The sequence below is a fragment of the Daucus carota genome, chromosome 8 (genome assembly GCF_001625215.2).
Source record: "Daucus carota subsp. sativus chromosome 8, DH1 v3.0, whole genome shotgun sequence".
Taxonomy (NCBI): Eukaryota; Viridiplantae; Streptophyta; class Magnoliopsida; order Apiales; family Apiaceae; genus Daucus; species Daucus carota.
Window position 1 is genome coordinate 22,139,975 of NC_030388.2, and position 144,179 is coordinate 22,284,153.

The 144,179-nt window shown below is 33.9% G+C and overlaps 12 protein-coding genes across 12 annotated transcripts; 8 read left to right on the forward strand and 4 right to left on the reverse strand.

The window, feature by feature from the left end:
- Positions 1 to 25,908: 25,908 nt before the first annotated feature.
- Positions 25,909 to 28,385, forward strand: LOC108197349 (caffeoylshikimate esterase). The gene is made up of 8 exons (XM_017364938.2): positions 25,909 to 26,197; positions 26,279 to 26,311; positions 26,561 to 26,684; positions 26,808 to 26,954; positions 27,079 to 27,209; positions 27,322 to 27,459; positions 27,541 to 27,639; positions 27,831 to 28,385. Exons 1-8 carry the CDS (start codon positions 26,195 to 26,197, stop codon positions 28,128 to 28,130), a joined length of 975 nt encoding a protein of 324 aa, XP_017220427.1. The 5' UTR covers positions 25,909 to 26,194; the 3' UTR covers positions 28,131 to 28,385.
- A 3,288-nt stretch (positions 28,386 to 31,673) lies between these two features.
- Positions 31,674 to 33,179, forward strand: LOC108198738 (dirigent protein 24). The gene has a single exon (XM_017366516.2). The coding sequence runs from the start codon at positions 31,792 to 31,794 to the stop codon at positions 33,028 to 33,030; it is 1,239 nt and encodes a 412-aa protein (XP_017222005.1). The 5' UTR covers positions 31,674 to 31,791; the 3' UTR covers positions 33,031 to 33,179.
- A 1,220-nt stretch (positions 33,180 to 34,399) lies between these two features.
- On the forward strand, positions 34,400 to 35,869 carry LOC108197661 (dirigent protein 9). Its single transcript, XM_017365337.2, has one exon. It carries the CDS (start codon positions 34,460 to 34,462, stop codon positions 35,711 to 35,713), a length of 1,254 nt encoding a protein of 417 aa, XP_017220826.1. The 5' UTR covers positions 34,400 to 34,459; the 3' UTR covers positions 35,714 to 35,869.
- A 1,109-nt stretch (positions 35,870 to 36,978) lies between these two features.
- On the reverse strand, positions 36,979 to 37,293 carry LOC108198358 (protein phosphatase 1 regulatory subunit INH3). Its single transcript, XM_017366113.1, has one exon. It carries the CDS (start codon positions 37,291 to 37,293, stop codon positions 36,979 to 36,981), a length of 315 nt encoding a protein of 104 aa, XP_017221602.1.
- A 2,313-nt stretch (positions 37,294 to 39,606) lies between these two features.
- LOC108199391 (regulator of nonsense transcripts UPF2) lies at positions 39,607 to 53,379 on the forward strand. Its single transcript, XM_064082533.1, has 18 exons — positions 39,607 to 39,768; positions 40,151 to 40,220; positions 40,673 to 40,760; positions 42,983 to 43,185; positions 43,975 to 44,319; positions 44,578 to 44,682; positions 44,984 to 45,111; positions 45,820 to 45,996; positions 46,503 to 46,584; positions 47,050 to 47,334; positions 47,864 to 48,061; positions 48,140 to 48,241; positions 49,252 to 49,503; positions 49,593 to 49,811; positions 50,673 to 50,843; positions 51,219 to 51,404; positions 51,563 to 52,033; positions 52,271 to 53,379. Exons 2-18 carry the CDS (start codon positions 40,155 to 40,157, stop codon positions 52,772 to 52,774), a joined length of 3,582 nt encoding a protein of 1,193 aa, XP_063938603.1. The 5' UTR covers positions 39,607 to 39,768; positions 40,151 to 40,154; the 3' UTR covers positions 52,775 to 53,379.
- An 889-nt stretch (positions 53,380 to 54,268) lies between these two features.
- LOC108198359 (F-box protein FBW2) lies at positions 54,269 to 55,225 on the forward strand. The gene is made up of 2 exons (XM_017366114.1): positions 54,269 to 54,555; positions 54,766 to 55,225. Exons 1-2 carry the CDS (start codon positions 54,269 to 54,271, stop codon positions 55,223 to 55,225), a joined length of 747 nt encoding a protein of 248 aa, XP_017221603.1.
- A 14,801-nt stretch (positions 55,226 to 70,026) lies between these two features.
- On the reverse strand, positions 70,027 to 71,131 carry LOC108199013 (dirigent protein 25). Its single transcript, XM_017366779.2, has one exon. The coding sequence runs from the start codon at positions 71,118 to 71,120 to the stop codon at positions 70,170 to 70,172; it is 951 nt and encodes a 316-aa protein (XP_017222268.1). The 5' UTR covers positions 71,121 to 71,131; the 3' UTR covers positions 70,027 to 70,169.
- A 506-nt stretch (positions 71,132 to 71,637) lies between these two features.
- Positions 71,638 to 77,229, reverse strand: LOC108200088 (uncharacterized). Its single transcript, XM_017368155.2, has 5 exons — positions 77,040 to 77,229; positions 76,022 to 76,110; positions 74,280 to 75,846; positions 72,507 to 72,702; positions 71,638 to 72,431 (listed from the first exon to the last, which is right to left on the reverse strand). The coding sequence occupies exons 3-5, from the start codon at positions 75,792 to 75,794 to the stop codon at positions 71,800 to 71,802; spliced, it is 2,343 nt and encodes a 780-aa protein (XP_017223644.1). The 5' UTR covers positions 75,795 to 75,846; positions 76,022 to 76,110; positions 77,040 to 77,229; the 3' UTR covers positions 71,638 to 71,799.
- A 24,768-nt stretch (positions 77,230 to 101,997) lies between these two features.
- Positions 101,998 to 105,065, forward strand: LOC108197400 (glutathione S-transferase DHAR2). Its single transcript, XM_017365007.2, has 6 exons — positions 101,998 to 102,156; positions 102,248 to 102,338; positions 102,408 to 102,557; positions 103,298 to 103,415; positions 103,530 to 103,670; positions 104,832 to 105,065. The coding sequence occupies exons 1-6, from the start codon at positions 102,099 to 102,101 to the stop codon at positions 104,916 to 104,918; spliced, it is 645 nt and encodes a 214-aa protein (XP_017220496.1). The 5' UTR covers positions 101,998 to 102,098; the 3' UTR covers positions 104,919 to 105,065.
- A 3,136-nt stretch (positions 105,066 to 108,201) lies between these two features.
- On the reverse strand, positions 108,202 to 109,914 carry LOC108198696 (uncharacterized). The gene is made up of 3 exons (XM_017366474.2): positions 109,699 to 109,914; positions 109,483 to 109,588; positions 108,202 to 108,757 (listed from the first exon to the last, which is right to left on the reverse strand). Exons 1-3 carry the CDS (start codon positions 109,729 to 109,731, stop codon positions 108,585 to 108,587), a joined length of 312 nt encoding a protein of 103 aa, XP_017221963.1. The 5' UTR covers positions 109,732 to 109,914; the 3' UTR covers positions 108,202 to 108,584.
- Positions 109,915 to 121,586: 11,672 nt separating this feature from the next.
- On the forward strand, positions 121,587 to 132,684 carry LOC108199395 (ABC transporter B family member 20). Its single transcript, XM_017367195.2, has 11 exons — positions 121,587 to 122,095; positions 123,576 to 123,630; positions 123,730 to 123,905; positions 124,035 to 124,235; positions 125,289 to 125,548; positions 125,643 to 125,953; positions 126,065 to 126,285; positions 126,395 to 126,735; positions 126,859 to 127,646; positions 127,814 to 128,055; positions 130,920 to 132,684. The coding sequence occupies exons 1-11, from the start codon at positions 121,727 to 121,729 to the stop codon at positions 132,147 to 132,149; spliced, it is 4,194 nt and encodes a 1,397-aa protein (XP_017222684.1). The 5' UTR covers positions 121,587 to 121,726; the 3' UTR covers positions 132,150 to 132,684.
- Positions 132,685 to 133,523: 839 nt separating this feature from the next.
- LOC108198990 (aquaporin TIP1-2) lies at positions 133,524 to 134,899 on the forward strand. The gene is made up of 3 exons (XM_017366761.2): positions 133,524 to 133,757; positions 134,105 to 134,355; positions 134,459 to 134,899. The coding sequence occupies exons 1-3, from the start codon at positions 133,625 to 133,627 to the stop codon at positions 134,831 to 134,833; spliced, it is 759 nt and encodes a 252-aa protein (XP_017222250.1). The 5' UTR covers positions 133,524 to 133,624; the 3' UTR covers positions 134,834 to 134,899.
- Positions 134,900 to 144,179: the final 9,280 nt, after the last annotated feature.

Consider the following 144,179-nt stretch of genomic DNA (forward strand, 5'->3'; position numbering starts at 1 on the left):
CATTTAGACTTACAATCTCCCCCTATTTGTTTGTTAATCATAACAAGCAAATCCTCTGGAGGATAACTCAACTAACACTAGAAAAAGTAAAATCCTGGACTAGTAAATAATGCTACAAAGTTTCTGGATCATATAATACATTTCCAGATTTCATGAATAGAAACAACAAATGTGCATATCACCTGTACTTCCTTGGTTCTTGCTTTCCTGCCAGATAATCCTCATAGTCTGTCTTGAAGAGAATTCAAAACATTCCATTATGCAAAGAACAATCAGCAGCTTCATTGAATTCTTCAGTGGTAATGAATGAGTTCATGTCTACCACTTACTGAAGAATAAATGTATCACTTTATACATCTCCTCCCGTTACCTTGATCAGGTTCCCCTCAGTTATACGTAGTTGTCTCCCCTTAGATGAAAGATCAATCCTCCTCCTTAGTTGAAAAAAGAATCTCCCCCTCAGTAGTACACAACTAAAGAGTAGTTTAATCCCCCTTAGTTGTAGACAGCTAAAGAAAGCTAACTTACTTTTTCTTCCCCCTTTCATAAATTCTCCCCCTAAATATATTCTCCCCCTTAGTTGTGGAATCCTCCAAGGATATGTGGTATCAAATAGGTCAAGGAACGTGTACAATACTTCCTGTACCAAAAGATAACATCCCCGTAGAGAACTAAACAACGCTAAAGCTGGGGTCGAAGAAAGAGTTCAGAAGAAGGGTTTACTTTGATTGGGTTGGTCCCTATGCTGAAAGAATAGGTTCCAAACGGAAAAGTAATGAGTGAAACTGACATACCAGTAACAACATCCACTTTGTCTTTAGGTATAAATTTGGTAATTAGTAGGTGTCTCACTAAAATTTTCTGCAGGTGTATCACTCAACACTCAATTTTCTCTCGGTTTTTTGGGTAAGGGTGTCACTCACGAGTTCTGTAAGTGTATCCCACCACACAAATACTGAGCTTCCAAAATGCTGAGTACCTGCAAGAAAATCACCTTAGCCACCCTTAAAGGGGGTCACCGGTGGTGCAATGGGAGTTCGTAATTCCCAGTCCCTGCAGACTCATCAGATAAATCCGAATCATGGTCCACAAGTTGCCAACCACTAAGTGGCGTATCCAGTTAAGGATCCAGAGTTGTTTGCTCTGGGAGGTTAGACAAAGGCTTAATTATGGCAAAGGCCTAAGTCCTCCTCAATGTCCGTGAAGACACTTGATTCAAGAGAATCATCAACCATAGGTTCACACCGTGAAATAGAATGAACTATAGTTGCTTCCGTCAATTCTTTCAACAACTTGTGAGCTATCAATACCAATTATTATTTTATGTACCTCACAAGTGGTTCACTCTTCTCAATATCCTATGTGTTTGCACTCACTCATGCTCACATTTTTCTCATTCTGATATCTCACTGGGTCTTTTCAGAATCTCACCAAGTGTTTAACTCTCAGTGTTTGGCTCACAGTGTTTCTCTCAGCACTCAAAGTATGGTCTTCTGTACCTGCATGAGAAAATCACCATAGCCCCTTCAAGAGAGGTCACTGGCGGTGCAATGGGGTTTCGTAAATCCCCGATCCTCAACTGACTCATCAATAAATTGACTCATAGTCATAGAGTTGCCGATCTCCTATAAATAGGAAATCCATTCCGATTGGATCCAGATCTGTTCTTATCTGGGGAGGGAGACGAGAATCCTGAAGATTTGGCAATTGAGATCCTCGTTTCCTCCTTACACCTGTAAAGGCATCAACCATCTTATTTACCGTAAAATGGTAAATGAAGAAGTTGCTTCTGGAACAAAACCTTTAACCTTACTGTGCACTCTCTTGTATTGTGTCCATAAGATTTCTGTTTAGGCTCTTCATCAGAGTGATTACTGATGATGTGCTTGACTCAATACAAGATGCTCTGGCTGACGAGCGAATTTCAATGGACTCATCCTGTTGAGAGAATGATTCCAGAGACTGTTTTATTGCCTTTTCAGCTCTATATTCTTTTGGGAGAATACAGATGAGCAACAGTTACCTCAAGTTTGAAAACACCTTTTCTTCTTGAGAGGTAGAGCTGTGGGTACACTATATCCCTCACATCCTTATTTGCTGTAACAAGTACAGTTTCTCCCTCATTGACCTCTAGTCTAATAAGTTCCTTATTACTCCATGGGAAAGTTGGGATGTGTTCTGAATTTGGTTTTGTAGTCTGGGATAAAGATTGTTGGTTTTCAACCTTATGACTATCTAGGAAAGCCAAGAGGCTGATAAAGTTCCGAAGAACAGAAAGAGATATAAATGCATTTTAGAAAATCTATGATTTTGAATGAAAGCAATTGCATTTAATCTTTTGAGAAAAAAAATGAATCAGTTGTGATTGTAGAAATGATTTGCATAAAGAATGACAATCACAACCGATGAAAGAATCTAAGTTTTCCTTTAAAAACTAGTTTGAGTACGAGAGTCTGAATGTATGCATAAAAAAGTTTGAATGAACTTGTCTTTGAAAAAGACACAGACTCCTGTTTCTCACTACAATTTAAAAAGGGAACAAGAAAATTTATGCGCTACAGTGTATAAAGCACTCGCCACAATAATTAGTGAAAAGGCCTCATACTAGCACATCGTCAAAACAGACGCTGCAAGTGACAAAGATCACCAAGTACACAAATACAAGATAATCAATGCCTCGTCCTATGACGCTACATGTATAGATGTAAAATATTCTAAGAAATATTTATGAAATAGAGTAGTGGATACCAATTGTTGAAATCAATTGATAATAAAATTTTTTTGAAGAAACTCACCACTCCACAACATAAATATGAGACAGAATAAAGATTATGTTGTCTCCCTTGTACTCAGAATATTAAACACCTAAAATATATTAACACCAATGGTTTTAAGAGATATGCAACAATATTTTACCAGTGCCGATACATCACAATTAATTCACAAATAAAACATCAATAAAGCATCAAAAATAGATACCAATTAAATATTTCAGAAATGAATTAATCATGCTTCTATTATTCTATCAAAGTTAATCATGAAACAAGTGAGAATATAATTGTCATGGATCACAATTTAACTAAGATAAAATATTAATTACCTACGCAATATCATATAATTATCAGATCAGCATATAACAACAAAAATCATGACAATCATACAAAGATATTCGCAAGCCCGAGGGAAAGTTGAAGAAAAGTTCACAAGTCCTATACATGTAAGCATTGAGTACAATTAAACTCACACAACTCCTCGCAGAAAGTATTAACAATTAATATTAGTGATCTACATATAAGCATGCAAAATATCACTAACACTAAAAGTATCACACCTATATGCAGTTAGACATGAAATAAAATACCAATTAATAAATCATCAAATATCTAACACAAATAGCTATGCTTCACATATATACACTAATATAAATGGATTCAGCCTAGAGAGAATCTAAGTAACTCCACAAATACTAGTATATCATGACTAAATTCTAACTAGATTCTAACCACATACCAATTACTGATACAAGTCACAAGTCTAGAAACAAATAAGTCATGCTTCAGATTTTATACCTATAAAAATGAATTGAACCTAGAAAATAATCCTAAGTATGTTCACAAATACAGATATATCACGACCAAATTATGACAAAGTTCTCTACTAGATACCAATTGATAAAGAGGTATAGATCAAGAAAAATAACATAATTAAGTCATGCTTCATGTCATCTCTAATCATTTAAATCATGAACAAATAAGTCACTTAATTGTCATGCAACATAATTTAAATAATTGAAATAACAAACGCTCATGCTAAAACATATAATCACCATCTAAGCATGCAAAGCAATAAACATGGCAATCACATAGAATAGCAAAAAGCACGAGGTACTGGATTTTAAATAAATTCACAAGTCCTATGTATAGACAATTTAATACTCATGAATTCATTCAAGAAATACGATAGACATGCTCATGAAAGAAGTAATACCTTATAGAAAGTATAGTATGTGATCTACTTGCAGTTAAGTAAAGTGATAAGTTGAATACCTCTGAGACTTGACATTTCAGTTGATGTACCTTTCTTGTACTGATCAAGTCCAGTGGTTGTTGGCATAAGTCTTGACAAGTCTAGAATCTTCCAAAATGCGCATATTCAAAAGATCCTTGATTTCCTTTTATTGTCATCATTCTTTAGGCTAACTAGTAGACCATAAAGAATTGCAACTTTCCAACAAACTCATCATATCACTAATCTGCATTCACTTAGCAATTATCTTGCACAAGTGACATTAGTCCACATATAAAATAATCATGGTATCACAGCACATATAATTATATTTTGTGTGCCTTGTGTCATGAGAGGTAATAATTTGAATGCCAAATATGACTCTAGAAAACAAATATTAAAATAATATGCTAGTCAGAAGTCATACCATGTCTGCAACGATCGTTAGGTCTTGGATAGCAACTTCATGAGAGCTGATGAAGAAAGAGATATACAAATTCTGTTGGATCTGCAACTGCAAATTCCTTGAAATGTTGTATGAAGCTTTATCCTCTAGCTCACTGTAATATCCCGAACCCGAGTCTCGTCAATGGTGCTTTAGGTCAATCATGAAGATCGTTGAGTCCCCTAAGATGTAGAGTCCTAAACTTTGAAGATTCTATTTCCATCATCTTCGTAACCTTCTCTTTTGAATTAACTCTTAAGCAACCAAATTTGGCTTGTCCCTCGTAACAGAGCCAAAAACATCCAGTTGGAATCTAAATACCCGACAAGTACTAAGTACTGAATTGTTATTAGGCGAGGTATTAGAATCCGCACAATCTGCTTTCAAACTGATTGAGATCATCTTGTTGTGCAATCACTCAATCTGGATCCATTTAAGAGCTTCTGAATCTTCCTCAAGTTTCACTTCAGATTGAAACCCAAAGAAACAACATCCTTTCACAATATCTCTCCTAGTCTTCACTTCACCATTCGGAACATTTAAGAACTAGAACCCGGGAATGATATTGACTCCAAACCCTTTGTCTAAGCAGATACGTTCTTGATATGTCCTGTTCATCTCCAACGTGGTGTAGAGTTTGACTAGTGGATCCACCAAATGCTCCCCCTAAGCTGTTGCTGGGATTTCTTTAATAATCCTTATCCTTGCAAAGAGATTCTGCTTGGATCTGAATCATTATTAAACTAATACTATCACCTTTAACAGCTTGGAGCAAAGTGTCATTCAATGTCCTGTCCAGACTTACAATCACCTTCTGTTGATTAATCACAATCACCCTGTAGATTATAGACTCCATAGAGTAGCCGAGGAAAATGTTCTTTGGGCTTTAGATGCAAGACTTGCAAAGATGCTCACACTAATATTTTGAGATGGAGCATTTTCCTCCAAACACATACCAAGAGATAGTGTTTGCTTCTGATTGGCTACTGGAAAGAATGGTGTCTTTCTGAATTTATCAATGATCAGGGTTCATCTTGATCAACCTTCATTTGTGACATCTTGTTCTTCGAACGCATACGAACAGCACGAAAGAATCTAGAGTAGTCAATGATCATCGCAAAAAGATACATGGCTTTGTTTGCAGACATGACATTAGCTGATCCGTAGAAATCCATACGTAGCATCTGAAGCGGCTCAGTAATGTTTATCATATCTTTGCTTCTGTGCGATACTCCTTCGACTTCCCTATTGACATACCTCATAATCTTCATCCATAATGACTTCCAGATGAGGTAGTCCTCTTACCAAATCTCTTCTTACTAATAAAAAGAGTTCCTTGTTTTGACATACAAGTTTGAGAGCTTCAAGTGCCATAGCTAATACTCATCCGATGAAGCTTCACTATCGAAACAGCTCACTCCATCTTCAGTTGAAGTTCCATATTAGCTACGAGCAAAATTCACATCTTTCCTGATTTGAGATAAAGCACTATTCCATGAACTGACATAATGTCCTTTGTCAGAGAACAGTCTGATACTCAGAATTTGTGTGCTTTGACTCTTTGCAAGAAAGATATGCTTCCATGATGGCATTCCATAAAACAGGCATGTCCCGTAAGAGAATCTTCGTTGTCATCTTCCAAAGATTATTGACGGAACTGCTCACACGATCACATTTGCTAACAGGGTACTTTTGTGAATCATATGATTTCAGCTACTCAGCAAACAGAGTGCACCAAAAATCATATGGAATATATGTAACCTACAATCACAAATGGAAAGAGTTCTATGGTCCCCAATCATAACTGGGTCCGGATGGATTAGAGATTTTTCTTTAACAATGGTAACAACAGAAGCAACCTTAACATGCTCATTCTTATCTAGACATTGCCCTAATGTGATTCTCAAACATGCTTTTCTAAAATCAATGCAAGTACAAAGACATGCATTCATGACATGAAAATAAGCAGACATGATGTTGAATACACATGGCAAACAATCAAAGATAAGACAATAGCACGAAAGGCAGTTATGCAATTCAGAAGATTCAATACTCTCTACTTAAACCAATTAACACAAGTGTAACAGGTAGAAAGCAGAATTAAAGATATTTAATAATCCCCTAAAGCATAATGATAATAGACAAATTAATAATCACATTATCAATTCATACTAATCCCACTCTATTGTTATATGACATTATACTATCTCTATTACTTAAGTCAGTTTTAGATCTAACATGAACTTCTAAAAGTTCTACTGACACAAGGTAGACATTCCATCATAGAACAAACAAATTCCTTAACAAACAATTCAGATAAATAAGCAAATCTAGTTGTACTAGGAAATCTGAAACTAAGTGTTTTAACAAAGTTATATATGCTAGGATCATAACCCCTAAAATTAAGAGTCGTGTTCCAAAGGAAAGCTTCTAATCTTACTATTACAAATAATCAAATCCTAAATATTCATACACATGCTAAGAATCTGCTAAAGACACATGCACAAGATTATCATCAATCCTAGTTACCAGAACAATGATCTAGCATACTAGTCCAATCATTATCTATTGTGATGCTATCATGCTTGTGCTTGTGTGTTAAACAATTCTACTCAGAGATTTATAACATGCTTTGAATATAAAGAAATATGTATTGCATAGATAGAAAGAATTCATACCTGAGATGTGCGAATTGAGTCATCTTCAGAGAATGCTAGGATCGCTAGATAACCATAATCATCCTTCTCATCAGCAACTGATCCATCTCACACCTGTCCTAAAATAGCATAAGAACTTCTTGTGATGCTTCTTTCAAAACATCCACTTGAAATTCAGACAAGCCCTATCATCCTTGTTTGTCGAGGCTTCAATATATATAGCAACCCTTCTTTGCTTAAGATACCAAACAATATTGTGTGTACTGACCAACTCAGTTTTCAAACAACCTGTCGAACTGAACCCCGAAGAGTCTCCACTTGAAACCAATGGATTCCATCTGAATCTGACATGACTAAACCTCTCAGATAGTGTTATGCTAATCCTTGAAGTTATGTCCTCACATTCTTCAAAAGTGTTAACTTTCGTCGACTTGAGCTTCCTCAAATTCAGTAGTTACAAACTCTTTTGTTCAATCCTAAGGTTCTGACATAAATGCACGAAACTGATTTGGTGCGGTAGTAACTCGATAATTATATCCTTAAACATCCACAGTTCTCTGTCTTTGGTTCAGCTGATTCCACATAGATTTAGCATTGGTACAATTCACTGAGTAATTGTATATCCCTGAATCACTGAGTTAGATTTGAAATCCCTTGAAGATTCTCTTGCAAAAACTTCTCTTTTCCTACTACTAGTGGTGCCATTCAAAGTTGACATTCCGAGCCCTGGAAAGATGCTTCATTGTAGATGTAGCAAATTCCCATCCTGATCTGGTGATCTGATAATCAAGTCGGAGTAATTACTCAGATCAAGGCCTGAAGTACCTTCTTCAAAATCCACTTTTAGTAGTACCAAATTAGTCTTCAATAGAATCTTCTTCGAATCACAATCACCTTTGTCGAACATAGAAAACTGCTTCTAATAATCCTTTGAGAAATCAATTGGATTGGGTCATCAATGTACTTCCATTACCGGTTCTGAGAATTTGGTATTTGAAAGCCCGGTGTTTGTCTTGTAATCTGTCAGCCTGATCTGTCTCAACTAAATGTCAATCTGATTTGTCTTGGAGTAGAATAATTAAAAAAGTTACGGGACACTTGATTATTTAAACTAAGTTTAAATTATAAAGAAAATAAATTTAAAAATAAGTTTTAAAAGATGAAAGAAAATAAAGTATAAAATAAACTTAGTTAAATCTATAAAGTAAATTTAATTATATTTAAAAAATAAATTCAAATAAATTCATAATAAACTGAACAAGTTTAGAACAAATTTATTTCGAATTCATTTAGTAAATATATTAAAATTTATTAGATAAATTTAATTTTTGAAAATATTCAAGTGTCTCGTCTCCAATTAAATCATAGCTTCCTGAACAAACTAAATTGAACCCTTGAACTTGAACTTATATCCATAATCAGTTAAAACCTCTTAAATTTCAGCTCTTGATATATAAGGAAGTATTCATACACTCGGTTTTACAAATTTTCGATACATGAATCTGGACTGTAATAGTTTATATGCGAATAAGAAGTCAAACTTCATTTGATTTCCATAGATTTTGACATTTATTACTACAACAATACTTTTTCGTTTAATTTATACAGTTTTCATGTTCATTACATTCAATTTCCAGATCAAGAATTTTTGTTATAATTTCATTATTAATAGAGCATTTTCTTTTCATACCTGTGTGTGTAGCACGGGCCAAAATGCTTAAATAATTTTCATGTGGTAATAAATGAGCATATATTTATTTAAATAAATTAACAATAAAATTTTTTACATGCGGTTTATTATAATTTTTTGTTATTCTATTCAAGATACGAGGTGTTGCCATTAGGCGACAACGAGAAATTTTAATTATATAGTCATTACTATTTTCATGTCTTTTATAAATATTTTTGAAAAAAATTTAATTTTTAATTATTTTAACTATACAATTAATGATTTAATAATAGATCCATAAACTTATAAATTTTTATTCCAAACATAAATTATTATTATTATATTAAAATTTGGTTATATTAATGATACTAATGAAAAATTTGTTCCGTTATAAAATCGATACAGAATCTATTCCATTATTGATATTTATGACGTATATATTCTTATTGTCAATTTCTAATATAGACAATAATTGTAGCATATAATTTTGGTAATGTAACTCAATTATGACTACATATGTATTTCTTTTTTCTTTTTAAATCACACATGTATTTCTTTATTGATTATTCCTTCAAGGTTAATTATTTTTTAACATGTTTATCAATTTTTACTAAGGACGGGAGGAAACTCTATCATCAGCATATTCACTTTAATTAATGATGTTAGGTCCAAAGTATCGTAGAAGGGGGGGTTGAATACGATACTCACTACAATTTAAAATTCTTTCGAATCTTGCGGATAAACAAATTGCAGTCCTGTAATGGGTTTCGTGTTCCGGATATTTATTGGGTCGGTTTCTGAGGATATAAAAATATTAAACCAACACACAATATTTTCCAAGGTATATCTGTATATTGATAAATACCTCGAAGGGTGCTACAAATCCAAACCCGAAGGTTGGCTACAATGGCTACTACTACGTACACTCACAAACCCTAGCTTCTAAATATATATATATTACAAAACTAAGCTATAGTTTATTTGTGTGTAGTAGTGTGCAAAGGCACAAAGCCATTCCACCATAAAGGTGGTGAAGAGAGTGTGTATTAATAATGAACACACATCTCAAGTATTTATAGACTTCTCATTAACTAACCCTAGTTAACTTTTGAAGCCAAACTTGCGCCAAACATATATACATATATGTTTGTGTAATTTGAAGTTGCGCCAAGTTCATCAGTGGAGTTACTTAGAATAAAATTCTAAGTCATGGAACTTGCGCTTCAAAGGTTGCGCTCCAGTGGTACCCTTCTACTGATATCTTTCATTTGACTATAGGGTTGACCCGAAGTTGCGCCTCTTTGAACTTGCGCCTTCTTGTATACAAGGGACAGAGTGTACTTAGAATATTTCTAAGTACAGGGAACTTGCGCTTTATACAGTGGAGCTCTCCACTGTGTCATGACTTAGAGAAATTCTAAGCAAGGAGGAACTTGCGCCTCACAGTGTACAAGTACCCCTGTTCTCTCTCATCAACCTTGCGCCAAGGTGAAGAAACACTCCACAGTTATCTCTCCATTGACCTAAACTTGCGCTAGTCAAAGTCTGCGCCTCCAATGTGCTCCACTGTTGTCATATAGTATATACATGACTTAGACAAATTCACTGGATAGTGAACTTGCGCCACTCAGTGCTCCACTCTGTATCAGTTATCTCTCCTACGTGCATGGCTTCAGTGTACAACAGTAGCTTAAAGAGATTGAAACCCTAGCTCCATGGACACATGCAAACCCTAGGTTGCCCTTGACACCTGACATCATCACATGCATGCATAATATATATAATATAATATATTATGTTGTTATTATATTAATAAATAAAAGTATATATATAAATATATACACACATATATATTTTATTTATATGAACATATAATAATATATGTATATATATTTAAATATATTCTCATATATTTAAATATATATAATATATAATTATATGTAAATACAAATGTAAATATATATATAAATATATATAGAGATATATATAGTTATTTATAAATATAAATATAAACATAAATATATATAAAGAAAAGTATATATAAATATAGGGTCAGGTTCCAGATAGAACCGCTTAAACTTAGAACCATAGAACCATATTAATAGTCATTAAATGAAAGTAATTTGAATGTGTGAAATTAAATATATGAATGTGTTTTAATATAGTTAGTATTTAAATATACATGTTCTCAATTAATGCACATTCTTAATTTATATTTGATCATTTTAATAATAAAAATACATTTAATATTTAATTCATATATCTAAGTAGTGTGATGCAACATAACTCCAAAATACGAAGAGCTAGAGTGTGCATGTTTTGATATTTTATTATTGTTTACATGTACTGCAACAGAATTTCGTGCTTTGTAATATAATTTGAGCCAGATATGTACTGCATCAGAATCTCGTGTTATGTAATATTATATGAGCTAGATATGTACTGCATCAGAATCTCGTGTTGTGTGTTGTGTGATATTATATGAGCTAGATATGTACTGCAGCAGAATCTCGTGTTTTGCAATATTATTTTAGCTAGATATGTACTGCAACAGAATCTCGTTTTTTGTAATATTACATGTACTGCAGCAGAATATCGTGTTTTGTAATATTATATTATTAAAATTGATTGACAATCACATGTTGGTGGTTTGATTTGCATTTATAACAAAATGGATATATATTAACTGATTATCATAATGAGTAGGTAGTAGTTAATGATTATTATGATTTGTAATAATGGTTTACATATATAAGATAAGGTATCTTAAATAGCATTAAGTTGTAATTTACATTTATATAGCTAGGCAGATCATGACCATTGAATTCATATTCATCCAATGGATGTGTATGGTCCTAAGTTCTAATTTTAATATTGGTTCTAATTTGAACCTCACCCTATAAATATATACATATATATAATATTTATATAAACATATAGTAACATATATATACACATATATTTAAATATATTCTCATATATTTAAATATATATAATATACATATAACTATGTGTAAATATAAATATAAATATATATATATAAAGATATATATAACTCTCTCTAAATATACATATATTTATGCACATAATATAATATATATATACACTTAATTATATAATTGCTTATGTAAAATATAAATACATATACTATATACATATATATTTATTTAAATATACATACATATAAATATACATATACATATGTTTAAAAACATATATACATATATAATATATATATTATATTTAATTAAATATACATATATACATATATATAAATATATTTGTACATATACAAATATATAAGTGCACACATATAAAAGATAGGTCACTTCCTGATATGGCTTTCTGTGGAAGCTTGACATATGACATTTGAGCAGTAGACTTGATACAGCTTGCAGAGGCTAGGCATTTGGCTTGGCTTTGGAACAAATGACTTGTTGTGACTTGATCAATTCTTCGATTGATAAATACTTTGCAAACTCCGTACGTGCTGACGCTTAGTGCACTGGTCTGGTTCACAAGCGACTAACACTGAAGTCAAGCATTGTACCGTCTTTGTTAGCAAACATTGATCAGTCGGTTCCGGGTTAGTTATGCTTCAGTTTGTTGATTGTAAATAACCAACCAAGATATATAGAAATATCTTGCTTCAGGGGTTGCACTGAAATCTTTCGAGTACTCGGACAACATCTTCATTACTTCCACAATCTTGAATACTTCAATCTTTATTCTTCACTGAGGCATGAACATATTAATGAACTTCTTCCAGTGAACTTATTCCTTCAAGACTGTAGACAGCTTCTTCAACCTTTGTCTTCGTATCTTCCGATTCCGGTGCAGGCGTAGTGTTATTTACTTGTCTTGTTCTATTGTTGAGTTATCATCCCTATGTAACAGATAGGGTTGTCTTTACATTTAGACTTACAAATGATACTAATGAAAAATCTATTACGTTGTCTTTCATAACTTATATCTCATATCATACTGTTTGTTAATAAAAAAATGTATAGCTTAACTGGAAAAAAAAAACAAAAAAATCCTATCTGTGTACGTAGCACGGGCTAAAATGCTATGAGCATTTTTTTATTTGAATTAAAATTTGATAGATGAGCATCGTTTTATTCAAATAACTTAACAATAAAATTCAATGCATACAGTTTATTATTATTTTTTACTATCTTATTTAAGGTATGAGGCATCGCCGCTAGGCGACACCGAGAAACTTTAATTATATAATCATTACTATTTTCATGTTTTCTTATAAATATTTTAGATAAAAATTACTTAATATTTTTTTATTATTTTAACTATACAAATAATGATTTAATAATATATCCATAAACTTATAGATTTTTATTCCAAACATGAAATACTATTATTATATCAAATATTTGATTATATTAATGAAAAATATATCCCGTTATAAATATTTATCAATTTTTATTAAGGACGGGAGGAAACTCTATTAGCAGCATATTCACCATAATTTTATAATTAAGGAATGGAAGGAAGCTTTATAACTTGCATAACTGGGTTAAGTTTATTGTTATTTATGTTTCAAAATACAAAAATTTATATAGTACGCGTCGTTATAATTTCTGTTGTGTGACTTTATTTTTTTCATTCGACATTCGTATATATTACCTTTAACATCTACAGCGTATTGATCGCCAATAACATAACTCGGGTATTTTGACTGTTACCTACGCTGCCTTTCTGAACTTATATCTCATATCATACCGTTTGTCAATAAAAAAATGTATAGTTTAACTACATAAAAAAATCAAAAAATCATACCCGTGTGCATAGCACGGGCCAAAATGCTATGAGCATATTTTTATTGAAATAAAAATTTGATAAAGGAGCATATTTTTATTTAAATAACTTGACAATAAAAAAATTTTACATACGGTGTACTATAATTTTTTGTTATTTTATTTAAGATTCGAGGAGTCGCCGTTAGGCGACGTCGAGAAATTTTAATTCTATAGTCGTTATTATTTTGGTGTCTTTTATAAATATTTTAGAAAATAATACCTGATATTTTTGATTATTTAACAATACAGATAATGATTTGATAATAGATCCATGAAGTTATAAATTTTTATTCCAAACATGAAATATTATTATTATATTAAATATTTGATTATATTAATGATACTAATTAAAAATCTATTCCGTTATAAAATCAATACAGAATCTATTCCATTATAAATATTTATCACGTATATCTTTTTATTATCAATTTTCGATATAAACAATAATCGTAGCATATAATTGTAGTAATCTAACTGAATGATGACTACATATGTATTTCTTTATTGATGTATTACCTTAAAGTTATTTATTTCTTAACCTATTTATCAATTTTTATTAAGGAAGGGAGGAAACTCTATCATTTGCATATTCACCTTAATTTTATAATTAAGGTATGGATTGAAGCTTTATGATACGCATAATCAGGTTAAGTTTATAATCATTTATGTTTCTAAACACAAAGATTTATATCGTCCGCGTCATTATAATTTTTGTTGCGTGATTTTATTTTTTTTCAATCGACATTCGTATATATTATGCTTAACATCTACAACGCACTGATCGTCAATAACATAACTCGAGTATTTTGACTCTTACATATTTTGTCTTTCATAACTTATATCTTATATCATACTGTTTATTAATAAAAATGTATAGTTTAACTAGATTAAAAAACAAAAAATTATATCCGTGTGCGTAGCACGGGCCAAAATGCTACGAGTATATTTTTATTTAAATAAAAATTTCATAAATGAGCATATTTTCATTTAAATAACTTCACAATAAAAATTTTACATATAGTTTATTATATTTTTTGTTATTTTATTTAACATTCGAGGCGTCGCCTTTAGACGACGCCAAGAAATTTTAATTATACAAACATTACTATTTTCATATCTTTTATAAATATTTTGGAACATATTACCTAATATTTTTGATTATTTAACTATACAAATAATGATTCGATAATAGATCCATAAAATTATAAATTTTTATTCCAAACATGAATTATTATTATTATATTAATTATTTATTTATATTAATGACACTAATTAAAAATCTATTCCGGTATAAAATCAATACAGAATCTATTCCATTATAGATGTTTATCGCGTATATCTCTTCTTATTATCAATTTTCATTACAGGCAATAATCGTAGCATATAATTTTAGTAATGTAACTGAATTATGACTACATATGTATTCTTTTATTGATGTATTACCTTAAGGTTAATTATTTCTTAACTTATTTATCAATTTTTATTAAGGAAGGGAGAATACTCTATTATTTGCATATTCACCTTAATTTTATAATGAAGTATGGATGGAAGAATTATAATACGCATAATCAGGTTAAGTGTTTATAATTATTTATGTTCTAAATACAAAGATTTATATAGTCCGCGTCCTCATAATTTCTGTTGCATGAGTTTATTTTTTTTCAATCGATATTTGTATATATTATCTTTAACATCTACAACGTACTGATCGTCAATAACATAACTCGAGTATTTTGACTCTTACATATGTTGCCTTTCATAACTTATATCTCATATTATACTGTTTGTTAATAAAAAATGTATAGTTCAACTAGATAAAAAAACAAAAAATCATACTCGTGCGCGTAGCAAGGGCCAAAATGCTACGAGTATATTTTTATTTAAATAAATTTTTCATAAATGAGCAAATTTTCATTTAAATAACTTAACAATAAAATTTTTACATATAATTTATTATATTTTTTGTTATTTTATTTAAGATTCGAGGCATCGCCAAGAAATTTTAATTTTATAGTCATTACTATTTTTATGTCTTTTATAAATATTTTAGAAACAATTACCGAATATTTTTTTATTATTTTAACTATACAAATAATGATTTGATCATAGATCCATGAAGATATAAATTTTTATTCCAAACACGAAATATTATTATATTAAATATTTGGTTATATTAATGATACTAATGAAAAATCTATTCCGTTATAAAATCAATGCAGAATCTATTCCATTGTAGATATTTATGATGTATATCCTTTTATTATCAATTTTCAATAGGCAATAATTATAGCATATGTATAGTTTTAGTAATGTAACTGAATTATGATTACATATGTATTCCTTTATTGATGTATTACTTTAAGGCTAATTATTTCTCAACATATTCACCTTAATTCCATAATTAAGGAATGGATGGAAGTTTTATAATACGTATAATCAGGTTAAGTTTATAATTATTTATGTTTCTAAATTAAAAGATTTATATATAGTCCGTGTCGTCATAATTTCCGTTGTGTGATTTTTTTTTTTTTAATTGACATTCGTATATATTATTTTTAACATTTGCAACGTATTGATCGTCAATAACATAACTCGAGTATTTTGAATGTTACATACGTTAGTTTTCATAACTTATATCTCATATCATACTGTTTGTTAATAAAAATTTTATAGTTTAACTAGATAAAAAAAAATCATACCCGTGTGCATAGCACGGGCGAAAATGCTACATGTATATTTTTATTTAAATAATTTTTTCATAAATGAGAAAATTTTCATTTAAATAACTAAACAATAAAATTTTTACATATAGTTTATTATAGTTTTTGTTGTTTTATTTAAGATTCGGCGACGCCGAGAAATTTTAATTATATAGTCATTACTATTTTTTATATCTTTTATAAATGTTTTGGAAACAATTATCGAATATTTTTTTATTATTTTAACTATACAAATAATGATTTGATCATAGATTCATGAACATATAAATTTTTATTCCAAACATAAAATATTATTATTATATTAAATATTTGGTTATTGTGATGATATTAATGAAAAATCTATTCCGTTATAAAATCAATACAGAATCTATTCCATTATAGATATTTATCACGTATATTCTCTTCGTATCAATTTTCAATATAGGCAATAATTATAGCATTATATAATTTTAGTAATGTAACTATATTATGAATACATATGTATTCCCTAATTGATGTATTACTTTGAGGTTAATTATTTCTTAACATATTTATCAATTTTTATTAAGGACGGGAGGAAACTCTATCATCAGCATATTCACCTTAATTTTATAATTGAGGAATGGATGGAAGCTCTGTAATCTGCATAATCATGTTAAATTAATAATTATATATATTTCTAAATACAAAGATTTATATAGTCCGCGTCGTTATAATTTCTGTTGCGTGATTTTATTTATTCAATCGACATTTGTATATATTATTTTTAACATCTACAACGTACTGTTCGCTAATAACAAAACTCGAGTATTTTGACTCTTACGTACGTTGCTTTCATAACTTATATCTCATATCATACTGTTTGTTAATAAAAATGTATAGGTTAACTCGATAAAAAAAACAAAAAACATACACATGTGCGTAGCACGAGACAAAATGCTAATAAACATTTAAAATTCTATAATTTAAAACTCATAATAAATAATTTGACTGCGCTGATTACCCGCCAGATTTGGGGTTAAGCACGACATAAAGTATAGATTAAGTTTTTTTTTAAAGCAAATTATAGATTAAGTCGATAAAAATTAAAGAATCAATACCCGTGTGCGTAGCACGGGCCAAAAAAGCTAGTATCAATAAATATATCTAAACATATAGATTAAAATGGATAATCATCAAAGCGATCACTAAAATCACTCAGATATATAAATACATTAAATAGGTCACTGATTAATTGATATTACTTTGATCACTACCATTAAGTTTTTTAACGAAGAGAATAATGATCCGGAATTGATACCGTGACAAATACGTGAAATGTGTGAATAATATACATAATTTTTTTTTTTTTTGAAAGCAATATACATAATTTTTTATTTTTGTTATTATGCACACACGTATGACGTATCCGGTTAGGAGAGTAGAGCACATATCAGTTCGGGGTAAGAGAAAGAGGGGTCGGCCTCGTCGGACATGGGCTGATCAATTAAGTTTGGACATGGGAGCCTTAAATCTCACAGGTGATGTGACATTAGATAAGAATGATTGGAGACGGCGTATTAGAGTAGTTGAGACTAGGTCTCGTGTCTCACAGAGATTATGATGGTTATGGTGTATGTTTTAAGGGAGGGTTCAACTCGGTCATTACCAGATGCATTAGCGCCAATAAAAAATGTTTGGGTAAGTCCCATGTGAAGAAGGCCATGGGCTAAGGTATTATATTCTTCTTATAGCACACACTATTTTATTTGTTGTGCACTAAGCCGGGGGTCTTCACGGAAACAGCCTCTCTACTTTAAGGGTAGGGGCAAGGCTGCGTACATCTTACCCTCCTCAGACCCTGCTCTAAGCGGGATATACTGAGTATGTTTGGTTTGGTTTGGTTTACGTATGACGTATCCGATCATTTAAGTTTTTTAGAAAAGACAAATGCGAGATTTCTAGCCATTGAAAATATAATTGGGACATATAATTTCTGTTTGTTTTGCAGAAGTAGGAATTTCTGCTTCAGCTTCTCTCTCACACCCTCTGTTTCTTTTTCAAACACTTTATTAACTTATATATTTTCACTTCTAATCTATTTTTTTATTTTAAATAAAAAACATTTATTTTAAATTTACCTAGTCGCCCCATAATGAGTACAAATGTTTCTTCTTCGGTCTTTAAATTTTTGTTAGTTTTTTTCATTAGTGTAATGAGATAACAACGCAGTATACTGTCACCTAATTTGAAGAAATCGCGTCTCACTTTAGCCTGATTGATATTAAAGATATTAAGAACAAATCGTCCATTTTGATTTATTTGAGTGAAAGAGTGAGTTGGATGATAGGTTCTATAATAAACTCAAATTGAAAAGTATATACTCTTTTGGGATCTTAAGGAATCATAGGTTCTAATATGACTACAACATACATGGTTCTCTATGTCTTATGATTCAATAAGTCTTAGTAATTGTACAGGAACTTGATTATTATTTTAAGTAGAAAATCATGGTTTTATCTTAATTAGATTTATAACCCGGGCGAGGCACGAGCGTGTTATAAAATCTAATTTGTAAATTTAAAAATTATCATAATATTTTTTAAAAAAATATTCTTTTATTTATTAAAATAATGTGTTAGCCAGTGGTTAAACACAATATTTATCGTTTATATATATAAAGAAACATGTTATAAATATACAAACTCAAATATAATAAGCTAGAATTTCGATATCAAAAATTATTTCACAAAGTCCATGTGATTTTATTTTAAAAAAAAAACTTAAAGAGTACCCAAGCTAGTAGAGCTCTGCTTAATTGTACATGTCACAGTTCTTTTAATAACGAAGATGTTGTTTCTCTCTACCAGAGTACTTCTCAACTTCCCAGCATCACTTGAAATCATGATAAAATATGAAACCTATAATTTTCATAAACCTCTTTTTTAATATTATTTGATTACGTCTTATAGGGATAAGTTTTAGAATAATTATCTTTGTATTACTTTACTTGTCTACATGTCCCTCACTATCACAAATCTGGGCAATGCAGTGCAAGTGCCAGCTCCGATATGACAACAGAGAAAGAATATAAAATGAATTTTGAAAAATAGCAAATATTTAAATTCTTGTATCGGTAAAGAGAGATATAATTAGAAATAATATTTGGGAAAAAAGTGCTAATATAATATAATAAATATGGAAAACCCCATTACTCTATATTATCATGATAAAAGATCAAATAAGAAGGAAATTATCAAATTATTTACTTTTATTTTTCGAGTTATCAATATATTCCTATTATTTTTAAATAAAATTTACCGATCAACATTTGTTTTTTATAAATCAATAAGATAAATATAAAATATTATATTAGTCTATATCTTTTTCTTTCCATCAAAACGAGTCGAGCCAAACATTTTCGAGCTCAGTCTTTTAAATTAAAAATTCGGATTGATCGAATTTAATTCGTCTAAAATTTTAAGTTCAGAATTTGAATTGATCAAAATTTTTTGAAGACTCGAATCAACTAAAGTGTAATTTTTCTTTAAGAAAATATGTATCCTAAGTGATTTAAAATGGACCTGTAGGATTATGCAATTCCCTATTTTCAACCTCTAAAATATTATATTTTAATGATTACTTAAAATATTGAGGATCAAAAAATTATTTTGCTCCAACGGTGTTCCCTATTTGATTCCTTATATTTTAAATCTATATATACAACTAAAGGAGACAGAAAGATTGCACTAATAAATAACAGAAAAATAAGAGGAGATATGAGCTGGTGATGACATGGAGCATATAAGGGGTTGCTTTTTCATCTCTCAAATAAGGGGTTGAACTTTCTCTCATCTAAAACTAGTTGAGAAACCGCCCGTTGCGGCGGCCTATAAAACTTATATTAATAATTCAATATTAATCTTTGTAGAATGCAATAATTTTGTGGCTGTCAATAAAAAGTATATTAATGATTAAAAATTAATATTTATAGGATAAAATAAATTTTATATTATAAAAATATTGATGAAATACCAATACTAATATATAAAATTGTAAAATTGGACTATAATTTATGGTGAAAAATGAAAATAAATTTCTACACGTAATTAACAATTTAATGCACGACGAATCTTAATTTTATTTGTGTTTTTTTAAAAAGTAATCATGTTCTTACATTGTCACTTTACTCCAATTTTTTTGGATTGATTGTGCACAAAAACATCTAACTTAAATCCGTGAGATAGCGCCATAGCGGTCTATACTACCCTTGCATGTAGCAACCTTTATTTTGTAATACTGTATAAACAGCCTTCACTTAAAAGTTGCTTGAACTGAGTAAACAGATAATATATGAATAATATATTCTTGTATACAAATTAAATCATGTAAATTAACAACAACAAACATGTCCGATGAACAAAACAGATATTATACTCTAAAAGAATAACCAACAAACATACATCACTAATAGTTAATTTATTGATATCATCCATCAAAATCATGTCAAGACTATATTCTTCTCCCGTATTTGGATTTGTCGACTCCCACATAGCGGTCTATAACTACATTTGCTTGCAACAACCTTTATTATTTTGATTTTTAAATACCGTATAAATAACCTTCACTTATCGTTGCAGAAGAACCAAAAACCTGTATTTATAGGTGCAGAGAGACTTGTGTGCTACTCTTTCCCATAATTAAATAATCTGAAACAAAATCAGATTAAAACTTTCAAGCTGCTATATTCCATAAATAATTTAAAACAAAATCAGATTCTAAAACTTGGTTTTAATATATCCGAAACTAAAAAAGGCATGTCTAATTTTTGATATTTTTCATCCGAAAATTCAAGAAAATTTAAAAAAATAGAACGGAGCGACGTGAGAGGCGCCACCTACACGCCCCTCATTTCTCCTTTATATGGAAACAAAATCAGATTAAAACTTTCAAGTTACTATATTCCATAAATAATCTGAAACAAAATCAGATTCTGAAACTTACTTCTAATATATCCGAAACTAAAAAAGGTAGTTCTAATTTTTGATATTTTTCTTCCAAAAATTCCAGAAAATTAAAAAATTAGAACGGAGCGATGTGAGAGGCGTCAGCTACACGCCCCTTGCTCCTCCTTGATATAAGTATATTGATTAATGGGGATAGGGAGTTGCATTGGAGAAACTCTTTTTGTTCTCAATCCCCAAATCTTGTCCATATAGATCAAATATAAATAAAGAATGAGTGCATTGGAGTTGCTCTTGTGCAGTTCGTGGGATAGACTATGAGGGTCATGGAAAGTCATCTGGGCTGCAGGTATATATTGCGGAATTTGACGCGCTTGTCACAGATTGTTCTGAGCATTTCACAAGTATATCCTGAATCTTATGAATTTTGGTAGGATTTCAAAAAAATCAAAATACATTGAAATATGACATAAAATTCATCATTTTAAAAAATTCAAAAAAAAATCCATCAGCATTTGAATATTATCAGATTTTAATGGATTTTAAATAATCTTAATTGAATATTATTGGATTTTAAAGCACAATTTAAAATCCTAATTGAATATTACCAGATTTTATAGTATAATTTAATATCTTAAATTGAATACCCCAAAATTTTAATGGATTTCAAACAATCTCAATGAATAATCTCCAATTTCTCGTATGAAAAAAATACTTTAAAATCTCAATGCAATACGATCTTTTTATCTGAATTTACTTAAAATTAGGACCGAATTAAATCAGATTGGCACAGTTCACTGGTTCAGCTTAATTTTTTGATTCTGATTCGATTTTGTTCGCCGTTGCTCGTGCCTCCGCCCAAGAAAAGCCTCTAAAAGCATCTCCAACTATTGAAAGTACTTGGTTAAAAAATGAGTTGGCATACTTAAAATAAAAAAATTTAGCCAGCAGCTCGAAAAACTCAACTCCAACCATACTCAGCTGTTGTTTATAAATTTAACCAACCTCCTGTGGATGGCTAAATTTGTCGAACCTCTACAGGTCTGTAAGAAATCTGTAGGAAAATTGCACATCATTATTACCATATTAAATTGATATATTCTATTTTAACAATCTAAAATATTAATAACATACTATTTTTAAATTATAGGCAACCAATATAGCCAATATACTATTGAAGCAAAATGTCTTACAGGTTCAGCAAATTTTACATAATGTCTTAGAGCATCTCCAACCATTGAAAAATCTTGGCTAAAATGTGAGTTGGCATACTTAAAATAAAAAAATTTAGCCAACAGCTCGAAAAACACAACTCCAACCATGCTCATCTGTTGTCTATAAGAGCATCTCCAACCATAAGTCCCCTTAGCTAAAATGCAAGTTGGCATACCATAATTAAAAATTATAGCCAACATCGTCAAAAAAGTACACTCCAACCACGCCCATTTGTTGTCTATAATTACAGACAACCTCCTATGGATGGCCAAATTTGTTGAACCTCTACAGGTCTGTAAGAAATCTTTAGGAAAATTGCCCATCATTTATTACCATATTAAACTGATATATTCTATTTATAACAATCTAAATATTAATAAAATACTATTTTTAAATTATAGCCAACCAATATAGCCAATACCATCGTAGCACGATGTCTTACAGATTCAGCAAATTTTACATATTGTCTGACAGGTCCAATTTAGCCAACGATTATAGCCAACACCGGTGGAGATGCTCTAAATTTAGCCAACCTCCTGTGGATGGCTAAATTTGTCGAACCTCTATAAGTCTGTAAGAAATTTGTAGGAAGATTGCACATCATTTATTACCATATTGAACTGATATATTCTATATTAACAATCTAAAATATTAATAACATATTTTTTTTAAATTATAGCCAACCAATATAGCCAATACAATTGAATCAAAATGTCTTACAGGTTCAGCAAATTTTGCATAATGTATTACAGGTCCTATATAGCCAACGATTATAGACAACGCCGTTGGAGATGCTCTTGCAGGTCACATTTAGCCAACGATTATAGCCTAACACCGTTGGAGATGCTCTAGTCATACAGTTCGCAATAAAATAGATAATCACATCTTACATCTTTAAATCGGGTTCATGTACCTCTAAACCTAGCAATGTATCATACCATTATAATATTAACAACTAACTTCAAATTAATGTATCAAATCAAAAAGGCAGGAATCTTTTAACGTTAACTATTTATAAATGAGGCTGTTAAAAAACTACTCCTACTTGTGTAGGACAATTTGGTACTTTTCTCCTCACCCACAATTCTTTGAATTTTTTCATGAGAAATCTTAGGTCAATATATGTGGGCTTGAACAAATGAATCTTGATATTTATATGTGTCTGCCATTACTTTGAGACACAATCTCGTATTACCAGGTTCACGCCCGCGTATTGAACGGGATCAAATCGTCTTTATTATTCTTAAGAGAATCAAGAAATATTATCACATCCGTTTCAAAAAAAAAAAAGAAATATTATCACATAAATTATCATAAAAGAATATAAATCACATGGACAGCAATCAAGAAAGAAAATATTTGATCTTGATCTCGATAATCCTGAAATTTATTATTGAAATATCTACCAGTTTATAAATTTATAAATTTGTTTATTTCATAAAATATATCATTCATATTTTTCTATGGATTGCTTCGTATCTTTGTTACCTGATCCTAGCATTAATTAAAAACTAGTTGAGAAGCCGCGCGTTGCGGCGGCCTATAAAAATTATATTAATGATTCAATATTAATATTTGTAGAATAAAATAATTTTGTGGCTGTCTATAAAAAGTATATTAATATTTCAAAATTAATATATGTAGGATAAAATCAATTTTATATTATAAAAATATTGAGGTAATACCAATACTAATACATAAAATTGTAAAATTGGACTATAATTCATGGTGAAAAAATGAAAATAAATTTATACACGTAATTAACAATTTAAAGAACGACGAATCCCAATTTTATTTGTGTTTTTTTTTTTGAAAAGTAGCATGTTCTTACATTGTCATATTATTACAATTTTTTTTTTTTGGATTGATTGGGCACAAAAACATCTAACTTAAATCCGTGAGATAGTGGTCTATAAATACCCTTGCTTGTAACAACCTTTATATTTTAATACTATATAAACAGCCTTCACTTAAAAGTTGCTTAAACGGAGCAAACAGATAATATTAATGATTCAGATAAACCTTGCGTTGCGGCGGATTACAAAATTTATATTAATGATTCAATATTAATATTTGTAGAATAAAATAATTTTGTGGCTGTCTATAAAAAGTATATTAATGTTTCAAAATTAATATTTGTGGGATAAAATAAATTTATATTATAAAAAACTTGACGTAAATATATAAAATTGCAAAATTGGACTATAATTCATGGCGAAAAAATGAAAATAAAATTATACACGTAATTAACAATTTAAAGCATGACGAATCTTAATTTTATTTGTTTTTTTAAAAAAAGTAATCATGTTCTTACGTTGTCACCTTCCTCCAATTTTTTTAGATTGATTGTGCACAAAAAATATCTAACTTAAATCTGTAAAATAGCGGTCTATAACTACCCTCTTAAAAGTTGCTTGAACGGGGCAAACAGATATTGCATGAATAATTTTTTCCAGTATACAAAGTAAATCATATAAAAATTAACAACAACAACAAACATGTCCGAAGAACAAAACAAATATTATAAAATAATAACCAACAAACATACATCACTAACACACTGACAGTTAATTTATTAACATCATCCATCAATATTATGTCAAGACTATATTTTTTTCCCGTGTTTGGATTTGCCGACTCCAACATAGCGTAAAATAATAACCAACAAACATACATCGCTGACATATATCACTGACAGTTAATTTATTGACATCATCCATCAATATCATGTGAAGACTATATTCTTTTCCATGTTTGGATTTGTCGACTCCAACATAGCGGTCTATAACTACATTTGCTTGTAACAACCTTTATTTTTTTAATCTCACGAGAGAGAGATGGGTTTGTGGTATTGAAAGAGAGAGGAGGTTGTGTTTAGATGATCCGAAACCCCACAAACTATAAGGGTATTTATAGGTGCAGAGAAACTTGTGTGCTAATCTTTCCCATAATTAAATAATCTGAAACAAATCAAATTAAAACTTTCAAGCTACTATATTCCATAAATAATCTGTCTTTCCCATAATTAAATAATCTGAAACAAAATCAGATTAAAACTTTCAAGCTACTATATTCCATAAATAATTTGCAACAAAATTAGATTCCGAAACTTGCTTCTAATATACCCAAACTAAAAAAGGTAGTTCTAATTTTTGATATTTTTTTCATCCAAAAATTTCAAAAAATTAGAAAAATAAAACGGAGCGATGTGAGAGGCGCCACCTACACGCCCCTCGCTTCTCCTTTATATAAGTATATTGATGATACATATATTGTCAACGCTCATTCATTAATTCAAAAAGTCGCGAGAAAAGTACGTATAATAGAAATTTATTCCGTCCACATCTATGTTCTATCATTATTCAAAGTATGTGGATTTGGCATGCATTCACAAACTTTTTAATAATATTCCGAATAAAATAAAAGCTGTCTCAACTTGACCCCGAAGTTAAATAATCAGAAAGTGTTTGAATATAATCTTGGCTTTAAGTATATTTTTTGTATTAATCCCTATCCTGTTTAGATATAATCACTCCTTAATCTTCTCCATCCCTTAAATCCTTTTCCCTCTTGCACTCTGATTTTCTTTGCCTATATAAAACTATCATCTGTAACGCTACTGTTTATTCTTTTCTTTATAAATCATCAGAAGCAACTTTCTCTTTCCTTCTCTCCTTTGTTCTGACCAAACCTTAACCATCTCGTTCTGTACATTTGTTTTGTTGTTTGAGATCTTTATTTATCATGGTAAGTATGCATGTTTTGTAGCTTTGCATTGATGTTCCTCTCTTTCTTTCATGTCTAATCTATTTTTGTTTTGATTTTTAGGAGGCTGGAGCTGAAAGTGTTAGATATGAAGAGGTATGCATGATTGTGTAGATTAGTTTTTTTTTTTTTTTTACAAATATGGCTTATAGCCTTACAAATGAGTATATGTTCTAAGAATTCTCGGGACTGTCCTGGGACAAACCCAGGACCTGGGATGAGGATAAGGTATTAACTACGGAGCTATCTAACCGTGCTCATGTAGATTAGTTGTTAAAGCTTGTTTTTTGAGAATTCAATTGTGTTTAGTGAGATGGTTAGTGATTTTGATATGATCTTGTGCAGGAGTACATAACGAATTCGAGAAACATGAAGCTTTTTACTTGTAGATGGCTGCCTAGTTCTGAGCCAAAGGGTCTGATCTTTCTCTGCCATGGGTATGGCATGGAGTGCAGTATCTTCATGAAAGGTCAGTGTTACAAGTCATGAGTTGTGGTTTGTAACGGCAGAAATATTTATTTTTGTGTGTGTTGAAAGCCGTTGACTCGATTAGAAATAAGGTTTGCTGACATGAGGATGAATGTAACTGCAGACACAGGGATTAGGCTTGCGAAAGCAGGTTATGCAGTTCATGGAATAGACTATGAGGGTCACGGAAAGTCATCTGGGCTGCAGGGATATATTAAGGATTTTGATGCGCTTGTCACAGATTGTTCTGAACATTTCACAGGCATATGTGGTATGTTGAATTCAATTTGAAAGAATTCAAGTGTGAGCTTTGAATTGTTGGTGGCAGACTCAGATTTTTAAGAAAAAGGGTAATGAAATTATGAAACTAATGTTTTTGTTGGCGATATATGCAGAACGGAAGGAGAACTCGAAGAAGCTGAGGTTTATCATGGGAGAATCCATGGGGGGAGCAGTTGTGCTACTTTTGCACAGGAAGAAGCCAGCCTTTTGGGATGGAGCCATTTTACTGGCTCCTATGTGCAAGGTCTCTCTCTTTTGCTCTGCAAGAACACGTAACAGATACCGTCTATAAATTTTACCTTAAATTTAGAACATTATGTACATATATTAAGCTGAGTTGCCATGTGTGTGTGCAGATTGCAGATGATGTTAAGCCAAACCAGTTTGTGATTTCTGCTCTGACCAAGCTTACTCGGATAATTCCAACATGGAAAATCATACCGACTCCAGATATAGTTGATCTTGCCTTCAGAGAGCCTGCAGTAAGAAAAGAGGTACAGCATCTATCTCATCCCTAAAGCTAATCTTCTGTTGAGAAAACCCCAGACAAGTAATTCTGATGTTTTCTGTGATAGGTACGAGACAGTCCGTATTGCTACAAAGGGCGCCCTCGACTGCAAACTGCTTACCAGCTACTAACTATCAGCTTGGATATTGAAAAAAGACTTCAAGAGGTCATAACTGTGATTTTTCCTTAACATCTTACATTTTAGCAAGTTTTTTCTTTATAAGACCTTTTAAGTAGCTATAAGGTACTTCTGGCAATGAATTTTGATTTGGAAAAAGAGTTTAGCCAAATGGCCTAATGTATGTTGATGTCTGTTATCAGAGAATGTATTGTTCATTCGCTCTTGTTGCTTGACAGGTTTCGTTACCTTTCCTTCTTCTTCACGGTGGAGATGACAAAGTGACTGATCCGTCAGTGAGCAAACTTCTTCATGAAAAGGCGATCAGCTCTGACAAGACCTTCAAGTTGTACCCCGGAATGTGGCATTCCCTCTCCCGCGGGGAGACAGCTGAAAATACAGAGATTGTGTTCTCAGACATTACCAAATGGTTAGATGAGAAAACAGCCACAGGAAATGCTAAATTGGAAAGAGAACTGAAATCTGGAAATGATGCTCTTCACACAGATAGCTCTGGCAAAACGATACTCGTAGAATAGCAAGAACGCCAAATCGACACAATTGAGACCTTCATCATTCATTGCGGTTACAGTATTCTACCAGTAATCATCGTACAGCCTTGCTGGCTGTTATTCATACATATATATTTTACAGGATGTACTGATTATCAGTGAATTGGCAATTACTTATCAAAATTCTTGCATAATTATCAAACTGCAATTGTTAGACAGAAAAGACCAGGAATATTTCAGTCTACGCAGGCTTATTTTTATCAGATGATTCATTGCCGATTATCAGATGATCCATGGCCAACACCATGATCAGCAAGATTCAAGAAATATTTCAGTCTATGCAGGCTTATTTTTTTTTCCCGTCAAAAAAAAAACTCGCCACTTAACAATTACGCAGGCTTATCTTTATTTTTCGTCAAAAAAAAACTCTGTGACTTAACAGATTACGAGAAGACGTTTTACTGCAATGTTGCAGATGACCTATACACTGATACTGCATAGTTTAATCGGCAGAACTAGTTCGATTCAACCACAACAATGTTATTATATAGACTGCAATAATTAAAAAAACGGCATGCTGAGCACGATTGGATAGCCCAAGTAGTGGGTTTATCCTCTGTTATCCCCGGAAACCTGGGTTCGACTCTGGCTAAAAAAAAACGGCATGCTAAGAAATTTATGGACGGCTATTATAAAAACTCCAAAGGGCACCTAATCCTTTGTTGGACAATGATAATATGTTATCCATAGATAATGACTGAAAGAGATGAATCAGATTACTTGCGTGTGAGTACAAATAACTAAAGTATTGGACCAAAATTTCAAAGATCACTTGTTATTTAACGAATTTTGTGATTAAAAAAACAGATTAATCTGTGGTCACCAACTGCTTCCAAATTATATTCATATAATGTCCTGTTATAGAGAAAAACACGGTGAGGTCAAATCATGACTCCACCTAGTTGGCCACTAGCTAGACTTGTTCCAACTTTATGTAAAATAAGAACAGACAAAAAACCAGAAGTAACATAACAAAACATGTCCGGTATGTCCCGCTTGACGGTTGAGTAGAATAAAGAGGTTGTTTCCGTGTAAACCTGGATTTTTCGAGGAACATTTGGAGGAGGTTTGTGTTATGAAATATCTGGAGCAGCTCCAAACAGATGTAAACAGAAACTGGTGAATCACACAAGTGCAGGGTCCATATGAAGGATAAAGCAAGAACAATATACAGCAGCTTATCTGTTTTCTGGATGATGTAGGAAAAGCAGTACTTGATTGTTTTGTAGAACAAATAAATGCAGAGGGCAATTTTGGAAGCTCAAACCTAAAAAATTACTGTAGATATTTCAGACATTCATTTGAACAATTAGGTATCTGCAATATTGATCAAGTGTCTACATCTACTACAGTCTAAATTAACAAACAAATGAGTTTCATGTGGACTTATACATTCTACACTATATTATCAAGCTTTCAACTTATGTATCGCTATCCATCACAACAGCAATACTTGCTAAAGGGCCACATTTAACATGGACAAGAAACATCGACCACCAAAAGGAACTAGGAGTCGTCGATATGTGGCCTGTGGTCCTCATAAACAAAAGCTTCAAGCAGTACTAGATGCAGCTATTAAAAATCTTGTCCAGAGGCATCTCCTGTGAAACCTATATGCACCGGCAACCACTTGATGCTTTGAAGCTCCATTTTAAATTGTAAGAGCTATAAGAGCTAACCACGCCTCAATTAACAATGATGATATTCTAGAAACATATTCTCTGAGAATCCATACACTCTGAATAGACTAGAAAAAGCAATGAATAGTAATTTAACCTTGCAGGACATGATGGAATGTCCGATGAACAAAAGGCCTAGGTGACCATTCAACCATTGCCAATTTGCCATCCACAATACTGCAGATTGACAGACCCGGTCACTGCAGAATGCAGACTTGACATGAATACAGAACAAGATGGCCTTTCTGAAGGGATCATATTGATATTAATATCTTCTTAATTCATCTATTTCAGCAAGGTTTACAGTATCACTGTTTTCTAATTTAATAACGTCAGAAACAGAACTAACACAAAATTTACATCCAGCAGCGTCATATATTGTGATTAACCACCGGTCACCAGCTCTAGAAACTGAAGTCTAAAAGTCAGAAGTTAGGTTGCTTTGCTACCTGGCGCCAAGGCATAAACTCAATCTTAGAGTCCAAATGAGGTTCCATTTTAGCCTACTATGGTCCAGGAGTTGATACCGATCCAGCTACACCCAGGCTCCTTGCTAACTCTTCGAAGGTCTATCAATCTTGTTACCCGTACCCCATGCTGTATGTATATTAGACAACAACAAGTAAGCAGATCATTAACTAAGCCCAATTCCACTAATTTTTCCTGACTAGACCTCTGATTACTGTAACTTAGAATTGCATTTGGCGAAATGCTCCACAAACTTAAACCATGATTACTTGTAGACGCCTCAATTAACTCTGTCTTCATTCAGCTTCCTAATTTGGCTAAGAAGATCAACCATGCATATAAGCAAAGTGCTACACTGTTGCATAAATACCATACTCATCAGATGTCATCTTCGAATAGACCCAACCTCCTCCATCAATCCTGTGTGACTTGCAAGTCTATACGCAGCAAGAACAGTGACAAAAGTGACATGATCTGATTGTGTGCCCTTCAGGTGCTTCCTTTCAAAAAGCACAATTCCAATTTTAGAGTACACTGTAACAATAGAATTATCAGCAGATACAAAAAATCCCAAACTTAATCACAAGTAATTGTTTACCAATGTCAGAAAAATCTTTCAAACAAGACTAGTATAATTTACAGACTCATTGACACCTTTCTCCTCTTCCGACATCATGATCTTAAACAGTTCGAAAGCAAACCCAATAAGCCTCTCCGCGTACAAGTTGTGAGGTCATTGCTTTGTATATCTTCAAAAACTAAGCTAACTTCTGCTGGGAAATAGCAATTGCCATACAAGTTATGAGGCTATTAGCTATATAAGTGCATGTGAATTTACCAGTTCTAATGACTTGGCCATGCAAGCTTCTGCATATAGAGAAATTCGTATGCATTGAAGTACTTGATTTAAAGAAAGATTGTTTAACAATTAACAAATGTACCTGCTGTCATGTCAAGTCGGTGCCCATTGTTTGACAAAAGGGTCATGCACAATTTGAGGAAAAAATGCAGAAAAAGACCCTAGAAAGATGGCTGTTTGGGCCAGAAAATGCAACAAACATTAGCCTTTACATCTCTTTTAAAGTGATTCAGCTTGCCTTTTGATGGTTTCATGTCTTTCATTTTTCTAGATCACAAGTGAAAATTGTGTTCATATATTTTTACGCGCACTATTATCTTAGTATGTGATCTTTAGAATTGTTCAGCACAAAAATTATCTTAAGATAATTCACACTTTCAACCAGGTGATAAACCTTGGTCCTTGTGGTTTGCAAGAACAAAAGCCTGTTAACCAATAAGGAACAAAGAAAACATATAATAATGCTGTTGTGCAAGTGAACAAATGCACATCGAGCAGGGTTAGTTTGAGCTAAACAGCATGAGGAATTAGGTATTTCCCAACATATCACACATTACAAAAGTGGGTGAATGTGCAGCAACAACTCCATCAAAATATCAGATCAGCTCCACTTCATTTTTTCATGTTGCACATCCAACTACAAATACTAAGAGTAACAATCTTTGAAATGCATCAACACAAGTCTCCTAAACCTCTTCATTCTTACTTAGCATCTTGTGTCCTACTTCTTGTAAACGAAAAAATGGCCAAACTCCAGCTACACAGCTCAAACATACTCAAAACAACTCTGTACCTGTTGTTGTTAGCCATTACGATTGGTTGTGCCAGCTCAGCGAGGATTCTTGAGGAAGCAGACCCTCAATTCCCTGTCCCGGTCAATCAGCCAGTGGCATCTGATCCACCTGAAATTGATGACCCTGAAGAGGCACCAGTGGTAGGATCCTCTACTACATTGCCAAGTGGGCAAATACCAGTCCCTGCTGCCACTTCACCTGTTGCTAATGTGGCACCGATAGCAGATCCTGCCATCCCATTACCTAGTGTACCAGGACCTGTCATTCCACCTATCGCCACAGCTGCACCAGTAGCAACCACCACATCACCAAGCGGGCCTGCGGGAACAGCAGCCTCTGGGGCCAGTGATACAGGACATCCCGAGGCCACACTAGCCTTCTTTATGCATGATGTCCTTGGTGGAAGTCACCCATCAGGCCGAGTGGTGACAGGAATCATAGCCAACTCTGACGACAACGGTCTCCCATTCTCCAAAGCCAACAGTCAAGTATTTCCCATCAACGGTGGTGTGCCACTAAACAACATAAACAATCTTGTCAACAACAACAACGTCCCCTTCCTTGCAGGACTGAATGGTTCTCCAACCTCAACAAATTTACATAATACTGGTAACAACAATGTCGTCAGCGGTGGCAATTCATTACCATTTGTCTCCGCAGGGCAACTTCCAGCAGGAATAACACTCCAGCAGCTGATGTTTGGCACCATAACAGTGGTGGATAATGAGCTAACCGAGGGGCACGAACTTGGATCATCTGTGCTGGGAAAAGGGCAAGGATTTTACCTATCAAGCTCTCTCGACGGTACTAGCCATACATTAGCACTGACAACACTGTTCCACAGCGGAGACCATGATCACGAGCATGTTGATGATTCTATAAGCTTCTTTGGAATTCACCGGACAGGTTCACCAATTTCTGAGATTGCAGTCATTGGAGGGACCGGAAAGTATCAGCACGCAAAAGGGTATGCAACCATTGAAAGTCTTCATCAGGTTGACCAGCATACTACAGATGGTGTTGAAACAGTGACACACTTCACTGTATACCTCACATATGAGGTCTAGACTCCAAGAGTACATTTTCTTAAGTGTTCTGTTTCTTTCTTTAAGTTTGTACCTGTAGTCTTGTGAAGTTCTTGTGTGCTTAATCTGTGTATCAAGTGTCTTTGATCGATGTTGTCCTTAGTAATTATGACAAAGAAATTAGAAAATAATCTCTGTATCTCCAACCATGTCCTTAGCTAAAAGCCATTAATACACACTATAAATAAAAAATATAGATATTATGTGAAAAAACTGATTTTTTTTACATAATCTCTGTATATTTTCGAGAAGATGCTGCATTGAAGGAAAAGGAACCCCAAGCTCTATAAAAACAGACTATTCCAGTATACAAAGTACAAACATACAAGGCGTTGAATAAGTTTAAATGCTGCAAATTAAATGAGCAGATTTCCAGATAGCAACAGGAATGAAGGTTGTCTAATATAAAAGAAGCTTATAAAAGCATACCAAAAACATCGGATTATCCAGCAAAATGCACAAAATTGAATTTAAGCTCGGCAAAAACAAATTCAACATTTCCAAAACCAGTTTTTTTTTTTGTTATATCGGGTCATCGGGTGTCCCGGAAAACACAGTTACAAGAAACCACAGCTTAACACTACTGTTACATAGACATACTGTCGAAAAATCAACAATACTTGATATAATCTTTAAATTTTAATTTACCTTCATGCTTAATGAATACAAACAATCCAGAAAAGAAATTCAAAACTTCCAAAAACTAAAAATACATAAACTCACTACCAGGCAATTAATCAGAGCTTTTCAAGAACAGGCATGGTCCTCATCACATTGATCATGACAATGATTATGAACTCCCTCTTCATCATCGCTGGAATTATCATCAAAAGGCTTATTCTTGTGAAAATTACAACATTTCTTGGAGCTTTTTCGATAGCATTTGTACGAATATCTAATAAATAACAAGTTAAACAGAGAGAATACGGGCTGTTATGACCTTACAATTGAATTTTGATTAAGTAATAAAAAAATGATCGTATCTAAACAGGTAGGGTCCGGGTTTGAATTTTTCAACCCGTTTTGGGTTTGGGTTGACCCAAAAACTGGATCGGATAAGATAATGGATAACCTGACCCAAACCCAACCCATTACCCGAAATTGTCACCCCCTACGTTTAAGGGATTTGATCGACACAAGATACTAAATATAATATCTCAACATGATTCATTTCTCCAAGTCATATAAACCTTATATTTGCAAGACCACAAGGCTATCAACACACAAGTAACAAAGAAACATATTATACTTGATTACTTGTGCAAGTGAACAAATGCACTTCCCGGGGAGGGGAGGGGATTAGTTTGAGCTAAACAGCAAAAGGAATTAGGTATTTTTCCAATATCACACATTGCAAGAGTGGGTGAATGATGCAGCAACAACTCCATGAGATCAGGCCCTGTTCTTTTTCATGCACAGCAAACTACAAATACTCAAGAGTAACATCCTCAAATTCATCAACTCGAGTCTCCTGACCCTCAAACCTCACTTGCATCTGTGCATCTTAATTCCTAGTAAAACCAAAAAAATGGCCAAACACCAGCTACACAGCTCAAACATACTCAAAACTACTATGTACCTCTTATTGCTAGCCATTACGATTGGTTGTGCCAGCTCTGCTCGGATTCTCGAGGAAGCAGACCCTCAATTCCCTGTCCCGGTCAATCAGCCAGTGGCATCTGATCCACCTGAAATTGATGACCCTGAAGAGGCACCAGTGGCAGGACCCTCTACTACATTGCCAAGTGGGCAGATACCAGCCATCGCTGCCACTTCACCTGTTGCAAATGTGGCACCAATAGAAGATCCTGCGATCCCACTACCTAGTGTACCCGGACCTGTCATCCCACCAATTGCCACAGCTGCACCTGTTGCAAATGTTGCACCAGTAGCAACCACCACATTACCGAGCGGGCCGGCGGCAACTGCAGCCTCTGGGGCCAGTGCTGCAGGACATCCTGAGGCCACACTAGCCTTCTTTATGCATGATGTCCTTGGTGGAAGTCACCCATCAGGCCGGGTGGTGACAGGAATCATAGCCAACTCTGACGATAATGGTCTCCCATTCTCCAAAGCCAACAGTCAAGTATTTCCCATCAACGGTGGTGTACCATTGAACAACATAAACAATCTTGTCAACAACAACAATGTTCCCTTCCTTGCAGGACTTAATGGTTCTCCAACCTCAACAAATTTACATAACACTGGTAACAACAATGTCGTTAGCGGTGGCAATTCATTACCATTTGTCTCCGCAGGGCAACTTCCAGCAGGAATAACACTCCAGCAGCTGATGTTTGGCACCATAACAGTGGTGGATAATGAGCTCACTGAGGGGCATGAACTTGGATCATCTGTGTTGGGGAAAGGGCAAGGATTTTACCTATCAAGCTCTCTCGATGGTACTAGCCATACATTAGCACTGACTACATTGTTCCACAGCGGAGATCATGATCATGAGCATGTTGATGATTCTATAAGCTTCTTTGGAATTCACCGGACAGGTTCACCAATTTCTGAGATTGCAGTCATTGGAGGGACCGGAAAGTATCAGCATGCAAAAGGGTATGCAACAATTGAAAGTCTTCATCAGGTCGACCAGCATACTACAGATGGTGTTGAAACAGTGACACACTTCACTGTATACCTCACATATGAGGTCTAGACTCCAAGAGTACATTTTCTTAAGTGTTCTGTTTCTTTCTTGCAGTTTGTACCTGTGGTCTCATGAAGTTCTTCTGTGCTTAATTTGTGTATCTAGTGTCTTTGATCAATGTTTTCTTGATTAATTATATATATAAGATGTTCTACATTTCCTATCTCTTTACACTTAACACAAGCAGTTTACCAAGTCAATAAAGGTTGAGAGAAAGTCTAATAAAACTTGTAAAATGATAGGACTGCATTAACTGTGCTACAGATATTTGATAATTAATTGTCAATGAAAAGAAATATGGCTAATGACTACAATAAGTAACACAACACTGGAAATATTACATAGATGAAAACAGAACTCAAATCATATAACAGAAGATTATAAATAATCGATGGAGGTTTATTAACCATAACAAAGCACGGTATAGCATTACCATAAATGATACACGTAGGTATAGCATAAGTAGATTTGATCTACATATTCCTTCAAGGTTCTTTTCTGTACGTAACTACCCCAAAATCGGGCCACTTAACTTTCATATGCAAAAAAAATTGGTTTCTATATAATATAATTGTTTTAAGGAAGGTGATTCACAAAGTCCAAGTTTCACTATATATAGAAACTGAATTTCTCTCTTCAGTTTGAATTTGTTGAAGCTTAAAGACACAGGACAGAAAGAAGGAAATGAACAGCATGAAGCTTGAGATAAAAAGGCATTGTAGAATGTTAAACTTTGCGAAGATGCCACACTGAAGGATAGAAAAGGCATCTCAATAAAGAAACAGACTATTCCAGTATAACGCGTAAGTTTAAATGCTGCAAATTAAATGAGCAGATTTCAAAATAGACAATAGGAATGGAAGCTATCTAAAACAAAAGAAGCTTAAAAACACATAACGTACAAATAACTAGAGACAAAATCATCCGATTATCCAGAAGCCCAGCAAATGCAAAAAATTTAATTTTATCTCGCCAAAACATCAGCAATTTCCAAAAACAGTTATAAAAAAAACCGCAGCTCAACACAAATTTAACACAGACATACTAACCGACAATACAAATTCAACAATTTCCAAAAACAATGTTATATACATATAAGAAGTTAAGAACCCGCAGCTCAACACTAATTAAGTCGTCGAAAAATCATCAATACTCAATATTATCATCCAAATAGCATCAATTCTCAATTCATCTCGACACTTAATCAATACAAACAATCCAGACAACAATCCATCACTTTCCGAATCAAAAACAAGTAAACTCACACCAACCAATCAATCCGAACTTTTCGAAGAACAGGCGTGGTCCTTATCACCGTGATCATGACAATGATCATGATCCGCCTCATCATCATCGCTGGAATCCTCGTCAAAAGGCTTGTCCTTGTGGAAAATACAGCATTTCTTGGAGCTTTTCTTCTGAAGAAACTCGTTGTCCACGGTGCCTTCTTTCCACGAAACCTTCTTCTTCTTGCGATTGAGTGTTAAAACTAGGGTTTGAGGGGGGGCTTGTTGCGAAGGAGACGGCGATGGAGATGGGTTTTCCAGGGTTACCGTTGCGGTCATCGATGGTCCAATTTGTCGCGACATTTTCGGTGGCTTTTTTCCCCCTTGTTCTTGAGCTCGATTGCGGGGGTCTCCTGATTTTATGGGACTTCGTACTTTCCAGACTCCATTCTCTATACTTTTCTCGACAGATTATTTTACTTCGTAGTTTATTTGTTTTCCGTAGTGATTTCGAAATTTGAGGGGAATTTTTTTTATTACATATATATTTTTAAAAAGTTTGAATAGTAAAATGTTATTCCCTCCGCCCCACTCAATTGCTTACATTGGAGGGGGACACGGAGACCAAGATAATGTATGAAAAATGAGTAAAGTTAGATGAAAAGTGGGTAAAGTGGTGAGACCTATCAATATTTAATAATAGATTTGAGATAGTGGAGAAAAGTAGTGGGTGCAATAGCAGTTTTTATTGTTAAATATGAGATAGTATGGGAAGATAATGGGTGTAATGATGGGAAGAACTTACTATTTATAGTAACGTAAAGAAATGAGAGGGACATCCCAAAATAGTAACTGTAAAGAAATGACAGGGACATAGGGAGTAATATTTTGGTTTTTACTAAAAAAAGTATTTAAAAAATAATAGATAAATGACCGAAATAGATAAAAATGGCCTCCAACTTTTGATTTTATTATTCAAACTCTTGAAACGGACAATGACATTATAATCAAATAAGTTTTAATTTCCTAGAATATCAAGAATACAAAGAAATAAAAAGGTTTTAGAATTTTTAAACAAAAATACATGAAAAATATGATCAGCCAATGTGAAAATTGGGATGGATATTTCAATAGCAGCCCTTCCGTATCCTCAAGGATTGTGAGTTGAATGAACAAATCGATGAAATCAAGAAAAAAAATCGAAGAATTTAAAGAATGGTTTGGAACCGTGCATGAGACCTCCTTCTAAATATATGCCCATGGATTAGCAGCAGTTTGAAAGAGAAGAGGCTCGTGGGATTGACATGAGTGGGCAGAGATGGCTATATTGAAACTCATTGTCTATGGATAAAAAAACTGTTTCAACATTAAAAACAGACAAAATTTTAGTGGATATTGGATTTCACACTGTTCATCCATAGATTATTAGATTTTATATCTTTCTATCCAATAGAATTCGAGAAATATATTTTTAGTTAAGGCTTACGACACATTGGATTCTAATGGAGTAATGTATTCAATGAATAAAATTTCGAGTGACAGATAGCGAAGTAATAACGCGAGGGTAGGGTGAAAAGAACCTAATTGGGGAGTGAAAAAACGAATCAAAATTTGAACAAGGGGAAGATGCTTCGCTCACTGAGAAAACCCAAGAAAGAAAAAAAAACAACTATAATTGTACTTGATTAACCCAAAATGGCTTAGGAGTTATTATTTTATTATAATTCCAGTTACTTTGTTCTAGTTAAAATCTTTGAACCGGAGATAATCATTTCGGTCGCTGTGGTCTGACTATATCCGCTTCCAATTTTCAATCTACAACATGTATATCTATGTCTGGAATAGATTTCATTTTGAGAGAGTTGAAAAAACACCATCTCGTTGAAAGAATCAATTCTTCATTGATTACAGATTTAATCGGATTTGAAAACTTTGCGTCCATATATAACCGATCTTCCCGATGTTGAACGTCTTCTCTAACTCTTTTTGAATGAGGAATCATTGTACACTGACGTCTTTTTGATAAACAGGATTTGAGAAGGCACCAATTCTCTTGAAGTTACGGGACTATTTTGTCGAGTTCCATTTTGATGAACAAAATGATAATTTTGATAACAAATTAAATGAAAATTGATATCGCCTGTAAATCAAAAATCGGAAAATGTACCATTCATATCATTGATAATTTACCTATTATAAATTATGATTACGAACTGTGAAATTAGGTTTTACACAATTTAAGAAGAAATTTTTTTAGCGAACAAATACATGTTTGAATTTTTATCTTTTTTCAAAAGTCTGATCGTCATTTAGTTGATTCTTGTTTATTTATGAAAATATTTTTTGTAAGAAAATTAAATATCAAAAATCTAGAAAAATAATTCTGATTCAGAAATGAAAGAGTTTTGATTATGAAAAATATTTAGAACTATCGTCTAATATATATATATATATATATATATATATAAATCATAATATTAACCAAGTTCTATCATCCCGAACACAGAAATCATACACAATAAATATAATTAGCTGATCAAAATGAAAAAAAATAATTAATCTATCATGATTCATGAACACCGAAAATGTTGAGCAAGACCGATTAAATCAACTAAAATTAAGTTAGGGGCCACGAAGCCCAACTCCTATAAACGCATATGTTTGTTTATATTTCCCACTGCAAGGACCCAACTAAAGCTTAAAGGCCTGCTTCGTACAAAGTAGTTATCCATATTACTTCTTCCCTTTCTTAGCCCGATCCGACCCACCCAGTTCATCTCTCGCTCTTTTCCTCCAAAGTATTCCGGTGAAAGATCGGAGCCCCGTTCGTCACTTCAGGTCTCTCTCTCTCTCTCTCTCTCTCTCTCTCTCTCTCTCTCTCTGTTATATAACTGTTACGCATAGTGAAAATATGAGATTATATTCATTGTTTTATAGCTGTGTAATTTTATTTTTCAATTCAAATATTGTTTGAAAGCCTAACTGTATCGTCAATTGTTTCTCACTCCAAATTCAGAAGTTGTTTACATTTTTGTATTTTTATATTTTTTCAATTGTCCAGTACTTGAAGATTTGTAAAACATGGAATTTCATGTGATATATTATATCTGAATCTTCGTTTTTTTGTGCCGAAGATATGTTTGGATGCTGATAGAGCTGTCTTTCGTACGGTGTTCAGTTCTTCACTAAGCCTCCGTATAATTTGTAATTTTTTTGGCAGGGACATGGAACATCCAGAAAACGAGTCTCGTTCTGGTGGTGAACAAAGCCAAGGCAAGCCAGATGATGAGGTTAGGTTGCCGCTAGTTATTTATTTTAAAAATTAGGGTCTCAGGGACTTGAGAAGTAATATTTACGCATCAAATTCTCCTAGTGATGTGTTTTTCCGGCTTTTTAAATCAATGTTCGGACAGGCTATGAGTATTGATTGTTTAGAATTGTTTTGTCGTGTAAAACGGATTATGCCAGAAGCATATTAGGAAAATGTTTTTACTTTTTGAAGGAATAATAAACTCTAATTTTTACAACCATATTAAATGCAGTGCCGAAACTTTTTAGTCTTATTGTGCTGCGAAAACACGGCGATACCGACACTATATATGATGTCAACTAAATAATTAATTAATGATGATTGGATTCGGAGTGAGTCTTGCACGGTTGAGCTCTATATAAGTGTGTGTATATATGTATTAGTCTGTGGGATGGGTTTTATCCAGCTACGTAACTATTTTTTTGGTTGCAGGAAGCTGGGGCTCGCCTCGAAGAATTTAAGAAATCAGTGGAGTTTAAAATGACTCTTCGTCAGAGTAACCTAAATCCTGAAAGTCCTGGTAAGTAGTTTTAGAATGGGACTTTTCTTTGATACAAACAAAGCTGGTTTCTATTAATTTAAAAAAAGTCATAACGTCAGTTCTATATATAATTGTTGCAATAGAAACTAATTTATATCTAATTTATATCTAATTAGTTAGACATCTCAGTATGATTTCTGGAATATATAAAAACTTCTATTGTGTCTGGTTCAATTGAATTGAAGTGGGAATAAATGGAATAAAATCTGTACCATATTATCAGTACATATTGTTAATATTCCTATAGATCAAAATTAGAGCTCAAACCAGCCAATTTGAGAAAGAGTTCCACTCTCCTCCATACTTATCTTCTTTGCAAACTCAATTAAGGAATATTTGCACCCCCTTATAGTTCACTTTTTGTTTTTACCTCTTTTCTTTCAACTTTAATTACATTACTAACTTTTGAGTCCATTTCTTCCTCATTATACTTTATCTAACCAAATCGAGCATGAGAGTAACAATAATATTTACTTGATAGAAGTAGTTGGAAACTATGATGCTAGGACTCACCTTCAGACCTAGCAGTACCCGTGTCGGCACGACCCTGGTATGGACAAGGAATCTGGATCAGATCCTTCATCTGGAAATCAAACTCCTCCTCCCATCTCAGTTCACCGTTCACCAATTCCGGCGACTCATGATAACTCCATTGAATAGATGTCTTCAGAAGAATATACATAAGTTGATGAAGAAAATATAACAAGCATTAAGCAGGCTATCATTAATTAGAACCACGGAAAGAACGGAATAAACAAAGGGGGAAGAAGATGATGAAGGCAATGAAGGAGAATGAGAATAGCTATGTTACCCGGATTCGGGTACGGGTGTGGATACGAGGGCCGGATTCTTAGTTCTAGGATAGTTAGTATTCTTGGATGTGGATCCGAATTTAGATACACGGGTGCAGGGACCCGGCAATTAAGCAGTTAAGCTTAGTACTAGTAAAACTTCATAAAGACTAATTTATTGCACATTCATAAAAATAGTGCCTGCCACAGATAAATCACATGAAACTTTTATTTATTTTATTTTGTAGCAAAAAATCGATAGAATAACATAGAAACAAGTCATTTATGGACAATACTCTTTTTAAACCAGTTGTAACAAGACCGTAATCTATATTTTGAATTGGGATGCTACAAGGTGATGTGTCCGCTTCTATAAAAAAGGATCCGACTCAGATCCCGCACCCGCACCCATGTCATGTCCCTTGGACGTGGTATAAGGACAAAGCGAGTTTGTGTAACATAGGAAAATAGATTGCAACTGATTTCTTTTTTTATGGAATAATATATAAAGTTAATCTTATTGATAATTTAAACTGAAATAGATTCAAAAAGCTTTTTTTTTTAATTTTACTTATATTTTTTATTTTTTATATTAGTACATGATAGTATTTCTAATCAGAATATCATTTAAAAAATTGTTATCTTTGAACTAACTGAATAATTAATATTTATTTTAGAAATAATGTTGCCGTGTCCAAATCAAGGTGTCCCATTCTCGCTAAATGAGTCCCCGAGTTTTTGATTTTGGAGTTTAGAGAATATGTCATTCTGACGCGTGTCTGTGTCGTGTCGGATCCTCGCAGAAGAGTCTGAGCATCCCAGGTTGGATAGCACATTTATACTTGAGCTTTGGTTCCCATTAAAAATAAATGGCAAACAATTTTGTAAAAGTAAGCGAGTGTTTAATCAAAAATTATTAAACCTATATTAAAGTAACAACACAACATACAATAAGGACGTTAAGCACCTCGGGTCTTTAAACTCTCAACATATTTATATATATATATCTTATTTTTGTAAACGGCTCCTGAATTCTTAAAGCTCAGCAAATTGACTATCTAGATGTTTGGTCTGGTCACATACTTTTATCGCAATACATTGTGCCTGTGTTTCAAGAGAGAGGCTATACTAGTGAAATAACTGGCCGAGTTACAAAGTGGGTTTGAGACTTTATGTTTAGACCTTCATGAATCTTCTTTTTCTTTTTTCTTTTTTTGCTGAAGACTCTATGTTACCATTATATTATATATCATCTATGTTGCATAGTTCAATGTTTTGTTGTACCCATCCTCCCATCGGTCAAAGGACTCTATAAATCAGGATAAAATGTTCATGCCTACTTCATGATAGATCAGCCGAATTTGACATTTTTATCCATTAATTCTGTTTTTCTTTTCAATGTTTTCTCAGAGCCAAGTTTCCTCAGGACACTAGATTCCAGCATTAAGCGCAACACTGCAGTTATTAAGAAACTGAAGCAGATTAATGAAGAACAGCGTGAAAGTTTAATGGATGAATTGCGAAGTGTCAACTTAAGCAAATTTGTTAGTGAAGCAGTGACCGCTATCTGTGAAGCGAAGCTTAGAACATCAGACATCCAAGCAGCAGTCCAGGTATTTATTTTATTTGAGCAATATTTAGCAGACACAACATCTAGTTTCATGTTACATCTTTCGAGTCTTCAGTTGTTATTACATGGGAATGGAAAGATCTGTACCTCTATTCTGGATGTTGTGACAAGGGACCACTATGTTGCACACTAATTGACCTTCAATAGTGCAATTTATGACAAACCAATGGAGTTATAGAAATAAGATCTGGCATTAAGCTTAGGTACTTTAGCTTGACAGCCAGCCTGGATAGATCTTATATGTTTCATTCATTCTGCACTTGCACAAAGATATGCTGTTTGAGAATGTTGTTGATTTTTGGCTCTCTGTTAAGAAGGTTTTTATTTTTTGGTAGAAAGTGTAACATTAAGTTTTTCCTTACAGCACCCCTTAATATTATCAGAAATTCTAAATTACTTAAAGATAAAAAAGTATGGTAATCATGGTAAAGTCAATTGTTCAAACCAAGGATTCACAGAACATAAAGTGGCAAGTTTGAGATGTTAGGGATAAGTTTGATTTAGGCATTAGGATTGTAGAGTGTTTGATAGTGGGTTTAAATGTATATTCGGGAATCTAGTTCAGTTAAGGCAGTATTTAATAAAATCTACCAAGGACCATTTATATGATGTGTGCTACAATTAGGGAGAGAGGTGGAAAAGACGAGTTTCTAGCCATTAAATATGACGATAGGAGGAATATCTTTCATGAATAATCTTCTATGCAATATATTTGGATATTTGCTTGGTTGTGCTCCTTTTTTCTGTTTTTCTTATATTTCCCCCAATCCAGATCTGTTCTCTGCTCCATCAGAGGTATAAAGATTTCTCCCCAAGTTTGGTTCAAGGGCTCCTAAAAATCTTTTTTCCTGGAAAAACCCTGGAGGACCCAGATGCTGATAAGAATTCAAGGGCCATGAAGAAGCGCAGCTCGCTCAAACTCCTTTTGGAACTATATTTCGTTGGTGTGGTTGATGATTGTAGTGTTTTCGTCAATATTATTAAGGATCTTACGAGCATGGAGCACCTAAAGGATCGTGATGCAGCTCAGACCAATTTGTCCCTTCTTTCTAGTTTTGCTCGGCAAGCTAGATTCTTTCTTGGACTTCCGCTGTCTGGACAAGAAATTCTTGAAGAGGTATATATGATGCTACTTTATTTTTATTGTTCTTTTTTCACGAGTTAGACAGTCAGCAGATACCCTTACTATAGCAATTTTTTTTTTTAAACTTAAATGTTGTATACGGATATTATGTGGTCTCCAAGTTTCGTCTGCATAGCTTTATACTTGACCCTTGTTTGCAGACAGTACACAACATTAGTTTTAATGGTCCAAGCTACCAATTATCTTTACAGAATGCTGACAACCTCATTTCATATTGTTTTTCTATCTCAGTTTTACAAAGGACTTAACATTACACCAGAGCAGAAGAAATTTTTCAAAAAGGCTTTTCATGTATACTATGATGCAGCGGCAGAGCTTCTTCAGTCAGAGCATACGGTAGGTTTTTTGATTCTATTCACCTTACATCTTCACTTTTGATGGTTTTGTTACCTTTAATGGTATTATGAAGCCAAGGTTCTAAAGATCCTATAGTATTATGAACAGTGGTGTGTAATATTAAGTTTGAACATTGGAAAGGTACAGTCTGACATGTGGGAGTTAAGAAATTCTGTAGCAAGTTAGTTTTTAGTGTCTACAAGGTCAGTTCTTGTCAGTCTGTTATATGGTCATAGTAGGCACGCTGATCCTCTCGCCTTGTGTATTTCTTAACTAATCTCTTTCTTGGCTTTTATTGAAGTCACTGCGCCAAATGGAGCACGAAAATTCAAAAATATTAAATGCAAAAGGCGAGCTAAGTGAGGAGACTGCAACTGCATATGAAAAGCTCCGGAAGTCGTATGACCATCTATATCGTGGTGTTTCTGCGTAAGTTGATTTGTAATTTGTAATTTTATTTTGGCATGGTTGTTCAGATGTGGATAAGTTGAGTTTTATATAGGTGCCTAGGTGGGTGTTGGCTTGTTTTGGAATTTTGTTCTAGTGTCTTGGTTCATGTTGTTCGACTTGTGCTTTGTTAGAATACAATATAATCCTGCAAAGCCCTCCTCCCAAACACCTTGAGGTTTTAGGAGAATTGGTCACTTAACATGCTTGATATCGGATTTCGTGGGGAGGTCTTCTGCATTGTTGGTTCTTTCAATAGGGTATATTCTTGATAGGCGGACTTCATTATAATTTCAAAACATTTTCCTGCTACTCCATTCCTTGCTTACAGTATAAGCATGTTCATCAACATTTTCTTGGTGCCCGTGAACCATAAAAAGCCGGGAACTTGCTTACAGCACATTGATACCTTGCTATAGTTTATATGTAAATTTACAATAACATGACAGAAGTTAGAAGATTTTATTTTTAAACTAAAAAATGGTGAAGTTTTGTTACAAGTCACTTGGAAGTTGGAACAAAAAAGGGTACAAGGAATTTATGTAATGTTGTTACATGTTTATAAATGAGATGTGCATGGTGGCATGTTGTTCCCATATAGACCTCTATCTGAATACCTTGTGATCGTTTCTCATAGCTATCCTTTTTAAAGTTCAAATTTTATCGATAGGTTTGCTTTATATGTTGTAGTTTAGCTGAAGCCCTTGACATGCAACCTCCCGTGATGCCAGAGGATGCCCACACAACTAGGGTCACTACAGGGGAGGATGCATCATCTCCTGGTCCTGGGAAAGATTCTTCTACCCTTGAAGCAATATGGGATGATGAAGATACAAGAGCTTTCTATGAATGCTTACCAGACCTCAGGTTTGTTTTACGTAAAGCAATTTTTTCTACAAAAAAGTAGATAAATTTAAGTTTCAAAAGAAGGCCAAGGAGGTGCTCTCCAAGTTCTCAGTCTATACAAGTAGACCAATTGAGCATAAAAATTGTAACTTCCACTAGATAATTAAGACCTCGAGAAAATTTAGGTAGATCAACATTGTCACTAGTATGAATATTTCGCTCAATAATTTAAAAAGAAGCCTTGGAAATAATATGTAAATGGGGGAATTTATGTAAATTAGCAACCTAGTATAGAAATATTAAAACCAGTCAACTTTTTCTCAAAGAATTATTTTTCCCATCATGTATGGGATGTGTCACCTTTTGCATCTTTTGTGTTGATCACTTCTCCTTTAAATTTATCTGAAGCGCATCTAGTGTCATATATATCTGTATTAAAACTTTTGAGATTGAAGTTTATTATAGCTTAGAACATTTAGTACAATTTTATCTTTATTGGTGAATGATACATTATATACTTGTTCCAGAGCATTTGTTCCTGCAGTATTATTGGGAGAATCAGAGTCCAAGGTGAATGATCAATCTGCAAAGACACATGAGCAATCAAGTGTAAGCCTTTCCTAGTCTTTTATTGACATCAGCAATAACTAATGGTTTTACTTACCTGTAACAATATGAAGTCAGAAGACTTATATCTTCAGAACATTTAAAACTCCATTATGTTGTATTGATTGTTCTTCATGTCGGTCTCGAAGTTTACACTTTTGACACATGCAACCACTTCCAGTGATTTTGCCATTAAAAGAAGTAAGGCGTGCATGATATATGTACTGTCAGACATGATTTTCTTGATCTGTTTTTGCACTTGTATTGTTTTACTTGTATTATTTGTATCACTTTACTATCGAGGATGAAGTATGCCACATTTTAAATGTCATTCACTTGTTATGGTAATTGTATCATTTTTTTCTGAGAAAAATGATTCGCTTTTAGTTTCCTCAAAGTAATCTAAGGACTTCAGATTCTTGACCTTTAAAACAGATTTCCTTAATTGTGGCATGTTGCTTTGTGTAGGATTTGACTACTGAATCGGACCAGCAGATTGTTACACAAGATATTGCAGAGGTTTCTATAGGTTCTGAAGTTTCACAGGATTGCAAAAATGAAAAAGGAAAGGAAAAGGATGATAGTAATGATAAAGAAAAAGCCAAAGAATTAGAGAAAGGAAAAGAGAAGGAAGCTGATCGAAAAGGTGATGCTGAAAAAGAGAAACTTAAAAATCCTGAAGGAACCAATCTGGACGGTTTGTTGCAGAGGCTCCCAGGTTGTGTTAGCCGAGACCTAATTGATCAATTGACGGTTAGTAATTACACTTGGCGTGTAAAACATAATTGATGTATGAAATTTTCTTTTACATGGTGTTTTGGACTCTTTAAGTTACGTTTGTGAGTAATAATGTTGCTTAGGAGTTGGGGTAACACTATTTCTTGTAACTTTACACTATGAAGGACTATTTAATCCTTAAAGTCTTTTAAAGCAGCTTGAAATTTTAATTAGGGTATAAACAGTCCTTTGAGAGTATTATATTAAATCACCCCTCAAAAAAGTCTCTGGATTGTTTACACGAGCCCCTGGTCCACCACTCACTTCTAAAGAGAAATTGAAACAAAGAGCCCTATAATCCTATCCCATTCTCAATCCCTTGAAACATTCAAAGCCTTGATGCTCAATTCTTATTAGCTCTAGAAGATGTTTAGGCTGGATTTTGATGATAATTCTCTTATATGTATATATATATATATAGGCACATTTATATTTTACTACTGTTTAATATGCTTTTTAACATAGATTTTTCCTTTTTCTTCTTATTTATCATTATTATATTCAGGTGGAGTTTTGCTACGTGAATTCAAAATCTAGTCGCAAAAAGCTCGTGAGGGCTTTATTTAGTGTCCCCAGGACATCTCTAGAGTTGCTCCCGTATTATTCGCGCATGGTGGCTACTCTGTCGACTTGTATGAAGGATGTGTCTTCTATGCTCATACAGTTGTTGGAAGAAGAATTTAACTTTTTGCTGAATAAGAAGGTATATTGCTTTGAGATGACCTTTGGTTAAGCTCTTAAAATTGGACTTTTGTAACTTACATAAAATCAATTGCTGCAGGATCAAATGAATATAGAAACTAAGATCCGCAATATTCGGTTTATCGGAGAACTCTGCAAATTTAAAATTGCACCTGCGGGCCTTGTTTTTAGCTGTCTAAAGGTATTTTTAAGTTAGTGTAGTGACTTATCACTGGATAGATAACTTGCTCTTACTGAATAGTGATAACGTCTCTCTCTCTCTCTCTCTCACACACACACACATAGGGTTAAAAATGGGGTGGGGAAAACGGGGAACCCGCCCTAACCCGCCCCGAATGGGGCAGATCCGCCCCGCTAATATGGGGAATGGGGCAGTGACGGGGAATGATTTTCTGCCCCGCCAAAATATGGGGCAAGTATGGTATTTGTTGAATCCCCGCGGGGATTCCCCGCCCCGCCCCGCCCCGCACCGCATATATTTAATATAAATAAATAATTATATTTAATATAATATATTTATTATATTTAATATAATATATTTGTTATATTTAATATTATTATTTTTAATACACAAAACTATAATTTTACAATGTATAACATGTCTCTTTGATTTCTATTATAATTAGTTTTTTGCTTTTAATATACATGTCTCGTATATTATTATTAAATTCTGAAGAAAAAATTACTTAATTTTAAAGTAATTATTTAAAGTGTAATATTATAGAAGCGGGGCGGGGCGGGGCGAAATTATATTAAGTCCCCGGTGGGGCGGGGATGGGGATTAAAGATAAATCCCCGCGGGGAATGGGGCGGGGATGGGGGCAGGAAAAAATTATGTGGGGCGGGGTTGGGAAATGAAGTCCCCGTCCTGAACCCGCCCCATTTTTAACCCTGACACACACACACACACACACACGTTCAAAAAATTACACATGACATAATGATTTATCTCTATGCCTATACTGGGTGGTTTTAATATATTATGTTTCAATACATTGTGATGGGTGGTATTTTATGCTTTCTGTTATTATCTTAACCTTGTTGATTTACAGAGTCAATTTGGAGTTGTCTGTTTATGCTTCTGTGCATTGTGAATCTAAAAGGAAACTGCTCTTGTATTTGACTATGCAAATAGTCCTTGCTGTTTTCTTAACCAACATAAAGTTTGTTTAATTCCTCCATTTTCACCAGGCATGTTTGGATGATTTTACTCATCATAATATTGATGTTGCTTGTAATCTCCTTGAGACCTGTGGCCGTTTTCTTTACCGTTCACCTGAAACTGCTGTACGCATGGCTAACATGCTGGAGATATTGATGCGCTTAAAGAATGTGAAAAATCTTGATCCTCGTCACAGCACTCTTGTAGAGAATGCTTATTACTTGTGCAAGCCACCAGAAAGATCTGCACGAGTCTCTAAAGTTCGTCCTCCATTACATCAGGTGCAGTGTTAATTTTGGTATATCCCATTAATTCTCAGATTCTGTATCTGCTTGGCGAAATTACTAACCTTCTGCTTGATGATCTGTAGTATATTAGAAAACTTCTATTCTCGGATCTTGACAAGTCATCAATTGAACACGTGCTGAGACAACTTCGTAAACTACCATGGAGTGAATGTGAGCCCTATCTTTTGAAATGTTTCATGAAGGTTCACAGGGGGAAGTATGGTCAGATACACTTGATTGCTTCACTTACTGCTGGCTTGAGTAGATATCATGATGAATTTGCTGTTTCTGTTGTTGATGAGGTTTGTTCTTTTCAGTATCATTGTAAATAAATGTCTGTCTGTGTGGGTATGAAGATAGTAATGTATATCAAGTTCAGTATATAAATATTCATAAATCTATGAATTTCTTTACTGATTCAACAAGAGATTTCATCCATGTGTATGTTGTAGCTGATGAAGATCAAATATTATTCTGCTAGGTCTGAAACACTATTTTGTCCTGGTAATATGAAGGACGCTTGGGGTTCTTATTAATTGTTATCTATTTCTATTTGTGGTCTGAAAATTTGTTTCTGCTGCCTTGTTATACATTTTTGTTTTTGTTTTGCTGTAACAATCCACGGCGGAGCTACATTTGGGCCATAGTGTGCCACCTCTCACCCTGAGTTTCTTGTCCGAACAGTAGTAGTACTAGTATGCTGCGATATATAAGCCAGTAGAATTAGTTAATAAAAAAATGATAGATTATTATTGGAGACACAAATGACAAATGGGTAGACAAGCACTTAAGGTACATGCATAAAAGAACCTGGAGGATTAGTTAGATATTATGTAATTGAAGTAAAATGTACAAACATAATATTATCCTTAATTTCCTATCCTTTCATATGTTTCTATGTATAAAATTTTCTGCAGTTGTATTTTGGCACACCCTCGTTGTATATCCTTGCTCCACAGCTGATAACAATTTTGGTTTTGCTCATATACTAGCATACTGTAACTATATTTTTTTTGCAATAGCATCTTATCCTAGCATAAACTTGTTAGCAATATGTAATATGTATGACCATCAGAGTAAATTTGTATTTTATCCTTTACATAACTTGTATATGCTTTCACAGATTTTCTCTGAAATCATTATAATTCTACTTCCACATTTAGGTCTTGGAAGAAATTAGGGTTGGCTTGGAGTTGAATGATTATGGAATGCAGCAACGGCGCATTGCACACATGCGTTTCTTGGGGGAATTATACAACTATGAACATGTGGATTCCTCTGTCATTTTTGACACACTTTACTTGATTCTCGTTTTTGGCCACGGAACAGCTGAGGTATTTTAAACTTCATGGAGTATGTTTAGGTTTATGAATACTCATAAATCTAAATCCTTGCCATATAGTGGCATTCTAGTGTCTAATTAGTAATTAAAGGCATGTTAAATGAAATCTGTATCTTAAATTTGTGCTATTATTCCTTCTACTTTTTTGTGTAGTTAATGATTAATTTAGTACTATTAATGAGTTTTTCTAATTTACATCACCTGAATTAACTTTGCACAAGATAATTTTAGATCTTGTAGTAGTCATCAAAGCTGTGTATGAGCTTTATAGCTAAGCTTTTAGTTCCAGTAAATAGAAACATAGTTAACTTATTTGAGCCCTAAACGCTAATATATATTTTTACTTTTCTAAATAATTCATTTGTAGGAAGATGTATTGGATCCACCAGAAGATTGTTTCCGTATCAGGATGGTTATAACGCTTCTTGAAACATGTGGACATTATTTTGATCGAGGTTCCTCAAAGAGAAAGCTTGATAGATTCCTTATTCACTTTCAGAGATACATATTAAGCAAAGGAGCAGTGCCACTGGATATTGAGTTTGACTTGCAGGTTAGATTTGTTGATGCTCATTCCCTGTAATAGATGTGTGGCACCACTGGATTCAAGTTTGACCTACACATTTCGACTTCTAATATATTTAATCATAATCCTTAATAGAAACACGAGCTTAAAGATTAAAAATTGCTTATAAAACGAAGCATTTGCAGGACTTATTTGCAGACTTGCGTCCCAACATGACCAGATATTCATCTGTTGAAGAGTTAGATGCAGCTCTCGCTGTACTTGAAGAGCATGAACGTAAAAATTTAAGTGAAAAAAATAATACTGAGAAACACTTGGACACAGAAAAAGTATCTAGTGGACAATTGGGGCGTAGTTCAGTTAATGGACAAATGCTTTCGGATGGTGTCAAGGCAAATGGCGAGGCACACGAAGAGGCAACAGAGGACACTGACACAGACTCTGGAAGTGACACAATTGGTCCAGCTGGACACTATGATGAGGAAGAGCTGGATGAAGAGAATCACGATGAGACTCATGACAGTGAAGAGGACTACTCAGATGGGGGTGATAATGCTTCTGATGAAGATGATGAAGTCCGGGTTCGGCAGAAGATTACGAAAGTGGATCCTTTAGAAGAAGCTGACTTCGATAGAGAATTCAGAGCTCTGATGCAGGTACTTTTCTAGTTTTGTTTTATGAAGCCTTTGGAGTATCAGTTGCTAATTCCCCACTTCCTGGATTATTCGTTTAAATAACCGAGATGAGAAACTTGAGCAATTAGAAACTATTTTGTTTTTGAAGCTTTATTCATCTTAGTTTAGTTATTCCGGAGATTGAGTTCACTAATTTTCTTATTTTAACAAATTATATATATGGCTACGGGTCGAACTGACAATGCGAGGTGAATGCAGGAGAGCTTGGAGTCCCGTAAATTGGAATTGCGGGCTCGGCCAACTTTGAATATGATGATACCGATGAACATATTTGAAGGACCTACGAAAGATCATCATGGAAGAGGAGTGGAAGGTGAAAGTGGTGATGATACTTTGGATGAAGAGGCAGGAGGAAGTAAGGAGGTTCGGGTTAAAGTTCTTGTAAAGCGTGGCAGCAAGCAGCAAACAAAAGAGATGTTTATACCCCGAGATTCCACACTTGTGCAAAGTACCAAACAGAAAGAAGCTGCTGAGCTTGAGGAGAAGCAAGACATCAAAAGGTTGGTTCTGGAGTATAATGATAGAGAGGAGGAGGAGCTGAATGGATTAGGCAACCAACCAAATAGCTGGATTCAAAGTGGTGGTGGTAGAGCTTCTAGCCGAGGCCACGCATGGGATGGGCATGGTGGGAGGGGTGCTGGATCACGTCATCGGTATCATCACCATTCTGGGGGTGGGATATTTTATAGCAGAAGAAGATAAGGTTGACCAACACTTGGAAAGTAAAGAGACCAAAGAAGCTTGGGGAAGAACATATTCCCCCCGCCCCAAAGAAACCCTTCAACATACTAAACCAGTACATTCAGTTTAATCCTTGTGGGATGCTTGCCGTTGTTTGCGGAGGTATCATACAGGTCCTAAATTAACTTTTGGTTCCTTCGATGCATATTTTTAAGTCGGTGGTTCTAGCTTATTAGTACAGGCAGGGTTGCAGAGTAATAGATATAGGAGTTTGCAGATTGGGATCTGTCTGCTAAAAGCTTCACAAGAGTGAGCTGTCAGTGTTTATCTATGTATATAAGTTGTCAACAAGAAAGGAAATTGATCAGTGTGTAACAGTGTGTTATGTTTGTGCATGCAAATTTCAGCTTTGTACTTGGATCTTTCAGTAGTAAATGGTACAGGATTTCCAAGAAAAAGATGGCCAAATTACAAGAAGTCGTCAAAATTACACCAGTACAGGACAAGGACATCAAATATTACATGCATTGCAATCTACTTTTTTGTTTGGATTCGTAATTTTGTCGATGAACTAGTCTTTTCATTTTTATGGAATGTGAACAAATTGCTTCAGAGTTCAATTTGAAGGGCGCTGAGTCATAAACTTGTGTTTTGTTTGGCTGGGAGGAACCAAAGTTGTTATTTTTAGAGTTCTCATGTCCTCCATTTTTAGAAGGAATTTCCTTACATTCTCATCTTTTTTAATCTTATATATTAAAATGTTGACAGTAGCTCAATTTTATTCTAAAGTTTAAAACTTTTGTTTTTTGTCATAAGTTCTAAAGTTTAAAACTAAATGCATTATTTCACTTAATTTATTCATTCCAGTGTTTCCATTCAGCTTAGACAAAAAATTGCTGCAAAACAGTGGGCGATTTAGTCAAGCTTTTATTCGTAGCTTCTGTCTTATAAGTTTGAACCATTTTATTTGTATTGTTTGTGTAAAAAATTTAAAAATCAATTCCTGACTTTAGAATCCGAGAAACTGAAAATGCTAAATTTTTTATATGACATATTTTATTTTTGAAATTTGATTTTACATATTATTATAAATATATTTTATAATGATACACATTTCTTTTTAATATTTTTTAATTATAATATTTATAAAGCTCTGTTAATTTGATCTCCACAACTAAAAATGATAAACAGACTGTCATTTGTTTTCTGGGAAATATCATAAATCATAAAGTCGAAAATGAAATTCTAAGCATCACCCAGTCAGATTACCCATGTCATTTATGTTGTGAAGTTGTCAAGGCCGACGGTCAAGTCTCCCCACTCCATCATCTCTTCATCTTTTCTCTATAAATTGCCACTCCACATAACCCTTCTCCACAAGTTGGACGTTTCAAAATATCTTGCAGGTTAGTTTTCTATTCGAATGCTTCTTTTTTTTTTTTTTTTGCATGCATTTTATACATGTATGTCGCATCACTCTCTTTGATGTTACTTGCATGTCAAACAACTTAGAAGATGAAAGACAGAAAATGGGAGGAAATGTCGACGGATTGTTTGGTTAATATTTTTGGTAGACTGGACATGAAGTCAAGGCTACTAGACATTCCGGGTGTGTGTAAAACATGGTACCAGGCAGTTCACAATCCCCTCTGCTGGCAACAACTCGATTTTAGTGATTTTACTATTCGTCATTACCGAGCGGAGCTGTTAAAAATTGTTGTCAAGCTTAGCCAAGGATGTGTCACATCGCTCGTGCTATCTCATGATTCTACCAAAAAGGACCTAATATATCTCTCCAAGGCGTGAGTTCTTTTTTCAAGATATAATTTGTTTTATTTGTGTTTGGAATTTATGGTAAGAGGGAAAAGATTTATGGTAAAAGCATAAAACATTTTTAACTTTAGCGCATTTTGTGGATTTTCTCCGTACTTTATTTTTAGAAAAATTGCTATGTTAGGGAGTGTTAATCTTTTTATTTTTTATTTTTTTTGAATCTTTGAATTATGTTGTAGATGCCCTGCTTTGAAGACTTTGGAGCTGATTGGATACTATACCTTGCCCTCCTCTAAAAATTATCCAAGTTTTGAAGGCAAATGGAAGAATCTGGAATTCATAAGCCTTCGTGTTTGCTTATGTATTCCAGAACTGATTAAGCATATTTTCATTTATTTGCCTAGTTTTACTGGTCTTAGTATTGTAGGCGGTGATGTGGATGGCGACACAGCTTCCATGATTGTGTCTCTGATACCAAAACTCAAGCATTTGACTATTAATAATGCTGATCTTGAAAAGAAAGACCTGTTAATAATATTGCGGGGATGCAGAGAACTTGTGTTTCTTGATGTCCGAGACTGCAATGGATTTGATGAGGACGATGAAGAGATTCTGCAGCTTGCTTCTGCTATTAAGACCTTTTGTTGTGATGGTTCAACAACAGAACATGACTCCACTGATGGTTCTGATTTGTATTAGTATTATTTTGATCTCGACAGTCCTTATGACAACAGTGAATGGAATTGATTTTTCACGATATGATTGTGTTAGTCACAAACTTTGAAATTATTGTAATGTTACACAAAGCAGCTGAGGCATGTCGGAATTTATCTCATTCTTGCAAATGTATCAAATTCAGTTTTCTTTGAGTATTATTCGAGTGTTAATTTATTTCAGATTGCAGTGAATTGTGCATGGAATGTAAACTTTCTATATAGATAAGTTCAATTTTTACATTTGATGCACTTTTTTGCTCTCTTTGAAATGGAGAATGTTCTCGTTAAACTATATAGATTTGCAGGAAAATGCTTAGCAATAAAAGTACAGAACATATTCCTGCATGAATTATCTTGATTAAGCACTAGTGCTTAAGCTACATATGTTTAAAAACATAATAATGTTATGAAGAATATAAAGACGAGGAAGTTGAAAAGAATCTAAACCTTTTTCTTGTAATCAAGCGCGTTTAATGTTGTGGTTCAAAACAAGAACCAAGAAAAAATTCAACCCAAAAAAATTATCGAGCGAACCAGGAAGGGGTGTGTGTTGCTGTTGCACAAGTAACGAAGATCTTTATATGACGCTTTGACTTTTGGCACACATTTTTAAGTGCTTTGACCGGGTAGTTAAAAATATTATTTTTTAAATTTTCTTTTTCTGAATAAAAATTTGGGGAATTATCTTGTATATTGTTTTTTCAATCTTATTTTCAAAAATACTACCTTATCCAATCTTATTTTCAAATCTCTAAAATATTTTCAAAAATACTACCTTTTTGAAAATATTTTCCAAAAATACGGTGGTTGCATATGCAACCATATATGCAACTACAAATCCTGATTTCAAGTTTCAGTTTTCAAATGTCATTTTCGACCTCATCTTTGGAGTCGATATATATATATATATATAGGGATAGGATCAAATAAAAACTTTTTTAAATTACAAACTTACAAACTTTTTTTTATTCTCCCATCGTGTTAATCCTTAGTTATATAAAGTATCTATGTTGAAAATTTTTCAAAAAACATCACAATTTTTAAAAATAACGCATAAATAAATCGCGTTTTCAACACATTTATAACTGGGGTTCAACATCGGGTGTTGAACACTAATTATCATTGTGTTGAATATATCTAAAAAGATGTTTAAACTATACCTCTGGGGTTTGGGTAGGGTCTAGAAACATATATATTAGTTATATAACATGTTTACCTTAGTTCTTACATTTAAAAATTGGTTTACGTACTTCTCCACCACTATTTTAATCAATGTTCAACAAAATATGTTAAAAAAATGTTGAACTCAAGTTATATATGTGTTGAACAAAAAAAGTTTGTAAGTTTGCAAGTTTGTACCAGAACCCTCCCCTATATATATATATATATATATATATATATATATGGATTCCAAATATGAGGTCGAAGATGACATTTGAAAACTGGAACTCGAAATCAGGAATTCAGTTGCATATATAGTTGCATATGGTTGTATTCAGTTGCATATGGTTGCATTCAGTTGATTCTATTGCAATCTAATGGCCCCGCCAGGGGCACACCATACATCCGTTGCAACTTACAGTTTTCAGTTGCATTTAGTTGCATATGAGGTTGCATTTAGTTGCATATGAGGTTGCATTCAGTTGATTCTATTGCAATCTAATGGTCCCGCCAGGGGCACCCATACTTCAGTTGGAACTTACAGTTTTCAGTTGCATTTAGTTGCATATGAGGTTGCATTTAGTTGCATATGAGGTTGCATTCAGTTGATTCTATTGCAATCTAATGGCCCCGCCAGGGGCACCCATACTTCAGTTGGAACTTATAGTTTTCAGTTGCATTTAGTTGCATATGAGGTTGCATATGAGGTTGCGTGCAACCTCATATGCAACCTCATATGCAACGGAAAACTGTAAGTTGCAACTGATGTATGGGTGCCCCTGGCGGGGCCATTAGATTACAATAGAATCAACTGAATACAACCCATATGCAACCATATATGCAACTGAATTCCTGATTTCAAGTTCCAGTTTTCAAATGTCATTTTCGACCTCATATTTGGAATCGATATATATATATATATATATATATATATATATATATATATATATATATATATATATATATATATATATATATATATATATATATATCGATTCCAACGATGAGGTCGAAAATGACATTTGAAATCTGAAACTTGAAATCAGGATTTGTAGTTGCATATATGGTTGCATATGCAACCACAGTATTTTTGAAAATATTTTAGAGAAGGTAGTATTTTTGAAAATAAGATTGGATAAGGTAGTATTTTTGGAAATAAGATTGAAAACATGATTATTAATAAAAAAACCCCTAAAAATTTTGATTATATATTATTATTCAGAAAAAGAAAATTCAAAAAATAATATTTTTAACTACCCGGTCAAAGCACTTAAAAGTGTGTGCCAAAAGTCAAAGCGTCATATAAAAAAAAACAGAGGGAGTAACATCATGGGTTTGTATGTGGTTGTTGTAAATTAGAAGGTCCACAATTATTAGAAAGGGTAAGCTAATCAAAACAACCGTAACATCATATATGAATTAAGACATTAAAAAAATATGTTTTTCATTTGTATTCAAGTTCTTTAACAGTCTTTAGAATGATATCTTATAAACATCTTATAAAGTCTTGTCTTTTGACATGATGAGAATTGTGAGGGTCCAAGTCTTAGTTTAAAGTGAGTTCTTATCATCTTATTCCTGTTTTCGTCAGTTTTCATTTGTATTCAAGTTCTGATATCATACTCTAAGTTCTGAAAATGGCCGGTCTAAGAAACACAGTGCAAGAAATGGAAGAAGAGTTTGCCATGATTTCTCTAGAAGAGGAATAACAAGGCGGTATAACTTATGCCGACACTGATGAAGGATTAAGGGAGATCGACATAAGGTGGTGCCTCGTGGGTAGATTTCTGACTGATTCATCGATCGATTTTCAAGCCATGCAACACAAGATGGCTTCTCTTTGGCGCCCTGGTAAAGGAATGTATGTAAAACAACTAGAGGCTAATCGCTTTCTGTAAAATCCTGTGATTTTATTTATTTATTTAAATATTTCTATTCAATTAGTATTGTTATTATGAGTTAGATATTAGATTTAGATTGTTTGTATTTATATATTTAAATTTTAGTATTAATTGGAAGTTTCTAGAATTTATTTTCGTGTTAGTTATTTTGAATAATAATAAAGTAGAGAAGATTCTTTATTGATGGAAAGAAGTGTGGAATTATTTTCGAAAATTGAAATCTTTTTGAGAAGACCTTATATTTGGAAATTGGTTTATGAGGTGAAGAAAATTGTGACCCAAGTTTGGAAATTACTATTTGCAATTTGGTTTTATGTGCTATATAAGAATCCCTCTAGAATCCGAATAAGTCGTATAGTACTTTACGTGGACGGGTATGTTTTCTTTTCTCTTCGATCTTTGCAAGTATATGTTGATTTGAGATATTGATTTCTTGTTTGTTGTCATGTGTATTTGATGTGAATATATCTTGTTTGCCTATTTGTTTATGCTGAAATTCGTACATAGCAATTTCTGTGAATCAGTTGGGTTGTAAAAATCGTAGTAAATTGACAATTGATCGGATTTTGTTGATTCTGGACATTCTGAAAAGCTCCTTTCGTTATCTACAACCTTTGTCTCAGGACTTATTTCGAAATTAGCAGTGTATCTATGCTAAAAATCACATTCTTTGTTACCCTTCTGTTCTTTTTTTTTTTTTTTTTTTTGAGAATGAGAATATCATTAAAACTCCAAAGCATCCGACAATAATGTCCCCAACAAACATGATGGAGGAGACGTGAAAACAATAAAGCAATTACGCTCACAAGGCACCCTAGCAAGATTATGCGCTGCCTTATTCGCTTGCTTTTTAACATGTCTAACTGAGATTCTAGAGTTGTTACTTAACACCTCTTGACACTGCTGTACCAAGTCTTCAGCTTCCAGAGAGCTATCGTGGCCATGGTTTATTGCATTAGTACTGATCAGAGAGTCAGTTTCAATGGTTACAGAGCAACCTGCAATTTCTTCAGCCCAGAGAATAGCTTCCAGAATACCTTTCAATTCTGCTTCAAGTACTGAAACCATGCCTGCAAACCTCATTATTTTACCCGCTTTGTACTGGCTGTGATGATTTCTAATAACCATACCAACTGCATATGAGTTCTGGCCTGTTGTCAAAGCTGCATCCACATTAATTTTGAGTTGATCAACTTCTGGGGGTTTCCATTTGATGTTGTCTGCTATACTGTTCTCCCTTGAATTCTGCAGAACACCTGTTACCCTTCTGTTCTTAGTCGCGAAACTTTTTCCCATGTTCAAAAATTCGCTATAAATTGATCGTATGTCAAAAATTTACTCATGATACCAATCTGAAAAGCTTGAGATATATTATTTCGTTATCAGTCATACCCATTTGTTGTTTAAATTTATCTAATTGTCTAAACTGACTTACAAAGATTCAGGGCTGTTTATACCTTTCTGTTGAGTTGTTCCGTGTTTAAAAATTTGTATTTCCCTCGTTATTTGTCATAAAATTGTGATCTTTACCAATTCTGAAACCTCGGAGAATGCTCTTTAAGTGTTTAGTTATAGTCTAATTGATATCAGTTTGTTTGCTTCGTGAAAATCTGCTTTGAATGTAAACTGCTCCTGAGTAAAATTCTGCTCTGTTACTTGAACTTCTAAAATTCATAACTAATTCGTTATCTGTCCGTTTATTATGAATCTGGTCATTTTGGAATCCTTGTTGAATGTACTTTAATTCTACAGTTGACTATTTTCTCATATTCAGAAGTTATCTTTGGTTAATATTGAGATTTGTAACAGCATGCATGTTATTTATCTTATTCGATAAATGAAAATGTGTTAATTGTTATTATTTGTTAAAGTTTGATTTTGTTAAGACTTGTTACGTGACTTGCTCTTTATTGTTTAAGATGTACTATAAGTTAATTATGTTTTGTTTATTAATTAAATGTATAGGCTTTGTTCGTGTTATTAATTTCGGATTTTAAGTGTCGACTTTGAGGTAAGTACCTTTTGACTTACTTTTATTTTCGAAAGATATTTTGGCTATGTGAATTTCAGATTTTTGTTATGAGATATAAGAAAATTTTGTTTCGAGATTTATAAGATATAAGAATTTTATTTCGAAATTTATAAGATATGAAGATCTTTGAAGACCCAGTCTCTACGTTTCGAACCCGTTCGTAATTTACGCTATAGTTCCGGAACTAGCTTTAGATACCCTTAGTAGGCGCACAAGTGTGCAATTTTAGATACCTGCTAAGGGCGCGTGATTATTGAACTTTAGATCCCGGTCACTGGGTAAGTGTGGCAAAAGAATAAGAATAAGATCCCGGTCACTGGGAAAGTGTGACCGTAGAGCAAGACTGTGGTATTGATAAGATTTTTGTTTCTGATCTGTTTTAAATTATGTTTGCTTTTAAAATATAAACTGTGGGTTGGATTTGCTTTTACAAGTGTTTTTAAAATTATTATTGTTTTGAGGAACAATGTTTTATAAAAACACCCACTAATTTCGAGATTAATTGTTGGTCAAATTGTTACTTGCTGAGCTGTGTAGCTCATCCCCTTTTGCAGTTTTTCAGGTTTGATTTAAAAGCGAGTTGATGTGCATTGGAATTGGAGTTCGATGATATGAGATTTCGGATAAGTTTGACACGTGGATTTATAGATTTTAGCTGCGCCTTTGTAATAGTCATCTTTGTAATAGAATTTTAGATTAATAAATTCGTTGTAATTTAGTTTTGGATTTAGTTTTAATATTCCGAAAAGTCGGGATGTTACACTTTCTTTTCCAGTTTTATCATGAACTGGATATCAAAAGGGTATGTGATGGGAGTCCTTGGACGTTCGGACGCTTCCATCTGGTGTTTGAAAGGCTTAGAGAAGGGGACAACCCACGAACGAAACCAATCAATAACTTGGAAGTATGGGTGCAACTGCATGATATGGGAGCAGGGTTCATGTCACAAAGGGTGGTCATTGATGTTGGCAACTATATCGGAAAGTTTGTAGAATCGGATGAAAACAATTTTGTTGGAGTCTGGAGAGAATTTTTAAGAGTCAGGGTTGCTATTCCGCTAGACAAGCCTCTCAAAAGAAGAATGAAGTTGAAGAAGAGTGAGTCTAACTGGTGCTGGGTAAATTTCAAATATGAAAGCATCCCTACATTTTGTTTCATTTGTGGTATGGTTGGTCACAGCGATAAATTCTGTGCAAAATTGTTTGATACACCGGAAGATAAGATTGAGAAGCCATTTGGGACATGGATGAGAGCAGAGCCAAGACGTCGTATGCATACTATGGGGAGTAAATGGCTGAGGCCAGGCGGCATATCTCCGGCGAAGAGCACGGTGGAGCAAGGTGGTGATAAGATGGAAACTGGGGGTTCTGTTGCGGAGGGCAATCCCATAAAATCAGGGAAACGGTTGAAGAGCAACGAGGGGGAAACAGCGCGTTCTGGGGGAGAATCAGGGAGCAATATCTGTCACAATGGATAATGATACAGAAACGGATCAAAATGAATTAACAATCACTGACCCAAAAAGACGCAGGGTTGACAACGTAGATGGGCCAGAAATATCTGAGAGTTCGGACTTGGAAATGGATTCAAGCCCAAAAGAGAATGTGTCGGTTCCAAAAAACTTGTTTTTGGCGGGTGCTGCATTGCAGGCCCGCCACTCCTCATGAGCACCTTAAGTTGGAACTGCCAGGGTATGGGGTCACCCTGGAAGCTTCAGTTCCTGCAGGACATTGTCCGTAAAGAAAGACCTTCATTTGTTTTTTTAAGTGAAACGTTAAGTAACAAAGAAAAGATGGAATGGGTTCGTTCAAGGTTAAACTTTCAAGGGATGGTAGTTGTTGAAGCTCAAGGTCGTAGTGGTGGTTTAGTTTTGCTGTGGAAAGAAGTTGATTTGGTCAAACTCCTTAGTCTTTCTTCTAACCACATTGATGAAGAAGTTCATACGGAGGGGTTTCAACCATGGAGGTTAACAGGTTTTTATGGAGAGCCGAATAGAAATTTGAGACAAAGAAAGTGGGACTTGCTGAGAAACTTATCGCGGGATTCAAACTTACCTTGGTGTGTTATAGGTGATATGAACAACATTGTTAGTCAGGATGAGAAAAGAGGTGGTGCTGCTTACCCTCAACGTCTTATTGATGGTTTTAACAAAGTTCTTGAAGATGCAGAGCTGAAAGATCTTGATTTATATGGTCACCCATTTACATGGGAAAGAGGTCGTGATACTGAAGCATGGATCGAGATTAGACTTGATCGAGTGCTGGTAACTAATGTTTGGTGGGGTATATTTCCACTAGCAAAGTTATATAATTTAGAAGTTTCTCCGTTTGATCACAGTCCAATTTTGTTGGACCCAAAATCTGGTAGTCTGCAGCGCTCTAAAAGGCGTTTCTGGTTCGAAAATGCTTGGCTGTTGGAACCTTTATGCTCACAGATTGTTAAGGATAATTGGGAGGTTGACACTACTCATAATGTCATGCAGAAAATTGCTCTTTGTGGCGAAAGTTTAGAGGTTTGGGGAAAAGAAATCATTGGTTGTTTTAATCGCAGAATCGGGAACTGCAAGGAGAGGCTTCAACAGCTCCGAAGTGCACGTGATGCCCAGTCCTCGAGGTTGTATAAAGAGGCAAAACAAGAGCTATTCTTGATTCTAGACCAGAGGGAAATTTTTTGGAGACAGAGGTCCAAACAACTATGGCTACAGTCAGGTGATAAAAACAAGGAATATTTTCATGCATCCTGTAATGTTAGACGTCGTACAAACCACATTCAGAAACTCAAAGATGCCGACGGCAGTTGGGTGGATTGGCAGACTAATTTGCAGCAGTTAATTACAAGGTATTATCAAGACTTATTTACTGCTACTGCTACTAACAATACAGAGGTGATGGATTGTGTAACTGAGTCCATGAGTCAAGCTCAGAATAGGGAGTTGTTAAAAGAAATCTCTGATGATGAAGTAAAGGCGGCTCTCTTTCAAATGAATCCAGATAAAGCGCCAGGCCCCGATGGCATGACGCCAGGTTTTTTTCCAGAAGCACTGGAGTATTGTTGGGAAGGATGTCATTAAGGCGACTAAAGAATTTTTTGCTACTGGGATCTGTTGCAAGGCCTAAATAACACTAATATTGTGTTGATACCAAAGAAGAAAAACCCGACAGTCATAGGTGAGCTTCGACCTATAGCTTTGTGTAATGTTTTGATGAAAATTATTACAAAAGTTATGGCCAATAGGTTAAAAGAAGTGATCAATGATGTTGTGTCGGAAACACAAAGTGCCTTCATTCCAGGTCGTTTGATTTCGGATAATATCATGACAGCCTACGAAGTTATGCATTATCTCAAATGTAAGAAAGTAGGGAAAGATGGTTTTATGGCGCTGAAATTAGACATGAGCAAAGCCTATGATCGAATTGAATGGGACTTTCTGCGTGCTATCCTTCTGAAGATGGGGTTTTTGACGTGGTGGGTGCACTTGGTTCTTCAAAGTGTTACTCCCTCCATCTCTTAATACTTTTCCTGTTTGCCTTTGACACGTTTGCCAACGCACATTTTTAATCGTTAATATCTTTAATTTTATATTAGTAATAAATATAAAAATTTCACTGTATTAAAGTACTCATAAATACGAATTCAACAAGATCACTCATGACTATATTTGGTTTTATAGATTAGATGTAAGTTAGTAATTTGTCTCATGTCATGAACAGTCCCGACATTTCAAATGAGAAAAGCATTTAGGCACGGAGGGAGTACTACGGTTCAGTATACAATAATGCATGGTGATTACGAAATGGGTCCAATAATTCCTACAAGAGGAATTCGTCAAGGCGATCCCCTCTCCCCTTATCTATTTATCATTTGTGCCGAAGGTCTGTCATCTTTGATTCGAAGGTACGAATGTAAACATTTAATCCATGGAGTTAAGATCTGTCGAAGAGCTCCCACAATCTCGCATATGCTGTTTGCCGACGATAGTTATTTCTACTGTAAAGCTGATACTTCTGAAGCGTCGAATGTATTACAGTTGTTGAATGTGTATGAGAATGCTTCAGGTCAAAAGGTGAACATTGAAAAATCATCAGTATTCTTCAGTACAAATGTTATCGAGTATAATAGATATAATATCTGCAGGACATTACATATGAGAGAGACTGATGCTCGTTGTAAATATTTGGGTCTGCCAAATATTATAGGGCGAAATAAATCAGCGATGCTGGGCTTTTTGAAGGATAAAGTGCAGTCAAAAATCAGAAGTTGGGATGGTAAAATTATGGCCAGATCAGGAAAGGAGATTTTGGTGAAGTCAGTGGTGCAAACCCTTCCATCCTACGCCATGTCTGTCTTTTTATTGCCTCTCGAGATCACCAGAGACATAGAGAAAAGCCTGTCAAAATTTTGGTGGACTTCTAAGCCAACAAATTCATCGCACATAAGTTGGATGAGCTGGGAAAGGATGTCAAAACACAAAACTGCAGGAGGCTTGGGATTCCGCAATTTCAGAGATTTTAACTTAGCCATGTTGGGTAAACAAGGTTGGCGTTTCATCACCAATCCTGAAAGCTTAGTCACAAAAATTTATAAGGCCAAATATTTTTCTGGTGGAGATTTTCTTACTTCTAGCTTGGGCCATAACCCCAGTTTTATTTGGAGGAGCATACACGCAGCGAAGCAATTACTTTTGGAGGGAGTAAAATGGAGGATAGGCAATGGAGAAAGCATATACATCTCAGGTCAGCCTTGGTTACATGATAACACCAACCAGTTCTTTACTACAGAGTCCCCAGCAATTGAAAATCAAAAAGTCTCATCTCTATTCAAATTAGATGAAAAAGAATGGGATGTCGAGATTATTGAAGATATATTTAACGATAGAGACCAGAGGCAGATTCTAGCTATCCAGTTAAATAAGCAAGTCATGAAGATGTGATGTATTGGTCACTCGAAAATTCTGGTAACTATTCTGTAAAGAGTGCGTACAAATTACTTCAGGTGCAAAAGGGTGCTTGGAGTGTTCATCATAATTCTGGTATTTGGAAACTTTTATGGAGCGTGAAAGCACCTCCAAAGGCGTTGAATCTGGTTTGGCGTGCATTTTCTCAATGTTTACCCACATTATCTCAACTGCAAGGCAAACGAGTCCCGATTCAAACTCTCTGTCCAGTCTGCCATGAAGAGGAGGAAACTATTCTGCATAGTCTGGTAACATGTCCGTTTGCAGCCCAGTGTTGGAGTCTTCTCAGAGTAGTGATCAGCCGAGGTTAAAACATGAATATTATTAGTTGGATGGAATTGAGGTTGAGTTCGGCCTCAGTGCAGCAGCGTGCAGAATACATAACGCTGTGTTGGGCCATCTGGAGGGCTCGAAACGATCTAGTATGGAACCAGAAATTCTCATCTGTTAACAAGATAGTAGCAGCAGCGAAACAGTACCTTACACAATGGACAATAGCCCAGAGCAGGTCTTCTAACACTCTTCTTCAACCATAAGATAATGGAGATGGAGTGACTTCCTGGGTAAAGCCCCAACCAAACACAGTTAAGGTGTCCGTTGATGCAGCTATGTTTGAAGATAGGTCTGAAGTTGGTTTCGGAATGGTCGCTAGAGATTCAGACGGAAGGCTGATAGAAGCAAAAGCCTTAACTAAGGCAGAGTGTATTAGCCCAGTTCTTGCGGAGGCCATGGCTGTGAAGGAAGCTTTAAGCTGGATTGATCAGAAGAAATGGTTATCAGTTACCCTGGAGTCTGATTGCTTGGTTGTGGTTCAAGCCATCAGGTCTGCAACTCCAATGCGATCTCATTTTGGAGTGATTATTTCAGAATGTCGAAGTTTTATGCAGCGTCTAAACAATGTTCAATTGTTATTTGTTAAACGGTCTGCAAATATGGTTGCTCATCAGCTGGCTAGGGAATCATATTTATATCTAGGTCGTAGCTTTGATAGGTTGTCTATTCCTATCACTATTCAAGCTTGTATTGAGATGGATTTAAGTTAATAAAATCTCCAGCTTTTCGTCAAAAAAATATATATATATATGTTTTTCTGTCATACATGCAATATTGTTATTTTTAATCATACAATATAATTAAAACACAAAATAATATGTGTAATACTAATAAGTGAATTATATAAAAAGAAAGGGAGAGGGTCACTTCTTCCTTACTTTTCTCATGAGCAAATAGATTCTTTTATTTAAAAAAAAGGTTCTCCCATTTTTTTAATTTATTTATTTTGTGTTGTCTTTCTTGTATTTATTGTTATCATTTTTTATTTTGAAATGACCGTATTCATGGTTTTCACTAAATTTTTTGTTTAAGAAGTTTTTCTTAAACATTCCAGCTGTGTGTAAAACATGGAATCAGGCAGTTCACAATCCCCTCTGCTGGAAACAACTCGATTTTAATGATTTCATTCTTTGTGCTTACCCAAATCAACTGATGGAAACTGTTGTTAACCTTAGCCAAGGATGTGTCACATCGCTCGTGCTATCTGATGATTTTACCACAAAGCACCTACTATATCTGTCCACGGCGTGAGTCATTTTTTATTTTAGATTTTTTAGCCTATAAATTGTTTGATTTGTTTTTGGAATTTATGGTAAAAGCGTTATCCTCCCTCCGTTTTAATTTATATTTTCACTTTGAAGAAATTTTTTTGTTTTAAATTAGTGTTCAGTTCAATTTTCAATACAAAATCATATTTCCAAAATCATTTCTACTCCACGTATCTCTTGTTTATATTTTTTAGAACAATCTCATTCTACATATTATAGTCATTTAATGCATCTAATTTGTCAACATCCACTTTTCTTAAACGTATAATTTTCTCATTCTACATATTATAGTCATTTAATGCATCTAATTTGTCAACATCCACTTTTCTTAAACGTGTAATTTTTTAGAGTGGACATTTATTTTGAAACGGAGGGAGTAACATTTTTGACCTCTAGCGAATTTTGTGGATTTTCCCCTTACCTTGTGGAATATATTATTAGAAAAAATAGCTATGTGAGGAAGTGTTACTCTTTTTTATTAGTTTTTTTGTTATCGGATGCATATGGTGTAAAAATTAATTATTGGATTATGTTGTAGATGCCCTGCTTTGAAGACTTTGGAGCTACCTGGATACTCGGGCTTCCTCTCCTCTGATGATTGTCCAAGTTTTGAAGGAAAATGGAAGAATCTGGAATTCATAAGCCTTCATAATAGCTTCTATATTGAAGATCTGATCAAGCAGATTTTCATTTATTTGCCTAGTTTTACTTGTCTTAGTATTGGAGGCGGGTATGTGGATGGTGATACAGCTTCCATGATTGTGTCTCTGATTCCGAAACTTAAGCATTTGACTATAAATAATGCTATTCTTCAAAAGAAAGACCTGTTATTAATATTGAAGGGATGCAGAGAACTTGTGTTTCTTGATGTCCGAAACTGCAATGGATTTGGCGAGGACGATGAAGAGATTCTGAAGCTTGCTTCTGCTATTAAGACCTTTCGTTGTGATGGTTCAAAAACATATGACCTTGCTGATGATTATGATTGGTATCCTTGTAATGATTTTGATCTTGAATGACAATTGTGATGGGATTGACAGGATTGCGTTTGTCATTAGATCTGAAATTATTGTAATGCTACACAAAGCATATGAGGCATGTCTGAATCTATCTCCTTCCTGCAAATGCATATATTTTTTCTTGAGTTTTAGTTTACTTCAGATTGCAGTTAATTCAGTATCGAATCTCTTAATCTTTTTATATAGATATGTCCTATTTTTACATGTAAGGTGCCTTTTTGCTCTCTTTGAAATGCACATTGTTCTTTTTAAAATTATAGATATGCTGGGAAATGCTTAGCTGTAAGAGTACAGAACATATATACCGGGAAATGCTTGATTAAGCACTAATGCGTAGGCTACAGTTGTTTATAAATATAATATTCCAAAGCAGAAAACCTGTTGCTGATTATGATTATTATCCTTGTGGTGATTATAAAGCACAAGATCTTGCTGTGATGATTTTGATCTTGACTGTCCTTGTGACAATTATGATGGGATTGAATGAAATTGAATTTTTCTACGCGAGAAGTATGTGGCAGTATATCTTCAAAAAGTACTGTAATGTTTTACAGGACAAGGGCGGCATGCTTAAATTTTTTTTTTTTTTTTTTTTGCAGTCTTCTGTTGTTTAAACTCTTTGCCAAAGGCATGATTTTTCTGAAATGCTATTATTCCCCAAGTTAGAGGAGTGATCTTAACTGAATGTGCATTCAATAAGCAAATGATGTCATTAAAAACCAAATGCTGCAATACATTCTTTGCATATGTTCTGGACTCATGGTCTTATTAAGACCAGGAGTCCTGAACATCACTTGGACGACCAAATAACCACCAAATCAATAGTAGATATCTATGACAACACTGGTAACCGTTCTTCTCTGGTTGCATACCTTCGGCAGTAACTAACGTAGCTGGTACCCCTACAGGCGGGGATGTAAAATTAACCTGTTTGTTTAATTTTGGATTGTAAATGCACCATTCTGATCGTTCCATGTAATATACTATCATGAAACCCCTCCATTATCATCATAATATTTGTCAGGAATAACTTTAGTAAAACTTGGACGCTCTTTGGGTATAAATCGTGCCAGCCCACTTTTGTTTCTTGAAATCTGCTTACACCCACACATTTAATTTCCAAAGCAAAAGTTACAGCTGGCCTGACTCTCCAGGGCTGAAAATGGACTTGTAAAATAATTTTGCCCCTTGTACACGGGGCTGAAACCCCCATGTACATTTGCTGGCTTCTTTCATATTTTGAGCCGAAAATTTGAGTAGTGGAAGTTGCCTGGGAGCAATAAGTGATGCTTGGAGTGTGTTCTCCGTCGAGATAGCTTTCCGAAGCACGTTGAATTATCCACAATAATGATCACTATTCCCTCCATCTCATTTTAAGTGTCTACTTTGCAAATTTCACACATCTTAAGAAACAATTAATGTAATGTTTTTATCATTATCTTCACACACCTATTCACCTTGTTTTTATAAATATTAATTACGTATAGCACCACTCCTACTATGTATTTGACCTTTCTTCTTATTGGACCTTCTAACTGATTTTCCCTCCAACTTTATTTATTCTAATTAGCTGGTTATTTACATTCTTGTCCTGCTGACTTAATTTATCTGGTGTATCCTCAATAGAGTACTTCCAAAACTCATGTATCTGACTATAAATCATGCTGTACTTGAAAAGAAAGCCCTGTTATTGATATTGAAGCGTTGCAAAGAACTTGTGTTTCTTGATGCGCGTAACTGCATTGGATTGACGACAGTGATGAAGAGGTTCTAAGCTTTTTTCCATCATCAAGAATTTTCAACGTGATGGTTCAAGATGAATGAATAAGTATAGGTAACATGTGTACGCCTTCTTGTGATGGAAGCGATTCTGAGTGGAAGAGAAGTATATCAGAATGCCACAGGAGGCTTAGTTGAGGTATTGTACTTTCGTCATCTCTGGGATTTTTTGACCTTTGCATTAAAAATGTGTGGCAATAATTTTAAAGATATCGGTTTTATCTGTGGGAGGCTGTGAGATTGGGCGTTCTGGGCTTCTGCTGTTTATTTTTATTTTATAATTTTTAGTATAAATACAAATGCAGATTTTGGATTAACTAATCAAGGATATTCAGACTTCAAATTTAAATAACTCTTTTAGGGTGAAAGGGACATAAAATTACAAGAAACAATGGAATTGTACTCTGTTGTACAGATTCAAGAACTTAAAATGCTAGAAGAAAAAATGCTCACAATGAAAAGATGAAGAACAATGTATCATCAGTAAGTAATATAAACAGTGCACTCCAACACTGTCTCGAGTCCATCAGTTGTTTGGTGGTCGACTATTGGAAGAGTCTTCACAACTGCAAATCCTTTTGCATTAACATACTTACCAGTTCCACCCATAATAGCTAGCTGAGACTCGGAGACTACAGTCCGATGAACCCCGAAGAAGCTAAGGCTATCTGCATAACCTCCATGCTCAAACATAGCAGTGAATGCCATAGTTTGGCTATTCCCGTCTTCAGAACTGACGATATAGAACCCCTGAGCCTTTCCAACTAATCCGGAACCTAGCTCGTGGCCTTCAGTTAGTTCATCATCAATTACTGTCATGGTTCCAAACATGAGCTTCTGGAGGGCTGAACCAATAGGGAGTTGGGCACCAGGGAACCCGAATCCGTTGTTGTTATTGTTGCCATTGTTTGTGATCACGTTTGACTTGCTTCCAGCAAGGCCGGTGAGGAATGGAATGTTGTTGTTGTCTATAAGACCATTGTTGTTGCTGTTTCCTGGTACTCCATTGTTGAGTGGGAAGTTTGCACCGTTTGGCTTGGCAAATGGGATTTGACCATTGAGAGCTGGATTGGTGACTACTCCGGTGATGGCCCGAGCTGAGGGATTTGTTCCTCCTAATATGTCGTGCATGAAAAATGATAAAGTGTGGTGGGGATCATTACCGGGGGCAGTAGGTGTGGGAATTGGGCCTGTTCCGGCAGCTGGTTCCTCAGCTGATGTCTCCGGGGGGACAACAGGTGATACAGATTCTTCTTCGAGAAGTCTAAATGATGAAACAGAAGTAAGAAAGAGCGCGAAGAGGACTACGCAGAATGTGAGTTTGGTTTTTGAAGAAGAGAATTTTTGGCTAGCCATGTTATGAATTTGAGAGCGAAGGAAAGAATAAGCTGGACAATGTATGTTGAGGAATGTTTGATTACTGTGATGCATTCAAAGGTGTGGAATCATGAATTTATATGGTTTCAGGGTTGGAAATTGGCTGGAGTTGATGATAATATATGGAGTTGGTGCAAAATGGTTTCTCTTTGTGGTGTTTTAGTTGAAACAACTACCAGATGAGTTGATACACAGGAATGGTTAGGGTAGGGACAGGACTTGAGTCTTGACACATACTAGAAAATCCAGAAATAACATGATACCAATTTCATTTCTGCTGCCACTGCTTGTGGGAATGATATTTAAAAAATTAAATAATTTATAAACAGAAAAGTATTATATCATAAGAAATAGTATATAATTCCATTTGGAAAATTCACAGTAACCATATGGTCATGATCCCATACCATAAATTAATTTAGTACCTGTGAATTGTGATGTGAATCTCTATTGCACTCCTATAACAAACAGACTGCAGTTCTTTATTTTAAGAAGTCTGGTCATGGAAAGAAGATAGCAAAAGTTTCTGAAGACACATAGATGTAGAAGTTGGTCAGTAAGCCAATTAACATTGCCAACCTCAAAAAACCACTCCTTGTATTTCTCTTTAAACCAAAAAATATCCTTACTGTCTTTACAAATTGTAGCAACATATATGCAAACTAATATTTACTCTTGGCATCACTCAAAACTTGCCAGAAAAATATAAGGAATAACTGATTCTGCCACGACTCTATACATTACCTAACTCTGCCACCAAATCATCGAATAAAAGATTCTCTATCTCTCTAACGATAATATCAATATCACCTCCTACCTTTAACCAACTCGTGTCACCTCCAACCGCCTTCTCTGACAACCCTTTGTTCACCTCCTCCTCCTGGCTAACCAGCAAGTTCCACAATTTTTCTTCAATCACATCCCTTTTCGGTAGGGTGCCAAGCCATGTACTTCTAGAATTTGCCCACTCGGGAATGTCCAAGCAGGGCTGCAAAATCTCTATCAACCCTGAGTTTATCCGGTCAAATATAAGCCTTCTTTCATATTTTTCCCAGGATATTTGATCACCGTATTTCTTTTCCAATGCCTCAAATACAGCGGGGTTCACAGCAGATTCTGGAGAATACCATTTTTCAATATTTATCTCCCAATTTGCATCATAGAACCCAGCCTCATCCAAAACATCAACTAGGTAGGAAAAATCTCTAGTTTCTTTGGCTTTGAATACTCCTGACTTTCCATTATCTTTTAAAAAATCATCAGAAACATCTCTGGTACCTTCATCACTTGAAATCATCATTCCCGGCCCATCAGAAAGTGTGTCTTCAACATCTGACTTTAGAAGCTGGAGTTGCTTCCAAAGACCTAACAAATTGAATGACAAAGGTGTTACAGGAAAATATACAAGAAAAAAGTGATCTACACTTTAAAATTACTAACCAATGAGATTAGCACCAGCAGGTTCAGCACCATCAAAACATTCAATATCCGATAAGATCTCATCCTCATAAGGTGGATTCAGAACTGAGTTTGGACTAGGCTGGTGAGTGTCCCTCCAACTAGAAGTTAATTCAGGCTCAAACTCAAAGCAGTTTGAAAACACAAGGCCATCTTCAAATGATTCTGTTGGTGATTCCTGAAGTAAATAAAGAAAATTTTAGCTATAAACAGAATTTACCAATCGACCCTGAGAATATATACGATTTGCATCAGGGAAACTGACAGGATATAGAAAGAGAGGCTGAAAACTGTCCCGAGTTAAAAATATTAACAGAGTTGCAGTAAGAATAAAGAAACATTTAGATCCTAAAACAAACCAAGTACAAGACCTTCTTTAGTTTGTTTCATTTAGGAGGAATTGGAGATCATTTAGGTAAACTGAGAAGACAAAGAGAGAATTAAGAAACAATAGTTTTTCTATAGATCCCTTCATTGGAGAATGGAGCCTAGAGTAGAACTTAGAACTTGTACCGAGGCAGACAAAGTAATCATGGGTGAACAAAAGAGTCAAGGCTCAGTTGCAACAGATAAATGTGTTATAAAAATGACAAATTTTCCCATATTGCTAATGATAAACATTTAATTTTTACTTAACAACCTGATAATATTTCCAGTGGTTATCTACTGGATGAAAGTTATTGCAGGGGTCTATTAGACTATTATATATCAAGTAAAGTATCTCAGCAAAACACATATAGTATGTCCTTGCATGATGAACTCATATATAATGGTTTTCACAAGTGAGCAACACTAACTTATTAGTTGCTTAAAAAGTACACTTGATCTTTCATAAATATACAGGCATGCAAGCATAATGACCAACTCAATGGTTCAGTGTGCAAGAAAATGTTACAATGAAATACCCGCACAGATATTCTTGTAATTACACATTATTACATATCATTAGTCACGATTATAATTTATATGTAATAACTGTAATAACCAATTATCTGACTGTCACTTCGCCCTTTAACCAATTATCTGACTGTCACTTCGCCCTTTAACCAATTATCTTACTGTCACTTCTCCCTTTTCTAAGTTTTGAAAGACGCACTGTTCCAATCCCCAGTTGACACTGTCATGTGCAATGATACTGTATTATTCTGGAATTATCTTCGATTACCATCAGTGCTCGCACAGTAATACTTCCTATAGATTAATACTTTATACACAAATTACTAGACTAGGACCCAGTTTCAATTTTTCTACAGGGACTTCAGCTTTTATATTTAGACAATAGTGTTTTACAAGGTTCAAAAGTTTTTTTTTAACTAAAATTGAAGGTACTCAAGGTCAGGCTTCCAGCGATATGAAGTGACTTTAAAGCTTGGAAAGGGATTTATATGGACTCCCCCCCCCTCTCTCTCTCTCAGACACACACCCAAAAAAACACAGTAAGAAGAAGATTAGAACAATAAGAGGCCTAGAAAACTCGCCAGGCTCACACACATAAAAAAACAGAAAACTATGTACGAAGGAAATCAGACAAAAAGGAAACCTAGAAAACTCTCCACACTAGCATATGATTGTTGAACTGCCATTTATGTAAAAGAAACATGTAATTAACCGCATCTACCTCAGCAATTAATATAATCTGAGGAAAGCGAATCATGTATTACCATCCTTTAACTGATTGCATACAAGTACATGCACATTTCATTGGAGCTTTTCAAGAATTTGCTTTGTTATACTAAAGTATGTAAAAAGAATAACCTGGCCGACTGGAGTGTGTGAGACTTCTAAAAACGCAGACTTCTTTCGAATTTTTTTTGAAAAAGTTCCATCCTCCAGTTTGTTTCCAAGTTCATTCAAGAGACATTCTTCTGTGCTCTGATGATTTTGTAAATCCGTATATCCAGAAAATGGAGATGTCTCAGAGTTAAATGTCGAGTCTCCAGGTTTTGACATACCTTTGTCAGAAAACTTTTGGTTCCCGAACCTGTTGCCTGCTTCAGTAACAGCTTCTTCAAGCCTCAGATACTCATCACTGCCGAAACCATCATTCTTATTCGAATTAAAATTTCCAGTGGAATTAGGGAATGAGGGAGATGATCTGAATCTTGATGGCTTAGTGACAACATCTTTCTTCACGCCACGATTGCTGTTCACACCAAAAGGTCGACTCAATTTTGAATATTCACTGTTCTGACTGAAGTTACTGCACCCAGTTTTACTAAGCTTGTAGGTTGACTCGGCCCTCTTCTGATCAAAAGAATATAGCGACACGCTGACTGCAGAAACCTTGGTTTTTCTTCCAACATGCCATTTCTGCCATCCAGCATCTATATCCTTTCCTGCTCTGGTAAATGTTGACCAATTTGAATGAGGATATGATGCTTTCTCTTGGTTTTCCAAGTTGGAGAAACTTGAACGAAATGGCGTTATTGTTTTAGTTTCACGTACAGAGTTGTCGTCAGCCCCAAGTGCTGATCTGGATACCTCGGTTTCCATTACAGTTTTCTTAGTAGAAAAACTGGGCTTACAAGGTTCCAAATTAATTAGGGGTTTTCCTGTGTCACTTGCTTCATTAATTACAGGAATCCTATTTTTCAGCTTTACTCGCATTTTTGATATGTTCTGCAAATCATTATGAAGATCTTCCAAGGCATCTGAATCATATTCAAGTTTTTGAGGAGATCTCAGAACATTTTTCCGCAAAGTCGTTTTCTCTGGCTTCCAGGAATTTTCATCATTTCTATAAGATGGAACGTCATACAACTTAGAGACTGTGCTTTGACCAAATGAGGAATGTGTACAAAGCTGATTATGTGAGTGGTGAGGAAACAAATTATCCCTTTTGTCGCTATACTTCAGTGACCTGTTCTTGCGAGAGTGTACATTTTCCAGCTTGTAACCAAAATTCCATGAATCTAAAATCCTCTCTTCCAATTCAACATATCGTTTATCCTTGGGAATCTGCTTTTCAAATTTTATGCTTTCTTTTGCAGCCTGTGAAGTTTCCCTTCCCTGTAATATTGTCGGAATATACTGTCTCTGCTGCTCCTGTCCTTCAAAGCTATCCTTAAACTCTGGCATCTTCACTCTGCTCATCCTAAATGATCGCCCATTGCAAGATGATTTCTTTAATAATAAATCTATTGAAGCACTTTTGCGAAGGTAGTCCTCAGAGAGCACTCTGTACTTTTTATGAATGGGCCGCTGGTGTCGCGTTTCATAGAAACCCATCAGTCTTGCAATGACACTGGGTGTCTGTTCTTTGGTTTCCATAGCTTTTCACAAGCTTTTAATTAGTTGCCTCCAGAAAAATTAAACTCAAGCACTGCACAGATAAGGTAATCAATGCAATCCTATAAGCTCATTAAACATACAGAGAAGAACAATAAACATACTTAACCAGATTCAACATTATCTGTAAGCTAAATGAGATAAACAGAAACACATTTGGTTTATTCAAATTTATAAATCAAAACAGTAATCAGTAATACCCCATTTACCTTGTCATCCTCCATTGTACAATCATCACTTCTTTAAATAAAACGTATAGTCTGAAACCTTTCGATGTGCCCGAGCTTTCCACTCCTTACTAAATCAATTTAGATCAGACAGGACAAAAAGATAAGCACCAAGTAAAATTGAAGCACAGAAGCCATCATATATAGTTACATATTTAGCAAATATCCGCAAATGGAAATCTCTTCCAACCTACTCCAATAGGGCAAACTTTCCAGCTCAAACTACCATCTATAATCGCCTAAATAAGTTTACAAAAGAAGCCTTATATAACCTGAATATTCAATATTCACAATCAAATCTCCAGTTATTTGTACAAATCATTCAAGCCCATTATTATAGATAGGATCTGAAGGTAATTAATACCACAAACTAATAAGCACCACCAACATATACACAAAATATTCTCTACCACAAAGAAACTTCTCATGCAACTATCTCTTCACTCTCAACTCATTCACATAAAATTTCAACACAGCATAGAATTCTCGATTAAGTACATTGTGTGTGTTAAAGTGTTAGGAATATGTATTGAAGAAAGATTTTAAGTTCATACTCTGCCTCTCTCTTAGTTCAAGTTCATTGTGTGTGTTAATAGTGTTAGGAATATGTACCAAAGAAAGATTTCAAGTTCATACTCTCTCTCTCTCTCGGTTAATAGTCTTCCCCCCCCCCCCCCCCCCCCCTCTCTGTTCATACTCTCTCCTCCCTCTCCCTCTCTCTCTCTCTCTCAGTTCATACTCTCTCTCTCAGTTTATACTCTCTCTCTCTCTCTCTCACACACACACATACACACACTGGACCAAAAACATGATGACGATCAGACAATCAAAGTCAACATATGCTTATAACAATCATGTAAAAGCAAACGCAATCATCACACCTTGAACAATTACAATCAAACATACATAAATCCTCAACACATATATACATAAACATAAGCAACACAATACATAATCACAAAACGAAACAAATCATAAGAACAAAGTTACGAATGTTTACCTCAATTTGGATGAGAGCTCCAGCACCTAAACAAAAACTTAATAAACAACAATAGTTTATATAATAATCACTTGTTTTATTCAGCTCAATGATTGTTATTAAATGGTTAAAGAAAGAGGAGAAAAAGGCGCGGCTAAATAGAAGAATGTGCTTAAAGTTTGGATTATTATGGGAGCAGAAGAACGTGTCCGTGTATATGTGTTATTGTGTGTATGTATTACATGTATAATTTATTTATTGCGTGACCGGGGCAATATGTTTTGGCTCGTCCAATTAATTTTCAGCTCAAATTTTTTGTCAAGGCTTTTTATATTTTAATGAGAGATGGAAGACTTTGACCTATTTATTTTGTTTCAAAGAGGGGGCTACAACTAGAGATGCACAAAAGATCTGTTCGGGCCAGATCCAGACCGGGCCAAAAAAATCTGGATTTTTTTATAACCAGATCGGGCCTGGTTTTTTTAAAAATCGGGCCGGACCGGGCCGGGCTTTTCCAAAAATACTAGGCCTGGTTTAGTTATAAAAAGCCCGGATTTTTCAATAATCTGGATTTTATCCGGATTTTTTTGAAAATACTAGGCCTGTTTTAGGCCCTTGGACCGGGCCGGACCAGACCGGGTTTTTTTCGGATCGGATTTTTCAGATTTTTTTCCAGATCGGATCGGATCGGATTTCGGATTTCAGATTTTTTGAACTATCTCTAGCTACACTATAAAAAGGAAGAGGGGCTACAATTTGGGTTTGTGTGAGAAACTTGCCTAGATTGGTGTCCTCAGCATATTGGTTATATACTTGAAATAGTTGTATTAGTAATTTTAATATCAAACATACTTTTTTTATATTTTGAATATTTATTTTTATTAATTACAAATTTACAATACAAAGCAACGATTTTGATGAAATATATTTATTTTTCATTTATATTTGTTTAAATATCATATGTTGATATTATTTAAGTATATCTAGTGAGTCATATTATTTCTTTTTTTTAAAAAAATTTTAATGTTGCCAAGGATAATTAAAATAATAAATATCGAATAACAATTTTATTTAAAAATATTTATATATTACAATATATATGAAATTAAGTAAGGATCGTTTTAGAGTAACGAGTTTAAGTTGGAGACTTGGAGTCAGATGCTAATCATTTGTAGTTAAAGTTTAAGTCGAACACTTGAAGTCGGATTGTACAAGAATTTGTTTAGAGTTGGACGCTTGGAACTTGGAAGTGAATATTCATACTCATTTTCTCATCACTTATTTAGGCCGGCACATTCACCGCCTAAATCTTTTTAGTATATAATAATATTAATCTTTTATTCATTTTATATTTAGTTAATTAAATGATTATATGTTAATATAATTATTAAAATAGGTATAAATTATATTTAATATATTTTATTGAAATAATTATTGTTGGAGGACATGCCCAAGAGGTCCAGCCCATCATTTAAACTACTCCAGCACTATCTTTGTAACAGTCGGAGGCGGGGATCACGCCACATTAAAACCCCATTACTCTCCTACCACATCAGGGAGACGTTACAACATGGAAATCACCCCCTTTAAATACCCCGGTAATATGAGATAATGATTCACTTGATCTCGACAACACACACAAACACTTGCAGTTTCCATTAAACCTCACCTGGAACCACTGACTTATTCTCACACCGGAGGTGAATCGGGGGGACAACCCCTCGCATTCTTCTCCTTTGCAGGTCCTATCGGGATATCCGCATCCGGCAGAATCTTGGTTCCAACATTGGTGCCGTTTGTGGGAAACTGCAAGCAAGCTTTGTGTAATCTGAGACGATGACAAACGACAGTGATCAAACACCAACCAACCCAAATAACACTCCTCTCACCGGAAACCAACGACCTCCCATCACACCTGTAGCCCTGAACTTCGACAGCAGCCCCGAAGGCCTCTTACCGACCCCTAAAGAGCAACAACAGATGCTGTTAAAGTGGAGAGAGGAACAAGCCGTCAAGGCCCAGACGTCGAGGGAGAACGAGCAAGGAGCGGCCCGACTAGCCAAGAAAAGGGAGGCCGGTGAATTGAGGCTGAAAGCCCTCCGGTTGCAGAGAGAGGAGATCGAGTTGCAAGAGAGAGTCCTCAGGGAGGCCCTCGAAGCCGAAAACTTGATCGTTATGACCAAAGGAGAAGGGCAACCAATGAAGAGGAACCGGGGAGACCAAGACGGGTCTTCGGACTCTGAGTCGCGTTCCCGAAGGCCGAGACACCGACATATAACCCCGTCGGATTCTGAAGAGGTCGAAGAGGGTCCCCACACGAAAGACCGACTACGCCGAATGGAGAAAGCTATGTTCGGAGACAAAAAGTTAACTCACGAGCCGGTTGTAGTCGAGGAGATCGAGCAGTTCCGACCACCACCAGGGAGGCAGTTCCCGAAGATGACCGAATTCGACGGCCAGGAAGACCCGATCGACCACTGTGACAAGTACGAGTCCCTCATGACGGGTATGGGCCACTGTGATATTATGTTATGCAAGATGTTTAAGACCTATCTGAAGGGATCGGCGACAATGTGGTATCGGTCCCTAAGGCCCAGGTCGGTCAGCTCGTATGATCAGTTGAAAAAGAAATTTTTGAGGCACTATTCCCATCTATGCCGAAGGGTGAAGGATACCGAAGCACTCATCCATTGCAGGCAGAGGCCGAGCGAGGAGTTAGGGGATTATCTGGCCCGGTTCAAGGAGGAGGCAGGGATGATCACCAACTTAAACAAAGTCAAAGCCGCAGGATTCCTAACGGCGGGTTTAGACCCAATTAAAGGTAAAAAGCTCCGGTCTTCTCTTTATGATATACCGCCCAAATCCTTGGATGATATCTATCTGCGTGGTGAAAGTATTCGTAGAAAGATAGAAACCGTGGGCAGCCACGAACCGTAGGAACGACCATTATAGTTCCCGGTATATGCTTGATTTATTTGAGTACACTAGCGCTTAGTACATTTACAGTTAATGCCGAACCGCACCCGTATCCTGGGGGCAACCTGAATAAGATACGGGTCCGCCGGACTCTATATTTTGAGTATTCGTATGCTTGTTTTTATCTCAAGGGACGATAAATCCGATCATATCTCTTTTATTAAGCTAAAAACAACCCTCCGAATACTGGGGGAATGACAATCATGTACCGAAGCCTCATCGGCTACAGACGTACATTAGAATTTAAAACAAAACGTGTGCCGAAGCCTCATCGGCTGAAAACGCACATACAAAGACATGTGTCGAGACGCTTCGGTCAAAGACACACATCACGATTAAAGATGTGTCGAGACGCTTCGGTCCAAGATCACGATTAAAGATGTGTCGAGACGCTTTGGTCAAAGACACACATCACGATTAAAGATGTGTCGAGACGCTTCGGTCAAAGACACACATCACAATTAAGACATGTGTCGAGACGCTTCGGTCAAAGACACACATCACGATTAAAGATGTGTTGAGACGCTTCGGTCGAAGACACACATCACGATTAAGACATGTGTCGAGACGCTTCGGTCAAAGACACACATCACGATTAAAGATGTGTCGAGACGCTTCGGTCAAAGACACACATCACAATTAAGACATGTGTCGAGACGCTTCGGTCAAAGACACACATCACGATTAAAGATGTGTCGAGACGCTTCGGTCGAAGACACACATCACAATTAAAAGCATGTATCGAGACGTTATGGTCAAAAACACACATCGCAATTAAGACATGTGTCGAGACGCTTCAGTCAAAGACATACATCACAATTAAAAGCATGTATCGAGACGTTATGGTCGAAGACATACACCCGATCAGACCTCTTGTGTTAAGTTACCCTCCCAATACTTGAGAACGACAGTCATGCACCGAAGCCACATCGGCTCAAGACGTACATGATAAATTACCGTTCGACACACTTGTATCGAAGCCTCATTGGCTAAAGACGTACGCTAACAACTAAGATGAATACACGTGTACCGAGGCTTCATCGGCTAAAGACGTACAACACCAATTACACATGCGCCAACACCAATTACACATGTGCCGAAGCCTCATCGGCTGAAAACGCACATACAAAAACGCGTATCGAGACCAGTCGGTCGAAGACATACTATAAACACATGTATTGAGACCGGTCGGTCGAAGACATACATCAGGATTACGCCCGAGGCAAATCAAAAAATAGCTAAATACGCACCATGCTGAGGTTATGAACACCCAAGAAGCACTGAGGGAAAAATACGCTGAGGCAACATACATTTAAGCCAAAGATGCATAAAATAATACCCTGAAAATGGGGCCTGAACACAATCAAAAATGCCCGATGCCCGAAGGCACACCAATAATATAAAAGTTCAGAAGCCGGGGCTACTTCCGGATGGCCTAGCAGGTCGCCCGTGCTTTCGACAAAAAGTCTATGGTCCTGACCGACCTCATGAGCGCAAATGACCGACGCGTCGTTCTCAATAGCGACCCCCTGGTCTCTAGCCTTGAGTATCGTCTTGACTGACCTCTATTCGCCCTTCGGTATGACCGAAGAACCTCCGTCCGATGCAATCGATCTTTGAAATCATTCTCCCGATTGGCGACAAGGGAAGATAACCAATCGGCTCGCAGCAATACTGTGATGACCGGCCAATATATACCAAGCGATCAGTCGGGAAGATGAAGGAACGAGGTCCCGGGCTCTTCGTCAGCTCCGGGACATCACTAGTTAAGCCATTAGTGGCCAGAATCGACCACTCGGAGCGATAAGACTCGACCTCCCTCGCAGGTCGATGACGCCTCGGGACTGATCGGGCTTCGGGGGCCATTCTCTACAAACCTTGGGTTGCCAAGACTCGATTCCACGATCTTACAATCCGACTTCTCTTCTCGTCGGTCGACGAGACTATTCAGACTTCGGCCACGCACAGACCCGACCGAAGCCTGGGGACATGTTGGAGGACAGGCCCAAGAGGTCCAGCCCATCATTTAAACTACTCCAGCACTATCTTTGTAACGGTCGGAGGCGGGGATCACGCCACATTAAAACCCCATTACTCTCCTACCACATCAGGGAGACGTTACAATATGGAAATCACCCCCTTTAAATACCCCGGTAATATGAGATAATGATTCACTTGATCTCGACAACACACACAAACACTTGCAGTTTCCATTAAACCTCACCTGGAACCACTGACTTATTCTCACACCGGAGGTGAATCGGGGGGACAACCCCTCGCATTCTTCTCCTTTGCAGGTCCTATCGGGATATCCGCATCCGGCAGAATCTTGGTTCCAACAATTATATATAATAAATATGAAATATAATAAAATTAAACACTCTTAAGATAATTCAAATTAGCAATACATTGAACATAAGACACACATTACTTTCGAGAGTCGAGATGACCGAGAGCGTTGAAAATGCTCGATTTCAACAATTTCTTGGAAGATATTGAAAAATTAAATATAAAGAAGCTCATATTGCACTCCTAGATGCATTAATTGAGCATTTATGTGAACAATATATTAATTCAGAGTAGTATTGAATATTTGTAAATTTTATTTTAGTTAATTAAGTAAAATTTTTAATTTTTTTTATTTTCTGTGTTTAAATGTAATGTTTGTCTAATTTAATTAATTTATTGAGTTCAATATTATATGAAATCTTATATTATTGTTAAAAGATTTGAATAATAATATAAAGGTAGTTAGAAGAATAAAATATTGATATATTAATTTGGACCAAAATTTATACCAAACTGTTGGAATGGAAAGATGGTTGGACTTAAATTTGGACTAAGAATTTGGCCAAAAACTGGTTCCACTGTTAGTGATGATCTTATACATGCGATTCCGTCACCACTTCCATAAGGGTATATGACAACTATTAACAAATTTAACTACAAATTTCTAAATAATTTATATTTTAATTATCTGTCACTTGCATCACTTTTAAAATTGATATGAGACAACTATTTAACTATAGATTTTTAAAGATTCTGACAAATAAAATCAAAATACATAATGATTGACAAAAAATCTAAATTAGGATTTTGTTATCCTGAGGTGATTGAAATATTGTGTTATGTAACTTAAATATTTAACTAAGAACTAGCTTTTTGCCCGTGCTACGCACAAGGTATTGATTCTCTGATTTTTTATCAACTAAACCTATACTTTCTGTCGTAATTAACCTCAAATCTGACGGGTAATCGGCGCAGTCAAACTATTTATTATAAGTTTTAAGTTATTAAATTTTATGTGTTTATTTGCATTTTGGTCCATGCTACGCACACGGGTATGATTTTTTGTTTTTTTATCTGGTTAGACTAAACATTTTTTATTAACAAACAGTATGATATGAAATATAAGTTATGAAAGACAACGTGCGTAAGAGTTATAATGCTCGAGTTATGTTATTGGTGATCCGTACGTTGTAGATAAAGATAATATATACGAAAGTCGATTAAAAAAAATAAAATCACGCAACATAAATTATAACGACGCGGACTATATAAGTCTTTGTTTTTAAAAACATAAAGAATTATAAACTTAACCTTATTATGCGGATTATAAAACTTCCATCCATTTCTTAATTATAAAATTAAGGTGAATATGTTGATGATAGAGTTTCCTCTTGTCCTTAATAAAAATTGATAAATATTTTAAGAAATAATCTACTTCTACTTATCTATATAGTAGCCCAACAGGTTCGTGTCAAGCCTCCCTCCTGAGCAAATAAATTACCTAGCTCCGAACCTTAGCCTAACTCCGAACCTAACATCTTCTCATATATATAAAAAAAAGATGTTATTCATGAGGCTCGAACTCGGATCTCTCCAATACAAATACATCACTCAAACCACTTGAGTTACACAAACAATTAGTTTATTACTCAAAAGCATTAATCACATACCTTAAAACTTTTGTATTTATATTCGTCTCAATATCTTATTTATTTGAGATGAGTTATTATTTCAGTTAAGTCTCATATATTGTTTACATGTGTTAGGTCCAGAAACGATTGTAGAAGGGGGGGGTTGAATACAATCGTCACAAAATAATCGCGGCGGAATAATCTGATCGGAGTTTAACTTGTTAATCAGATTTAAATTAATTAATATAACAATTTTTAAGTCGTTATATAATTAATGTGGTTCGTTTTAATGTTCACTAAATATCGTAGAATAAATTTGACAGGATGTATTCTAGTTTAGTGAATAAAACAACCGAGTGATCAAAGCACAGAAAACTGTGGATATAACGAATAGCAAGTTACAAACAACTTGAAAGTTTACAAAGCTTTGAACAATTACAAATGAAGAGGTGAAGGCCTATTTATAGGCAAATCACTTGAACTTGTATGACAAAGCTGGTATGACCATGCTACAAAGATCAGAATGACAATGTGAGCTAATGTCATACTAAAATTGAAATCAGTATGACAAAAGGTGCTAATGTCATGCCATACAAAATTCGGTATGACAAACTGAAGCATTGTCATACTGAAAAAATTCGGTATGACAATCTGTAAGACTTGGGGGCTAAGTTAGAATCGGTATGACAATGCCTAACAATGTCATACCATATGAATTCGGTATGACAATGCAGGGTATTGTCATGCCAAGTCTAATTCGGTATGACAAACAGAATAATGTCATGCCAGCTGAAATGGAACCTTCCAGGGGCGGTATGACAATCTATATGATTGTCATACCGTGCCCAAAATCAATATAAATTGATTTTCTTTAATATAATTAATTCAATAATTATTCACTTAATTATATTAATCATATAAATTCATAAATTAAATTAATTCAAGTGTGAATCAATTTAATAAATAAATTATATAACTTATATAATTAATTAGAGATGTGAATAAATTAAAAGAATAATTATATTGAGCATAGTCTTCAGCAGCAGGTCTTCTGACTTCCTTTAAAAGATCTGATTCTTTGTCTTGATTGAACGACCACCTATTGTTGATGCAGAATATTTAATCGGAGTAGCTGACACACAAATGTACTGTCTGGTTCATCTGTATCTAGCTGAATCAAATATTCTTTATCAAATAAACATTTGAGAAGTGGCTTGTTCATCGAGTCTTTGTCTTCGTAGTTCATCTTCATCAGTAGAAATAGTTTGGAATCTTCTGAATAAATAAAGTATTAAAACTTTATACCTTCTGGACTTCTGGACGTGCTACAAAATATTATTTGTACACTGAGGCTTGAACATATTAATGAACTTCTTTCAGTGGTGTGCAGCAGCATCCTGAAATTCTTCAGATATATGATTTTAATAAATCACTTGACGTTCTTCGTACGGATTCCTTCAATAGTGCTTGCTAATTTACTTTCTTTCTTATCAGAGTTGAGTTGATACTCTTAAATACAAATAGGCTTAACATATGCCTTTCAATCTCCCCCTATTTGTTTGTTATCATAACATGCAAATTATCGAGAGGATAACTCAACTAACTGATAAGACAAAGGATTAAACATGAATTGTAAATAGCAAAAAGTTTCTGGTATTTCATTAAACATTCACCAGAATTCAAACAAGTACATTAGATTACATAAGGATGTTCTTACTGAACATATATTACAAATTCCTTAACAAATCTAAAGATCAACTTCTCCTTCTTCGATATCTGAACTGTGAAGGACAGGAGTTGACGGTTCTTCTCTGGATGGCACTTCTGATGTAGTGGACTCACCACGCTTCTTACGTTCTCGTGCCAGAGCCAGTTGATGTAACACTTCCATCTCTACAGGGTCTTCCCGGAAGTCTGATGGCTGAGCCTTTGTAACATTCTTCATCCTCCGGAAATATTGAGAAATATTCCTTCGGGTGCAGTAAGCTAGAATCACATCATCAGCATCAGACTTGGCTTTAGAAGCGAAGCCCTTGGTTCGTAGTAGAGTGGATGCTAGAGCCAGTCGCTTAGCAGGATACTTAGGTAAAGCCTCCTCATTTAGATTGACAGTGCATAAGAGCTCCTTGTGAATGAACTTTATACTGTATGGGTTTTTGACAACCTGTGGACTGTTGAAGACAGCACAATCCAACAGCTTATCACGAAGGAGTTCGTTCAGGTTGGAGCATCGCTTTACCTTATTGCGAAGTACCCAAAGCTCAGACACAGAGAATGATTTAAGAAATTCAACAGATAATCTAAATGAACCATTTCTCCGTGTATATACAATCAGCTCCCACTGTTCTAGCAAGTTATTGACTCCCACAGTCAAGTAATCAATTTCTAAAGCGAAGGCATGCATAAAGATATCCTCGTCAGGGTTTACCTCTCGAAGATCGTAGATCAGAGATAGGAACTTTCTGTCATTGAAAGACTCCCTTTGAGGTCCATTGAAAATCCTCTTTGCGATGTCCCAGCTTTTTCCAACTTTCCTTCTTATATCAAGATTCTTCTGCTTGCACGCAGCATCATAGATTTTCTGCTTCTCTATCTTGATTTGCTCTTCAGTTATCAGCTTGTCCTCTAGAAGTTTCTGGTAATCACGAAGCTTACGCTTCCTAGCTTCATTCTCAGCTTTAAACTTCCGGACATTCTCTTCATGTTCAGGGTCAACAGGTTCTTCATCCTGAAACAGATAGCTCTCCTCAAATTTGCCTTCTTCCTCTGCTTGACGGTAGGTAGCATCGAAGACGTCATCATCATCCATGTCTTGTGGAAAATCATCATAGTTATCAGAATCAAAGACATTCTCAGATTGATGTGCCGGCTCTTTGCCCTTAGACTTTCCAGAATTGTCAGGAGCAGATTCAGAAGTATTCCCTTTGTTACTTTGATTCGAACTATTGCCCCTGTCACCTTTGTCTCCATCTCCTCCTCTATCTCTTCTATTCTCCCCCTTAGTTGAGGGATCCTCTCTGGAGGTATCAGCATCTGACTTTGAGTTCCTGAGGAGTTGATCCAGTTTCCTGTCGATATCTTCAAATTTTGACATATACAGTGCATGATTAGATCTCATCTCGACAGTCAAACCATGAATTTCTCCCTTAAGCTCATCCCTGGAAGAACTGGATGGCCTTTCATCAGCTTTCTTCTCTAGGGTCACCAACTGTGCACCCTTTAGCCTCTCATTTTCAGCAATCATTCGGGCTAATTCAGCTCTCAGCTTAGACATTTGTTCCTCAAATAGAGCCGGGTCAGTGTGTGCACTCACCTCACGTACACTCAAAGCTGTTTCACTAGCCTCACGTGCATGTGTATCGCTCGGTGTTTGCCTTTCTTCACTCATAGTATTCACTCTTCCAGCTGTACCTGTGTAAACTACCAATGTCCCCTGAGATGGGTTCAAAGGTAGTGGAGGAACAAATTGTCCTCCGAATGCCTGCGAGGGCAGATTTACTTGCAAGCTGCCAAGTTCCTCCTGATCATCAAAGAAAGTGCGATCAGTAAAGTTTTCATACATACTAATTGGATTTTGAAAATCTGTGCAATCAGTAAACATAGTAACCTGTGTATCTGTTTGGTCTTGCACTAGCGTGAGTGCTAGCGCAGTGCTTGACTCTGTACAGGGTACCGTGGCAGGACGGTCAACTTCAATGGCATCATTCTGTTGAGAGAATGAGTCCAGAGACTGTTTCATTGCCTGTTCCAAGTCCAAGCCTTTTTGGGAAGGCAAGGATGAGGCTGCAGATGTCTCCAGGGCTTCCAACCTTGGCTTCTTAATGGAAGACAGAGCTGCGGGTTGACTCAATAAACTACTCGAACTCCGTTTCCTCGCAACTTTACGAACAGGTTGCATTGAAGTGTTGGTTGATGTGTTTGGAGAAACGAATATTTGTTGAAGAGAATCTTCAGCTAGGTTATGAACCTGTGTGTTGTCAGGTTCATTGCTGGTAGGCTGGAAAACAAAATCAAGGTCACAAACATAATCTGACATATCAATATTAAAGTTAGAAGAGAAGTCAGAAAGTACCTGAGCTACCTGTAGGTCCTTTCGAAAGGACTGCAACTCTGGATTTGAGGTAGAGTCAGCAGGTAGTGGTTGTGAGGTTGATTGTGTTTGTGGGTAAAAGTGGGTGTGTTGTTGTTGCGGTAGTGGTTCAGATGAAGACGGTTGGGTTTCGAAGAAGTTGTATTCCTGACGTTCGTCTTCAACTGTGTGTGTTTGATGTAGAGGGGAATGATGTGGTGATTGGTGTGGTGACTGATGTGGAGATTGATGTGGTGATTGGTGGGGTTCAGGTTGTAGGTGTTCTGGTTGTGGTTGAGGTTGTTGCTGTTGCTGTTCCTGAGCCACTTGAAACGGATGCAGTAGTTGTTGAGCGTTGAACTGTTCAAACAAGTATGGAGTTATGACCAGGGGTACATTTTCATGCTTTCTCTTGTTGGTCAGAGATTTCATCAGTTTGGTACAGACACGGAGAGTTGGTGCAATTGGAGAATTGAAATAAGAGTTCTTTTCCGCGTCTGTCATCTTATCATTCAGAAAGAGCATTAAGAACCGAGGGAAAAAGCACACCACTTTGGGATTCTGTGCAACTGATCGGCTGCTGAGTGGTCCCAACTTCTTTAAAATCGACTGAAGAAGCAACTTGCCAAAGTTGATTCGTCGATTGTGAACAATACAGAACCCAATGATCTGAAGAAGGGAAGATATGATGTTGTAGTTGCTTCGAGTGGTAGGTGAAAAGACTTTTGCCAGCGTATCGAAGAACAAGTCCCACTCTGGTTTAAGATTCCCTTTCAGCATTCTCGGTAGATGAATCTCTCCTTGATAGTGAATGGTCTGAAAGAATTGGACAATCTCAGCATCTGTAGGAATCTCAGCAAAGTTGTCGCGTGGAAATCCAAGAATCCTATTTACATCATCCACAGATATAGTGATACTTCGTCCAGCACCAATATTTCCCGAGACTCGGAAGCTCTCCAGCAATGTCGTGTTGATGGCAGAAGAGTAAAAGTCCTGGAGTGGTCGAATCTGTAAATCAGCATGAGCGGTGATCGCCGTGCTGACTAAACTTTGACTATTCAGGAATCTCACCCACGGTCGGAATCTCACTAAACTGATATCAGGGTCTAAGTACCCGTTGTAGTTCGTCTCCCCGATCACAAATTGGCCAGCCATTTTATAATTAAAAATTGAATTAAACGAGAATTTTTCAAATAAAATGTGAATTCTCAAATTTCTCGTAAATTTCAATTAATAATTAAATAACAATTAACCAATTAATTAATAATTCGAATTAATTGATTAAACTCGAATTAAAAATTAATTAAATTGTGAATAGCCAATTTAAATCCACAATAAACCAACAAAGTCCCAAAAAGCTCCAATTAACTCCAACAAATCTCAAAATTGCTTTAAAAACCCTAAAATTTCGAAATCCAAGTTAGGGTTTTAAGAACTTCAAATAAATCCACCAATAATCAATCCCAAAGCTGAGTTACACAAGTAATGCACGACGTCCCAGCCACAAACTCGGTCAAGAATCGGTCGAACTCGTTCGAACTTGGGGAACCCAGTTAAACTCGGTGAAATCAGTGCAAAAACGGGCAGAGTAACGGCTTAGAAATCGATAAATTAGTAACCAGCAAGCAAAATCGTGCTTGAAATCAAGTAATCAGCAAGTTTTTGAAGAGAAAACTTGAAAAACCGAGGGAAAAACAATGGAGTTGTGTGTGTAAACGGAGAAGATGAAGTAACAGTATGACAAAGTCTGTTTATGTCATACGAATTTAAAAAATTCGGTATGACAATATACGGAAATGTCATACGGGTTTTAAGCTTCGGTATGACAATTGCATCAATTGTCATACCGAGGTTTGAACAGTTGAGAGAATCGCTCGGTATGACAATATAAGACATTGTCATACCGAGATCTGATATAAAGAGTATGCGACACGCGTTATAACCTTAATATGACAATGCTAATTGTCATACCGAGAAACAAATCAGCCAAACAGACTTGGTATGACAATACTAGAGATTGTCATACCGAGTTTAATAAAATTAAAAACAGAAATATATATATATAAATATTATGATTTTTGATTTTCTTTTGAAATAGAACCTTTTACATATAAAATCAAAAACCTAATTCAAATAAGATTTAATATATTACACATATATTTTGTAAAATTCAACTTTAATTAAATATAAATATTTATGAATTTAACTTTAATTCATTAAAATGAATTAACTTAAAAACTAATATTTATGCTTAATTAAATTTGAAAAATACAAAATAAATACATATAATTATCTAAATGCATGGAGAATATTACAGGGGAGTATGCAGCACTTAGAAAATTACAGAGACATGCATAAATACACAGAAAATTATCAGATAATTTACAAACAATTATATAAAATCTAATAAAATACATCTAATTACACAGAAAATTCACAAAAATATGATAATATATATAAAACAAATATATAATATATACACAGAGAATCATGGCATATTTAACATCCCTAGTTCACAAACCAACTTAGAGAAAGTGGATTCATCAAGTGGTTTAGTGAAGATGTCAGCAATCTGATCAGCTGTGGGTACGAAATGTAACACCACAGTACCATTCATGACATGTTCTCGAATGAAATGATACCTGATATCTATGTGCTTGGTTCTGGAGTGTTGCACTGGATTGTTTGAAATGGCTATGGCACTGGTGTTGTCACAAAATATAGGAATTTTGTCGACAGAAATACCATAATCATTTAATTGATTTCTGATCCAGAGAATCTGAGCACAGCAACTGCCAGCCGCAATGTACTCAGCTTCAGCAGTAGAAGTGGACACAGAGTGTTGCTTCTTGCTGTACCAGGAAACCAACCGACGTCCTAGAAATTGACAGCTTCCAGACGTACTCTTTCTATCAATCCTGCAACCTGCATAATCAGAATCTGTATAGCCGGTTAAGTCAAAACCAGTATTCTTAGGGTACCAAATACCTAAACCAGGTGTACCCTTAAGATATCTAAAGATTCTTTTGACGGCTATAAGATGTGATTCCTTAGGATCAGCTTGAAACCTAGCACATAAACATGTTGCAAACATGATATCTGGTCTACTTGCAGTAAGATAAAGTAATGAGCCAATCATACCTCGATAGCTTGTAATATCAACTTTCTTACCAGATTTATCCTGGTCAAGCTTTGTGGCAGTGGCCATGGGTGTCTTTGCCGGAGAAGAGTCTTCTAGATTGTACTTTCTTAGAAGATCTCTGACATACTTTGACTGGCAAATGAATATTCCATCTTCCTTTTGGCTTACTTGAAGACCAAGGAAGTAGGATAGTTCACCCATCATACTCATCTCATAATTACTCTGCATTAACTTAGCAAACTTCTTGCACAAGTTATCGTTAGTAGAACCAAATATAATATCATCAACATATATTTGAACAAATATCATATCATTATCATGCAATTTGTAAAAGAGAGTTTTGTCTATGACACCTCTAGTAAATTTATTTTCAATTAAAAATTCAGAGAGGGTGTCATACCATGTTCTTGGTGACTGCTTGAGCCCATAGACAGCTTTGAATAAGAAGTACACAAAATCAGCAAATTCTGGATTTTCAAAGCCAGGGGGCTGTTCCAGATATACTTCTTCTTCTAGCTTTCCATTCAGAAATGCACTTTTCACATCCATCTGATAAACCTTGAAGTTGGAATGTGCAGCAAATGCAAGAAATATTCTGATGGCTTCAAGACGAGCAACTGGAGCATAGGTTTCATCGTAATCAATTCCTTCTTCCTGAGAATAACCTTTTGCAACCAATCTGGCTTTGTTTCTTACAACAATGCCATCACCATCTAACTTGTTACGGAAGACCCATCTAGATCCAATTGTAGACTTTCCTTTTGGTCTTGGAACCAGGGCCCAGACTTCTTGTCTCTCAAATTGATTGAGTTCTTCTTGCATGGCAAGAACCCAATCAGGATCAGCAAGTGCTTCATCAACTTTCTTTGGTTCTAATTGTGATAGAAAACCAGAGAATAGACATTCATTTGTCGTAGCACTTCTAGTCCTTACACCAACATCAGGATCACCAATAATCAGATCAAAGGGATGATCTCTACTCCAAATCCTTTCCCTTGGAAGTTGTGTCCTTGACGATTCAGCAGTATTATCATTAGGCTGATGTGTATGACTAGTTGATCCACCAGCTCCCCCTGAGTTGTTGCCAGGTTGACTTGATGATCCACCACTAGCATCAGTGGAATCTCCAGCATTATTGCCATTTCCTCCACCATTGCCTGGATCATCATCATTGTTGTCATCACCTGTTGCAACCTCAGGTGGCACATCATCATCTGAATCTGAATCTGGATAGTTATCAAACTTCAGAGATTCAGATGGATCAGCAGATTGTATACTAGGAAGTTTAGTGTCATCAAATGTGACATTGACACTAACTTTCACTGACAGAGTATCAATTACAAAAACTCTATAAGCATTATTTGTATAACCAACAAAAATTGCTTCAGATGCCTTTGGTTCAAACTTGTTCAAGTTCTCTTCACTATCCTTGAGAACAAAACACTTGGCTCCAAAGACATGAAGATGTTTGACATATGGTTTCTTGTCTTTATACAAATGAAATGGAGTTTTCATATGATCTTTGTTGATCAAGGTCCTATTCTGGGTATAGCAGGCAGTAGACACAGCTTCAGCCCAAAAGTACAGTGGAAGCTTTGATTCAGCAATCATAGTCCTTGCAGCTTCAATCAGTGTACGATTCTTTCTTTCGACGACTCCATTCTGTTGTGGAGTCCTTGGTGCTGAATACTGCCTTCTAATTCCCTTTTCAGAGTAATAGTTGATTAGAGTTTGATTCTTGAATTCAGTGCCATTATCTGACCTTACAGCTTTTACTGGCACACCCTTTTCTAATTCAACTGACTTTATATGATCAATCACTGTCAACGGGGTTTCATCCTTAGAAGCCAAGAAGTAAACCCAAGTATATTTTGAGAAGTCATCCACAATAACCAAGGCATATCTTCCTCCATCAATGGATGCAACATTCACAGGGCCAAACAGATCCATATGCAACAAATGAAGTGGATCTGTAATGGTATTGATGGTTTTGCCTTTGTGAGATGCTCTCTTCGCTTTTCCTTTCTGACAAGCTTCACACAGATCATCAGTTGAGAATTCCAGGGAAGGCAAACCTCTCACTAGATCTCTCTTGACTAGAGAGTTCATGGTTTTGAAGTTGAGGTGTGAGAGCTTCTTATGCAACAAATGAAGTGGATCTGTAATGGTATTGATGGTTTTGCCTTTGTGAGATGCTCTCTTCGCTTTTCCTTTCTGACAAGCTTCACACAGATCATCAGTTGAGAATTCCAGGGAAGGCAAACCTCTCACTAGATCTCTCTTGACTAGAGAGTTCATGGTTTTGAAGTTGAGGTGTGAGAGCTTCTTATGCCATAACCAACTATCTTCAGCCGACGCTTTGGCGTAGAAACAGTGAACTTCGTTTCCTGGTCCTGAAGATAAATCAGCTACGAATATATTGCCTTTCCTTATGCCACATAGCGAAGGACGCTTATCCTTGATATGTTTAATGATACATATCTCCTTTTCAAAATGAACATAATATCCTTTGTCACAGAATTGACTGACACTCAGGAGATTATGTTGAAGTCCTTCAACTATTGCAATATCTTCTATGATGATCCTTCCAATTTTGTACTTGCCATATCCCACAGTACGACCTTTGCTATTATCAGCAAAACTGACTGTAGGGCCAGCTCCTTCTCTTATGTCCTCCAGCAGGGATTTGTTGCCAGTCATGTGCATTGACGCTCCACTGTCAAGCACCCATGTAACACGAACAGATCCACTGGCACCCTGCAAAAGACATACTTGATTAAACCTTCTTTGGGACCCACACTTGATTGGGTCCAGCAAACTTAAAGAACTGATTTCTATCAGGTGTAACAACAGAGCCCCTTGGACTGATACTTGGTTCACTCTTGACTGAACTTACTTCCTTAACAACAGCCTTATAAACCTTGGTTTTAGGCTTCGGAACATAAGTCTCCTTTCTCTTGTGAGAGGGACTAGCAGTCTTTGATCTAGCATGCTTGTTGTTTGTGTGTTGTCTAGGTGATGTGTTTTCATTTTTAGCATGCAAATTTTTAAAATATGCAGACATCAAATTGAAAGCACAAGTCATACAATTATCAACACCACAGTATTTATGACATGCATCAAAAGCAGGAACAACAGGAGTATCAGTCATAGTAGTAGGAACATCAATAGATTCTACTCTAACCTTGTTATCAGATTTAAAGTTCTCAGTAGAATGACATCTATTGTTCTTGTTCTTACTATTCACGAAACTATTAGGCTTGTTGAATTTAGTTCTCTCAGAGTTGACACCTAAACCAGCTTTAGGCAACCTAACATTGCCTTTCACTTTGAGTGGTTTCAGTGATGTCGGGATCTCATCTTTCTTCTCATTACTCTCTTTCATTTTAAGGTCTTCCTGTTTGAGTTCATATTTAATGACAACAGGAGTTTCTAACAGAGGTTCAGCTTCTGAGGCCTTAAACAAAGGTTGAGGGGAATCTTTCAAAACAAAAGGAATTCCTCTCTCCTTTGCACTCTTCTTAAAGGGAGTAATGTTACTAGCCTTACCTACAGATTTGTTATAGTCAAAGCCTATTCCAACAGTTCTCTTGATCTCTTGTTTATCATTAAGTTCTTTGACTATCATGGAGGCATCCTTAAAGGCTTTACATTTCACTTTCTCTTCGTCTAGCTGAAGTCTTAAAGCAATCTCACCTTTCTCTAGAACTTTGACTTTAGCACATTGTAATCCTAAATCCATAGTCAATTGTTCTATTTTAGGTTTTAATACTTTCATCTCATTCATTTTATAAGCATGAATATCCAAGACTAAAGTATCAATTTTAAGATTGGCAGCTTTCAACCTTTTAATAGCATCATCTCTTTCGAGTCCTAATTGCATAAACAGTTTAGGGCATGTAGGATCTGATACTGAAAATGGTATCAACCGCTCTGATACCAATTGTTAGGTCCAGAAACGATTGTAGAAGGGGGGGTTGAATACAATCGTCACAAAATAATCGCGGCGGAATAATCTGATCGGAGTTTAACTTGTTAATCAGATTTAAATTAATTAATATAACAATTTTTAAGTCGTTATATAATTAATGTGGTTCGTTTTAATGTTCACTAAATATCGTAGAATAAATTTGACAGGATGTATTCTAGTTTAGTGAATAAAACAACCGAGTGATCAAAGCACAGAAAACTGTGGATATAACGAATAGCAAGTTACAAACAACTTGAAAGTTTACAAAGCTTTGAACAATTACAAATGAAGAGGTGAAGGCCTATTTATAGGCAAATCACTTGAACTTGTATGACAAAGCTGGTATGACCATGCTACAAAGATCAGAATGACAATGTGAGCTAATGTCATACTAAAATTGAAATCAGTATGACAAAAGGTGCTAATGTCATGCCATACAAAATTCGGTATGACAAACTGAAGCATTGTCATACTGAAAAAATTCGGTATGACAATCTGTAAGACTTGGGGGCTAAGTTAGAATCGGTATGACAATGCCTAACAATGTCATACCATATGAATTCGGTATGACAATGCAGGGTATTGTCATGCCAAGTCTAATTCGGTATGACAAACAGAATAATGTCATGCCAGCTGAAATGGAACCTTCCAGGGGCGGTATGACAATCTATATGATTGTCATACCGTGCCCAAAATCAATATAAATTGATTTTCTTTAATATAATTAATTCAATAATTATTCACTTAATTATATTAATCATATAAATTCATAAATTAAATTAATTCAAGTGTGAATCAATTTAATAAATAAATTATATAACTTATATAATTAATTAGAGATGTGAATAAATTAAAAGAATAATTATATTGAGCATAGTCTTCAGCAGCAGGTCTTCTGACTTCCTTTAAAAGATCTGATTCTTTGTCTTGATTGAACGACCACCTATTGTTGATGCAGAATATTTAATCGGAGTAGCTGACACACAAATGTACTGTCTGGTTCATCTGTATCTAGCTGAATCAAATATTCTTTATCAAATAAACATTTGAGAAGTGGCTTGTTCATCGAGTCTTTGTCTTCGTAGTTCATCTTCATCAGTAGAAATAGTTTGGAATCTTCTGAATAAATAAAGTATTAAAACTTTATACCTTCTGGACTTCTGGACGTGCTACAAAATATTATTTGTACACTGAGGCTTGAACATATTAATGAACTTCTTTCAGTGGTGTGCAGCAGCATCCTGAAATTCTTCAGATATATGATTTTAATAAATCACTTGACGTTCTTCGTACGGATTCCTTCAATAGTGCTTGCTAATTTACTTTCTTTCTTATCAGAGTTGAGTTGATACTCTTAAATACAAATAGGCTTAACATATGCCTTTCAACATGATAGATTAATATCTATAAATTAATTATTTACATAAATAAATTTAAAATTAAAAAAATATGAATAATCGGGTTCGTGCCATGATTCGGATTTCAAAAAATAGATATAATTCGTATTCGAATTCAAATCTAACTTAATAGTTTAAACGAGCACCGATACAATATTATAGAAATTTTAAGTCATGAATGTGAGAAATAAGTACAAAAACTGAGGTTTAAGCGAGCATCTTTGAAAGGAAAAATTGATGGGCTTTCAACATGGGCTATGTCATATTAATTTCTTTTATTATAAAAGGCAATTTACAAAGAGATTACAATATTTTGGAGAACACGAAATAAGGTGACTAAAAGAATATTCCTATGTAGAATATTTTTTTATTTTAAATTTATGAATTCAGAATTTGATGTGTAACTAAATCTTTTTTTAAAAAAATTATAGATATAAGGATAGTGACAATACATCAAATTTGGTGTCGGAAAATATATCTAAATGATATAATTTTGATGATATATGTATTTGAAATACTATAACTTGTGATATGAAGGTGAATTTAAGGAAATTTTATATTGTTAATCAAAAGTCAACCACATAATAATAAAACGCGTTTACGAGAACTACTAAAAAGATTTGAGTTATAAATTTTACTTTGTTAAATAAAATAACACAGAGAAATAAGTTATATATATTAAAGTCTTAAAACTATAATTTTTAATATGCCATCATCCAATATATAACATACCAGTTAAATAAAATGATTCAAACTACAGTTAAATTAATCATTTACAAATTAAACTAATAAAATATAATTAATTCTGAACCGGATAATCTGATGCGATACGGTGAAACTAATATCTGGTTAAACGGGACTAGAACAAGAATAGTTTTTTCATGATTCAAAATATCGAATATATAACTTGATCTTTAACAATTGAACATGATATGCCACATTGATCACTCCTAATAAATACAAGTATCAAAATATTAAAAATGTGAGTTTGCACAAAGCTAAAAAAGTAACTACACGACTAATTGAACTAAATATTTTATGGTTTTATGAACTTCATGATGCCTAACTCATATCTACTCTCTTTTTACTATTTGAAATTCCATAAAATCATTTGTTTGAGATCTGTTTTATAACGATTACATGAAAAATCATTAAAAGTCTTAATAGACAAGCTCAAAAAACTAATTATAGAAAATTAAAATTTTATAACGAGATAATGTTATAACATACTGTATCAAAGTAATATTCATCAAATATTTTTAAATTAACAATAAAAATATAATACATTGAAGTACTATATAATTGATATGAAAAATAAAAGGATAAGACACATCAAAGGTGTCAGAAATTTTTGGGGTGCAATTATATGGTTAGTAGTTCAATTGATACTTTTATAATAAAATAAGGTACGTGTCTTTTTACGTACAACACATGTTTCAATTTTTATTTATACAAAATGTGTGCAACATATGCTAAAAAGAATGTGTTGATGATCTGCTCCATCATGTATCACTTTAATAATTATGCAAACGTACGCTCAAAAAAGAAGAAATAAATGTAGGGCAACGCGGACCACACATCTTCATTTAATCATGATTTAGGATATCGTAATTCACATATCAAAAACAGGTTTTTATCAAAATCATGGTATATTAGTTGAAATAATTTAATAATTTCAACAATAAATTACAGATTCTTTTAATGAGGTATAATATATTTAAAATTTAAAATTTCAGTATTAATTTCGAATATAATTTTGAACATTGATAATATGATGATGGTCTCCATATCCTAACGAATTTGAATATAGAAATATCAGTTCAAATGTAGTTTTTGATCTATAATTTTTTTAAAAAATATACTCCCTTCGTCCTATTTTAGGTGACCTTATTTGACTTTCACGGAGATTAAGAAAAAAGTAGTAAAAAAGAGGAAATTTAGTTGGAAAGTGGGTAAAGTGGTGGAATATATCAAAATTTAATAATAGATTTGAGATAGTGATGGTAAGTAGTGAGTGTAATAGTGTTTATTTAATATAAAAGAGTATAAAATAGAGAAGTAGTGTGTGTAATAGTGATAAGTAGTGTTTAAAAATAGTAAGTATAGTAAGTTCATTATTTTAGAGATGTCTCAAAAAAGAATAAGGGTCATATAAAATGGAATGGAGGGAATAGTACTTATTATTACTATTAATGCTATTAGCTTGCATATATTACATTTTTCATGTTTACATATTTTGTCAAAAAGTAAAACGTAATAGTTACGCTCGAAACAATATGATGACACAGGGATATTATTTAAAACATAATACAAACTCAAGGTCCGTACAAGAACAATATAATGACATATGAATATTATTTAAAATACAGCAAAAACTAGAGCCCCGTGCCTCGCACGGGCTTTTATGCTAGTTAACCTTAAAGGAATACATATGTAGTCATAATTCAGTTACATTACTAAAATGATATACATGCTACAATTATTGCTTATATTGAAAATTTATAATAAGAATATATACGTGATAAATATCTATAATGGAATAAATTTTGTATTGATTTTATAACAGACTAGATTTTTCATTGGTATCATTAATATAACCAAATATTTAATATAATAATATATCATGTTTGGAAAAAATTTATAAGTTTATGGATATATTGTGAAATCATTATTTGTATAGTTAAAATAATAATAAAATTTAGGTGATTATTTCTAAAATATTTATAAAAGACATGAAAATAGTGATGACTATATAATTAAAATTTCTCGATGTCGCCTAACGCCGACCCCTCGTATCTTAAATAAAAAAAATTATAATAACTGTATGTCAAAATTTTATTGTAAAGCTATTTATGGAAATATGCTCATTTATCAAAATTTTATTTAGATTAAATATGTTCATAGCATTTTGACTCGTGCTACGCACACAGGTATGAATTTTTTTATTTTTTTTATATAGTTAACATATACATTTTATATTAAAAAACAGCATATGATATGAGATATAAGTTATGAAGGGCAATGCATGTAAGAGTCAAAATACTCGAGTTATGTTATTGGCAATCCGTACGTCGTAGATGTCAAAGATAATATATACGAATGTCGATTAAAAAAATAAAATCATGCAACAGTAATTATAAGGACGCGGACTATACAAATATTTGTATTTAGAAACATAAATAATTGTAAACTTAACCTGATTATGCGAATTATAAAACTTCCAAGTTCCATCCATTCCTTAATTATAAGATTAAGGCGAATATGCTGATGATAGAATTTCCTCCCGGCCTTAATAAAAATTGATAAATAGGTTAAAAAATAATTAATCTTAAAGGAATACATATCTAGTCATAATTCAGTTATATTACGAAAATTATATGCTACAATTTTTGTCTGTATTGAAAATTGATAATAAGATGATATTTGTTATAAATATCTATAATGGAATATATTCTGTCTTGATTTTATAACGGAATAGATTTTTCATTAGTATCATTAATATAGCCAAATATTTAATATAATAATAATAATTCATGTTTGGAATAAAAACTTATAAGTTTATGGATCTATTGTCAAATCATTATTTGTATAGTTAAAATAATAGAAAATATTAATTAATTTTTTCTAAAATATTTATAAAAGACATGAAAATAATAATAACTATATAATTAAAAAATTTCGGCGTCGTCTTACGGCAACCCCTCGTATCTTAAATAAAATAACAAAAAATTATAATAAACTGTATGTAAAAAAATTTATTGTTAAGTTATTTAAATGAAAATATGTTCATTTATCAAAATTTTATTTAAATAAAAATATGCTCATAGCATTTTGGCCCATACTTCTACCACGAGTATGACTTTTTGTTTTTTTATCTAGTTAACATATACATTGTTTATTAACAAACAGTATATGATATGAGATATAAGTTATGAAAGGCAACGGATTTAAGAGTCAAAATACTCGTGTTATGGTATTGGCGATCAATACGTTGTAGATGTTAAAGATAATATATACGAATGTCGATTTGAAAAAAATAAAATCTTTGTATTTAGAAACATAAGTAATTATAAACTTAACCTAATTATGCAGATTATAAAGCTTCCATCAATTCCTTAATCATAAAATTAAGGTGAATATGTTGATGATAGAGTTTCCTCCCGTCCTTAATAAAAAATTGATAAATAGGTTAATAAATAATTAAGATTAAAGGAATTGATCAACAAAGGAATACATATGTAGTCATAATTCAGTTACATTACTAAAATTATATGCTATAATTATTGCCTTTATTGAAAATTGATTATAATAAAATATACGTGATAAATATCTATAATGAAATAGATCCTGTATTGATTTTATAACGGAATAGATTTTTCATTAGTATCATTAATATAAGCAAATATTTAATATCATAATAATATTTCATGTTTGGAATAAAAATCTATAACTTTATGAATCTATTATCAAATCATTATTTGTATAGTTAAAATAATAATAATAATTAGGTAATTGTTCCTAAAATATTTATAGAAGATATGAAAATAGTAATGACCGTATAATTAAAATTTTTTGGCGTCGCCTAACGGCGACCCCTCTTATCCTAAATAAAATAACTAAAAATTTTATGTAAAAAAATTTATTTCAAAGTTATTTAAATAAAATAATGCTCATTCATCACATTTTTATTAAAATAAAATTAAGCTCGAAGCATTTTGGCCCGTGCTACGCCCACGGGTATGCTTTTTTTTTTTTTAATGTATTTAACCTACACATTTTTTTATTAAAAAACCGTATATGATATGAGATATGAGTTATTAAAGACAACATATGTGAGAGTAAAAATACTCGAGTTATGTTATTGGCGATCAGTACGTTGTAGATTTTAAAGATAATATATACGAATGTCGATTGAAAAAAATAAAATCACGCACAGAAATTATAACAACACGGACTCTATAAATCTTTGTATTAAAAACATAAATAATTATAAACTTAACCTGATTATGCATATTATAAAGCTTCCATTTCCTTAGTCATAAAATTAAGATGAATATGCTGATGATAGAATTTCCTTCCGTCTTAAATAAAAATTGATAAAATCAAAATACATAATGATTGACAACTATTTAACTATAGGTTAACTAAAATTGATATGAGACAACTATTTAACTATAGATTTTTAAAGATTCTGACAAATAAAATCAAAATACATAATGATTGACAAAAAATCTAAATTAGGATTTTGTTATCCTGAGGTGATTGAAATATTGTGTTATGTAACTTAAATATTTAACTAAGAATTTGTCCTATCGAGGTGCTCTTAGTATAATATATCTAAAATTGAAAATTTTTAAGTCAAGCAAATAAATAAATTTGAACGAAATTAAAGTTAAAAGAGAAGGATACATTCGGGGGAAAAAAGAAAAATAAAAGGGCAAGGCCCACGCCGCACAGCCTGCACCACACTATACTACACAGCGTCAAAACGACGCCACTCGAGCACTAAAATGCTAAAGCTAAGCTATATACGTATACGTAGTGACACCATTAAAACATAAATCATCTGAGCCGGACTAGAAACTCGAAGAAACATTTCTGAAAAAATGGCTGTTGAAGTTTGTGTCAAGGCTGCTGTTGGTGCCCCTGAGGTTCTTGGGGACTGTATGTATATCTTTATATTGTTGGGCTTGTTTTTTAATTTCGTAAATTTTTGATTATAGGACTAAAGGGGTTTAATTTTTGGTGATATTAGGCCCGTTTAGCCAAAGGGTGCTTCTTACTTTGGAAGAAAAAGAGGTTCCTTATAAGATGCATTTAATTGATCTGAGTAACAAGCCTCAGTGGTGAGTCGGGGTTTTAGTTTTCTTGTTTTTGGTGTGTGTGTGTGTGTGTTTGATGAATTATTGTTGTAGGCTATTGGATGCGAACCCAGAAGGGAAGGTGCCTGTGATCAGATTTGGGGAAGATGGGAAATGGATAGCTGATTCTGATGTCATTGTTGGCCTTCTTGAAGAAAGATTCCCTGTCCCTTCTCTTGCTATCCCTCCTCAGTTTGCCTCTGTGTATGCCCCCCTCCCTCCCTCCCTCTCTCTCTCTCTCCCTCTCTCCCCCCCCCCCCCCTCTCCTACCCTCCCTCGCCCCCTCCCTCCCTCCCTCCCTCCCTCTCTCTCTCTCTCTCTCTGTTTTTATATATACATTGTTACATCTTACCTCTACTGACTACTGTGTGTGTTTGTGGTGTTTTAATGTATGTCTAGTTGTCCTAATGAAGCTCCTGAAAATTATAAATGCTCATTGTTTAGCTACTTTAGAGTTTAGACCAACTTGTTTCTATCGTAATAGTTTAAATCAACTAAGAAAGAGCAGTGTAAAAAGCTGCAGTTTTAAAGGCTGGACTGGAGCATAGAATTGTTTGCAAGTTTTTTTTTTTACAAGGAGTAAATGAATAGTTGTGAATGCTGAAGGGAAGTGTCGTTTACTTGTTTAGATAATAATTGGTTCGGGTGTCTCTTGGAACGGGTGACCAATTGTCTTTCTGTATCATTTGATTTTAGCTCTAGTGATTTGTACCATTTGAGAATGTATAGCATGTGGCATCCATACCAAAGAATGATTACTTCATAGCTATAATATTGTGTTTATAGATTATATCAGGATCAGCTGTGTTCTTATTTATTAATTTTTTTCCTTGGAGCAAGATAATTGAGTTGACACAAAGGTCTTAATGCATACAGTAGTTGTTTGTCCAGACCTGATGATGCTAATTTCATTTGGCTACTTTATGCTTTCTGCGTAATTGTAGGGGATCAAACATATTTTCCTCATTCGTTAAGTTCTTGAAGAGTAAAGATGCCAGTGATGGGTCAGAGCAGGCTTTGGTTGATGAATTGAAGGCCTTTGATGAACACCTCAAGGCACATGTAAGTGATTTCGCATCTGAAAAATGTCTTTAATTACTAAAGTGCTCCTTTAGTTTGTACTACATCATTTGGTATTGTGAATCAAACTTATACTAATTGGTAGAGTATGTGTAGGGGCCATATGTAAATGGTGAAAACATTTGCGCAGTTGATTTGAGTTTGGCACCGAAGCTGTACCATATGGAGGTTGCTCTCGGGCATTTTAAGGGTTGGACCACTCCCTCAACCTTGACTAATCTCCTCAGCTACATGAAGGTACGCTATTAAATCTACTCTAGCCTTTTTAATCTTTAGTTTGCTTTTCATATTTCACTCTTATGAGATCATCAATGGATATATATTTGCTAAATTGTTTTTGTTCTGCAAACATGTGTGCAAGCAGTAACTTGTGAGATTAATGTTTGCACAGTGTGATCTTAGTAACTATGGTTATGGTATCTATTAAATCAAGTTCATGGCGTACAATGTATTTGGGTTCTTAGTATAGACTTTTTCTTCACTATAGGATACAATTCGAAAAAACATAAGAGAGAACAGTCAATCTAAGCCCCATACAGCAAGCCCCCAAAACAGGCTTCTCATTCTCACGCCACTCTGTTTCTGCTATAATAAATACCCTTTGTCTTACTCCTGACCCATAAGGCAAATATAAACGGTGATATTACTAGCTCCATTTATCAGCTAATTTATCGAATATTAACTAACAGTGGTTGTCTGTTGGATCAGACGGGTATTTCATAATTTGTAATGGAGAATTAGGCTGGTATAGTTGAAAGCAACAAAATTCTAATGTTTTGTTGGTTGGGTTAAATGAAATTGGAAGGAATGAAAAATGAGATTTGAACTACATTATGGGTAAATGTTCAATTATTTGATTCCATCCATATTCCATTTATTACAAATTAAGTTATAGTTCAAGCCCCCAAATTTGGGAAGGAATGATCCATTCTCCCCCATACCTATTTTCTTCTCAATTCTTGTATCATTTTTTTTTAAATCTTCCCTCCTGCCTTCATTTTTACCCTTTATTTTCACTCCGCCCATTACATTCTATTCTCCCAATTAAACACCACATAATACTTGACTACTGGTTTGTGTTTATAAGCCTTTAAGTTTTTACTAACTGAAAATCATAAGGCGTATAATGCGTGTGCCTTGCTCCTTAATGGCTTTTGGCCTTTATGTAGCATGGAGGCGTCTGTGTTGTCACTTTTATGAACCTTGCTTTACATATTTCACCGAATAGAAACTGTGGCAAACAGGAAAAATTTAACTTGTCCTTTTGCTTATTGTCAAGCTTTTGTCTCGTAAGGCATATGTTCGGCCTAGTCCTCCAGCATTTTAATAAAAATATGAGAAAAAGATGGACATCGACTAACTATTTCTACATAACTCTTGGTATGCCTTGTTTTGCAGTTGCTCTTTGCTAAGCCGTCTTTCGAGAAGACCAAGGCGGCAAAGGAACATGTCGTTGCTGGATGGGCACCAAAGGTTAATGCATGAGCTTGTTCCAAATATATATGCACATTATAACCAGGACTTGCAATGTATGTCGGTATGAGACCTTAATGTGTAATATGATATGCCTGTTACTAATAAATGTACTCTGGATATACAGAGATTTAATAAATGTTTGCGGATTTAATGTCATGTAGTAGCTATATGACCGTGCTTGTTCTTTAACCCACCAAATCATCCATGTGCGAAGGTAATTGGTGAACTAGCTGACAACAAAGTTGGTAGTAAAACCCAAATAACATATACTCTCATGGCACCATTCTTAACTCTCTTTAAAGACAAAATGTGCAAGTGTTGTCAACAAGAAAAAGAAATGGTACTTAGCAGAAGCTATATGTTGCTTCTTAATAAATGTGTTTAATAGGTAACCTATTCTTTATTTTAATGATGATCTTGAGTTAAATTTTCGGTTATTTTTTATATAAATGGAAGAATAATCACCTTTGGACGGCTTTGTTTTATGTATGTTGAAAGGGGAATGCCCCAATGGATGTGAATCTTGAGCCCAAGTTCAGTTTGAAGCAGGGTAGCCTTTTTTACCTACTGTCCTTTAAGCTGCTCCAAGTCTTCTCCCTTTGTACCATTTCAAAGTTCAAACAACCATTTTTTTTTTTTTGGTGTGAAAATGCAGCGGAAACATGATTTTTCAGGTCAGCGTTGCTGTTTATGTGTTTTTTAGGGGAGCATAGTTTTTATTTTATATCGAATTATTCAGCTTGTGATTTTGCTTGGTCGTATTATTTTTATGGTGTTTAGGTGTTGCTGTGTCAATTTCTTAGAGGGTGTTCTAAGAAATTTGTGTTGGTCCTGGGTGTGGTTTTTTCTCCCCAGGTTGTATTTTTTTGTTTAATTTATAAAATTCACACGAGGTGCCGCCCTCATTTACCCCCAAAAAAAAAAATATTATGATTTTTATTATTTACGAAGAGTGTCATGGCTCCTTTGATGGTAGAAAGTATTAACAACTCATTCAATCAAATAGTTTTAAAATTATTAACGAATCCGTAAAAATAAGTTTATGAATCCTAACTATTTACATTACGTCGGGTTAGAATTTAGGTTGGGTTGCGCATAATGAGTTTGTAAAGAAAAATAAAATATTATATAAAATCATAATTTAGAACTTTAAATAAAATTACTTGTAGCACAACTATTGATATATCAAAAGACAAGAGTAATAGAGTACACCTTTTTATAAATAAAATGCTATGTATATTTTCGGCTCAGATCATGGAAAATATCAGCTATTAAATTCGTGCATTACGCGATTGTTTATCGCACACAAAAAGAATAGAAAAAAACAAAAGCAGTATAACACTTTTTAAATGATGGCACAAACTGAGACGCTGCTTCTCGTGGAGTCACATCCCCACAACTAAAATCACGAGATATTCGGTACTCCCTCCGTCCCTCCTATTTCTTTACATTTTCTTTTTGGGATGTTCTATCATTCTTTACATTTCAAAACTTATCAAAAATAGTTAAGAGGTCCCACCACTTCTCCATTTTTTTTTCCTTTTCACGCTACTTTTATTCCACTATCTTCTTTTTATACATTAAAAATCAATGGATCACACCACTTCACCCACTTTTTTTTTTCTTTTCCACTATTTTATACATATTTTCTAGCCTCCATGCCCAACCCATTTTATAAGAAATGGGAGGGACGGAGGAGTACTTTTTAATTCAATTCTCGCTCGCTGTAAAATGTTTGCTACCGTTACGACTTTCGAGTTGGTACGCGGGGACATATTCCCTGGGCCCTCTTTTATTTTCTATTCAAAATGTTTTTTCTGGGACAATTGTTTTGTGAAAATCTTATTCTTTCTCTTTTTAGTTGTCACATTTTTATTTTTGTTGGTTTAACTGATTAAGTTTTGAACAAATATTGTAAGTTAATCTTTCATTATTTTAAAAATTAAAAATTACATGTTAAAGTAGATTAAAAATTATTTCCGATGACATATATCTTTTTATTTTGTTAATAGGTAAAATATTAATAAATTTCAGTAAAATTTTAGTCAATTTGACCAACACACCATCGAATGTGACAACTTAAAAAAAGGACGAAGGACGGAGAGAGTACGTGGCAATAATATCTCTGGAGTCTTGTGTTGATAATGATAAGTATTTGTATCTTAATACCGTGTCATTTATTTTTATTATGGTGATAAATATTTGTATCTTAATAATGTATTTTTTCTATTGGTGATAAATATTTGTATCTTAATAATGTATTTTGTAGTTTTTCAATTGGTGATAGATATTTGTATCTTGATAATGTGTCTTTTATTTCTACTATTGATTTTAGTAGAAAATGATAAATTTTATATTTATAAATTTATCCCTTTATAAAATTACTTAATTTTAAGTAAATTTCATGAAAATATTTTTGTGTTATATTATTTTCTTCAACTAAGAAATTACCTAATATTCGGTAAATTTCATGAAGATATTCTCGCATCTTTTCTTTAATTCTGGTAAGCTAAATTTATACAATAAATACAGTATGTATCTAATAAATATCCGACTAAGTTAACATTATCGGACAAAAATGGATAACCCTGGTCTTAGTTTTTTTTTTTTTGGAAATATTATCAATTTTTCAGTTTTAATAAGATTAAATGATTCCTGACAAAAAAAAATGATTAATCAAGCATTAACCTTGAGTTAAATATAACTTATTAATGTTTTTTTCCAACTTACTGTTAGTCAACTTCTTTCTGAGGCCACAACACGCGTACAAATGATAGAACATCAAACAGAATTTTTGAATGATATCCTTCTGTTTTTCAAATGGTGCATCGCATTTTCAAGTTATAAATAATATTTTTATTTTAGATTTTATATTAATTAACACTATTCTATTATTCAGAACCAAGCCAAACATTAACGTAAGTTATCAAACCTTAAAAGAAGAGTATTATTGAGAAAGTTAATAGCACAAAAGTATAATAAAAAAATTTAAATCAAATTTTGAAATTTTAAACTATATTCTGTTCAAATATATTTAAATATATTAGATTATTACAGTTGCTTAAATGTGAAAAAGATAAAATTTAAATGATTAATTAAATCATTTTTCAGAGAACTTTAATTATTTATTTTATAATTAGTTAACGAGATGAAATAATATATATGAAATTTAATATATTAGGAGGCAACTCATAAATATAAAAGATACGGATCAAGAAAAACAAAAGTAAGAAGCAGCGTTTGCTTCTTTCAAACAAACGCCACCATATTCGAAAAAGTCAAGGCAGAGATAGGTATCATAATTCATAAGATATATTAAAATGAAAACGAATTTAGCCAGCATTAAAATTTATTACAGTACTCCAGTACATGAGTAAAGATTCCAACTGTCTACAAACTTTCTAATTGTGTCATTCTTTATTTCTGACATGGCGCACAATTATTGGTAACAGCTTCATTTATCAATCTAATGAAATATTCTGCATTTGGAACCATGTAAATACTGGGCATAGTTTTAGTACCCCATTGGTATATTCATTTTAAGGACCACAAGGTTCCCCTTGTGAAAGATTTGTTATATTTTGAATTCTTGATCCAAAGAAACAAAGTTTATTTATGCAACAGCAGCAGATCTTTCTCTCACCTACCTGCGTATTCGCACACATGTTTATGCATTCAGTCCTTGGAATCTTTGGACTGATCATCGTTTGAACGTTTAGATTGATGATCAGATATCATCTTCTGAATCATCTCATCTGTTTCTGATTCCGACATTCGATCCCCTTTGTTCTGAGACTGAGAATAAGCCTCAAAGAAATCCTTGTTTTCCTTCTCCAGCTCTTTCCACACTGCATGCATGTGCCAAGTCAGTGAAACTTGTTCTTTTGAAAGCATTTTTTATTTCTAATTAACTAGTCATTTTATATATGATCCTCATGCAAGATGTATAGTCGTACTTATTAATTTTCATGCTGAAACAAAAGGATCAAAACAACAGCACATTAAAAAGAGAGGTAATAATATATGATGGTACATATTACAAGAAACAGAATGATGGAATATTTGACCTAACATACATAAAAACAAGTTGTACTTGGGTAGACCTAATGTCATTTCAGACCAAGCTGCCTCCTCGAAGGGAAAAAGGCATCAAAGCGAGAGAAGAAAGTTATTTCAAGGTTATATGAAGAAGTTAATCATTCTTTTCAACATCAAATCAGCCAAGATGAAGAAGATTTCAAAACCTTCCAAGGAGGTTTTCCTAGACATCAAAGAGGAAATTTGAACTTAACACATACCTCTTGTTCTGATATAAACAAGTGTAGTTTTATTATGTATATGAATATCAGGTTTGTGAAAGCTGAATTAGGAAGTTTAACTGTGCAAGAGACATCACTGATGTTGACAACAGAAATGTTTTTTTACCATATCAAGTCTATTAGATCAGTTCATCAGCCGATACGTACAAAGGCTGATATGTGGTTATGCAGGTTTCTGTTGCTGTTCCTAGTTCCAATGGCTTTAACAGTAACACAAAAATTAACACAGATTAAAGAATGGATCAGGAACAGACCAGTGGAAGTTATGACAGGTTCAATATTTGCATGCTTTTTTAGGGCTTCCATGCACTCTTCTTTTGACATGTGAAAGATCAAACACTTCTCTATCATATGTTGTACCTAAACAACCAAAAGTCATAAGAAAACTGCTGATCAGTAACTAGAAACAGTAAATAGATACATGCATTCAACTAAACATAAATACAGGTATCTTGATTAAACATGAATACCATATGTATGTATGAAGCTGAAGATTCACCCATAATCACTCTTGATCTATATGATATATGGTAGTTATATGTGTGTTTGCTTCACTAATCAGGTTAATGAACCTTGTGAACAGCTGAGGAAACAAAAACAGAACACCAGGGAGAGGCTGTAAATGATGTACAGTTTCAGTACTATGGATCAATAGATCATGAGCTGAGATGGTACACGAGAATAGTTGAATATATAGCATCATCAGCAGTGAGAAGAAATACAAGTGTGGGGCTAACACTAAAGAATCCCACGTGGGAGATTGGTTATAATTGGTTGAGAGGGGATTAGAAGAGATTTTGTATACGAAACTTTGGTTGTCTTATAGGAAGCCATTTGGCAGACCCCTTCAACGTGACAACTGGGTCCATCCTACATAGAAATACTCTACAATATATAGACAAATTCACCACACCCAAAATCCTATTATTTTAGCTCAATTATCTTATGTCACCAATTACAGCATGCCACATGGCATTACTTATCAGATTTTTTATCTTTCTTGCGAGTAAAAATTGGTATTGCCACTACTTGTATATCTGAGGTGATACTCCTGGCCTAAAGTAAGTATACATGCAATGTTTTGTAATGTATATGATTGGGAATCAATGCCTACAGTCACCAGGCCAACCAATTAAACAGTCATCTGTCTTGGTTTCTATCTGATATGTGCCATTGGATCTCTTAAATTTTTAATCAGATCATCATCTTGTTGTTATTATATCTCTCCCTATCATGGGGATACTGACACTATATCTACCATCAACATAAAGTTTTTTGGCACATCAATAGGCCTTTATAGAATTAAAATTAAGGCTAGCCTCTCATTTATAATCTTTGAGGGTGAAATAATTATTGGAGATTATAAAGCCATTGGCCCATCTAACATAATTATTTATTTTTTTATCATTGTGTAATCTTAATCTGAAATAATTTGAAAGGGAGAGTAGATAGTATTACCTTTGAAAGTTGGTTCTCCCTGATGCACAAGACTTCTGTCTTCTTCCTTTGAATTTGACAGGCTTGTCTTTTCTTCTTGCTGATTATTTTACCATATTGACATATATATCTGATATAAAATTTAAATAGAGCAATCAATTATTCCTACACAATAGGCCAACTAGCAAAGGACCTCACATCCGAACATTGTGAAATTGACAGTATATGGGTCCAGATTCGCAGAAAATGTTTGTTATGGACACGGCTCCAACAACTTGATACATATGATGGAACTGGAAGAAGCACAGACACTTCTTAAATTTTCTCAAAGAAATTGCTGCAGAAACCTCACCTATATGTTGTAAGAAGAAAAGAACGGTACCATTACCATGAATTAGGAAATATAAATCTAAGCATGATGTGACTTTATGTCAATAAAACTGTGCAAGTATATGGAGACGGAGACACTGTTAAGAAAGCTCATGAGCATGTTTTATATATAAATAACATTATGTCCATGTTTAGCGCATATTATCTTCTTATCCGTGACTGGCCACCTCATTCTAGTTCCAAGAATACCCTGTCTAGTATCCTTTAGTATCTGTGTTATCAAATTACCATACGCAATGGATATAGAATAAAATGATACCTTATCATGGTCCAAAATCCTCATCAGGAGGCATGGTATGATAAACATATGTTCATAACATGAGCTGACATATATAAAAGAATAAATAAATGAGTATTAAAAGCTTTGTGCTCCATCTGAAGTAGTTATCATGTTCTCTCTCGATAACCTGCACTCAATTTCTTCTCTGAATGTATGTTCTCTCCAACTTTTGTGATAATTCATGTAAAAAATTCATAAATTGCGGTTTATTATATAGTTAACACAATTTACAAGATTTTGTCGTATAAACTAATGATACTAGCCTGTCATAAAAAAAATTCATCATTCAGAGCACTGAGCTGTTGCACTTGTAAAATAGAAAAGGAAGCGTTACAAACTGCGGAAGAATTGCCACAAGTATTACCTGATATATAAAAACATAGGAGTCAAAATTTAATTTCCAGTTAATCTCAGACACCCCCTGACCCAGATGACTATATATGAAATAATGAATTTCTCCTTCTCAATCTCCAACCAATACACTTGCATGCCAAAGATATGTACAGATGTACCTTATGAAGTCGTGCGACTGAGCGTCTAAGATAACTATAGCTTAGGAATCCTATGTTTTTTGACAGGATCGTTTCCTAAACTTACTGTTATTAGCATCCATATGAAATAAGGAACACCCAAGCACATAAAACAAAACAATCACTTTACCATTCCCTTGCCACGTTTTTCAATTTTCTTAATAATGTGAAGTATCTTAGCCTTCTACAAGGTAACTGCAACCTAGTACATGTTCTATGCCAATTATTGGATCTCCAGTGTCAGATTTATATTAACCATCTTTTTCCAGGAGTCATATATTATTAATACGCAAAGAGATCAAACATAGGTATGTGATCACAAGTTACACCTTAGACATATATATAAGAAAGATTAATTAGTCACTTTAAACACCGATGCATAGATTTTATTGACCAAAGATCAATATATTTAAGATTAGGAGAGTACACAGCCTGATTTTAGAGTACTTAAGCCGAGGATTTTCTTCAGACTTGAGTTGTAATTCATAAATTTAAACAAACCGCAATCGCAAGTCACAGTCTCAGACTCATGGCCCAGACCTCTTATCAACTTGTGCTTCTTGAATAGTTCTAGCCTTCTAGGTATCTATCTATCAGGTATGAGTCTCTTGTTTTTACTACTGTTTTCTTCTGCATATTTCAGCCAATGAGCATAGATAGCAAAATAGCATATCTTGTATATCATCCTTAGATTTTACCTCAAAATACAGTGTCGTTTGTGATGGACAGAAGTTCACCTACAAGATGTCTTTTAGTTTAATTAAAAGTTAGAAACAAAATTATATCTTCTGCTGACCTTTACAGCTGTAGGGGATCCACAACATATAGGAAAAATATTAAATGCCATACTGTAGTTTACAGCTAAGGGGATGATATCAAAATATTACTTTTATGTTTCTGTAATTTCTTCATTCATCTAGTAGATGAGAGAACAATTTAAGTGAGATGAATTTGTTTAATTATCATGCAGGACTAGTGAAAATAAACACATACTAAGCTCCATAGCATGGTAAATATAAACGTATGCCAAACCAGGTAAGTTGCCCAAATTCAGTACTAACATCAGTAAGATTTCGTCACTGACCAGAAATTCGAGGTAGGCTGTGCCCAAATCCCAACATTGATCCGGAACTGAGTCTGTGCAAACATGTGTTGTGTGGATCAGAAGAACTAACTCAATCGAAAGCCGGAGAGAGTTGAATTGTTTAAGCTGGTCAACCGATCGTGATCAACATCCAGTAAACTAGAAGTAAAAACAGTAAATCATTTTAAACTTAAAAAATAACAAAGAAGCGCAAATATTGTTTCTCTACTGCATTCCATCTCCTGATCTCTGAGTGATCTCTACTAGAACCAAGTTTACTTGGGAAAGAAGTAGTTAGGCTATGTCATCACATATAATTCTTCGCAACTTAAATTAATAATCGATATATCATGCATTGAAACATTGGTAAATTGGTTACTCGCTTATCCCGTGGTTTTGTGAGTTAAATTTGTTAAACTTCTAACGAATTATAAATGTACGTGCACAAATTTATTCCTTAGCTACGAGTACAAGCAGGAAAAAACAGCATCATGACAAGATTGACAAGTATACACCTGCAACTTCTAGTACTAATACCTTTAAGCTGGATAAAGAAGCTGACAGAAAGACAGAGTATGCACATGAACAAAAGTTACTTAAAGGCTAAAAAGCACTTGTATAAAGTCATTTTTACGTACCTTGAATCGGTGCATCCTATTAGTGTACAAGTATGATCATGATTGAACACAGAGGGCGAAACGCGGGGTTGTGCAGGGACAGACCCTTTCATTTTAAACTGAGTTATGCTAATTGTTCCGAATTAGATAAAAATAATCGAGTCATGGATAGTCCATTGGCACATGATCATGAATTTGATTCTTACTAGTCCTAATTCATTCTCATCCCACATTGATCAGGGATGTGGCATGTAACAAATAACTTGCCGAAAGTATCCACCGATCCGGTTTGGGAAAAGTCCAATTCGGTAAATCCCAGTCGGTTCCCGAGTCTAGGGTTTTTCTTGTCCTGTATTTTTGTGGGGTGTTGCTAAATGCAAATCACTTTTGCTTTGTACACACTAGTATATTACTTTTATATCCTCCGATGCATTAAGTGAATGACCCCTCATTAATGTGTCACAGACTCTATGCGCACTATTCTCACAGACTCTATGCGCACAGCAGACTCTAGGCTCAAGATACACATTGGTATACCAGTCTCCCACTAAACCACTCATGGCCATCATGTTAATTATTATAATATTATTTATTTTATAAAATAAGTATATGTATATCTAAATCATATATATAAGGTCAAATATATTATTGATTTATTTGTGACTATTAAATTATAAATTTAATATAATATTATTTTGTCGCACAAAAACTGAATAATATTTATTATTTTTTTATAAAACAATGTAAAAGGTGTTTTATTTTCATTTATATTTATTATTATAGTTTTATTTTATAAAATATATGATTTTTTTTAAAAACAAAGTATTCAACGGATGTTTTTTTTAATAGATGAGTAAAAGTATAATTTTCTCTAAGATAAGAATTAATTAATTAATACTAATAACTTATTTTAAATTAAAAGTATTAAATTACATAAGTTAAAAATAAACGATAAAAATACTTTATATTAAACATACAATATAAAATTTAATAAATAACAAATGCATATTATAATATTACATATGTTTGAAATAATTACATATTATAATTTATCAATACGTCATATTTTATTTTTCACATGAGTTGAATATATATAAATATAAATATGAATTATTAGATATGGAAAATCTAACTACTAATATATATTTACTATATTATAATAAGACAACACGAGTATAATTTGTAATCGACAATTTTAGTTATAATTTTTGATTTGGTAATCTCACCTTGTAGGTTATATTGTTAAACAGTTTTAAATACTAAAAACACTCACGGCAATATATTATCATATAATATTTTTATAAAAAAATTGCAAAGATGTTAAAAATAAAATTATAAATATCTAATTTTGAATATCTTTTTTTAATTAACAAGAACCTCCGTATAAATAAAAATCTTTTTTCATACATAGAAAGATATACGAAATATGAAATCTGATTTAAAAGTAATGGAAAAAAAGGTTATCACATATTAATAATAGAAAAATATTTATAAATAGATAATAAATTGTAAAAGCTAAATTTTCATAACAAAGTATAATCAATTGATTAATAAAATTCAATTAAAATTCAACTCATTAATATTAAAATATTAATAAAATAATGCTAAAATTTAAATAATAAATTATGAATTATTTCACGCGGGCTAGTTATATTAAAAATATAAATACATGTACCCAAAAATACGAGTATGAATGTTGTGTTAAGTTATATTATGTAGATAATGTAACACCCCACTTTTACAATGGGGCTAAACGATTAAATAATTCTAAATTCATTCAGAAATAATATAATAATTTAACAACCAAAATGTCAATATGGATAATAAAGTCTGAAACTCCATGATAATAAATCCAACAAAGTCTGAAATCAATACAAATATAAGCTCTAAAGTCTTATTATAGCCCCTAACAACGAAAGCAACTAAAGGTGGGTGTCACTCATCACGATCCCCGCTACCCCTGATTACCTGCGGAAAGAAAGCAAACGAGAGTGAGCCAATGCCCAGTACGAATATAAAAATAGTGTAGGTGCAAAGAGTATCAATAATCTCGAAACAATGATTACAATAAATGGGTACAAATAAGTACCTCAAGTCACAATAATCGAGATAAACAATGAACTATAAATAAGACTCAATGATGAATAAATGACACAATACGGGTCTCTTACACAAAACTGTACTTGCTCAACTCCAATCACCGAGCAAATACAGAACAATGATTTCTTCTTCGGTTATCCACAAGAAGAAATAAAGAATGTATGAAACATTCCACAAAACAATAACGATCATGATCTTCTCACGTCTCATACCCCAGAAACGTGCTCGTATGCTTAAATCACCGATACGAGTTGGTGTCTAGTTCACCTTTACTACGAACTCCATGTGAACATTGTCCGTGATTTACCCACACGGATAAGTTTAAGAGCCCAAACAATTACAAAAGTTGCCGACTCAATGAACAAAATATATACAGTGGTACAATCATAAAACAAAAAGAAACAATAGGAGTCAAGGCAACAATAATTCTGAAGGCCAAGTGAAAAGAGTGATGTGCAATAACAAAAGAGATTTTAAGAATGTCAAAATAATAAATATCATAAATATTTATTATTTAAGTAAAAGAGAGAAAAGAATAGAATCCGTACCTGATATGAATACTAAACTATCTCTGAAGTATCCACAACCAGATTTGCCTACTCCTTATTAAAATCTAAAAAAAATCAGATTTATTAACATTAACCAGTGAAGAGAACTCAACCTATTTTATACTAATAATATAATAATAACACTAACAAGACTATATGTATCAATTCGGCACATACCGGATATCATTATCACAACCTTAAAATATATACGCTACTGAAAGTTAAATAGCTAGCTCAACGTACGTGCGACTGTCACGCTGCTACACAACACAGTGGTTTGCTCTTAATAGTAATCAAAGACATATATTCAAGATAAATAACTAATAACTTGATAATCGAGGAAATCATGTAAATATATGCCTTAGTAATAAAGCAGACTTATATATTAATTAAATATTATTAACTAATATGCTACACATATCAATAAAATTATTTAGCAAAAATTCACTTAACAAATTTAAAAGGCATGAGATCTGATATATAAATAACTATTATACATCTCACATTTAATTCAATGATAATAATAATAACAAACTAATTACTATTATTTCCAAAATTATAAAAATACACTGAGATTTTATATAAAATAAGTAACACGTATATATAATAATCACACACTTATAAAATCAGACCAAAGCAAAATTCATTACTTTAAATAGCATTTTAAATAAATTAAATAAGCAATAAATCAAGTAGTTAGACCGAACGTTTTAGTAGCTTTTGAAGAAAATAGGCTACTGACTTGCTAAAATACATGGTATAATTAACTGGTAAAACTTATAGTCTATAATATGCGAATATAATCACCACATTGTACTAATATATTTCAGAAATAAAATAAATATAAACTATTCAAGTTCTTTGCGAAACTAGGAAAAATAAATTTAACTATAATGGCAATGATAATTTAATGAATTTAAAATAATACAGTGCCACAATAATGTACATAAAGTAAAGCAGTCATTAAAATTAATTTAATTCGATAACAGAAGGTATATAATATGTTGCTACAAAATAAATTTGTAATTACACTAACTTTTAAAATATGCACGTATATATACAAGATTAAAAATACAAGCGAGCACATAAGTTATTATCCACACATGTACATACTGTGGTCAATTCTGGAAAAATATAGATTCTCATGAGTCGTAAAATAGATCATAAGTTTAACAAATATCATGCTTGCATATCACAGAATCATTATATTAAATAAAATAAAATCATGTTATATCAAATTAAGTCTACACGATAGTTTGCTTACCTCAGCCAAGACTCAAGAGTCTAAAAAAAAAGTGTGGCCGCACGAATTACTATAAACCTGAGATTTAAAAATAATAAATAACTAAAATTAGTATAACATATAATATTTACACCACAAATATAAATTGATAAACAACATAAACCAAACCTCCCGAAGGATATATACTCTATTTAAGACGTCTTAATATGATGGCCTGAATTTCTTCAAAACAGAGCACTTAGTACTTCTTGAGCGCCTTATATGCAAAACCCACGTGACAACTACACCCTAAATAACCCAAACCTTGTTTTTCTTTACCGCTCTAAACTCATGACTCTCCCTCTGCTGTTTTTCTTTCTTCTGCGTATCAGTACACTATATATTTTTTATCGCTGGCTAATGGGTCACACACCAGCTCTCTCACTTAATATTATTTATAAAGCTGTGACGATAGGTATAGTTAGAAGAGATAACTCTATTTCAAAAATGTCATCACTTATCCTCTATTTAGTTACAAGTAGTGGTTACACCTCACCTATAATATAGGGTCAAGTGTGTTTATCCGATTAAGAAAGTAATATATCTTCCAAATATTAAACAATTAAAATGATTAAAATAAAATTAATGAATTTAATAAAATAATCAGTGGGGCTATTATAGATAATGTATGATTCAGGATAAATTAAGGTACAATGCACGTTACAGTTTTAGGTTATTAAAGGATTAAACATGAAAACTAGACTATGCATTAATTTAGGCACCTGTTTACACATACGCGCACAAAAAATTAAGAAGGATAGCAATGTAATCTTCCCGATTTGCATTAAGCAATTTTGAATTGCATTTAGCAATCATGATTTTTGTGTGAAATCCCGTATGTCCGGTATTAGGCAGCGTTTGGCAATTGGCATTATTGTTTTTTTGATTACACTGTAATTATACTCATACTATCACATATTTTAATTCAGAAAAATAAAAATTTAAAAAAATAATTTTAAGTAGGTGGTCAAAGCACATAGAATTGTGTGCAAAAAATCGTGATGCCTTATAATAAGAACCAGAGAGACCAGAGGGAGTAGTATCTATTGATATAGGTGAGTACACTATAATTATAGTCATAGTATGTGTTGATATAGATGAGATTCCAACTCAAGATTTTGGGGACGACAGATGTATAACTTTATCACTTAAACTACTCTCAACCCGTACATAATGTTTATAATTTTAAAAGCAGTTTTGTCGAATATGAGTTTTTTTTTTGTTGAGGACGAAAACTTGCTTTGTAAATCTAAAAACAGTTTTGTCGATCATCAGTTTTTCGACCAAAACAGTTTTTGGACCAAAACAGTTTTTATCAAAAACAGGTGCTCTTATATTCTGGGAAAAAAAAAGTCATGAATATCATTATTTGGAGTTGAGATTTTTTAAATGTCATTTTCTAAAAATATGTCTAGAATATTATATTAAATAGTGGTCTCTATGGAACTTTCCTCTAATAGAGTTAGTGTTTTTAAGAATAAAACCCTGCACCATGTAACATTTAAGGCATATTTTATATGATGTTTGTTGTTTGGGCTTTCAACATAAGATAAAGTAACATTAAATTATCTAGTGTTAGTATTTCTATAATTTGTAGGTGTGTTTGTTATGAGATAGGGTTTAAAACGAATGGTAAGCGCTACATGAAGCTTTGTGTCTTTTCTTTATAAAAGAAAAGGCATAAACGCTAAATAATGTAATATTATAAGGAGATATTTAGAGCAATTTTTCAGACGTGGTATTTGAGACATTATTATTTGAAATTGTGGTAAAAAGACATCCTGAAAAAAGCTGATTTTCAGTTTTTACGGAAAAGTTGTCATAAATTTCACTACCAAATCTCACTAATATTATTATTTTATATTATAATTTAAAATATACAAATACCAAAAATATTATCAAATTATTATCTGATTTCTAAAACATTAGTTTTTTCAGTGACGTTTTTCTAACAACACAGCAATTTTAACAAGATTTTCAAATATAACCTTAGTATTTCCTCTGTTTCCCTCATTTCTTTACTTTACTTTTTGGAACGCTTTTTAAGACTCATTTAGAGTATAGTTCCATAATATATCTTTAATGCCTCCTTATAATAAAAATTTGATGTTTAAAGTTATATTAAAAAAAAGAAATTTTTAAAAAAAAATTATGAAACTATATTTTATAAAGTCTCAAAATACGTGTAAACAGTGAACGTAACAACTTAGGCACCGGGGGAATATTTGTCTACACTCCATTTGACTTGTACAACCATTTTTTAGAAAAATAAAGTTATTTTAAGTAAACAGCTCCTCTTAGTATCAAAACTCAAAAGCCATACCGCGGGATTTTGAGATATGAGTTTAAATAAATTTTTTCCTAATAACAAAATTCATAACTGATTCAAGATCATCATGAACCATAGACTATTCTTAAACTCTAGGTTAAAAATGAATAAAAATATTATAACTAAAAGTGAAACCTATTACTTTTTTCATTTTAATAGATCATTTCATTTTTCTAAAAGTTTGGTAAATTTTGTGATGTTAGACAATATTTGATAGAAATTCATAAAAGTTTGTACTTCATTTGTTATTAAATTAAAATAATATATTTTATTCATAACAACTTTTTCCCTTTCCCTGAATATTTATGACAACCTAATAACAACATATTATATTTCAAAATATAATCAATTATTATATCTAATATTTATCGAAACACTTTAAAACGCTTTCTTAGTTAATCAAATTTTAGATTTTATATCATTTTATCTGATTATTTCAAGCAGTACGGTTCTCGGAAATAAAGGACACCCAATTTAATAATTATATATATATATATATATATATTAAAATTTAAAAAAGAAAATTTAATTATATTATATTGAATATATTATTGATGATATTGTTACAAATTATACTAAACAATTATCTTCCTATGTGATTTTTTAGCATGGTTTTTTGCTTTCAATATAATATTATAGTTCATTTATTTAAATATTCTACTTAAATTTAAATTAAATAATAAATATACAACTGTAAAATTTTACCCATAATCTTAATATTTTTGTACCCAGCCTATTAGGCGATACGTAAAAGTTATAACTAATAGTCAAGAGAATCAGACATCTTAAGCATGACAAAATAATCCGATCCGACGGATACCCGATCCAAAACTCGAATTTTTGAATATATCAAATTCGATTTTTTGGATTTGGATTTGGGTATGGATTTGATTTTTGTACCCGAATTTTTTTGGATTTGAGACCTTTACCGATCCGAACCCGAAATGGAAAAAAATCCGAAAAAACACACACACATATATAACATATGTTATTTAATTTTTTTAATGAATGTGATATAACAATCTCAATATCAATAAATTATGTTAAAAGAAGAAGGGTACTATTCATGACAAATACTTCATCAGTAATATATTATATAAAATATGTTATTAAATGAATTAATTAAAATTTTTTTTGATCCACTGTCTTCTATCTCATAGTTCAAGTATAAGCATATTTTATATAAATTTATTATAATTGATAAATTGAATGATTGGTAAATATGAAAATTAATATGGTTTAAGTTTATATTGTTCTAAATTAAACAAATAGAATCCCATCCAATAACCCTAATTTAAAAAATATATATTTAATTATCATAATTTAGACAAGTTTATAATTTTTTTATTTTTTAAAAATATCTAGTTGAAACCCGAATCCAATCCAAAACCCGACGGATTGAATTTGTATTTAACATTTTAATATCCGAACCTAAACTCAATCCGACCCAAAATATAACGGATTGGATATAAATTTCATTAAACCCGACCCGATTGCCATCCCTAGGAAGGTTCAATGCCATAATTTACACACGGATAAGAGTTATAATAGCAAATGTTTTTTTTTTTTTTTTGAAGAAGCAAATGTTTTTCTTAAAAAGAGTTTTGTAAAAGGCAAGTATGACAGATCAAATGCCCTGGCATAAAATAATAACAAAATCAAATAAAAAAAAACAAAACTCAGAATTATATTCTACTCTTGGCATTGGCGAATTAAAAATAAATAATAATAGAACCTTCGGCACCGAGTCAACTCATTCACTGCTCCGCCTTCTCTGACTGAGTCATAACCACCCCTCTCTCCGAGTCACCACGATGCCTACTTCAATACACTACATCTACTCTTACTAATTTTCTAGGGCTTTACAAAATTCACAATCAAACAACTATACACACAACAAGATGATGATATCTCGAGGTTTGTTCGGGTGGTCCCCACCGCACGTACAGCCGTTGACGCCGGTTTCGGAAGTGTCGGAGCCGCCGGAATCTCCGTCGCCGTACTTAGAGACCGGCACCGATGCGGTGGCGGCGGAAGTGGAAGAGACGGATGACGAGGAGGAGATCGAGCAGCCGCCGGAGGCGGTGGCGTTCTCGAGATTGTTCGCGTGTGCGGATAAGCTTGATTGGATGCTTATGGTTGTTGGATCGGTTGCTGCGGCAGCTCACGGCACGGCGTTGGTTGTGTATTTGCATTATTTTGCGAAGATTGTTCATTTGTTGGCGCACGAAGGCGATACACCGGACGAGTTGTTTGATAGGTTCACCGATGTATTTCCTAAACCCTAGCTCTGTGACTGTTGTTATAAATTTGTCGTATAGTTGTTTTGGATACTGTTTAATTGCGTAATTGTTGAATTTTGAGTCTGAGACTAGAAATAGCTTTGGAATTGTTTTCCTAGCTGTTATAAATTTGTAATATAGCTGTCGGGGATACTGTTTATTGCGTAATTGTCGGTTTTTAACTAGAAATGTAGTGGCTGGAGTGTTTCCGAGGATTAGTAGGGATTTGTTAAGGATTTTGCCGAAGTCTAAAGTATAGCTAGATAAAAGCTGCTCAGGGCACTAGGTAAAATGTAAAATAGGTAGAGAACTATGCTACTAACAATTTCGGGTATAATATTGGACATTTCAGTAGTGAATTAGGTTGAGGATAAGTTTGTTGATTCGATTTTAATACTAGTAACACGTCTTAGCTGTAGGGATAAAGAGGAATGCTGAATTAGTTGAGAGTATGATTACCAAAAAATGATAGTTTGATGTCCGAGTTATTAAACCGTCAATTATCTGTAGACTATAGGTTCCCTTTTTCTGGTGAGTAGTGAGCAGAGGTGAGAAATAAAACTACACTTAGTATGAGAATTAAATAAAAAGATCACAGCAGGTGCAATCGATTATGAGATTGAAGCAGCTGCAGTTGATTATGAGATTGAAGTCTCTACTTTAAGAAGGCTTTTACTTGTATTGAAATTTGAAAGGCATCAGCTGCATGTCCCTTAGGAAAAAAGGATGTATTTATGTCTTTTGTTTGCATTGTAGCCGGTATCAATGTAGACGTCCGTCTTTAGTTTGATTTGTTACATATGCATAATAGCTTTGCAAGTTGCATACATCCTACAGCCAGTAATTATTTTAATAATCACATATACTATATGGACTTCACTGGGGAAAGTTGACCTAATCTTACACAAGCACTTTATTTAATCCTGGCACACCCTCTATGTGTTGGTATAAATTAAAGTGAGTGTTACAAAACCTTGACTAGCCTCCCTGAATGAACTGATTTTGGAGTATCTAATTTATACATGATATAATTTGATGATATATGTTTTTCGTGATTCACCAGTTTCCCCTCTCTCTCTATATTTTTTCTTTTAGTTAATATCAAGTACCAACTTATTCAATATCTTAAGGTGCTAGGACAAGGCCTTTATTTGAATATATCATTATCAACACTACCACTTCCTCAAAGAGTGGACAAATAAACAACGGAAAACACCTAACAACAAACAGACAAATAAATTTAGATTCCGGTTTGAGAGGGTTTGGACATGAGAACTCTTTCGAACCAGAAGTCTGGAAGCAATGAACTTTCTCTAGACCTTTTGGTGTGAGCAGGAGGATTAATTTGGATCGTATTATATTTCATTAATCAGGAATGCTCATTTATTCACGTAGGCAGCCTCTAATTTATAATATGAGTGGCAGCACAAGTGACTTGCCAACTAACATTCCTCTATTACTTGTGCAGCTTTCTTTGACTATTGTTTATATTGCTGGTGGTGTTTTCGTTGCTGGTTGGATTGGTAAACTAAATACTATATAATGCATTATTTGGTTTCATAATTGTGCAATTGATGTTTAGCTGCTATTGCTGATAACTGATTTGTGGAACTGTGTTGTAGAGGTATCATGTTGGATACTTACCGGAGAACGTCAGACTGCTGTGATAAGATCAAAATATGTTCATGTGTTGCTTAATCAAGACATGACTTTTTTCGATACCTATGGGAATAATGGAGACATTGTGAGCCAAGTACTAAATGATGTATTGCTCATTCAGTCTGCTCTTAGTGAAAAAGTAAGTACAAGTTAAAATTGTGGATTCATAGTAAGTACGTACTATTACCTACATTATTGGTTGGCCTCTCCATATATTTTCTTTTTTGAGTTTTTCTTTAATCCTGCTAATCAATCTCTGATCCGACAGGTCGGGAATTACATTCATAACATGGCTACCTTTGTCAGTGGTCTTGTAATTGGATTTATCAACTGCTGGCAGATAGCCCTTATTACTTTTGCTGCTGGCCCGTTCATTGTTGCAGCAGGAGGTGTGTCAAATATTTTCTTGCATAGACTTGCGGAGAATATTCAGGATGCATATGCTGAAGCAGCAAGTATTGCGGAACAGGTTATTGTCTATGGTTATCCATTTTCCCCCTTAAAATGTTAATATATTTCCTGAACTATATAGTAATTGTAAATACTGAATTATGCTTAAACTAATCTTACAAGGTACAGAAAAAAAAATCATTTGAAGCATTTAGTTCATAAAATATTTCCGAAGTTCATGTCATAGAGGAGAATTTTTTGTATTGACTGGGTTAGTAGTCAAATTGGGGTCTTACATGACTGCGTAGGATATACTACTGCTTATGTCAGTTTTGTTTGGGATCTTCAGAGAAGTTGGACACCCATATTAAATTGATTATCTTGTCTCCATATCTCTCATGTCGTCTATTTCTGTTTATAGGCAAATATTTAAATGGAAAATGTTCTTTATTGAGTACTAATGAACAAACAACCATAACATCACGTTGTAATATAATTATAGTATCAGATATATTGTTTTCTTAAAAAAGGAAAAAATCTAGATGAAATCTGTGTCAGTTATAGTAACATGCTTGATCGTTGGGATTCAGATCAACACCGTGTTGATATGCCATCTTCTTTTCTTTCCGATTGCGTTCATCTTCATTGCCATAACCATCCCCAACAGCAGTATCACTATGCCGCTGAAATATCCACCATGCCCTCTGTCTCTAGGGTCTTGACGGAAGCAACTGTCTAGGAGTAAGGGCTAAGTGCATATATCACCATATGCAATACTTTTTGCATGTACTATATTTGCTTTCGTGTATTTTTTATGAAAAACACTATTAAAAAACTTTGATTTCCCTACATCAGTAAGTTTGAGCAGAACTAGCATGATCTTTTTAGTGGTGGTAACATTTTCCATGAGAGCAATAATAAAATCCTTGCCAATTGTCTGCATGAAATCGAAAATCTTGATTTCAGACTGGTGGTCATTTTAGATATTTTTAGGTCTAGTTGATTTATAACTTGAAATTTGTCACTGTTTTTAATCAAACATATTATTATTGCTATTAGTATCATTACTATTCTTATTATTGTTGATTTGTTGTTGTTATTTTATTATTATTATTATTGTTTTTTTTTGCAGGCTGTCTCGTACATTAGAACTTTGTATGCATTCACAAATGAAACTTTAGCAAAGTATTCTTATGCAACTTCTCTACAAGCGACATTAAGGTATGGAATATTGATAAGTCTTGTGCAAGGGCTTGGACTAGGATTCACTTACGGGCTTGCTATTTGTTCTTGTGCCTTGCAACTTTGGGTCGGAAGGTTTTTGATTACACATAAGAAAGCTCATGGTGGCGAAATAGTAGCAGCATTATTTGCAGTGATTTTAAGTGGCCTGTAAGCACTGCCTTTTTGTTTGTTACTCTACTTTACTGAGACTATATGTGTTTTTTCATTTTATTATTCTTTGACTAATTGTGTATTTCTACAGTGGGCTGAATCAAGCTGCTACAAACTTCTATTCATTTGAGCAAGGTAGAATAGCAGCTTACAGACTTTTTGAGATGATTAGCCGCTCATCATCCACAGTCAACCATGATGGGAATACAATTGCTTCTGTACAAGGAAACATTGAGTTTCGAAATGTATATTTCAGCTATTTGTCTCGCCCTGAAATTCCCATATTGAGTGGGTTTTACCTCACAGTTCCTGCTAAAAAAACTGTCGCACTTGTTGGAAGAAATGGATCTGGAAAAAGCAGTATCATACCACTCATGGAACGGTTCTATGATCCTACATTAGGTATTGACTTCCTTAGCAATAGAATATAGTGTGTCTCATGTTTTATTTCTGATGGTATTGTTTCTTGATTACTCTTGTAGATTGCAATGATCTTTTCATTTTGTGGTACAGGAGAAGTCCTTTTGGATGGAGAAAATATCAAGAATCTGAAACTGGAATGGCTGAGAAGCCAGGTTGGTTTAGTGACTCAGGAGCCTGCTTTGCTTAGTTTGAGTATCAGAGACAATATTGCGTACGGAAGAGATGCTACCTTGGATCAGATAGAAGAAGCAGCTAAAACAGCACATGCTCATACATTTATCAGCTCACTTCCGATGGGATATGAGACGCAGGTACCCATCTCTATCTGCCCCCCCCCCCCCCCCCCCCCCCCCCCTCTCTCTGTCTCTTTCTACTCCCTTCTCTCTGCTATATCTTCACACCTTGCGAGGTTTGTTTTAGGTGGGCAGGGCTGGTTTGGCTTTGACTGAAGAACAGAAAATCAAACTTTCTGTTGCTAGGGCAGTACTTTCAAATCCATCAATTCTTCTTTTAGATGAGGTTACTGGTGGTCTTGATTTTGAAGCTGAAAAATCTGTTCAGGAGGCTTTAGATCTTCTCATGTTAGGGCGATCAACTATAATAATAGCTCGACGCCTTAGTCTGATAAAGAATGCTGATTACATTGCTGTGATGGATGAAGGTCAACTACTCGAAATGGGAACACATGATGAGTTAATAGCCCTGGATCGTTTATATGCTGAACTTTTGAAATCCGAAGAAGCAGCAAAACTGCCAAGAAGGTACTTAAACATGACCATAGTTAATTAAAATTGCCCCTTTTTCCTGGTACTTCTAAAACTTGCATTTCTCCTGGGTGCAAATCTATAATCATAATTTGTTTACGCTTTACATATTACTTTCAGGATGCCGAAGCAAAAATACAAGGAAGCTTCAGCTTTCCAAATTGAGAAAGATTCCTCAGCAAGTCGTAGCTTTCAAGAACCATCTTCACCCAAGATGGCTAAATCACCATCTCTGCAGAGAGGTTCTGCAATCCATGCAATTCGACCCCCAGATGGTACATTTAGCCCTCATGAATCACCAAGAACTCAGAGCCCTCCCCCAGAGCAAATGATTGAGAATGGCGTGGTACAGGATGCCACGGACAAGGAACCATCTATAAAGCGACAAGATAGCTTCGAATCGAAACTGCCAGACTTGCCAAAGATTGATGTTCGTTCAGCACATCAACAAGTATCCAGTGCATCTAATCCCGAGTCTCCTGTTTCACCACTTTTGACATCTGATCCGCATGAGCGTTCCCATTCACAAACCTTTAGTCGACCACCTAGTGAATCTGATGAAATGTCAATGGAACTGAATGAAGCAAAAAAGTCAGAACATGGAAAACCACCATCCTTTTGGAGGCTTGTAGAGCTTAGCTTAGCCGAATGGCTTTATGCTGTTTTAGGAAGCACTGGTGCAGCCATCTTTGGCTCCTTTAATCCTCTTCTGGCATATGTTATTGCACTTATAGTGACGGCATATTACAGAAATGACAACCATAATATACGGCATGAAGTAGACAAATGGTGCTTAATTATTGCCTGCATGGGTATTGTAACAGTGGTGGCCAATTTTCTTCAGCACTTTTACTTTGGTATAATGGGTGAGAAAATGACAGAGAGAGTTAGGAGAATGATGTTTTCAGGTATATGAATAATTCAAAGATTTTATTTTGTGTTTAAAATATGCTCGTCTTCCTGTCATCTTATCAGGAGTATATTATTTTCGTCATGTTATAAACTGCGTACTTCTACCATGCTTTGAATGTGAATTTTGGCAAACTGGTTTATACTAGTTCTTTTCCTATTACAGCAATGCTTCACAATGAAGTTGGATGGTTTGATGAAGAGGAGAATAGTGCCGATACCTTGTCCATGCGCCTGGCAAATGATGCTACATTTGTTAGAGCTGCTTTTAGCAACCGCCTTTCCATATTCATACAAGACAGTGCAGCTATTATTGTAGCTGTTATAATTGGTATGATACTTCAGTGGCGATTGGCTCTTGTTGCTCTGGGTACTCTGCCGATTCTTACTATTTCGGCTATTGCACAGGTCTCTGCTATATCTCGTTATCTCATCTTAGTATTTTTAGTAACCTCTAAATATCTTTCGAGGATGAATTGATCTTTAACGACTCCCGGCTATTTTTTCAATTGACTGATAGATCTACTTAACATGCCCAATTACTGTTTTACATCTTGGTTCTTAGAACTGTGTTACCCCAGCAAGGCAGCAACTGACAGATCCCTCTCTCGACACAATTAAGCACCACCTTGCTGAAGTGTTCTATTTCTTAGGTTTGTCTGGTCACCAGCTGTCCAGCTCTAAGAAGGAAAATATAGTCCCTTACCATACCAGTTGACTGAAACTTGCATTCTAAAATGCTTATTATGAATGCTCGTTATGGTGTATTTTCAGTAATCAATTCTTGATGAAGAATAAATAAATAGAAGGATCCAAATTGAAGACGAACAATAATTGTGGATCAAATATATAATTTAAAATACAATACATTTATAAATTCAGACAACTAAAATAATTCCCAAAATTCAAACAGTCCTAACTGTACAACCTCTCAGTTCAACTTGTGGGGTCAAATGCAATTTGTTATGTAAGTATGATATTTAGAGTTAATTGAATAAATTTAGATGAATAATTAATATTACCCCAGAAGAATTTTTATAAGTTAAACAACTTTTACCTGACTACAATGGTCCCTTTAAGGGTTTTAGCCAAACTTGGCAATTCGTTCGGTCCGTGTACTTTCGTGTTTCGTGTACTAATAAATACCATTTAGGGTTCGTGTACTTCTCCTGTTGTGTATTTTCGTGTTTTGTGCTTTTCGTTTCTTGTTATCGGGTGATACAATATAAAATAAATATATAATAAAATAATTATATATGTGAAAATAGTAATAATTATATATGTGAAATTAATTTAAAGGTATATTTTTACAAATATACAGTTAATATACATATTGACATAATATTCATATATAATATTATATAAACATGTATATTTATACAAATAGATGTGTATATTTATTATAAATACTATTTTTTAAGTATAAATTTGTATATGTTGTGTATTTCTGTGTCGTATTGTGTACCCAAAGGGCGAACCCAAACACGACATTTATCACAATCGTGTTACTTTGGTGTTGGGTACTCAAAATGAAAACACAAACACCAATTTTCGTGTCTGTGTATAAAATTGATGGGTCCCGTTTTAGCCTACAATGATTAAAAAATGACTGAAACATATTAAAGGACATACCAAACAACAATTTAAGAGCTTGAACTGTATTTACTTGAAGCTTCAAGTACACAGGGAAGGTGGTAGTATATGCTGCCTAGATCAAGAGTAATAAAAAGCTTATAAAAATCTGCTCTCTTTGTTTGTATAGAGTTTTAGAAAGTTGAGTAAAATCTGCCGGGCAGTAATTTTTAGTTCTGTAATTCACTTTTAAGTGTTAAGACTTTCCACCATACCTCTAGATATTCCATGATATTTTATGTAATCTTTTCTTGCACATCACAACTTTCCTCTGTTGTGTTAGCATCTTCTATATTTTCAAAATCTTAGAGTCTCTTTACATATTAGAGTTGGTCTTTCTATGCACTGCAAAATTATAAAAGATATCACCAAGTACCCAGAATAATATAAAATATATAGTCGCACACTAAAATTAAAATTGTATGTACCTTGTTAGTGCTGCTAAGTGATTGCCTAGTTCCAGCTGTCTATATGTTGCTAATAGTTTCAAGTCCTTGGTATGACTTGCTGGTTTATCTACTGTGCTTAGGTACTGGATGTGTAGTCTGCCTAGGAAATTTATAAACATTTCATGAGTCGGTTGAATTGTGGGGATTACTGATTAGTGGCAATCTCCCTTATATTAGTCAGACTATGATCATTTTGAAGTTTGAGGGAGTGCATGAGGCATCAGCTCTTATAAGTGGTTAGAAACTTGTATCATGATTTTATATAGCTTACTGTGCAGGCTTGCGTATTTGTGGTATGAATAGCCCCTAAATCTTTATTTTCGAAGTGATTTTTTTTTTTTAGTAGTGTTCCATCTTTTGCTTCATGCAAATGTATGCGCTATTGTTGAGCTCTCGATATTATTTTCATGAGACTCGAAGTCTTTATCATCCCTTTGCTAGTCTATCATATGTTTTTCTGTTTATACTTCCTTTTGGGCTTGTGGATTTTGGGGTACAACATGCGCGATATGCACGCATTTCTTGATTTTGTCAACATATTTTATACCTGAAGGCTGAATCTCTCTTTTTCTCTTTGCCATTTCTATTGGTATCTTTAGTATACTTAATTTTCTTAATTATTGTTCATTAACCATAAATTGATGTTCTGTTACTCATGACTGAAGTCGGGATGTTTTTTTGTCCAATGATGTTAAGTTTAGATTCCAGACTTCTGTGATTAGAAGCAACTCCTGATGACACACTGACACTGGACTGTAAAAGCTTATACAATGATTAAACACAACAAAAGAAACAAGGAATTTCCTTGACCTGGCCAAACTGGCCTACATCATTGTCAAACCACAAAGAGCTTTGTGTTTTATTTGTCATGGCTATGCCTTGCGTCTTATTATTTTTTCTGCCACCCAAATTCTAGGTCAAAGTATTGCCTAATGTCATCTCTCAAGATTTTTTGTAGATTGCTAGTTTTTTCTTCATTGCTCTTTATCTATTATAGTTACAACTATTATTCTGTTCTCAACGCTGTGCAAACTGCTTATTTCGGACTGCGATGGCAAAACTGTATGAACTAGATTTGAATTTGAAAGTAAATCAAGTTTATTACATAGCATCAATGCATACAGTGTGTTGCGTAGAAAATATCTAGCAACCTAAATAGTACTACCTTTTAACCTTTAAATATTTTTGCAGAAATTGTGGCTTGCTGGATTCTCTAAAGGCATACAGGAAATGCATAGAAAGGCCTCACTGGTACTGGAAGATGCAGTCAGAAATATCTACACTGTTGTGGCATTTTGTGCTGGTGACAAGGTAATGGAACTTTACCGGATGCAGCTAAGGAAAATATTCAAACAGAGCTTCTTTCATGGGATGGCTATTGGATTTGCTTTTGGGCTTTCACAGTTTCTCCTTTTTGCCTGCAATGCTGCTCTTCTATGGTTCACAGCACTTTCTGTTAAAAGAAATTACACGGATCTTCCAACGGCTCTCAAGGAATACATGGTTTTCTCTTTTGCTACATTCGCGCTTGTAGAACCTTTTGGCTTGGCTCCATATATACTTAAAAGACGAAAGTCTTTGATATCCGTATTTGAAATAATTGATCGAGTTCCTAAGATAGACCCAGACGATAATGCATCGATGAAACCTCCAAATGTCTATGGAAGCCTCGAATTGAAGAATGTTGATTTTTCTTATCCCACTCGACCAGAAGTTCTGGTGTTGAGTAATTTCAGCCTCAAAGTAAATGGCGGGCAAACAGTTGCAGTGGTTGGAGTTTCAGGATCTGGAAAGAGTACAATACTTTCTTTAATTGAAAGATTTTATGATCCAGTTGCTGGTCAGGTTTTTTTAGATGGTCGAGATTTAAAGTTATACAACTTGAGATGGTTGAGGAATCATCTTGGTGTTGTTCAACAAGAACCGATTATCTTTTCAACAACAATTAGGGAAAATATCATATATGCGAGGCACAATGCCAGTGAAGCTGAGATGAAAGAAGCTGCCAGAATAGCCAATGCTCATCATTTCATCAGCAGTTTACCTCATGGTTATGACACTCATGTTGGAATGAGGGGTGTGGATCTAACTCCTGGACAGAAACAAAGAATTGCAATTGCTCGTGTAGTGTTGAAGAATGCTCCCATTTTGTTACTGGATGAGGCGAGCTCGTCGATTGAGTCTGAGTCAAGCCGAGTGGTCCAAGAGGCTCTTGATACGTTAGTCATGGGGAACAAAACAACTATTCTGATTGCCCATAGAGCTGCAATGATGAGACATGTTGACACCATTGTTGTACTCAATGGAGGAAAGATTATCGAGGAAGGAAGCCATGACACATTGATGGCAAAGAATGGGTTGTATGTTCGGTTGATTCAACCTCATTATGGGAAGGGAATCCGTCAGCATAGGATCATCTAGGTAGGCCTTGGGGATTGCAATATCTATCTATCTATTGGCCTTCACAATATCGACTATCTTACTGCTGAGGACGACGGACCTTCCACTTCACCAAAGTGAATGAGAATGACCCAGTATTGGTTTGTTTCATTTTAATTGGACGCTGACCTGGTGGTGGCTGACATTATCCTGGCTGATGAGACACTTATCTGGTGCAAACTAACAGCATGATTTTTCGGGAGAGGCTTGTACATCAGATGCACAGGCCTTCTAGCTAGATGTATATTCTTTCGGGGGAGCACTGTATGTAAAATTGTGCTTTTCTCCACATATATATATCATATATGTATATCAATTTGTTAATTATAGTAAATGAGTTAGCTGTAGTATTCTGAGGAGTTGTTTTTGCAGTGTGTTCGTGTCCCTTAGATTCTGCATGTACAATGTCATTTCAAATTGTTAGAAGTAGGAGTGGTGTATAGAAGAGAGAGTGCAAAAGTATGATGTGCGGTTTGTACATAAAGAGAACTTATTTTTAGGCTTCTGTTTACTTGTAGCGTGTTGATCTTGTTAACCTTTTTGTTATATTCCTAATTAAGTGCAGAACTAATTTTATGAAGTCATAAACACAAGTAAACGATAGTCAACATTATTTTGTTGTTAACCAGCAGTTACGTTGTTGTGGTGATGTTACGTTGTTGATAGAGGAGTGGGAAACAAGTCCTCAGTTTGAATAACATTCAACTTTCCAGGCTTTGATATACTAACGAAATTATGTACATACGAAAAGAATTTTCTAAATACAATTGACTATTTAGCTCTGTTGTTTGGGTGGTATTTTCAAATAAAATGGTAGAATTTCTAATTGAAGCAAATTATAAATCAGAATTTTCTTAACTCTGTCCAGCTGCTATAACACGAGCACCCTACAATCAAGGATTACCCACCACGCAACCTGATTGTCCTCTTTTAGCAACTTAATTATCTGTTAATCCATTAAGATCAGTAACTTAATCAAACATTACTCCATAACCAATCACGTGGCAACAATTCATCAGCTCTAAGTCACTACTCCCTCTGTTTTTTTTTATATGACGCTTTGACTTTTGGCACACACTTTTAAGTGCTTTGACCGAGTAGTTAAAAATATTATTTTTAAAATTTTCTTTTTCTGAATAAAAGTTTTGATTATATATTATTATTCAGAAAAAAAAAATTTAAAAAATAGTATTTTTAACTACCCGGTCAAAGCACTTAAAAGTGTGTGCCAAAAGTCAAAGCGTCATATAAAAAAAAACAGAGGGAGTATTTTATAGATGGCTTTTACCACTTCTACAGCCGTTATTTCAGGTATGTAAATTCAGAAGTATAGAGAAGTATCAATTATACAAAGAAAAACTTTACTAGTTGAAGCTCTCTATTTAGCTTGAAGCAGCAAAGAAAAAAGGTGAAAAAGAAACCCTTAGTATTATTATTACCGATCACTTAATCAGGAAATGCCGATGAACAGAATTGCCGTTGGCACACCAGGAGAAGCTAGCCATCCTGATGTACTCAAAGCCGGGCTTGCAGAGTTTTTTTCCATGATCATTTTTGTTTTTGCTGGCCAAGGCTCTGGCATGGCTTTCAGTATGTTTCATATATACTTTCCTCAGCCTTTAAGTTTGGGTCATGGTCCACAGCCATCGATAGCTGTTGAAAGGTTATGTGGCATACGGTTTTCATACCGTTATCCAACGGATTATAACAATTTTTTACATATTCAGTGCTTTTTAAGTGCTGGACAGAGACTCGTCCAATATTTTTTAAGCGGTTATCTTTTCCATCCGGTGGTTAAAAAGCGTTGAATGTATTAAAAATTTGTTATAATCATCCGGTCCGAAAATCATATGCCACCTAACCTGTCCATGCCCATTAAGTTTATAGCATTATTGATATCATTCCGAGAATTAGTAATGGTTAATTTATCTTGGCAGGTAAGATTACAAATGATGGTTCAAGTAGTCCATCTGGCCTTATAGCTGCTGCATTATCTCATGGCTTCGCTCTCATGGTCGCTGTCTCAGTCGGTGCTAATATTTCTGGAGGCCATGTAAATCCTGCAGTCACATTTGGCGCCTTCGTAGGTGGAAACATAACATTGCTGAGAGCTATTATCTATTGGATTGGTCAATTATTAGGCGCAGTTGTCGCCTGCTTGCTCCTCAGTTCTGCCACTGGTGGAATGGTAAATTTTTCACATTTGTATCAATTCTTATGAATTTTCAGAATCTCAACACTGCCTCGTGACAACAAAATTTTATCACATTGTGCTACTTAATTGAGTGCAGGAAACATCAGCATTCGCGCTTTCATCAGGCGTATCTGTCTGGAATGCAGTGATCTTCGAGATTGTGATGACCTTTGGGCTGGTGTACACAGTTTACGCGACTGCAGTGGATCCAAGGAAGGGAAACATAGGGACTATTGCACCTCTTGCTATAGGTTTCATCGTGGCGGCCAACATTTTGGTTGGCGGTGCTTTCGATGGTGCATCCATGAACCCTGCGGTCTGCTTCGGACCAGCTGTGGTTAGTTGGACATGGAACCATCATTGGGTGTATTGGATCGGACCATTCATAGGTGCTGCAATTGCTGCCATTATCTATGATAATATCTTCATGGATGAAAATGCACACGAGCAGCTTCCTGTTACTGATTTTTAGAAACGTGTCTTTTGTTAGTGATTCAACAAGATCACTTTAAAATCTGAATAAATTTTGTTAAACTTAAGGTTGGTTGAGTACTGTATCTTTTTTTGCAAATAGAGTGTATTGCTGTCTTTAGGGATGGTGGCGGTAATGATGTTCATGGAATTAAAAGACATCTATGGTAGAAAAACAAAATCAAATTTTCCGTATGCATCACCAGATGTTGGTTAAAAATGATTGGCTAAAACCATCTACGCCCACTCAGTGTCGTCCATCCCCGGCCCAAAAACCATTTTCATTCTACTTAATTGTACTGTTTTGTATTTAATTTGTATTTTAGCAGTTTGTATTAAAGTAGAACTCTATATATATGTATATGTATTATACTATTTAATATATTTACGCACACGCATACATGATAAGAGGATATGTGTGGTAGTAGTAAATAATCGCTTATGGTAGCTAGCAAAATATGATAGCAAGTAGCGGTGGCTAATCATCACTATAAATGGAAATGGATAATCGTGGAAGGGGTTGGTTATGGTGACAAAAGGTCCATCATTTCTAGACGAATGAAGATGATATATATGTTTGTGCGCGTGCATAGACACACAAACACACATAGTCCTACTTTAATGCAAACCAATTATATGGAAATTAAATATAAATCAAGGGAATGGGAAGGGTTGTGGGGATCGGGGATGAACCTCGAGATGGAACTTGGTATGACTAAGCGTGGTCGGAATAGGCATAGTGGTACTTGGGTGGGGCCTCGTGTGGCTTTTGGGCATGTTTGGGGCATGCTGAGGCATGTTAAGCCTATGTGAGGTTTTAGTGGGCCCGATGGAGATGAGATGTAGGTGGTCTCGGGTGGGTGATTACATAAAGGGGTGGGTGAGTTCATATAGGTGGAGTTTCATTTGTGAAATTTGTTATATACAAAATATTAATTTGTGATATACAAATGAATGATTTTTCTACTTAAAAAGCAATCAAAAATTAGTCTGAAATTATAGTTTCTAAGCTAATTTGGTTTCTCGCGGAGTAAGAGTTTTATATATAGGGTTCGGGTCTTAATATACGATTACGAGGACATATTATTAGTGATTTTTTTCTGCTCGATGGTTTAACTCTAATTTTTTTTGATGCGTATGTAGGGGAGCTAAAGTGTCATCCAACAAAGAATTGATTCGTTCTAGGGTTTTTTTTCGTCCGGTGCTTCTTTTTTTTTCCTGCTAGATGTATGCTACTAAGATTCGACTATTTTAGGCCAACTGACACACACAGACACACACACACAGTGCACGAATGATAGAAAACTTGAGTCTATTGAGGATTTCACCATAGTAACTATTAATGAGGAGATATAGCCTACCTTTGACCCCATACATCTATTAGTTGACTTTGCCATTTCTGAGCTATGTATTTTCGTTATCTAGTTGAGCTATTTCATTCCTCACCTGAGAGTCATAATCTTGAAGAGCTCAGTAAGTCACTGTAGTTTGTATCTTTTGCTTCTGTTTTCAATTATGGATAATCTGACTAAGGAAATCATTATTGATACTCTGAACTACCCTCTTCAGGATTCTCTTGAAATGAAGTACTTAAATCCACAAACTTAGGATTAAGCTATTGCTACTTCACATAAACTAATACAAGATGAATGTAAAGCCTGAGCACATAGAAGATAGAGAATCCTTCAATATGTGTAGCTATCAAGTGAAGGACTTCAAGGAGGGGGTCCAAAATGATAGAATTGTGTTGCTTTGTTGTATGAATGTCTTCAACCACCAAGAAATGACTAACATTAACAACGACTATTAAAGTAAGGGTATGGGGAGAATGCAGATTCTTTATATATGTATGTATATAGAAATGACTAACATTAATAGCGACAATAAAGCAAGGGCACGTGGAGAATGCAGATTCTTAACACACACACACACACAAACAGATAGATATAGCATGATATAACGTAATATGTTGTAGAGGATAACTAATTTAACTTAGGAAAAAATACTGACTCTATACATCCATACATGAATCAGGACTCTTGATGATCCAGAAACAACAAGAATCAAGTCATTAATATGTTTAAGCATTAGTGACTAAATAATTAATATGTACATGTGATTTAAGTTGAAGTACAAATGGTTTCATGTATCTAGTTGAATTTTTTCGGTCAACAATATTGAAGCAACTAGTACTACTACCGAATGATCGATTGTAGTTATAAAGAATATATGAAAAATGAATTTAGTTTTAGCCGTCATTAAACCAGTGCACTAGGCGTCAACATGTTTACGGGAATTCGACATATCTAGCAGCATAAAAAATTAATCAAGTTGCGCGTACTAATTCTAAAAAATATCAAGCTTAACATGAATTGATAGGTCATGTATTGATGAAGCTATCATGAAGAAATTAACTCAAGAAATCTATTCAAAAGATGGAAATTATCCAATTCAACTAAGTGTAAAAAAAAAAAACAGAATGTTTAAGGAAAAAATTGTTGAATATGAAACTTGAATATTCATGATTTATGTCACACATAGGTGAGGTACCTATATGCAATTCTGCACTTATATGTATTTCATCGTCACTATGTTAGATAAAAGCGTGCAACACTTACACTCATACCTTGATGGATATGAGTTTCTGCGAGTGATATAGTGTAGTGAAGCTGCAAAATATACAAAGCTGACTAGAGATAGTTACATCATGCAATAGATAATCTATCCTTGTGATGGATAAATCTATTCATACGACACCTAGCTTGTTCTTGTTATCTTCTTGCAATAGATGGCCCATTCCTGTGATGCTTAGATTATTTCTGCGATGGACATCCTATAGTTAGTTATATATATAACATAATTGTATAATAATTGTAGGTAGTAAAAGATGTGATCCAAAACCGTCCACATCTATGTCAAGCTTACAATATATATATATATATATATATATATATATATATATATATAGAGAGAGAGAGTCTATATATATATATATATATATATATCTGTGTCTGCGTGCGCGCGTGTGTGCATGTATGTGTGTGAAAAAACATTCATTGTCTTCGTCTTCCTCCCTACAATGACATTTATGAATACTGAAAGAAAGGGAGCTCAAAAACTAGTTGGTATAAGGGGTGTACAAATAATTTGCATAACCGCGTCAGCCGCTCGCAACAGAATCATATTTTTATGGATAATTGCAAAACGCAGTTTGACTGCGGATTGATTTTTGTGCAAACCGCGTGAGTTAGCTTAGGATTTGATTTTAAAAATAAAAAAAAACTGAACCACAACCGCAAACCACAATATATAATTTATGAATACAAAATAATACGACACACACACACAAAAGATAATGCACTTGATTAAACATAAGTTTGTCATGTATTAGTACATTAGCTTACTATTCTTCTATGGATATAAAGTAGTGTTGGTTATTTAATAATTATATTCACATTATTTTTCTTGTCTAAAATACATTAATTCGCATATGTCATTTGCACCTGGCTAGGGATATGTACGATAATAGAATTATATTATTGATTTTCGTTGGAAGTTTGATTTTTTTTAAGACTTGATTGATAGGTGGTTGGACCACATAGCGAACTGTATAAATTGCGACTTCGCGGTTGCAATTGGTGCGGTTAACCGCAGCCGCACTTGTTTTGTGGTTGGAAATTTCTTATAACTGCCATATGCGAATTGGTTCAGTTTTTAGTCGATAACCGCTCCGCACTGAACTTCGTATACCCTAGATACTATACTATTAAATTTGTAATCATGTTGCTTTTCACTTTGTATTATTAGTAAATTATTGAGGAAATCATTTTTAGGTAATCCACTGGATATATTTTGAAGCAATCTCGCGGTTTATCAATAAAAAATATATTTCCCGAATAATGTTCTTGTTCTCGATTTTCACACTTAAATTTGTATCAAAAAATTAAAATCAGCTAATAAAGTATTTAACCACCTTCTATTATATTCGGGACCTAGCAATTGTATCAAAACTTATTAATCGACATACAGGTCAAGTTCCATTTTAGTGTTTCGAGAAAAGCCAACTCCATATGCTTAAGAAAGTTTTTCGAATTTTTAATTTTCAAGAATTCTCAAATTTTAAGAGTTCTTAAAACAAAAAAATTTCAAAAATCTAAGATACATTTTGGTAACCCTTTTCATATGGTGAATACTAATACTTATCAAAGATGGTGCATATCAAAATAATTTCTATAAAGATTGTGCATAACAAAATAATATTACTTATAAAGATTCTTACTATAAAAATATTATAATTGCTAAACATTATAATCAATAATTATCAGGATTTTAAGATTGCAATATATACTACAAAGAATTTGAATATTGTAAAAATAATTTATAGAATATAAACATATTATTATAATCTTTGACTAATCTAAAAATTATAAGAATGCCTTTAATAATATAATATGTTAATAAAATCATTAAGAATATTTTATTAAATTTTTTTAACAAACCTTCAAAATAATTTTAATATTATAATAGATGTTTTAATATTTTAACGGTTGATATATATTCAAGAACTTAAGATGTTTCACATTCATTCATTTGAATATGTACCCCACCTAGATATCTCCGCTCATAATCATATTATATCATTTGGATTTTGGATATGTATCTCATCTTGATATCTTTATTGCATACTATTACATTAGCATTAAATTTCAACACATAGATATTATTAGCATTAAATTTCTAACACATAGATTTTATCATTCTCTCTTCTATTTACAACCCCTTTTGAATACATACATTTTTTAAACAAAGGCAATTAAGTAAGAGCATAGAATTTTTTTTCTTCTTCTAATTTGTAAGATGAACAACGGACTGCCTACACCGCCCACCACAATTGATGTTATGGAGCACCTTAAATCCTTGGAATACCAGGTAATTTGAGTTTAAAGCTTTATTATTTACTATTTTTATTTATTTATCAAAAATCAACATTTTCATGAATGAATGATTAATATGATTATATCCATCAATGTTTAATATTTTAACGGTTGATATATATTCAAGAACTTAAGATGTTTCCACATTCATTCATTTGAATATGTACCCCACCTAGATATCTCCGCTCATAATCATATTATATCATTTGGATTTTGGATATGTATCTCATCTTGATATCTCTATTGCATAATATTACATTAGCATTAAATTTCAACACATAGATATTATTAGCATTAAATTTCTAACACATAGATTTTATCATTCTCTCTTCTATTTACAACCCCTTTTGAATACATACATTTTTTAAACAAAGGCAATTAAGTAAGAGCATAGAATTTTTTTTCTTCTTCTAATTTGTAAGATGGACAACATACTGCCTACACCGCCCACCACAATTGATGTTATGGAGCACCTTAAATCCTTGGAATACCAGGTTATTTGAGTTTAAAGCTTTATTATTTACTATTTTTATTTATTTATCAAAAATCAACATTTTCATGAATGAATGATTAATATGATTATATCCATCAATGTTTAATATTTTAACGGTTGATATATATTCAAGAACTTAAGATGTTTCCACATTCATTCATTTGAATATGTACCCCACCTAGATATCTCCGCTCATAATCATATTATATCATTTGGATTTTGGATATGTATCTCATCTTGATATCTCTATTGCATAATATTACATTAGCATTAAATTTCAACACATAGATATTATTAGCATTAAATTTCTAACACATAGATTTTATCATTCTCTCTTCTATTTACAACCCCTTTTGAATACATACATTTTTTAAACAAAGGCAATTAAGTAAGAGCATAGAATTTTTTTTCTTCTTCTAATTTGTAAGATGGACAACATACTGCCTACACCGCCCACCACAATTGATGTTATGGAGCACCTTAAATCCTTGGAATACCAAGTTATTTGAGTTTAAAGCTTTATTATTTACTATTTTTATTTATTTATCAAAAATCAACATTTTCATGAATGAATGATTAATATGGTTATATCCATCAATGTTTAATAATTGAGATGTGCATTTGGCTTTAGATATTTTAATAAGACTTGTTTTGTATGTGATTACATTTCTTATTAGTAATTTGATTTGATATGCAATAAGCTTATGGAAATTGGTTGATCGTTTGGATTCAGATATATATTTTTTGTTACTTATGTAAAATTAGATCTAATCTGATTTTAGAAAATGGATATTTTTTTGGTCAAAAATTATGAAGAACAAGTATGATACACGATAAAAATCATGTAATTTATTATCATTATACTATATAATATAATTTTATCGAATTAAGTACATCTACAAATATTATTCTAATACATACAATTTTTTTAAGTAAATTATCGAGCCACGAATTCAAATATCCACTATCTATCCATTGAAGCATATGGAACTTTTTTTCCTGATTTATAAAACACTGCATTCGTGTATTGGGGTCATGAAATGCAAGAACTGAATTACAAATATTATCAAAAATCATCAAATTATAAAAATAAATTGATTATAAATATATGATTTTTAAAAATTATAATAAATTGTACTTTATTTTCAAAGGACAGATGAGATTGCTTAATTGGTCTTTATCTTATTTGGTAACTACACTAATATACACACACATATATAATTAAAAACAACAATGCACGCGCGTTGCGCGGTGAATGTTAGTTGTACATAGATATACATGTGTACACTGTACCCCATGAAAGATAATTAAAAACAAGAATGCACGCGCGTTGCGCGGTAAATGTTAGTTGTACATACATATACATTTAGTATGTATATCTAGTCAACTACTTTTAAAATTATGTTATTGTTGTTATCATATATGTTGTGGTGTTTAGAGCGCTTTCTCTAGAGTCTCTTATTATCTTATTATGTAACTTCATCGGTATAACTTTGGATTTTTCCAATTCTTATTTGATATATAAGATTAACGAGATCTTGAGAAAAAATCACATGGGAACCAATTATATGGAGTAATCATACTCTCGTTGTTTCTTTTTAACTAATGTTTGGATTTTAGGCACGTATATAAGTTGTAAAAAATATTAATTATATTTGATACTCCCTCCGTCTTCTTTTACATATCCATTTTGACTTTTGACTAGTCAATTTGATTATATATTGACTGAAATTTACATACATCATATAATTTGAAAAATCATAAAAAATATATCATTAAAAAGTATATTTTGTCTATTTCACTATGCAACTTTCAGATTTTAAAAATATTAAATAGATTAGGAAGTTTGGTCAAAGATTGATCAATTTGCCTATAAAATAATTTCTTTCATTTTTTGTTCAAATTTTGGATTTATAGTTAAACTCTACTCTTGTATAGATTATTTTATTTGACTCAATTATTTAGTTGATTATAAGTTCATGTTAAAAAGTCACAAAAAGATCTAAGTTAATTATTCATAATTATTTAGTTAAGTTATTTTAATACTTTAGGTAGTATAATGTAATATTTTTTTCGAAAGAAGGTAGTATAATATAATGTTAAAGCCGTCATTTATACTTGTGTATAAAGCATATAATAAATTGTGTTTCTACATATTTTTATAGGGTTTGATTGACAATATGCTGCGCTATTATTATGAAATGAAGACAGAAGATGACATGAACTTTTTTGAAAACATGATTCAAGTCTTTCTGCAGGATATGTCCCACACTATTGATAAGATGAGTGAGATCTTGTAAGTGCTAGTGTATAGAACTATAATACACTTATTTTATAATAATGTTGTTATTAGTTATTTTTTACGATGACTTTTCTCATTACTATTATTATCATCATCATATATTGATATCATGTTTTAGGAACGAAGATATCGTGGACTTTGATGGATTGAAACCATTTGTCATGAAAGTAAAAGGATCCGTTGCTTGGTAATGTACTTTTTCTATATTATTTTCTTCATTTTTCTCATGATATATATTGTATTCTTCGTAATAACATCTTAGATCCACAACTAGATACATACCGGACCCAATACCTCGCCATAAATTGGTGAATTGAATATATAACATCTCAAGTCCACAACTAGATGCATACGAGACTCAATAACCCACCACAAATTGGCTAAAAATGATAGCAAATTGGTATACATTAGTTATTTGCTTGTGCTTATAAAGATCCAATCTAACTGATGTGTGATGTGGGATGTTACAAACACCCTCTCTTATATGCTCGACGTCCTCGTCGAGCCGATCGAGCCGATCGACAATCAAACTTACGAAACCCAGTAAACTAGTAAACTATCCATTGGTTGTATAAGCCTCTCATGTATAAATTATATTGTGTTAGTCTGAGTTGAATGAAAATATAGTTACATTCATGAATTAGGTATGATTGATATTAGCAGTTGGTTTCCAAAATAAATTTGTATTTAAAAATTTAAGAAAAAAATATATATTATAGAAATAAATCCAACCATTAACTAGAATAAATAATGATAGATATATCATATAAATGACGGGCCCACGTGTCTACACTTGTTAGAATATAATTAAACTCATCCCCACTTATTGCTGGCCAAAAAAAAAAAAAAAAAACTCATCCCCACTTACAACCATGTCATTAAACTCAAAGGACTTAATTTATATTATAGGATTAGCAAAAGTTTGTATTTTAGTCATTTAACAACTTGCACACTTGTTAATTTTCGTTGAATTTAGACAAAAGTTTGTTAATTTTAAAATTAAAACTTGACTAGTATCACCTAATTTTAATCCCTTTATTTACTTATTTCAACTCATTAGGAAAAATATAATGAACCCCTGCACACACGGCTACACACATATAATCATCTTAAATTGTCAATCATTATTATAAATCATCCTAATTTTTTTGAAAGCATTTAAATATACTATATATGATAAAATAAAATTGATATTATAATTTTAAAGATTTATCACTTGTTCCACCTCTTTACACCACACTCTCCGTCTTTCGGCTGAAAAATTCACATAATTATATATGTAATATTAAGGATGAGGTGAACAAATGAAGTAGATGTACATCGAAAATAAATTGTTCAAGATTTGTGATGGATATGAATTAATTAATGTATGGCGTTTGATATGTTTATGCTGACATGTCATCATAATGGAGAAAAGTACTGTGGGGATGGTCCACGTATGTGCATATGTGAATATAAATGAAAGAAATTGATGTGTTTGTATTATTTAGACATGTCATTGTTATAAAATATTGAGAGTCATGAATAAAAATTTGGATTGTCTTTAAATAATTGCGGGAGATTTTAAGAAATGGAAAATGATGAAAATGAGTTTCCAATAATTAGTTATGCTTATTTG

Bases quoted from the DNA above. Each gene is read 5' to 3' on its own strand.
- LOC108199013 (XM_017366779.2), bottom strand. From the start codon at position 71,120: ATGCATCACAGTAATCAAACATTCCTCAACATACATTGTCCAGCTTAT.
- LOC108198696 (XM_017366474.2), bottom strand. From the start codon at position 109,731: ATGGGTGAATCTTCAGCTTCATACATACATATG. The intron at 109,589-109,698 runs GTATTCATGTTT...TTGGTTGTTTAG, and splicing joins CAGCTTCATACATACATATG to GTACAACATATGATAGAGAA. The intron at 108,758-109,482 runs GTCTGTTCCTGA...ACATGCATGCAG, and splicing joins ACCTGTCATAACTTCCACTG to TGTGGAAAGAGCTGGAGAAG.
- LOC108199391 (XM_064082533.1), top strand. From the start codon at position 40,155: ATGGAACATCCAGAAAACGAGTCTCGTTCTGGTGGTGAACAAAGCCAA. The intron at 40,221-40,672 runs GTTAGGTTGCCG...TTTTGGTTGCAG, and splicing joins AAGGCAAGCCAGATGATGAG to GAAGCTGGGGCTCGCCTCGA. The intron at 46,585-47,049 runs GTAAGCCTTTCC...TGCTTTGTGTAG, and splicing joins AGACACATGAGCAATCAAGT to GATTTGACTACTGAATCGGA.
- LOC108199395 (XM_017367195.2), top strand. From the start codon at position 121,727: ATGATGATATCTCGAGGTTTGTTCGGGTGGTCCCCACCGCACGTACAG. The intron at 123,631-123,729 runs GTAAACTAAATA...ACTGTGTTGTAG, and splicing joins TTTCGTTGCTGGTTGGATTG to AGGTATCATGTTGGATACTT. The intron at 125,954-126,064 runs GTATTGACTTCC...TTTGTGGTACAG, and splicing joins GTTCTATGATCCTACATTAG to GAGAAGTCCTTTTGGATGGA.
- LOC108198990 (XM_017366761.2), top strand. From the start codon at position 133,625: ATGCCGATGAACAGAATTGCCGTTGGCACACCAGGAGAAGCTAGCCAT. The intron at 133,758-134,104 runs GTATGTTTCATA...TTATCTTGGCAG, and splicing joins AGGCTCTGGCATGGCTTTCA to GTAAGATTACAAATGATGGT. The intron at 134,356-134,458 runs GTAAATTTTTCA...AATTGAGTGCAG, and splicing joins GTTCTGCCACTGGTGGAATG to GAAACATCAGCATTCGCGCT.
- LOC108197349 (XM_017364938.2), top strand. The intron at 26,955-27,078 runs GTATGTTGAATT...CGATATATGCAG, and splicing joins ACATTTCACAGGCATATGTG to AACGGAAGGAGAACTCGAAG. The intron at 27,210-27,321 runs GTCTCTCTCTTT...GTGTGTGTGCAG, and splicing joins TACTGGCTCCTATGTGCAAG to ATTGCAGATGATGTTAAGCC.
- LOC108197661 (XM_017365337.2), top strand. From the start codon at position 34,460: ATGCACAGCAAACTACAAATACTCAAGAGTAACATCCTCAAATTCATC.
- LOC108198358 (XM_017366113.1), bottom strand. From the start codon at position 37,293: ATGTCGCGACAAATTGGACCATCGATGACCGCAACGGTAACCCTGGAA.
- LOC108200088 (XM_017368155.2), bottom strand. From the start codon at position 75,794: ATGGAAACCAAAGAACAGACACCCAGTGTCATTGCAAGACTGATGGGT. The intron at 72,703-74,279 runs GTTATTCTTTTT...TATTTACTTCAG, and splicing joins CACACACTCCAGTCGGCCAG to GAATCACCAACAGAATCATT. The intron at 72,432-72,506 runs GTTAGTAATTTT...TCAATTTGTTAG, and splicing joins TGCTGGTGCTAATCTCATTG to GTCTTTGGAAGCAACTCCAG.
- LOC108197400 (XM_017365007.2), top strand. From the start codon at position 102,099: ATGGCTGTTGAAGTTTGTGTCAAGGCTGCTGTTGGTGCCCCTGAGGTT. The intron at 102,339-102,407 runs GTGAGTCGGGGT...TTATTGTTGTAG, and splicing joins CTGAGTAACAAGCCTCAGTG to GCTATTGGATGCGAACCCAG. The intron at 103,671-104,831 runs GTACGCTATTAA...CTTGTTTTGCAG, and splicing joins ATCTCCTCAGCTACATGAAG to TTGCTCTTTGCTAAGCCGTC.
- LOC108198359 (XM_017366114.1), top strand. From the start codon at position 54,269: ATGAAAGACAGAAAATGGGAGGAAATGTCGACGGATTGTTTGGTTAAT. The intron at 54,556-54,765 runs GTGAGTTCTTTT...ATTATGTTGTAG, and splicing joins CTAATATATCTCTCCAAGGC to ATGCCCTGCTTTGAAGACTT.
- LOC108198738 (XM_017366516.2), top strand. From the start codon at position 31,792: ATGTTGCACATCCAACTACAAATACTAAGAGTAACAATCTTTGAAATG.